This window comes from Lacerta agilis, chromosome 4 (genome assembly GCF_009819535.1).
Source record: "Lacerta agilis isolate rLacAgi1 chromosome 4, rLacAgi1.pri, whole genome shotgun sequence".
Lineage (NCBI taxonomy): Eukaryota > Metazoa > Chordata > Lepidosauria > Squamata > Lacertidae > Lacerta > Lacerta agilis.
In genome coordinates this window covers 15,837,708-15,961,000 of record NC_046315.1, presented here as the reverse complement: position 1 = coordinate 15,961,000, position 123,293 = coordinate 15,837,708, and the positions used below count along the sequence as shown (strand labels likewise).

At 44.4% G+C, this 123,293-nt stretch overlaps 2 protein-coding genes across 8 annotated transcripts; both read right to left on the bottom strand.

The window, feature by feature from the left end:
* Positions 1-8,752: 8,752 nt before the first annotated feature.
* Positions 8,753-84,584, bottom strand: AMOTL1 (angiomotin like 1). Of its 6 annotated transcripts, XM_033146141.1 has the most exons (15): positions 84,394-84,584; positions 64,589-64,769; positions 61,625-61,675; positions 41,223-41,363; positions 39,107-40,019; positions 34,106-34,403; positions 32,651-32,795; positions 30,872-30,961; positions 25,147-25,292; positions 23,633-23,782; positions 18,068-18,258; positions 15,387-15,512; positions 13,358-13,584; positions 11,542-11,817; positions 8,753-9,929 (listed from the first exon to the last, which is right to left on the bottom strand). In XM_033146141.1, exons 2-15 carry the CDS (start codon positions 64,671-64,673, stop codon positions 9,820-9,822), a joined length of 2,949 nt encoding a protein of 982 aa, XP_033002032.1. In that variant the 5' UTR covers positions 64,674-64,769; positions 84,394-84,584; the 3' UTR covers positions 8,753-9,819. The 6 variants fall into 6 exon arrangements, with proteins under 6 accessions (XP_033002032.1, XP_033002035.1, XP_033002034.1 ...); XM_033146144.1 differs by lacking the exons at positions 64,589-64,769; positions 84,394-84,584 and adding an exon at positions 62,103-62,150; XM_033146143.1 differs by lacking the exons at positions 64,589-64,769; positions 84,394-84,584 and adding an exon at positions 61,974-62,096.
* A 4,696-nt stretch (positions 84,585-89,280) lies between these two features.
* Positions 89,281-116,482, bottom strand: PIWIL4 (piwi like RNA-mediated gene silencing 4). 2 transcript variants are annotated; one of them, XM_033146138.1, is made up of 20 exons: positions 116,377-116,481; positions 115,292-115,352; positions 114,148-114,273; positions 109,435-109,649; positions 107,623-107,744; positions 105,355-105,435; positions 104,574-104,771; positions 103,868-103,979; positions 103,476-103,599; positions 102,447-102,564; positions 100,848-100,959; positions 100,389-100,573; positions 97,403-97,475; positions 96,136-96,336; positions 95,735-95,838; positions 95,218-95,288; positions 93,261-93,414; positions 92,953-93,081; positions 90,657-90,804; positions 89,281-89,514 (listed from the first exon to the last, which is right to left on the bottom strand). In XM_033146138.1, the coding sequence occupies exons 1-20, from the start codon at positions 116,461-116,463 to the stop codon at positions 89,398-89,400; spliced, it is 2,538 nt and encodes an 845-aa protein (XP_033002029.1). In that variant the 5' UTR covers positions 116,464-116,481; the 3' UTR covers positions 89,281-89,397. The 2 variants fall into 2 exon arrangements, with proteins under 2 accessions (XP_033002029.1, XP_033002030.1); XM_033146139.1 differs by lacking the exon at positions 115,292-115,352 and having other exon boundaries at positions 89,282-89,514; positions 116,377-116,482.
* Between the last annotated feature and the right edge of the window lie 6,811 nt (positions 116,483-123,293).

Sequence of the window (123,293 nt, the reverse complement as noted above, 5' to 3'; positions counted from 1 at the left end):
AGCAAGCAGGAATAACGCTCAGCAAGAGCTCAACAATGTCCCAGAAATAAGTTCCATTAGAGTTGCAATATATCAGAAACTTGCTAAGGTATTAATGTTTCCAGGCATAGAGCTGTTGGCACACACATATGGCACACCAGGCTGTGTGCCCTAAACCAGTGCTACTCAAAAGTGGAGGACCGTGGACCAGTCTGCAAGGCGTTGGTTGCTGGTTCCCAGTAACTCCACCACAAGCCATGTTGGGTGGCCAAATCTTCAGGGGCCAAATCTGGTCCTTGTCCCTGGCACAATGGGAGAAGAAACTGTCACTCCACCACTTCAGATAGTTTGAGAAGCGCTGGCCTCAGCCTCATAGATGGGGAGTCTGTGGACTACAACTCCCATCAGTCAGCACGGTCAGGGACAGTGGGAACTGTAGTCCAGCAACTTCTGTGGCCTCAGAGTTGCCTACGCCTGCAAATGTCCCTCCCAGCCGTCCCTGTTTCTGAGTGGATTCTGGAAAGCCCCGCTTTTCCTTAGGACATTCCCATTTTCATTGGAGAAATGTTGGAGTGTATGGAGTTTTGCGACCCCCCCTGAGCCAAGGAGATAAGTAACTATGCAACCTTTAGACAACTCTGCAAGACATCTGAAGGCAGCCTGTTTAGGGAAGTTTTCTTTAAAATATTTTGTTATGTTTTTATATATGTTGGAAGCTGAGCAGAGTGTCTGGGGCAACCCAATCAGATGGGCGGGGTCTAAATAATAAAATTGTTGTTGTTGTTATTTACTATGGAATAGGACGTCCCTATTTTCATTGGAGAAATGTTGGAGGGTATGCACCTGCCTTAAGACTGGAGAAATAAGAAAATGAGAAAAACCAATATTAACAGAGTGCCACATCCTTATCCTTCAATCAAGCTGATTTCTCTGCGAGGTTGTGGCTTTGTAGTGGATAAGGGGCTGGGATTCTAATCCACACTTCAGGCACAAAACCTATTAATGGATAAACTATAGATTACACCAACCATTTCCAGTCCCATGGTTGCTGAATACCATTAATGTGGGGGTCGGTTGGGGGGCTGTTCCAGGGGCAGTAGTAACAGGTATGGGGTGCTTAACCATTTCTCTGCCTGCTGCCACTTTTCCCTCCTCACAACTCCTTCTTCACCTTGGCTGTCCTCCCACAACAGATCCTGAGAGCAGAAATCAGCTCAGCTGAGGAGAAAACAGCTGTGGGAAGCATTAGGGGTGGAGAAGGGAGGGTTATGCAACCCCTTTGGGTTGATTTTGACATCTCCTGTGGAAAGGTCCCCACTCTTTCCTGAAGGACGAATGAATGCATCTGTCCATTTCAGTTCATGGGCGTTTCTCATTTATTACATTCAGTTCTCCAAATTTCTGCATCAATTTGTGGGTTTTTCCAAGTGCTCGTGAAAATTCCCCCTAGTATATATGCATTTTTGTGTGCTACTTTATCTAATATGCATATTATTGAGGTTTCAAACACTGTATGCGTGTGCGCACACACACAACACTGTATGCACACATATATTATATAGTAAAATAACAAATGTTTTTGCATTTGCATTAAGAAAAATAAAATGCATTTTATATGTTATTTTCTATAATGTATTTTTCTGTGCATTTTTCTAAACATCTTTGCATCACAAGATTTGGAGAAGTGCAATTTTTGAAGGACAGTTGGTTCTTTTGGTTCTCATGTGTTGGAAAGGGAAAATTAGGTAGGTTAGCACTAAAATCCCTTACTAAACTGAGTTTCTCCCCCACCCCCACCCCTACCCTGAAGTAACACGTAGTTCTCAAGTGGCTTAAATTTCCATCTTTTTAAAACATCTATAAGTGGCTACAACCCCACTCTAAATTGGGGCGGGACAGCTGCTTTTACAAAAAGAGGAACTACAGTGGAAGCTCCTGACACAGTACTCCAAAACCACATGTAATTTAGCCCAAAATTTCACCCCAAAGGGAGTTGCAAATATAAAATGAGCTAATCTAGTTTCGCTCCCAGAGATCTTGGAGGAAAGCCATGAAATAAACAAACAGGGTGGACAAAAATTGTTTTAGAGCAGGAGTGGCTAACCTGTGGCTCTCCAGATGTTGTCAAATAACAACTCGCAACAGCCCCTGCCAGAAGCACCAGTGGTCAGGGATGATGGGATTTGTGGTTCAATAACATCTTGAGGGTCAGTGGGTCAGGCAACCGCTGTCTTAGAAGGAACAGGAAGATGATACACTTCAATTCAGGCCGTTTGAGTTTGTCTTATTTTCTCACAGCTAAAGACTGGGGTGTGGGGTCAAAGATAAATTTCAGATGAGTGACATCTGGTGTGTCTCTCCTACTGAGGTAATTTCTTTGCTGAGTAGACAGTTGAGTTGATCTTTCTCAAGTTTGTTCCAAACACATGGTTCTCATAAAGAACAGTTGATCTGGGGCCCAAACAAACATTAGCTTCACTCAAGAATCATTTGTCGTGCTTTTCTTTTCTTTTTTTAGCCATTTTTTAAATAAAAAAAGATGTAATCTGAAGGCCAGAATAACGGTGTGTGAAGGGGTGAAGTACCGTGGGAAAGGGTTGGTGTGCAAGGATCAGTAGTATTTCTGGTTTCCTATCCGAGGCCCCTTGACACCTTGCATGTTTACTTAAAAAAGAATGTTATTTCATACTCTCATTTTATACACTTTTTGTTTTTTGGTAAAACAAAACAAAACACCTCCTCTGAATCTCTCCTCCATTCACACCCCGCTAACAGTCTTTCGTCCACATGCTGGCACCCCTCACGATTCCAAATTCACACATGCAGTTTTTCACAAATGAGTTTCCCCCTCCATTGTTCTCTCTCCCACAAAGGGCTTGACATCATTGGGGCACATGTTGCCTTGCAGGCTTGAGCCTTGACCGCTTTGAAAGCTAACCGCTAGTTATCCTATATCTTGTTATGTGTGGTGGGTGCCAGGGTTTGTGGGTGCCAAATTTCCCTCAATTCCCGGATTTATATCCTGCCTTTCTTCCAACATGGAGCTCATGTTGGTGTCAATGGAATACTCAGAAGAAATATAGGAAGGACGTGGACACGGACACACACACACACACACACACACACATGCATTTTCATCTCTGGTGAGACATAAATGGCTATCTGAAGTGCTCACCAGCACAGGGGACAAAGAGTCCCTTCCACTTACTTGTTTTCTTTATCTCCTTGTTCTTCCATATTTTGTTTCTATGGCAACATAATACCGGGCTTTTATTTATAGCATTGAATTCCATTTTGTGCCGTGTGTCTCTGTGAGTGTGCGCTGATTTACCTCAGCTTATTCTTCTCCTTTCGCCAACCTGTCAGTCTCGTTTTATTTTGTTGCCTTCAGCTGCGTAGCTTTCATAACGCGAACGTCCTCTTGTCGTCTACTGGAAGGCAACCAAAGGCCCCATATCCACCGGGACTTTCACCCACGTACTCCTAGCTGAAATGAAGTGGGGTCTCTGCGTAAGATACCGTAAGGTTTCTGCCCTTCTGAGAATGCCTGCATGGAGCCATCTCTCTTTTTTCTTTCACAGCTTGTCACAAAGCTCACTCTTTTGGGGGGGGACCCCTTGCTTATTTCCCCCAAAATTATAGCTCTGCCAGGGGTAAGCTACCGTTCCCAGGATTCTTGGTGGGGAGGAGGAGCCAAGTGCTTAAAATTGTCAACCTCTGGAGAACCACAAATTCCCCATCCTTCCTGTCTGGAAACAGAACCAGCAGTGAACTACGGCAGGGTGTCCCAAATTTGGGTCTCCAGTTGTTTTTGGACTAAAACTCCCATCATCCCTAGCTAGCAGGACCAGTGGTCAAGGATGATGGGAGTTGTAGTCCCCCCCCCCAATCTGAAGACTACCGTTTGGGAAAACGCTGTACTAAGCAGCCCAATAATCATACAAAATCCCTAAGGATATTCCTGGTTGAAGCTGAATTTAGTAATACCACTTAACAGCTGTGCATCAAGCTCAGCTCCTATAGCCTGAGGAAGGCTCATTAAGTGATGATTAAATATATGTATTAGTATTTGGTGCTCTTTTAAATTCTTTCTCTGTGGGGACAGGGCAAAGAAGAAGGAAGTGAAGAGGGAATTTTGCTTATTGACTGGAAACTTCATACTGGACTTGAATATTACGGTAGGGTACATTTAAAAATAATATATGCAAGATTTGTTCACTGTGAAGGATCACTGCCTAACCTGTTTTATTTTTCAGCCAAGCACTTGAGGACTACAAGTTCCATGCAGTGGATGTACCTCAGAAAAAAGCAGCTGGACTATGGAGCGTGGAGTATCAGTCTGCTGTGCCCTCCTCACAATTCATACACCAATGCCAACATCCCTGCTGGTATTTGTGGCATCCTGCTGACAAATGTTCTCTCTGAAAAATAGTGGAAGAGGAAGGAAGGGGAAGGAGTTGGACCCAACAGGTGCAGAACTGCCAGGCAAGAATGTTGCAGGGCCATTGGAAAAATGTGCTCTGTGAGTTGCCATGCCTTACAAAGATGTCCTCCTGGCTTAGCGCCAACATTTTTCTGATTCATTTAGGAGCATGCAATAGCCAGTTGCCAAATCCATTTTATTTATCTTGTTTCTCACCTCCACCCAGCTTAATTACATTTTTAGTCACAGTAAGATGGCCACCTAGGCACTGCTTTAAAAAACTCTCAACAGACTCTGCCACCAAGTCTGCTCTGCTGTTGAACAGCTACCAGGATGTATGTGGTGTTAGGCAAAGGGTAAGACCTCTGGTGGGGGATACGTTGTGCTCCTTCTGTAGCAAGTTGCCCACCTTTGGTCCTCACCTTGCACTCAGCTCTCACCTGTGACTCCTAGAAGCTATCAGCATGTGACAGCGGCCACACCCTGGGAAACGGCTTCAACTGGCTGGCTAACCCGGTGAGGGTAGCTGATGGGTCTCAAACGCTCATTGAGTTAAGAGCTTTCCCTGCATGCAAAGACAGGCTCTGGGAGATTGAGCAAATGAGACCAACAATGGGCCCAACAGTCAAGAAGGCGGTTTCTGCACATGCTGTAGAGGGAAATGAGGGGCAGGTGGGTCTTGTCAACCTGGGAATGTAGCCCATCTAGGAGAAGGAAAATCCTAAACCTTGGCTGCCTTTCAGGACATCTTTGGGAGAAGAAAAGGGTCAGGAGTAAACCCTACACAAATCCAGAGTGGCGTTGGATGGCACCTTGTACATAGAATCATAGAGTTGGAAGAGACCACAAGGGCCACCCAGTCCAACCCCCTGAGGTCACTTTGATGCTGTTAATGTAGGGGTTTGTCATGGAACCACTGGTAAGGTGGCCAACAGCAATGGAAGCTCGATGTGTGGGCAGGAATATGATTATCAGGAAACAGCAACTTCCACCCAGAAGCTACCTGCTTAAGCCCACAAGTGAGTTCATGGAAGTGGTGAGATAAGGTTTTGTACTTGAGGATTTCTCAGCTCACACTTCAAACACTTGACCTGGAGAACAATGCGAAGAAAGCATCAAGATGGCACATGCACTGGCTGGATGCCAAGGAGTGGCGGGAGGCACCAGCTGGGGAACCCCCAAGGGAAGAAGGCTCAGAGCCAGGGGAGTGATGGTGGGACGATGATGAGTGGTCAGAGAAAGAAGAGGAAGCAGACTGGGAAGAGGAGGTGTCAGAAGCTGAAGGGGTAACAGTAGGAAGAGACTGTGGCAGGGAGCAGTCCAGAAGTGGAGGCTAGAGAGGAGGGGGCCCAAGAGGCAGATATTAGGCAGGCTGCTGAAGAGTCCAGAGGGTCTCCCCCTCCTGCTGTGACCAGATCCCCTTCCTCCTGTTCTCCCAGGACCAGAAGAGGCATGAAGAGGGAGAAGCAAAGACGGCCACAGCGATGGAGTCTCCCTTGGGAAGGACCCAAGAGAAGAGGAAACTCAGGGAGCTGTGGGATGGCAGGGACCTTCAGTCTTCACAACTGACACATTAGGGCAGAGTTGCTGGACTCGCTAGGCCTGGCCCCCTGAGCTGTTTTGTTTCTTTGAAGAGAGAGAGAGAGAGTTGATTTCACTGACACAGTGTGTGTTTTTGCTGACCAGCTCATGCCAACTGCCCTGAAACAAGACAATATGCTTCCCTCCAACCCATTTAAAACCAAAAAGTCAAAGGGGGTGCACCACTGTATACATTTATTATATACAATATTAAGGCACAAATTTAAGCAGCAGAGGAGAAAAATCTTTGGCAGGCCCAAGGCCATCAGTATTTGTCGTGGGGGAGGTGTATAAGCTCCTTGATTCCTCCCTGCCCCATGTATGTACAAACACACTCCAGCTGAACGATGCTCTACACCAGCCATTCTGTACAACAGAAGGACAACTGGGGGAAGGGGGAGGGAAGAAGCAACCTGACGTTATCTTACAACCCGTTTACCTGTAATATTAATACAACACAAGTGTCACACAGCACAATACTGTAACACACAAGCCAAGGCGTTTGAGGAGGGGCAGAAACGTTTTTGCTAAAGGTTAAGCCACCACTTTAGTCGTAACAGCAATATTCCACATACACTCTGCTCTAACTTAGGGTGCTCTCTCTCTTTTTGCATTAAAACATCAAGCACAACTAGAGAAGCAAGCATGGACCTTCCTGATCCTTTGGGCTGTAAATTTTCAAAATATATACAGAGTTCATCTGCAGAAAGTTGCCTGCCAAATGCAAGCGTCATTGACACTGTAAATTTACCCTTGGGATGTTGTTGTAAGTGGTGCTTAACGGAATGCTACAAGTACAAAGGCACATCAATATAGATATACAGGAGGAGGAAACTACAGGAGAATTCTCCTAAAACTGCACCTCAGGACCAGCACAATGAGCAAACTATGTCACATATAGCCCTGGTTCCTGCGTTTGCTCCGTAATAATGAGTGAGAAGCTGAAGTAGCCTCCAAGTGACTGTAGTAGGTCCACCAAACTGCCAGCCAGCCATGCCTTTCCAGTTCTCTCCACGCCCTACCCATGCAAACAAGAGTCCCTGGTACTGCCTGTTCACTCTTGTGGAATGCAGCACTATGCATGGATAGGGAGCCTGTAACCCTCCAGATGTTGAAGGACAACAAGTCCCATCATACCAGAACATTGGCTCCGTTGGCTAGGGCCAATGGGAGTTGGAGTCTAAGAACATCTGAAAGGTCACAGGTTCTTCATCCCTGTGCTAGAGGGAACAAGGAAAGCCCTTGATTTCTTTCTAGCAAAAGGCAGCAAGGCTCTCTCCTTGTCTGAAGGGTAGGGCAAGGAGAAGTGTGTGTGGAATTTCAAGGTGCTGCTGTTTACAGTTATTTTGAGGGCTGACAGCCACTACAGGCTCTGGGAGGCTTATCTGCGCATCACGCCTCATCAAGAGGTCTGAATTGGGAGTTAATACGGAGACGTTTCTTGGAACAAATAGTTGCTACCACTGTACAGAAGCTTATTGAATTGTTCATTCAGGGGGGGAAAAAGAGTACAGCACAGCAGCAACTGACCAATGAGGAAAAAAACTAAAGACACCCAATGCAATCCCTGTTGGCATGGCACAGTGGGGACAGGGGTGCTCATTCCCTATCCCTATTCCCTAATGACACGGGTGCAAATGCACGTCCCCAGCCACCTCCCCAGACCAACAATGGCACACAAAACCCTGTTGGCCAAGTATAAATCCATAGCAATCCTGTGTGAAAATGCAAAAACGTAACAGGCTTGATCCAGATTATTTAGCTGAACTTCGGGTCCCATTGAAATCCAACGTGGAAAGTTGTCCCACTGATTTCCAACAGGAACTAAGTGAAACTTACGTTTGGATCCCACTTGCTAAGTGTTGCTGAGCCAAGGATGTATGGCACTGGAGGCTGAGCTTGTCTATGTCTCCTTGCTGCATGCATGTGAAGACAAGTCTGTCAGTGGATTCTAGTAATGATGGCTATTGCTGTACCCTCCGTTTGCCAGGAATCACACATAGGAAGAGTACGTATTATGCTCAGCTTCCACTTGCCTTTCAACCAAGACAACAGGGCAAATGCACAAAGCAGACGGCATACCACCGTTTGAATCTCTAAGAGTTAGGGTTAAGAGCTTGGTGGTTGGTTTAATAGACAAAGCATTGTTAAACTGCTCAGCATTTTCACAGAACCTGCACGGGACGGAAGAGCAAAGCTTATAGCCCTTGCAAAACATGCACGGCCACACATTGAACAGTTTTGGAAAACTAGCAGAAAACCTAGGAAAAGGGACACTGAAACGAACCTGTTTATAGCAGCAGTGGGCAGACCTCAGGTCTGTGGGACTGACTTTGTTTTTATACAAGAATCTTGAGAACTGCCAACCGCAACTGGTGCAAAAGGCATACATTTACACTTAAAAGGTTTCTGAGTCTAGAACTGAACTCAACCTCACCCCCCCCCAGCACATTCTCCTGGTTACCTCCTGCTCCCCCTCGCCCAGTTTTCTTAATTTCAGCAGTATAATGGGGGAGGGGGCATTTTCTGCTGCCGTTCTTAAACAAGTGGGAATGAAAAATCCTTGCTGATCTACTTGAAACCACCCAGATATCTAGGTGGCTTCCTATGCTGTTGTTACATAGGATTCCATGCCTGTATTTGACAAGGGAGAGCCACAGTTCAGTAATAAAGCAGAAAGTTCCCAGATTCAGTTCCCCAATATCACCAAGCAGAGCTGGGAACATCCCCTGAAACTCTTAAGCCCATGAAAGTTTATGAGACCACAAATCAGGTTTTAAGGTGCTTTTTAATGACTATTTTTGTTTGGCTGGTAGGTTTCTGGCCCCAGCAGAACAACCCAGCCGCCCAAAGTGGCTGGGGAAACCCAGTCAGATGGGCGGGGTATAAATAATAAAATATTATTATTATTACTACTGGAAAGAAGTAACTAAGTCTCACCTGTAATGCGTGAGATAACATTAGATTTGAAGCCAGTGGCAGCCAACGTTGTGCTCTCCAGATGTTACAGGGCTACAGCTCACACAACTCCTGGCTCTTAGCTGGGGCGAAAGGGAGCTCTAATCCAAGCACATCTGGAGAGCCCCCCCCCATCAGCTACCCATGTTCTAAGCCCTCTTAGCAAGGAAGGATCCTGCTGCTTCTGCGCTGGCAACAGCATGCTGTCGTTGCTCAATAAATATTAAATAGAGGCGAAGAGTTGCGAAAATTTATGGAAAGGGCACGTCACTCTGCACCCTGTTTTTAACCATATCTCTCTCTCTCTCTCTAAAGGTGGGTAGGAGGGAGATTAAAACAAAAACAGCAGGAAGAAGGCAGTGGGATGGTGTCTAAATATAGGGAAGTCCTGCTCCCTCGTCCCAGGGGTGCATGTTGCACAAAACATTTCACAGAGGGAATGTGGCTGCTCTGGTTAGCTAGCAGGCGATTAAAAAAGCAACCACCACTAACTTGGTGGTTGCAGAATTGTCCTCGGCATGCTGACCGTGCCTTCCAAAGTTCCTTCCCCCCGCCCCCCGACAGAAAATGCAGGTGCTCATGTCTTCCTTTTGCCGTCGTTCTTTCAAATCCACATCTTGTTGGCCAATGTAATTTCTTTATGATTGTACGTAGCAGGTATCCCAAATGTCCCATCTCCAACGTCTCACATGCTTTGTGTGCTTTGTTTAAAAGTCTCATTTGCTGTCCAGATTTAAACTTCTTTGGTCCGGTTTTGTCCAGAGCTCTCGAGTTTTGCGCAGCAGCAGCAGCAGTGCCAATGACAGCAGCACCCTCCTCCAGGGGGGCTATGTGCACTAGCAGGGGAAACGGCAGCACCTGTAAACGTGGCCGTAGCTTCAGATAAGGACTTCCATCATGTCTGGATCTGGGAATTCAGGTTTGTGAAGCAGGCTGCTGACCCTGCCGCCTTTGCTGTCCGGTAGCTTGCCATGGCTGGGAGAGTTCTCTGCGGAGAAACAGGGAAGAGGGTGAAAGTTGATCTTGGGTGCACATCGCGTTACCACAATTCCCAACTGTTTGGGTGTGGTTTGGTCAACAAATTTAAAGTACTCTTAATCCACTCTAAGAATCATGGCTTCCTCCAAAGAATCCTGGGAACTGTAGTTTGGCGAGGGCGCCGGGAACTGTAGCTCTGCAAGGGGGGGTGTCGCCTGACAATTCTCAGCACCCTTAACAAACTACAGTTCCCAGGACTCTTTGGTTAAAGTGGTATAAAAGCATTTTAAGTGTACAGCGTGCATGAGACTTGCAAAACCACTGTGAGTGGCGTCTAAGTTAAAGTGAAAACTGATCGCAGAAGAAGGGAAGTTGAGGGAGGGGAGAGTCTACTTAACCATTTTCCTCCTACCAGCTGCTGATTGCTTAAAAGTGTGCTGCTTTCCATGGGGGAAAATATGGGAACCATGTATCTCACTCCCGTCCCCCAGATATGGGAAAGCAGATGCTATTGGAGCAATTCTGAGCAAGCAAACCAGCTGGCAGTGAAAGGGTGCAGCAGATTCTCTTCCCCTGCCAGACACCCACTCAACCTTGCAGCCACCTACAGCTGCTCTGCATAAAAATAAATGGGGGGGGGGGAGAGAGAATAATGGAATTTATATAATGCAACATGCAGTTTGACCTTCAGAGGTAAGTGACGGTCTCCTGGAATTAATCTGAGATATTTTTGGGGGTTGGGAAGAGCATTCTGATGCTATAAATCAGATTTAAAGTGCTGCCTGCGGGGGGAGCAATAACTTGCTCCTTTAGAACTGATGCACAATCCTAAAGAAAAAGACAAATTCTCATGTTGCTGCCCTACAGATCTCTGGTGAAGGAAGCACACGAAGGAGGGCCTCAGATAATTGCAGGGTCCTGGTCGGTTTGTATGGGGAAAGGTGGTCCTTGAGGTACTGTGGTCCTCGGCCATTTAAGGCTTTATAGGTCAAAAACCAGCACTTTGAATTGGGCCTGGAAACTGATAGTCAGCCAGTGCAGTCGGATCAGGATCGGTGTTCACGTGCTCAAGCCATCTTGCTCCGGTGAGCAACCTGGCCGCTGAATTCTGCCCCAAGTGAAGTTTCTGAAACGTCTTCAGAGGCAGCCCTATGTATAACGTGTTGTAGTAATCTAACCTCGAGGTTACCAGAGCACAGGCAACAGAAGTTAGGCTATCTCTGTCCAGATAGGGCCACAGCTGAAGCTGAGAAAAGACACTGTGCCACCAAGGCCACCTGAGCCTCAAGCAAAGGTTCCAGAAGTATCCCCCAAGCTAGGTGCCTGCTCCTTCAGAGGGAGTATAACCCCAAGAGCAGGCAACCTCCCAGGCATCCATTCTAGGAAACCTCCTACTAACAGAGCCTCAGCCTTATCTGGATTGAGCTTCAGTTTATCTCTCATCCAGTCTATTACAGAGGCAAGGCAACAGTCTTTTTAAAGCTTTCTTTTCTGCAGACAGAATTTCATAATTCTAGGTTCTGCACACTGCAGTTCAAAACACACACACACACACACACACACACATGCCCTGCTCCTGTTCCCAGGCCCATTCCAGGCCGACGGTGTTCAAGTTTACTCACCCAGCCTCTCTCCAACGCCTCTGCCTGCAGTGTGCCTTAGGGCTGGGCTGCCGCCCGGGGTGTTAGTCAATTTCCCTCTGCCCGGAAAAGAAGCAGAGTTTGGCCAGAAAAGTTCAGAGGCTTTGTCCGTCTGAGTGCTGCTGTCTTTGCTCCCCGTCTTAGTGTGGCAGACAGTCACCGGCCACGAGGACATCCCAGAAGACACTGTGGCAGGAGGTGGAGGTGGCAGCAAAGGGATGGGCGACTGGTCCTGGGTCTCCTTCCCTAAGAGCAATCCTAGAGGAGCAGGAGAAACAAGAGAGGGAAAGCACCCCATTGGTTTAATTAAAGTTCTGCTCTGTTTTCCCAAAGGCTCAAAGTGGTTTAAATTAACCACACAGCATGTTAAAACAAAGGGGGGGGGGGAGAGAGAGAGATAAAACACACAATATAAAACACCAGATATGCCCCATCTCCGTTATTTTGTCTTTCCCATACAAGCAATTTAGATTAAAAATGCCAATACCATGGAACCAACAACAAGAAAGTGAACAATTGTAAGCAATGACTAGGAAACGACTGGTCTGTGCAGCTGTACTGTGCCGTGCTTGCCACAGTGAAGCTTTTTGATAACATACTAGCTGAAGATGGCATGGTGGCACAGAATGTCCACAAACATTCCAACTGCTTAGAGAACCAAGCAGGCGAGACGTTTGCAGTACAAGTCCTGTGAGGGAAGGGTAAGTTGCCAATTTGGCCAAGAGTGTCCTGGGGAAAGAAAGGGAATAAGCAGCTTCACTGGGAAGGCTACAAAGAACTTTCGAAAAGCTGGGAAGTAAGGGATAAAGAGATAGGTAGCCTGAGGCTGAAGGAGGGAGGCAGGGGGGAAAAAGGCCCCAAAAGTAGTGGAATGTGGGAGCTGACCATCTGATCTGGATTTGAACTAACCAATACTCTTGTGTCAATTGCAAAGAATAATAATAATTAAAATGTGAATGCACCACTGACAATGTTCTGCATTTAAACTTTGCCACTTGATGGAAACAAATGTGATTATTTGACTCAATAAATACCCAAGACATATGCTTGCTCTTGTATGAATTAAAAATTCATATTGCTTATTTTAAATTAAGTGTGTGTGTGTGTGTGTGTGTGCGCGCGCGCCACTTATATTTCTATATTTCAGTATTATTATTATTATTACCCAAGTTCAAAGTGCTATAAAGTGTGAATCCCCAGCTGCCAAGGGCTTTTGTTTGACCAAGTGCATAGATCAAGTGTTTTTAACTGGCTATTTACTCCTTTGGTGCTATTTTATATATTGTCATTTTTACCCTGCATCTTCGGCCACAGGGTCCCCATAAAAATCCATAAAAACTGCAACACAATAAAACACCAACCAAAAGTAAGCAAAAGCAACAATGAATTTACACACACACAGAGAGAGACACAACCACACTATATGTATGAACTGGGTGATTCTGCCTTGTAATGGTGTATCTATGTAAATTTTGTGTGTGTGTATATCTTTTTTTTTTTTAGTGATGGTTGAAATGACCATGATGTTTGTAACAACAAATAAATCCATCCGCTCACTCAGTAAGCAAAAGCAACAACAATCCACTTTCATGAAACACAACAGCCAGAAAAGCAACAAGAACCAGCGGAACTGCAGACTTCCCCAACCTGGTGCCCTCCCTATGTTTTGGACTGCATTGGATGGGCCAAACGCATAAGGTGGCAGGGGCTGATGGGAGTTGAAGTCCAAAGCTGCTCCACTAAGAGATGAGGGAGAGCTGAATCTCTTTGCCAGGGCCCAACTAACACCGAAGCTCACCTATGCTCCCTTTCCAAGTCTTGTCTTCTTTCTTCTCCTCGGTCACCTGGTTGCTGGTGAGGGACGTCTGGCGGGAGTGAGTTCCAGTGGCTGCAGCAATGGATGGGACTGAGCGAGCAGGTCGCAAGCTTGAAGCATCAGTTTTGCCGAGGTCCTTCCTGGACCGCTGCTGAAGCACTTTGATCATGGCATCTTTCTCTATGATTTTTGCATGCAGGTTCTTTATCCTGTTAAAATATGCAGATAAACATGTTCCAGAGATGAGAAGAAGCTTGAAAGGAGATGGTCTGGTCCCACAATGCTGGTATGACAAATTCAGAAGTGCCCAAACTGCAACTGTAGGAGTTTTGCAAAATATACATGATGTATATTTAGTTTCCTGCGTCTGACAGTGAGTGTTTATCGCAGAGAGAGAATATCTGTGGATTCAACCTGATTGCAAAATTATAAAATTTGCAGAAATCCGCTCAATTTTCACAGGTTGCAGAAAGCAGATTTTCCAGGTTCAGAACATTTAAATTCTTTAGCACAGAGAATGCACAATTAAAACTCTAATTTCTAACTGAAACCAATCAAAATGCAAAATTTTACCAAGTGCTTAATAAGGTAAGAGGAATGAATGCCCTATGTACTGTTTAGAGCAGGGGTCCCCAAACTAAGGCCCAGGGGCTGGATGCGGCCCAATCGCCTTCTAAATGTGGCCTGCGGACGGTCTGGGAATCAGCATGTTTTTACATGAGTAGAATGTGTGCTTTTATTTAAAATGCATCTCTGGGATATTTGTGGGGCATAGAAATTCGTTCATTTCCCCCCCCCAAAATATAGTCCGGCCGGTCTGAGGGACAGTGGACTGGCCCCCTGCTGAAAAAGTTTGCTGACCCCTGGTTTAGATAGAGTAACCGAACAGTAGAATGTCTGGAACTCAAAACTTCTACTTCATACACATTGCTGGCACCTGTCTGTCTCCAGAGACAATGGAGAGCACCTTCAAACTGCTACATTAGCAGCACCAAAGTGACCTTCCCAGGGCGCAGGCCTGACCAGCATGTATGAAAGTCCTGGGCTGCCCAGACAACAAGACCACCCTCTCGGCCTCACTGGTCCAAAGGAAAGCAGAGCAATACGTTTGGCATCAGTTTGGCGGCAGGAGTTGCTAGGAGGCGTACAAGGCACCATCCAACCGCCTTAGGGACTCCCCTCTGGATTGGTGTGGGGGTATACTCCTGAGCCTTTTCTTCTCCTGAAGATATCTCAAAGGCGGCAGAGTTTTCCTTCTCTTAGACGGGCTACCTTCCCAGGTTGCCGAGCCCCATCTGCCCCTCACTTCCCTCTACACATCATCTGCAGAAACCGCCTTCTTGAGTGCTGGAACCACTATTGGTTTTGTCTGGTCAATCTGCCGGAGCCTGTCTTTGCTTGCAGGGGAAAGTCCATAACCCACCGAGGGTTTGAGCCATTGGCTACTCTCACCTGGTTTAACCGGCCACTTGAAGCTGGGTGTGGCTGCTGCTGCATGCTGACAGCTTCTAGGAGCCGCAGGCAAGAGTTGAGTGCAGGCAGGGTGGGGACCAAAGGTGGACAAAGTACCCCAGGAGCATGACGTGTCCCCCACCAGAGATACTACTACCCCTTCCATAACACGCCATACAACCCATCATTCACACACACACACACACACACACACACACACACACACACACATATATATATATATATATATATATATATATATATATATATATTCATAGATATATACATATATATATATACACCTGGCCTCCACAGTATTTGGTAAAGCATGCTTTTACTAGAGTCTTATTTGGGTGCTCATGGGGTCAGAGGGAGAGTCCAGCTGCGCATTCACACTGTGCCTGCCCCTTATGTTCCCACCGCCATGCCTTGGAAATAGGGCTTATGCGATGGGGTTGAATTGGTGTGCCTGCCAGAATATCAAGACTGCCAAGAGGCTTCAGCACTGCGGGTGCTCATGTAAATCCTACACAGTTGCTACTTGACAGCTGCTCCTTACGTGTATTCCATGTCCTGACACCGTCGGTTGGCTTGCAAAATCTCTTCTTCCTCCTGCCACATGCGGACCTCCAGGGAGCTTTCACTGTAGCTCCCGTTCCGTGAGTGATTAATGGCTGAGGCATCCCTGGCAACGAGAGAGAGAGAGTGGGGGGGGCACCTCCTTCAGTTTTGATTTGGTCAAAAGATAAGGAGCATAAATAATCTTCCTTATACTAGGTCAGAATATTTGCATCTCCAGCCCAATATTTTCCATTCTGATTGGCAGCTGCTCTCCAAGGGTCTCTGGCGGAGGGAGATCTGTCTCTCAGTCCTTTTAACTGTAGAGGCGTGGGATTGAACACGGAGCTAGAGATGGGCAGAGCTGTCAAAACACAGTTTTTCATAGCTCCACTCTTATGTTGTGTTCTCCACATTTCCACATCAGTTTTTTTTTCCTTTTTAAGTCCCCATGAAAATTTATCAGCTTGGTGTGCATTTCTCCTATACTGTGAACAACCCTGAGATCTATGGAGGAAGGGTGTTCTACAAATCATTTACTTACTTACTAATACATACACATTTTTGTATGCAATTTTGCCTTACTTAGTTATTTACTTAATACCACCTACCATTCACCAGCAAGATCCAGGCAGAGGGCCTTCTCGGTAGTGGCGCCTGCCCTGTGGAACGCCCTCCCATCATATGTCAAGGAAATAACAACTATCTGACTTTTAGAAGACATCTGAAAGCAGCCTTGTTTAGGGAAGTTTTGTATGTTTGATGTTTTATCATGTTTTTAATATTCTGTTGTGAGCTGCCCAGAGTGGCTGGAGAAACCCAGCCAGATGTGCAGGGTATAAATAATATATTTATTATTATTATTATTATTATTATTATTATTATTATTATTATTATTACTACTACTACTACTAAGGTCACAAAAATTTAAAATTCAGTATTAAACATAAACACAGTCTCAAGATACAGAAATAAACAAAATACACATTTTTGCAAAGCAATTTCCCCATATATAATGCGTTCACTACTGTTAGCACTTCTGTGTACACTTTACCTTTGAACACACTTTTGGAACACAAAATACTCAGCTGAAGAACTGCACTGCACGACATGGAGAAGGCTGGCTTTGTTTCAGTTTGTGTTAATGTTTCAGAAAGTGTGTGCTGGGTAGGTTTGCCTTTAAATGCAAACTAAATCTAATTACTCTCTCATTACTCTACCTGGAACTTTCTGCATGCTAAGCAGGTACTTGAACACTGAACTATGTTCTCTCTCCCCACCGTGAGTCATCTGCAACATGAAGCCACAGCAGATTTTTTTTGAAAGCCAAAATCTGCACCCAACCCAAAATAAAAGCAGTAGAAAAGCAGCAAAGTTTTCCACTAGGCAGGACGCGCCAGACAGACAGAGGCTATATATCTTTGGGTGTTTGATTTTCGTTGTTGTGTATACTGTGTATATACGGACAATGACAATAAATAAATCTAATCTAATCTAATCTAATCTAATCTAATCTAATCTAATCTATATACCCACAATAGTAATTTACCACCTGCTATGCCGTGCAGGGCCACCCAAGATGGACAGGTCATAGCCGAGAGTTCAGACTAAATGTGATCCACCTGGAGAAGGAACTGGCAATCCACTCCAGTATTTTGCCAAGAAAACTCCATGGACATAAAAAAGGAGAAGCTTTGAGAAGAAAGTGATAGTGTCCAAGGCATGCTCTGTTTCATGGGGTCATGGAGAGTCGAAACACAACTAAGACGACTGAGCAATGACAAACAACAAATGGTCATCTATATTCACCCCAAAAGTCACCCACTACTGGAGAACACCCACAGCCAAGTCTTTATCCAGGGAACCGACTCATCTTCCTGTAGAGGAATTCTGCAGAATTCAAAGACTATTTGAGTAGTTTTTCACTATAAAAACTTTCCTTCAGGGGCAAATGTGGATCCGTTTGTGACTAAAATGCCACCACTTGCACACAAGACAAGAGGTATCAGCAGGCACGGGAGACGTTTGCAGGAGCACAAGGCATATTTAAAGGAAGGAAAGCCCCCAGGTGCGTGCGGGAGCCTTCAAAGCGTCCCAGTAGGGCAAAGCATGCTTAAGTGGCCACAGAATGCTGGCTGACTGTTGGAGGAGAAAATGGACATTGTGCGGATGGGCATGGGGTGAAGGGTCCTTGACTAGCTATAACACAGAAAAGAGCCCTCCATATGACAGCCTTTTGGCTGCATACACATTATAATTTTAAGGCACATTCTCTCTCTAGAAGATTTCTGGGCATTGTAGCTTACCCATCACAGAGTTACAATTCCCAGGAACCCTTTAGAATTCTTTCCAGTAGGGAAATATATTTCTGTTGTGCTTTAAAGGTATATAGTGCGTACGCAGTTTTTGTTGCAAGTTCCAGTGGTTTATTGTCTGTATCAGGGGGTCCCCAAACTGTTGTTGGACTACAACTCCCATCATCCCTGACCACTGGGTCCTGCTAGCTGGGGATGATGGGAGTTGTAGTCCAAGAACAGCTGGGAGACCCAAGTTTGGGAAACCATGATCTATATACCAATTTGAGTTTCGAGCCCAATGTACTTTTCCCCGTTTTCTTCTTTTTAAAAAAGGCAAAAACAAACAATGCTGACAGAATCTTTCTTCCATTAGCCATTTCCCTACTTTTCCGTGGCAGTTGCCGCCGTGGCGTTCATGGCGAAATGCCGGATGGCGCTCTCTTCGAGGTACTTCTGCTCCCACTTTGTCATGTCGGCTTCCAGAGCCAGAATCCTCTCCTCCTTCTCGCGCACCAGTTCCATTAACGCAGGGACGTTGTACTCTGGCAGGGGGGCTGCCTGGTAGCTCCCTTGCCGCTAGAGAAAAGCAAACGAAAACATAGTTAGCCCACCAGAAACAAATCAAAAACAAGAGGCCTGCTGGAGCCAATCAGTGTTTCATCTAGCCCAGCACCATAACTACTATAACACACACGCCATATTCTTATAACAATAACGGCTTCCTCCAAGGAATTCTGGGCACTGTAGTCTGTTATAGGTGCTGGGAACTGTAGCTCTATGAGGGGGCTGGTCTCCTAACAATTCTCAGCATCCGTAACAATTTCTTGCCAGCATCACCCACTCTTCAACAGGGAACCTCAGGGGGGTGGTTACGACAATTTAAAATTGAGCATTAAACAAACCAGCGTCACAGGAATAGGGCGGGTCCTGAAAACACAAATCTCAGGTGTCAGAGGTGCATCTTCACCATTCGCCAAAAGCTGTATAGTGAAGGTGCTAGATGCATCTGCACTGCTAAAACGACTGCTAAAGCGGTTTAACAGTGCTTTAAATCTATAGTGTGGATGTGATCATCAGCACCTTGAAGACTAACCTGTTTGTTGTTGCATTATACATTTCAATATTTCACCTGCCTTTCTATATATAGCATCTAAAAGCTTCATCAGATGCATGGCTCATTATCCTCAGTTTACAGGTGTATGTGTGTGTGTGTGTGTGTGTGTGTGATGGACAAATCAGTCTATTTATGGCGTGTGCCATTTTCAAATGTGTTCATTGATAGATTGGTTCTGTCGGTTTTTTTGCATTAATCTGTGATTACTCTTTTTAAAAAAGAAAGAAATCTAAACAAAAACATGTACTTAAACTTGCATTTCATCACAAAATACATCTTAAAATACATATTTTATCTCAGTGTACTGTATGCAACTCTAGATGCATTTTATCCTAAAATACATTTCTTTACACGTGGTGATATTTTATTTATTTTATTTGAGGAGAGAACTGTATTCCAAAATCTGGAGAAGTGTGAAAACCTAAAAAGATGGTTGTTTTCCAGTGTGCATTTGCAGTGCTTCCAGAAAGGGCGCTTAATATTGCAAGCAAGTTGGTTCAGATGTTGGCTGATTCGCGTGTGCAATTGACATGCGAGTGTCCAGATGTTTCTCATAGGAATTCTGCCATTTCCCATCCACACCAGTGTGTGGTGCTTAGTGGAATATTTCCATGCTGTGTCGCTCCCCATCACCACCAAAAGAGGAAGGCAGTCAGTCCTTGATCGCTTTGGTTGTCCTCACTAACATTATATACCCTTGTTTTGACAGTTCACTCGCTGATCAGGAAAAGATGTTTGTCTCTCTCTCTCTCTCTCTCTCTCTCTCTCTCTCTCTCTCTCTCTCTCTCTCTCTCTCTCCCCCCCCCCCCCCCCGGATCGAGGATTTGGGGACTGGAGAATCCCCACAAGTGGTACTGCACAGGTACTATAAAAAAGAAAAGTGGCTGCTGGACTTCTGTGACGTGCACTTGAGAGGAATGTGTCATAGATTTGGAGCAGTGCAAGCCTGTTTTGTGTCTTTTGTTTGCTGACACTTGGGTCCTACGTCTGATTTGTCCTGTTGGTTTGTGGACATTCCAAAAGAATGCACCAAAACATCCGTATGCAAATTTTATGCACTCTGTACTCACTTTCACTGTAAAACGTGCACTTTCTGTTGCTTCATTGCTTTTATTCCCCACCCCACCCCAATGCACGTTGAAAGCACTGTTGTGCAAAATGTGGGTTTTTCTGCATACTTTTGAGGATCAAAACTACACGGCAAAAGCTGAGAACTGTATAATCTGATAGCTGGATTCCAATTGGGACGCAAGTTTGGGAACATCAAATCAGGTCCGCCTGCTGCAAAAAGTGGACCAAAGGAATTCCTCCTCCATCCCATGGACAACAGGAAGTGATAACAAAAGGGTTTTAAATGATTTCCAGACTTTCCTTCTGATATGGATGGTCAGGGAGAGCAAGCATTCCGCTGTAGACAAGTAGTTTTCTTCCTCATTCCACCCCAGTTGCTGAACAACTGTGGTTACTTGAAAGAAAGGAACGTTTCACATGACTCATTCCCCTGTAAATGGACTTTCTTTGTGCTCCCCTGCCCCAGTAATCCCCCCACCCTGTTCTAACAAAGAGCAGTGCATATTAAAATGTTAAGTTAGTTCCCATTTCCTTCAATATTTGAAAGTGGCATCTATATGGAGCTTTATTTTATTTATATACCACAACAGTGTGCATGCCATTTTACAAAAAAAACACAACAAAAAAAACAAGAGGACAGACCCCTGCCCTGAGGAACTTACAATCTGAAAAACTTACATAGCTGTAACAGAGAAGGGAGAGAAGCAGAGACACAGCTAAGTGGAGAAATAATATGCTGTTTCAGCTGCATGTACTTAGGGCTTGGCTGCAGGCTGAATTTTTGGTGACATGCACGTTAAGCAAACTAAAATTCTTTAAAATTGGCAGGCAAACCAGATCAAAGAAATGCCTTTCTGTGCAATTGATTTGGCCATCACAATAAGGGTGATTCCAGACTGCGGCTATTTTCAGGTGGGATTCAATCACAAACTGGCAATTTCGGGTTGCGAAATATGGTTGACTGGGAGGGATTCTTGAACCATAGAACCACTTCCCTAAAAGATCAAACTGCTCGCGAGAAGGAAAGTGATGGGGAAATGCACTGGGCAGAGTGGGGCGATGGCTGCTTTTATGCAATGGCATCCGATTGCCTGCAAACAAATCAGGGTGAATGCTCATTGAGCAGGCAAATCAGGATGGGCACTGGATAAACTGGTCGCCTGCTCCCTAAGTCAAAACATATCTAAGATACCGGTACATGATTACAGCTGCTCACACAAGGCATATTTCAACTGGCAAGCATGGGTATCTTTCATTACATGTAGGTCAGTATCCCAGCTAAAGTACACCAGGAAGAGAAAGTGTGTTACATATAATCTAAAAAGCCAGGAGGAGGGGGGAAAACACATGGGAAAGTATTTATGGCTCATGGGGCAAGGCTTGTCGGGGACCTGACCGTCCATAAATAGAGGAGTGTTTAAATAGCTGTTTTAGAATTTGTCTGCCTTGAGTTAACAGGTATGCCATCATCAGAAGATCCGATGCAGTCTCTTTCCTGTACTCAGCACATTTAACAGCATTTTACAAAACAAGGCAAGCTCCTCCTCCGGTCTTCAGCCAGGCCAGTTTGGGCCACAGGCTCTGATCCAGCTACCGTCAGTCATTACAAAGTCCCACAGAAATCGATGGGGAAAGTTCCGCCACACCTCGCTCATGTCCTATGGTTCTCAGTGGGTCTTTAGTGATGACTAACTTGAGCTGGGTCAATGCCTTTATCACAAAATGAATTTTTAAAGGGGAGATAAGCATCCTGGAAATTATTCCCCACCCAATCTTGCAGAGGAATAGTTGGGAGCATTTGTTGGGGGTTCTCAATGAAGTTGAAAGCTCTCTTTAAGGGCAAACGTCAACAAAACCCAATGTATTAATTTTCCAAACTGGCTTGAAATTTAGCAGGACATGCCAAGGTGCTGTTTTTACACTAGTTCATCTGTGCATGGAAATATCCAGAAGGCACCCTCTAAATTCCAATTTGGCAGCTACAACGAGGTCCCCATCAAGTCATACGCAGAAAAGCCATGTAATTGAATCAAAGGAGCCGTTTCCTGCAGCCAAGTGATTAAATTGGTAGAATTTAGTTGAATCTGCTCCCACGAAACGAGTCTTGTGAGCTTGTCTTCTGGCAAATGGATTAGTATAAGCCAATGATTGAATAAACACAGGTGGAATCTCATCTCAAGTGGGAGTTTTCCAGTTTCGGCTTTTAACTGAGAGTGTGCCCCTGGGGACTCCTAATGTGGACTTTTTAAAAAATTAGATCTGAGAAAACTGCAACTGCTCACTCCTGGAAAGCTCCAAATTTGCAGGAATTTGTGAATAAAACCTAGCTTCTAAGATTTGCAAGACTGTGCAAACCACAGGAATCCACCAGATTTTTAATACAGTATACCAGAAAGCAACTTCCCACATTTCAAAAGGAACTTGAGCCAAACGACTTTTCCAGGTGTCCCTGTGCAAGGGCTGGCTCACAGTAGATTTTAACTTGCTGGATTTTTATGCAAGTTCAAGATATCATGCCTGCTTCATAAGACCTATGGCTAACAACACAATGACATTGCTGGTTGTTGTTTTAAATTTGTAATTTATGTTCAAAAGCCTTTTCTGCTCAACCAATGAACAATGTGAAAATTGTCGATATACAGAAATTATTTTGCCTGCATAGTACTAGAACTCAAGATCACATGCTACTGATCTGACTGTAGTAGCATTTTGAAGCCCACAGCTCTCCCTATGAGTTGGATTATTAATATTAAACATGAGCAAAGGACCAAAAATATATATTCTAGGCACTGCAGAGATAGTAAAAAGTAAGGCAGCCCCTGCCTAATGGCTCACAACTTACTAGGCATGATACAAGAGGGAAAAGGAACAGGGAGGGAAGAGGAAAACAAGTATTGGAGCAACTGCTCCTTTATTAGCCAAAATATTAGGTCAGGCTGGTCTCCCCCTTGCTGTCAGGTCATTCCTGGGAGGCAGGAGATGTAGTCTCCCAGTGGTCCATGAGCTGCCTGCAAAGCACACCTTTAAAACATATTTGAAGCATGCCCCCAAAAGAATCATAGGAACTATAGTTTACACCTCACATAACTACAATTCCCAGCACCCTTAGCCAACTATGTTTCCCAGGGTTCTCTGCGGCTAGTGATGAAAGCCGAATTGTTTCTTCCTTCAGATCCGCACTCCCCAGGCAATGGGCTGCGAGCTGAGCTTGGCTCCTACTAAATCAACAGGAACTAGTCAACTGATTTTGGCTACAACCCCTATACCCATGAACAGTAAAACCCGCTGAATTCAATGGGATTTCCTTCTGAGTAGGTCGGTAGAAGACTGCGTGGCTGGTCTGGATCTAACTGTATGGGATCAAATCCAAAGGGTAACGCCTGTAATGATACTATCCTACAAAAAAAACCCAAACAAACCAGCAGCCCAGCAGTGGTGTGGTACCTGTGTGCTGCATGTATGGGAGGGACCGCAGCTTGAACTGTGGGCTTTGAAACATCACAGGTGTGGTGCGCCGGAGCTTTGGACAGGTATATTTCTGCAGGCATCTTCAGCAATGCTAGACTGGCTCTACCAGTGTGTCCAGAGCCCCCAAACCTACTGCTCCCGACCCCATAAGGTGCAGTGACCATTGTGGGGGGGGGCCACTCTGCAGCACCAACACAATGGCCGCCACAGCTGATCTTGATGGCAGGTTGCCATAGGTTTGAACCGAGAAGCTTCAAAACGCTTTTGGGAGACGCAACACCCCAAGTTCTGTCTCACCTGCTGCATCCTCAGGGATTCCAGCTCTCTCTCCAGCCTGGTGCGCAGGCGCCGCTCCATCTGCTCCCGTTTCTCGTAGGCCGCCTGCAGCTGGGTCAAGGCCTGCTGAAGCTTCTCTACCTTCTCAACGTGAGCTTGCTTCTTGCACAGCTGGAGGACAGCAGGGTTGCCACAGGGGGAACACAGAGTCATTAGGAGGAAGTGGGGGGCAACAGCACAGAGCTCACACACAGCAGAAAACAGTGTAAGTTTTATGGAGGTTAAGTCCAGTCACCTCCAGATCTTGGACACCAGGGTGATCCATCTGTCACGGATGCTTTAGCTGAGATCCCTGCATTGCAGGGGGTTGGACTAAATGACCCTCGGGACCCCTTCCAACTCTACAATTCTATGATTCGAAGCAAATCCCAAGCGTTGACGTGCTGCTGCCAGTCAAAGCTTTCAGTCCTAAACTAAAGAGGCTGTTTGTTTGACTCTGTTGTTCACTGCTCTCTCAATATGACAGGAGGCAAGATCCTAAGACTCTAAGCTTTCGTTTTAAAAAACCAAGTTGCCAGACCTCATGACCATGGTGGAAAGATTGACAACTATTCTTGGGGGGAGGGGGTTCAGTGGCCAGAAAATGGGGCCTCAGCACACTACAGATCCCTACCTCTAATCTAACAAAGTTGTTTAACCCTAACAAATGCCACTAATCTTATTTCTAACAACCCTCCCAACTTGATCCCCTCAGAATGGTAGCAGACTGCAAAATATACCAAAATATAAATGCAAAGTACTTTGTTATATAATCCATATATTGGCATAAACCTTTAAGACTGATATTTTGTCTATTTGTGTAGCTAATGGTCCCACCGTTCTCCTGCGAAAATGTCCTTGAGTTTTGCTCCTCTAAGTAATTTAAGATTTTGTGCTGATTTGTCAATAACAGTGGCTTGTCACACTCTCTTATATTAGGATGTTTAGGGAGGAGTTTCGTATTTCCTTGGTTTCTAGCAACCAAGCATATCATGTGCTGGAAAATATTCAGCAGCTGCTGTAAGACAGCAACCCTAAATATACTTACTTGGAAGTAAGCCCCGCTGAGCTCTGCAGCATTGCTTAGAAAACATGGTTTGGATCAGGCTGCAGATGTGAATGCTAACAGCAAAATGTGTTTGTGCAAAACCGCACCATACATTTAAAGCACTCTTAAACCACTTTAAACAGCCATGCCTTCTCCCAACAAATCATGGGGACTTAGCCTTCATCGATCCCTCTTCACAGGAAACTCTGGGGATTGTAGTTCTGTGAGGGGAATAGAGCTCTCCTAGCAACTCTCAGGACCCTTAACAAACTACAGCTCCCAGAATTCTTAGGGGGAAGCCATGAGTGTTTAAAGTGGTGTCATAGAGATTTAAATGTAGAGTGCAGATAGGGCATGTCTGAGAGAGAGAGAGAGAGAGAGAGAGAGAGAGAGAGAGAGAGAGAGAAAGAGAGAAGTGTAGGGTGGTGAACTGACAGTCTGGTGTTACCTCCTCTTCTAGCTTGATGACTTTGGCTTGTGCGCCGTTGAGCGCCTGGTCCAGGATTTCGATGTGCCTTCGCTGCTCCTCGTTGGTCAAGCGCAGGGCTGCCAAGTCCATTTCCAGCTTCTCTTTCTCTTTCAAATGCTCTTTGTCTGGAAAGGGAGGCAATGGCCAGCTGCATCAGAAGCTCCCACAGACCCAGGAGGAACACTGAACAGAAATAAACTCAGAAAGAAGCTACGTGGTGCATTAGTCACGGCAGAGCTGCAGGAACCTTTTCAGCTAGAGGGCCAAGTTCCAGCCAGATGGGCGGGGTATATAAATAATAATTATTCTTATCAACGTGGGTTGACCAAAGATGTAACATGGCGTTTCCCAAACTTGGACCCCCCGCTGTTTTGGGACTACAATTCCCATCATCCCTGATGGTCTTGCTAGCTAGGGATGTTGGGAGTTGTAGTCCTAAAACAGCTGGAGGTCCAAGTTTGGCAAACACTGATGCAACACATTCTACACACCAGCCACACAAAAGCCAACACAACGCTTCCTACCAAGCTCTCCATCCAGGCAAGCGAGAGGCGTTATCACAGTTCAAGGACACGTTTCAGCCAGGAGAAACCACTCAAGAAGGGCACGAAGCAGGGCATGGACTCAGGCCATGGTGTCGTCTGCATAGTCTTAAGGGCCAGGCAAGTAGGCCTGGAGGGCCCCATCTGGCCTCCAGGTCTGGGGATTCCCTGTCCCTGGGTTAGGGTGTCAGACTAGGACCAGAGAGACCCACATTCAAATCTCTGCTCGGCCACTGGGTCACTGAGTCTAACCCACCTCACAGGGCTCTGCTACTACCGTGAGCTCCTTGAAAGAAAGGCGAGCCAGTGTGGTGTAGTGGTTAAGAGCAGTAGACTCGTAATCTGGGGAACCGGGTTCGCGTCTCCGCTCCTCCACATGCAGCTGCTGGGTGACCTTGGGCTAGTCACACTTCTTTGAAGTCTCTCAGCCCCACTCACCTCACAGAGTGTTTGTTGTGGGGGAGGAAGGGAAAGGAGAATGTTAGCCGCTTTGAGACTCCTTCGGGTAGTGATAAAGCGGGATATCAAATCCAAACTCTTCTTCTTCTTCTTCTACATAAAGACTTTCACAGTTTCATCATGGCAGGCTGCAGAGGTGTAGCAAGGCTCCCTTGCCCCCATGGCAAGGAGTGTATCAGTGCTCTGACCTCCATCCCTTGCCAGGAGTGGAGATGCAGGCCAGGCAAACTCCTAGCTATCCCGAGCCAGAGTGAAGAGCCGCAATTTTGCATCTCCCTGGGTCTGTGTCCTTGGCAGCGGCCAACCTGGCCAACCCCTAGGCATGCCCCTGGCAGGCTGTCTTACTCTGTGTCATTTATTATGGAACCTATTTGAACTAAGGACCACTATGACTGTGCACTTGCTCTTTCAGACACCATTTCACATTTCTTACTTTAGAGCTAGCCAGATGAGACTTGGAAGGCCTTCAGATAAAAGCCCAGCTGCTGCATTTGCCCATATCCCTGTCAAACTACATGCACTCTTTAATCACCATAACTGCAGCCTCTTCCGCTGCTTGAAAAGCCAAGCTATTTCGCAGCTAGAACTTTAAAATGTATATTTGCTTGATTCTTCGGCATGTAAAGCCCAGGTCTCTCCTTCCATTTCATCATCACAACTAACCAGAAAAATAGGTTAGGACTAAGGCAGGGGGGCTGGCTAGGGGCTGAGGAGAGTCCAACAACAACTGAAGGGTCAAAAGTTCCTCATCCCTGGGCTAAGAGAGAACAGCTGGGTACAAAGTGATCCAATGAGATTCATGGAGAAGTTTGCCAAACCGACGCTTCCCTGGTTCAGTCCTGACACACCATTCACTAAATCCCACTGGCTCTCAAAAATGTAAGTATCGGTGGGGTATGCTGCTCCTCTTTTATGCCAGCTGTTGATTCTGAAGATGTTTTACTAGTACCAACATCCTATTCCAGTGGGTGTTTCTGTGTTTTATTTAGCCGTGTGCCATTCAAGTGAGCTTTGCTGTGAGTCACTTAAATGCACAGGAATCCACATCACTTCAGCTGTTGCCAAACATTCCAGAATAGCTCTCATGCCCTGGAACGGGCTACGGGTTACCAGATAGCCTTTCGCCAGCAGCAGACATTTATCCGGAGGCCTCTTGACCTTGACGAAGTGAAAGAACCCTCAACAGGATCACGGCGACACAGCACAGATCCTTAGGATTTTAGAGGCCTGTTCCTTGACAGCCCAGGTTCTGCATGAGGACCATGCAATCTCTTCCTCCATCACTACTGCCTTTAGAGTTTTGTTTTGGACTCTAAAGCAGATGAGCTAAATCCAATGGCAATGTTTCCTTAGGATACAAGACCTAAATGCTCACCCAAGCATGGGTTTTCCTTAGTTTTCATTCTCCCTTTTGAAGACACAACAAACCAAACATAATCTGTGGATCGTTTACCAGCCACTCTAGCAAACCAGACTTCCCTTCCACCTCAGTGGCTACTGCTTGCATGATACACTTTCAACTCTAGCTAGAGGGATCAGAGTATATAAATAAATTTGACCTGCTTGAGGAGGTCCTGTATACAACCTTTCTTTCTATTCTTGGAAATACTTCTATCTCCTATTTGTAGCATCTAGCTGTCTGGCCCAGATGAACTAGGCATGCTAAACATCCCTGTAGTTTTATATGACCCTGTCTCAAGGAACTATCACTGCACACAGGTCATGAACTGACAGGGCAGTGAAAGTGGCCGCACCAATATTTATAGCAATGCCTGAACAGAAGCGTTTTTCAGGGAATGCTGTGTTACAAGGAGAAACGGTGGAACTTTATGAAACCCAAGCCGGATGCCCAGGACTGTCACAGATAGATAGATAGATAGATAGATAGATAGATAGATAGATAGATAGATAGGAAGGGACGCGGGTGGCACTGTGGGTTAAACCACAGAGCCTAGGGCTTGCTGATCAGAAGGTCGGCAGTTTGAATCCCCACGATGAGGTGAGCTCCCGTTGCTTGGTCCCAGCTCCTGCCCACCTAGCAGTTTGAAAGCACGTCAAAAGTGCAAGTAGATAAATAGGTACCGCTCCGGCGGGAAGGTAAACGGCGTTTCTGTGCGCTGCTCTGGTTCGCCAGAAGCGGCTTTGTCATGCTGGCCACATGACCCGGAAGCTGTATGCCGGCTCCCTCGGCCAGTAACGCGAGATGAGCATCACAACCCCAGTCGGACACGACTAGACCTAATGGTGAGGGGTCCCTTTACCTTTACCTATATATTTAAAAGAATATATTTATATATTTAAAGGAATATATATATTATATGAGAAATTAAATTTTTTGTATCCTGTGTCCATTTCCAGCCACCAGCGGGCACCCCTCTGCTGGCAAGGGAGGGCCCAAACAGTGCCCCTCTTCTCCTGGGGCAATTCCCTTTGCGCAGCTCTCTGTTGGGCCCCTGCCCGCTTCCCACACGCCAGTCACCAGAGAGGTTGGGTTGCGCCAGGTTCGGACTGGGCTGCGTGCTTCTACACTGCCTCCCTAGCTCTCCCAGTCCCCTCCTACCTCTCTCTCTTGATGGCTGCAGCAGCAGTGGCCATGGTGGTGGAGGCTGGTGAGTGTTTGACTGGGGTATGTGTGTGGCTCCGCTGTGTTCTGTTCAGCTCCGGAGGCCTCTGGACCTCCGAGCTCTGTCGGATCACCACCAGGGCAATCCCAGTCCTGGTGAACCTGAGATCATCGGGGAGGGGGTTGGGGGCTCTTCTCAGCCCTTTTGATTTTTGCATTAGGCGCCCCGGCTCCCCCTTGTTTACAGTGGCAGCAGCATTGGCAGTGCAAGGACCAGCCAAAGAACCCTGTTGGTGCTGGTGGGCCCTATGAGCTCGGTGCGGCCATGGCGCTCGCCATCTTGATTTGCTGGAAGTCCCCCTCCTTGGAGGTTTTTAAGCAGAGGTTGGATAGTCATCTGTCATGGATGCTTTAGTTGAGATTCCTGAATTGCAGTGGGGTTGGACTAGATGACCCTTGGTGGTACCTTCCAACTCTATGATTTCATATAGGGTGCAAGGAGAGGGGAGGGGACAAGGGGACATTTGTATTTGCTATGTATTTCATCCCCTCCGGTTGCACATATATACATGATTGAATGCTTTCACGGTTCGCGTTATTTCTATACATCCTGCTATATTACCGTGTTGTCTGCTGTTGCTGCTGATTCAGCCTAAGAATATGGCCCTTGACAGACTGTCCTCAAGGTTAATGCAACCCTCAGCAGAAAAAGGGGCTATATGGACCTGCTTTTTTACAGTCTGCCCTGGACAGCAAAAGGAGGCTTGTTAAGCACTTGAAATGCCAGTTTAGGTGACTCTGAGCTGTGCTCCACAGGGTAGCTGATGGAGGGCTGTACCCTAGAGTTATGTGAGGGTGTTATCAAGGCTGCACAACATGGTACCTGAACCCCTGACATAGACCCACCACTAGAGCCATGGGCCCCTGTTGTAACTAGCCATCAGTCTTTCCCAGCCCTGAAACCTGAGCTCCTTTCACGGAAAAGAACCAGGATTAGTCATAGTCACATTCAAGTTTATTTATATACTGCATTTTCTGAAATGTATTTGTGCTCAAAGAGGTTCACGGATAATAAACATAATGGTGCAATAACCATAATGCCAATACAACATTTATATTTTTAGGACCCACCTCATTTCTGTGATTGTGAGTTGCTTTCAATTGTTTTTAACACTGTGTTTTAATTGCCCTACCGCCTTCAGGTGAGGGACAGGTAATTAATAACAACAGCAACCTGACACCGAACAGCTCATTTGAAACAGCGGTGGGCAGACTCCGGGGTGCTTAAATCTACTTGTTTGTTGACCAGAACACAAAGGTCTAACAACCAGAGCTGGGCACAAGAGACATACAGATAGAATTACAGAACAAGAGTGCCTCTGGGCATATTCTTAGCCTGAAGGTTTGTTTTCAATACCAGAACTAACTGAACTGAACTCAGTCATTTAAATTCCATTCCTAGTTAGGTCCCCTCCCCCCGCCACCAATTTCAGCAGCTTAATTTAGGCAGGCAAAGACATTTTGTTGTGACTGTTAAGCTATTTCTTCTAATATTTTCAGGTGTTATTTTCCCCTAATAGTACAAAATGGTTGCAGAACAGCATTGCCAAATTCAAAAAAGTGGGAATTTCAAAGACTAGCCATGCTTCAGTTCACGTATTACTTCAAGATGTGCGAATTAGGTAGTTTCTCATTTTAAATGCAAGCAAACCTAAGTTTCGTCTCCATCCCTAGACATGTGAACAAATCCCTGAGAAGTGGTTTGTGGTACGAAATATCCCTTTGAAGGCCTGTTCAAAACTCATAAAACAAAGGGCCTTGTTCTCCTTTTATTTGTACCTGTGTGAATTCAGAATTATCCCAAAAGAAGAGAAGTATTCCATTTCCCTATGAAGCATATTTCTCTTGAGACTTTGCCCTGACATCAACATATTTATTTAAGTTTTCCCCCTTGACCACCACCTACCACTAACTCCAACTAAGCAACACGGTGAAATAAGTCTGCTAGAAAGAAACCAGCCTCCAACTTAAAAAAATAATAATGCTAAAAACATAGCACAAACAAACACCTCTTCCATTCTCTGACAAACCACACATAGTGAACATGCATATCTTTGCTATATATCAATGTGGTACTCACTCTGAGAAGCATAAAGACCCTCTGTTGCCTTATCTTCGTTCCCATCAAACTCTCTGCTGGCTAGCTGCCTGTTGGCAGTCTCCAATCGCTCTACACAGAGAAGGGGAAACAGCTTAAGAATAAACATATACATATGGCCAACCTCAGAGAATAAAGAGACCTGCCAGATGCACCATGATATAAAAAGAATCTTGGGAAAGGGAAGCCAGCTGTACAATAACGGGAAAAATGGAGATCGTCCTGAAAAACAGGGAAGGCCAACCTGCATTTCCAGAGGGACTCTGTTCTGTAGGGTCTCTGTTCGGTCTGGGGGCTGAAAGTATATTTATCTACAGTGTGGTGTAGTGGTTAAGAGTGGTAGTCTCGTAATCTGGGGAACCGGGTTCGCGTCTCCGTTCCTCCACATGCAGCTGCTGGGTGACCTTGGGCTAGTCACACTTCTTTGAAGCCTCTCAGCCCCACTCACCTCACGGAGTGTTTGTTGTGGGGGAGGAAGGGAAAGGAGATTGTTAGCCGCTTTGAGACTCCTTATGGTAGTGATAAAGCGGGATATCAAATCCAAACTCTTCTTCTTCTACACAAACTTCTCTATGGATGCTAATGTTCCCTCATAGAGTTGGTGCTCTCTAGCAGTCCTGGTTATGAAACACCATACAAAATCCAAACAATTTCAATATTAAAATATGGATTCTCACTCTTTTGGTTTTTTTTAACTTTTGGTTTGTTTTATTCTTTTACTTGTAACTGAAGCTGTTAAAATTTGGCAGCAACACCTGAGGACAGATGAAATTGATTTGCAGGGGGAGTTGGACTTCTGTAAAAAGAACAGCCTTTGTATTCTAGCAGGGACTTTGTTATAACTTAATTCCAAAGTGAACAGTCTACAAAGCCAAGGAGAACCAACATCTGGCTTACAATCCTGGCTTGTTTCCCTAAACTGTATCTCCCACTCTGTTGCTCACCAGATGAAGAAGAAGAAGAAGAAGAAGAAGAAGAAGAAGAAGAAGAAGAAGAAGAATTTGGATTTGATATCCCGCTTTTCACTACCCGAAGGAGTCTCAAGGCGGCTAACATTCTCCTTTCCCTTCCTCCCCCACAACAAACACTCTGTGAGGTGAGTGGGGCTGAGAGACTTCAGAGAAGTGTGACTAGCCCAAGGTCACGCAGCAGCTGCATGTGGAGGAGCGGAGACACGAACCCGGTTCCCCAGATTACGAGACTACCGCTCTTAACCACTACACCACACTGGCTCTCACCAGATGTACTTCGACAATGACAGCCCATCACTGCTCAGCACCGGCATGCTAACTGAGGCTGATGTGAGTAAGGACGGGGTAGGGCAGCTGATTAGGGAAACCACAGTTCTCATTTTCAATAAAATGGCAGAAAACTGAAGTCAACTGAAAACAGCAGCAAAGATTTTCAATCTCATGGCTGTCCAAGGCTTGCTCAGGCTTGTTCCTGTAGTGTGGCAGTAAACTGTGGTTAGGCATTGTGTCTGAAGTAGTGCTGCGGCAGCCACTGAGGGCACCCCACTCCACATAATTTAAGGTGGGCAGGGAGAGAGAGGGGGAGAGACGTAAGTACGAATTTTCAACTAGGTCCAGGAATATATATATATTTAATGGCTCTACCAACAATAACCTCTAACCGTTGTTATAGGAAAGCAGTTTGCTTGGTCAGAATCTCTGACGTGGCCATCTGGAATTTGATTGTTCAGGAATGAAATAGAAATGCAATGGGAGGGGAATGAAAAGACCTTTCGTAAAAAGAACATACCACGTAAGGCCCTGTTGAAATCATGGAGACGCCTGATTTCACTTTCCAGCTTGTTACGCATCGCCTTGTCCAGTGATTCCCTCTTGGTAGTGGTCTTGACCAGGTCCTCATAGGCTTCTGAAATCTTCTGAATTTCTATTTCAAACTGAAAGGTTTGTGTGTATGAGAGAGAGAGAGAGAGAGAGAGAGAGAGAGAGAGAGAGAGAGAGAGAGAGAATATAAGGGAGAACATACAACTTTCCATTAAAAGCTGGGCAGGGATGCATGTCAGTCATTGACTTGAAACTTTTGAAAGAGAGGTTTGTGCAGTGGCCAGAAGCGTGTGCCAACTTTCACACTAGCACTGTGCCGCAGGAAGAATTCTCCTACAATGATGCCAAAAATACAACTCCTCCACAGACATTAATAATCCTACTGCTGCTGAAGGAAACCAGCTCCTCAGCCATCACTGAAGAAAGAGACTACAGCAATGGAAGAGGACGCAGCTCATGCTATATCCAGCAGGCAGACCCAGGTTTAATTCTCAGCAATTGCTGGTCATGGGACTTCTACCAAGTCAAGCAGTTCCCCCAACTTACTTTATATCATATTACGGTATCTAATATTTATATACCACTATTCACTTCTTTTGTTGTTGCTAGGCATACAAATACCTATTGGTGTTATGGACTGCACCGAAATGAACTCTCTGGGCCACAAGCCTGGGCAGTGTGTCTAGAGGTCCTGGGCTGCCCAGACAACAAGACCCCCTCTTGGCCTCGCTGATGTGGCCTAAAGGAAATCAGAGCAATTCGTTTGGCACCAGCTTGGCTGCAGGAGTTGCCGGAAGGAGCTGTACAAGACACCACCCAACCGCCTTAAGTACTCCTTAGCATTTTCTTCTCCCAAGGATGTCCTGCAAGGGAGATCAAAGCAGTACATGCAGTGAAATATCCCACTTTCCTTCCATCATGGAATGCAAAGCAGCATTCACATGGTTCCCATGCAGTCTCGCATCCAAGCACTGAACAGACCTGGACCTGCTTAGGTAGCAGCCACATGTGCCTTCAGACCATGCTACTGAATTGGACATTTACTGGGTCCCACACCACTGGACTGTATAAGTTCCAACTTAGACATGTCCCTAAATTTATCATAGTCATAGCTCTGGTTATGATAGCTGCGGGCTGCGTTTGGCACGGGTTACAAACACGCCAAACTCAGAAGTACCGGAACGTGTTACTTCCGGGTTTGGCGCATCGTGCAAGCGCCGAATCGTACCGCGCATTGCGTTCTGCTCATGTGGCGAACGGGGCTCCAGAACGGATCCTGTTCTCAACCAGAGGTACCACTGTATTCTGCACCAAACCAGGCAGTGCTGTTCATCCCAATCAGCAAGTGGCGCAGTACACTTTTCCTGTGTCACCCAAGAGGATCGAGACACAAAGCCCAGTCCCACTCAACCACACCACACACCTTCTGGAGTTTATCTGCTTTCTCGTAGTAGCCCTCCAGCTCCTTCTGCAGGGCCTCGTTGTCATCGGAGAGCATCTCCACCATTTGCTGGGCTCGCTGGACTATAGTAAAGGCATCCGGCGGGAGCGGCTGCTCCTGCTGCTGGCTCGGCGGAGTTGCAGGCAGGGACTGAGATGCCGTGGCCATCGAGAGAGGTGGCAAAGAGGCGGAGTGCAATGGGCCAGTAAGAGAGGAGGCCTGTGAGGACATCGGGCTGTGCTGCTGTTGCAGGGATGGAAAAGATGACTGGCACTGACGGCTGTATGGGAGGGGGAAATAATGAGTGGTGGGTACAGATTAATCGGATCATTGGCTTTCAAAGAAATGGCTAGCAGTGTGAGCAGTCAGTCTGCCAGAAGTGACTGCTCATTGGTGCTTACAGGTGGCGCTGTGGTCTAAACCACAGAGCCTAGGGCTTGCTGATCAGAAGGTCGGCGGTTCAAATCCCCGCGACGGGGTGAGCTCCCATTGCTCAGTCCCAGCTCCTGCCTACCTAGCAGTTCGAAAGCACTAGATAAATAGGTACTGCTCCGGTGGGAAGGTAAACGGCGTTTTCGTGTGCTGCTCTGGTTCACTAGAAGTGGCTTAGTCATGCTGGCCACATGACCCGGAAGCTGTACGTCGGCTCCCTTGGCCTATAGAGTGAGATGAGCGCCGCAACCCCAGAGTCGTCCACGACTGGACCTAACAGTCAGGGGTCCCGTTACCTTTACCCCATACATAAACAGTGAAACATTTTCCCCAAGTGTGGGTTTTTATGTAGCCAAAACAGTACCACCTGCACACAAGAGGGAGGTATCAGCAGACTTTTTAAGAAGTTCAAAAGGAATTCTGAGGGGCGGAGAGGAGAGAACAGCCCAATGAAGACTGAGCATGCTGCGCGGCCACAGGATTCTGTTGGGGGCAAGGGATAGGAAAGGGTGGAAGTAGTGGATGGGAGCACTCCATGCTGCAACATTTCGTTGCAGGCCCCACCAGTTATAATAATATTAGTTACTGATATAACTCGACACCTATATAACACTATGTATGTACGGAGTAACTTTTTTTTTTTTAAGGAAAAGTCTCTGCCCCAAGGACTTTACAATCCAACTTTCAGTAGTTGGAGAGACAACAAAGCAGAGGGTAAGGAAAGGGAGAGGTTAACAATGGACAAATATGCGGAAAGGGTTGGTTTTAGTTGCAAACAAGGGAGGAAACGCAATCCCAAGTTCTCTATACAGAAATACTGAATTCTGGGAAATCTTACTGACCACCAGGAAAGCTTATTCAGCAAGATTTCTCTGGCAGCTGAAATTTCAGCGGGAATTTACCAAACTATTTTCAAGCCTGTCTTTGCAACAACAGGCAGCAATTGGTGGGGTTGGTTGTTTCTTTTTAAGAATGCTGAGACTCTCAGGGAACTGAATCCCGCAACATGTGGTTGGGTACACAGTATACCTTTAAAACACATTTGAAGGACATTCTTTGCCTCAAAGGATTCTGGGCACTGTAGTTTACACCTCATAGAGTTATAATTCCCAGCAAGCCTTAACAAACCAAAGTGCCCATAATTCTCTGATGGGGATATGTGCTTCGGATATGCTTTAAAGGTATACTGGGTATGCAGCCACTTTATCTGCAATCGTGTGGAAACACAAGCAAGCACAGTCCTGCTCGTAGCTAAAACGAAAAAGAACAGAACCAGGCCTTGTACTCTGCACTAAATAGGGAACTGTTTCTGCATAGGTTGGGCTGAAATAGTCATGGCCTCAAGCGAGCATCCCAGTGAACCTTTCTTCGAGGTTTGTATTGCTCCTTTAGATGTGCAGCTGTTAAATTGTGCCTCTTCCCCTATTTACAAACCACATTTATCCCAGATCTGCCTTTGAAGCCTTTCCCTCGGCTTGTATATATAAACTGCTAAGTGCAGAGTCTCAGCCTGTCCGTACAAGGCGACGACGGACGCACCTCGCCGTACAAGCCAACCCATTTCAGAAAGAACTCTCTCTCCCACAAAAGAGATCCAGCAAATAGCCAGTCTCTCTTGACAGAATATTTTTAAACAGCTAACCCGTAACCAAATAAGAAGCAGCATTTCCATCGTAAAGGTTTTATTATTATTATTTTTAATAAACATCCATTTCCATTTGCTGCTTGCCTAGGGTGAGTTGCCAGTTCACCTAGGTGAGCAGATGAATGGAAATCACGCAAGGTTCAGTGTCATACTGCCTTTCCCCGCCTTGACGGGCACCCCTTGTAGGTGAAAACAGCTGTGGTGGTCCTTGAATCAGATTGCAGCTGCAGAGACAGGCTAGTGGTGTTTTGATATAAATCACCTGATATAAATCACCTACTAATGGAACTACCCCTCTCCAACCCAAAATGTAGGAAGTTGTTTTATATTAGGTCAGATAATTTTTTCCACTAGCCTAGTATTGACTTCTCTGACAAACAGAGGCTCTCTAAGTCAGGCAGAGAAGACTACACTCAGTGCTATTTGGGGGGGGAGGTGCCGGAACTCACCATGAACACCTTCCTCATTCTCTTAGAATGGCACCCACCTGGGAGGTGCCAGAACTGAGTTCCGGCTGAAGAAAAAAAGAGCCCTGGATCTACTACCATCTAAACTGAGGTGTGAGGAACCTTTGTCCCTCCCTATGTTGCTGAACTACAACTCCCATCATCCCTGTCCACGCTTGTTGAGGCTGATGGGACTTCCAATTCAGCAATATTTTGTGGGCCAAAGCGTCCCACACCTGACCCAACTACTTTATCCTTCTAGCTGGGGGTGCCATGGAGATAGCTGCATGAAGAGCATGTGCTTGACCACTGGGCTATGGCGCTTTTATCTTAAAAGCACACACATTCAGGAAATCTGATTACAGATTTCCTGACGTCGTGTCTGGTTTGGTCTTTACACAACCGGAGGAGATGTCCCATTCAGCACACATGGCTTGAGAGTGGAGTGTGAGGCGCACGGAATCCATGTGCCTGACACCTGGAAAATCCTCCGTCTGAAAGGAGACTTGCAGATGGAATCCTCTTACAACTTCCTGAGACTGTAACCCGAAGCTGACCCTGTTTTTCCTTTCCTTCTCCTCGTTCCCTTGTTGCTACCTCGCTTACATAAAGAGGGCTTTTCGCATTTCTTTTGAAAGCCGTGCTTTTCTGGCTGGAAAAACACACACCCAACTCTCCGTGTGTTATTGCCGGAGACTCAAAACATGTGCTGATCAGATGGAATGCAAACGCCGTTCCCGATGCTTCAGGAACACAACACCAGCAGCCAAGGAGCCACGAGGGGCTGTGTCCCCGGTTGCCATTTCAGGAAATGTATTGCTGCAAAGCACTATGGACCTGATCCAAAAACTCAGTGCACAGAGCTTACTGCCTATTGCCCCCACTTGAACCTGGGAGTGTGGCCTACAAATATACCCAACGCTTCCCATTACAAAGACAGCAGGAGGAAGGCATCATGTCGCAGAGGCAAAACAGCAGGGAGAAGCAATTCCCACCCCTTTGCCCACTGCTTCTCTCCTGGGATTGTAACTCCTCTGGGTCCCAGTTGCATGTTCACCACATCAAGCAGAGGGAAGTTACTCAGCGATAGGAGTATGGTGGTGGGGAGGAGTAGGGAGGGAAATCATGCAAGAAGAGGAATAAGCACCACACTCCTGCTACGCGTCTACAAAATACACAAGCAGTACACAAAAGGTTTGTTTTGCCATTTGGGGCAGTATTATTCTGGAGCCAATGACTTTGAGCTGTACAGTGTAACTTGCCCACCTGCTCCTCTCCTTGCAACCTGCCTAAATCTGCTCCAGAAAGTGGAGGGAACCCCTGGAGCACATTTAGGGTTCATGTGGGGAGAGAAGTAGGTGAGGAGATTATGTTACGTAGTTAAGAGTTGTTGCACTAAGGTAACTGCATAACTGAATACCAGGGATGGGCGACATCTGGTTTTCAACATTGCAATATATCACCAGCTAAACATTATGATATACAGTCGTACCTTGGAAGTCGAACGGAATCCGTTCCGGAAGTCCGTTCAACTTCCAAAATGTTCGGAAACCAAAGCGCGGCTTCTGATTGGCTGCAGGAAACTCCTGCAGCCAATCGGAAGCCGCAGAAGTCCCATCAGACGTTCGGCTTTCAAAAATAGTTCACAAACTGGAACAGTCACTTCTGGGTTTGCGGCGTTCGGGAGCCAAAACATTCGAGAACTAAGCTGTTAAAAAACTAAGGTGCCCCGCTAGACGAAAATAATTCGTTCTGCGAGTATTTTCGTCTAGCGGTTTTTTCGTCTAGCGAAGTGGCAATGCAAACCGCGGTTTTCGCTAGACGGGAAAAAAAAATTCCCGTCTTGCGAGGCAGCCCCATAGACAAATTCGTCTTGCGGGGCAGCCTTCCGCTAGACGAATTCCTTTGTCTAGCGAGTTTTTCGTCTAGCGAGGCAGCCCCATAGACAAATTCGTCTTGCGGGGCAGCCTTCCACTAGACGAATGCCTGCGTCCAGCAAGTTTTTCGTCTAGCGAGGCATTCATCTAGCGGGGCACCACTGTACAACTGTACTGAAATATCACAACGTCTGAAATAAAGATGGAGCTATGTAAAAGCATTGGCAGGCTTCACGGCTTTTCCCACATCGTGATTTTTGCATTGCACACACACACACACACATGCATCATGATTTGCAATATATTGCCAGGTCAAAAATTATGAAACTGCTATCATGATATGGAATTCAAACCAGTTTTGGATGATATGCCGCCCAGCCCTAGCACACATGATTTGCGACATAGTGCCAGGTCCAAAATTATGAAACCACTGTCACGATGTGGATGATATATCAATATATCTCCCAGCCCTATTGAAAACCACCCTGAGTCTGGAGTCTTACTTAACTTTAGGGAAAAAAAGCAAAACCTCCCCCTAAAGTTTGAAAGGGAGGCAATAAGATGGCGAGGAGTTCAACATTACCTAGTCAGGCTATATTCTGGGGGAGGCTGATAACGGACAGCTACTTCGCTCCTCGCTGCCTGGGGCGCTGAATAGGAGGGCATCACCACTTCCTGCATGACTCCAGAATGCTGGTCGTTAAAAAACATCCCATGCTCCTGAGCTTTGCTCACCGGAGAGACCACCTGCTTGCTTTTGTACGGGTAGTCTGGCGGCGGCCCCCTTGGATCCACACCTTTGCTGGTGGACTGAGGAGGGGACAGCCCTCCCGCTTTGAACCCTTTGCTTCTCCCCAAGGCAGGCGGGTGCTGTTTGGTGCCGTTCCTCTCCAGCGACAACTGCATGATCCTCTCGCTCAGGTATCGCACGTGGCCTTGCTTCAGTTCCTTGAGCGCCTCGTCTTTGTGTGCCTGCCCGCTGTTGGCCCGAGCCAACGTCGGCCTCCCTTCCGTTCTGGATTTCGGGCAGGAGGTTCCAGCCATATAAAAACCTGCCCCAGCGGCGCTGCTGGGCTGCTGGCCCCTGAAAAACTGAGACTGGGCTTTGGCCTCTTCGTAAGTTGGCAGCTCTTCATTGTTCTGCTGAGGCTGGGAGCCCCTGGGCTGCTTCTCCATCGCAGTGCTGTCCCCTTGGTGCTCCTGGCCCTGTGGTTCCTGCCGTGCCGACTGCTGGACCATTTGTGGGTCTTCGGGCACCAGGTTCTCCGTGGAAGAAGAAAGCAGCGTGCCGGCAGTGGGGTTGGATGGTCCCGCGCTCCCTGTGGCTTGGTGCTGGATGGCCAGCAGGTTCATGTTCTCACTCGGGTTGCCATAGCGCAGCTCCTGGATCAACCGCTGTAACACAGTGCCAGGGGCAACGTCCTCCGAACCTCTCATTTCCACCTCTGAAACCTGGAGGAAGCTCGGGGGGTGGAAGTTGCAAGGGGGGTCTTCAGCTGAAGCAAGAGAAAAGACGGCAGGCAGAGAAAGGAAGAGACACAAAAAAAGGGGAAAGGTTGGATTATTTTGAATGAGAAAGACGGAGAAATCCTGCATGTCCTTTCCCCCCCATCAATTATCCTACTGCCAACCTGAGTTCATAACTCAGCCAAATGTCAGGAGCAGCATTAGAAACTCAGATATATAGGCTAAGTGCCAAATGGCTCCTTAAACCAGGGTTACAGTGCCAAAATGGAATGCCTCATTGTCATTTTGGGGCCAGGCAGCTCTAAAGTCATATTTTTCAATACAACCTTTGGGCTCCTGAAATTCAGATGAAAGAGAACTGATAGAATTCTACAGGATGTGTTGCAAGTGTGTGAAAACAGATCCAGTGATCCCCAGCCATGCACCTCCAGATGGTGGAGGCATCAAGTGCCATCCTGGTGCCTGGGCATCCTCGCTTGGTCTCAAGTAGACGATAAGAAGGTAAAAGACCCCTGACAGTTAAGTCTCGTCGCAGATGACTCTGGGGGTGCGGTGCTCATCTTGCTTTACAGGCTGAGGGAGCCGACGTTTGTCCACAGACAGTTTTTCTGGGTCATGTGGCCAGCATGACTAAGCCGCCTCTGGCGCAATGGAACACCGAAACCAGAGCAGCGCATGGAAACACCATTTACCTTCCCGCCGGAGCAGTACCTATTTATCTGCTTGCACTTTGATGTGCTTTTGAACTGCTAGGTTGGCAGGAGCTGGGACTGAGCAACAGGAGCTCAACCCATTGCAGGGATTTGAACTGCCGACCTTCTGATTGGCAAGCCCAAGAGGCTCAGTGCTTTAGACCACAGCACCAAAATGTGCCTGGTGAATTTCAATTGTTGATCAGGAGGTGCAAGGGAAGAGGGATGCAAGAGCATCAGTTGACGGGGATGTGGACTGATAAGACCTCTCTTTGTGGTTAAAATTTGGACTGTGGTCTGGGGGCTCCCCACCTCTGCTTTTCAGGGACCAAATTGCTTCTGATTAAAACTAAGTGCCCTCTCTGTCCTGCACCTGGGTCCCATTTCCCTTGTATAATGATCCACTTGCAAGGCTCAACGTCAACAAGGATCTGAAGAAAGCCATTTGTCCCCCCCCCCAAAAAAAACCCCAGTGTGAAACTCAATTGAGAAAGCAGCTAGAAAGCAGGGTTTTTTTTTTTACAAGCACCAAGAACTTACCTTCAGTATCGCTGACGAAGTCTATCATTAACGGTGAACCATCCCGCCCGCTGCCAAACAGCTGGGGATCGGTGTAAAGGCAGCCAGTTTCTTCCAGTATTTGGGCAGGAGTACTGGAAGTGTAGCAAATGGATGGGAGGCCTATGAGAAAAGAAAAAGAAGAAAATATTTATCCATGAACTAGTCACTTAAAAAACAAACAAACCCAACACTTTTCCTAAAGTGATTCAAGCTTGTGGCTTCTGAATTATGCTTAAGTGTTGTTTCACAGCCCCCAACAAAGACATCCGTTGTCTACATACTTCTCAGTGAATCATTTCAGATGTCTGTCTACATAAAAGGCTGCATGCAGAAACACATTTTACTGCAAACAATACAACCTTGCCACAGAACTGTAACAGGGAAGTCACGGAGGGGGTGAGCACCCAAGCCACAGTGGCAAGCGTTCAAAGAATTAATAGATTAATAGATGATAGAGAAATGGTCGTTAATTTATTGACAGCTCCCAGTATTTTCCAATTCTAAATTTTCAAGGATAACTCACATCACTGGTCAGTGGTTAAGCTGCTCTAGAATTACAATGGAGTTTTTGCAGCCAAGTGACTCACCGCTCTTCTGATTGCTAATGGCTTAGCTCCCAAGCTATCGCAGCCTTGGATTACGACTTGGGTGGGCTTAGAATTTGAACTTTATGTCCACAAGCAACATATTAAAACTACATCATTATCACAGTAAGGTAAGAGGAGAGGATGGAGGAGCATTCAAGTTTCCTAAAGGGACCCCTGACCATTAGGTCCAGTCGTGTCCGACTCTGGGGTTGCGGCGCTCATCTCGCGTTACTGGCCAAGGGAGCCGGCGTACAGCTTCCGGGTCATGTGGCCAGCATGACTAAGCCGCTTCTGGTGAACCAGAGCAGCGCACGGAAACGCCGTTTACCTTCCCGCTGGAGCGGTACCTGTTTATCTACTTGCACTTTGACGTGCTTTCGAACTGCTAAGTGGGCAGGAGCTGGAACAGAGCAACAGGAGCTCACCCCGTCGCGCGGATTCGAACTGCCGACCTTCTGATCAGCAAGCCCTAGGCTCTGTGGTTTAACCCACAGCGCCACCCGTGTCCTATTATGGTTTCCTATTATGTCCAAAATACCACACAGAATATATGATGCACATATACCTCTTCCTGCAGTACGATTAGGTATATAAAGTATTTTCTTGTCCATAAACTTTAAATCTGGACAACAGCCTGTAAAATAACATGCTGGACATTTATACTAGCCAGAGACCACTGTCACAAGAATAACTGATTATATGGATATATTGCCTGCATCTGCACAAATTTAATTTCCAGAAACTATTGTTTTGAATTAATAGTGCCAATTCCCTGTTTTACATGCTATTTTAACTAATTTCACACTTCTAAAAAAAATTATTAGTGGGAAAAGCCATTCACAGTGCCATTCATGAATGTGCTCTTGGCTTATTTGGATATAAACTCTCTATTACAGCAAGCTGACAATTTATACAAGAGAAAACATGCCCGATTTCTCTTACGACACTTTAATATTTAAATTCAGACTGCTGAATTTATGGCAGTCCCAGTGGAATATGTCCCTCTCTTGATTTCATTATCTACTGCAGTAACCATGTAAGTTTAGAACCCTAGAATGAAATTGCACAGAAAACATTCCTTGGTTTGTGTGAAAGAGATACCAATGGCTTTAAAAGAGAGTTTTTAGCAGGGTGTTCTGTCTGGGAAGAAGGAATAAGAAAGACTGGGATCCATCTTGGGCAGGCTGGCTGAAGGCTGGCTGCACTGTTGTAGGGGACAAACCCCTCCTGAAATGAACTCCCTGCAGGCAGACTGAAGGTATAAATAGGTGAATAAATCATATTTCTTAAAGCTACGACATTATCCGCCATGTCTCAGTTCTCCAAAGGAACACAGACTCTCGGTGAGTGCCTGGAACCCCCAGGAATCTTGCAGAGCATGGGGGTGTCACATTAGTTTTTTAACAATACATTTTGCTGAGAGTCAAAAAGCAATCAAGCCATGTAATCCAGTAGTCAAGTGAGCGATCAACTGATCACGGATTAAGCGAGTACAGCATGCAAATCAGCCTGAAATCCCCTCACAAATCTGATTCTACTGACCCAAAAAAAAAAAAAAAAATTGCAGCAGGAAAGCAGCTTATCTCAGTGGAGTCTGGGTGCGGAAACTATTGAAGTAGCACATTACATCTCACCAAAATGTATGTGTGCGTGAGCATTCACAGAATTTGGGATTCTTGTATCGGAAGCAGAGTAGGAAATGAATACAAATGCATTTCTTGCCTTTTAAAGCTGCTTCCCTCTCCCTTCTCCCCAGTCTCTCAAATTGCAAAACCCTTCCTTTTATTCTTTAATCATTTGATGAAAGGAGGCAAGAGTTTTATTAAAGCATTGTTTTTTAAGCTGGGAATTATGGGGAAGGAGACCAGCCTTAGCATCTGGAGAGACAGCCGTAAATCCAGCTCAAGCTGACTCACATCCTTTTAATCACAATTGCGCCCTGGATAGGAGAAGACGGCTCTCCTACGGCCTCGGGGCAGCTAACATTAACACGCCTTACTCTCCTAGACGCAATGTAGGTGTTAGCTGGTTTGGAAACACACCACAGCTGAACAAAGGGACAAGTTGGATCAATGCAGCTGATCTCAGTGTTGTTGTTCAGTCGTTCAGTCGTGTCCGACTCTTCGTGACCCCATGGACCAGAGCACGCCAGGCACGCCTATCCTTCACTGCCTCTCGCAGTTTGGCCAAACTCATGCTAGTAGCTTCGCGAACACTGTCCAACCATCTCCTCATCTGTCGTCCCCTTCTCCTTGTGCCCTCCATCTTTCCCAACATCAGGGTCTTTTCAAGGGAGTCTTCTCTTCTCATGAGGTGGCCAAGTACTGGAGCCTCAACTTCAGGATCTGTCCTTCTAGTGAGCACTCAGGGCCGATTTCTTTGAGAATGGATAGGTTTGATCTTCTTGCAGTCCATGGGACTCTCAAGAGTCTCCTCCAGCACCATAATTCAAAAGCATCAATTCTTCGGCGATCAGCCTTCTTGATGGTCCAGCTCTCACTTCCGTACATTACTACTGGGAAAACCATAGCTTTAACTATACGGACCTTTGTCGGCAAGGTGATGTCTTTGCTTTTTAAGATGCTGTCTAGGTTTGTCATTGCTTTTCTCCCAAGAAGCAGGCGTCTTCTAATTTCATGATTGCTGTCACCATCTGCAGTGATCATGGAACCCAAGAAAGTGAAATCTCTAACTGCCTCCATTTCTTCCCCTTCTATTTGCCAGGAGGTGATGGGACCAGTGGCCATCTCAGTATCTCATCCCTATTACTGTATTCAGCAAAACCAACCAACTTAAACTCAGATAAGCATGCTGGAAATATCTTACAAAAGCTATGTAGGCTTGTAATGTAGGAATCATGGGTGAAGCCAGGATTTAGGTTGGGGGTGGGACCAAGCTATCTGGAATAATATGATATGGAATTAATACAACAATTAAAACAGTTAAAACAATAAAACCACAAGTTCAATTCAGGGGAATGCTTGCCTAAACAGGTGAGCCTTCAGGAGCTGGCAGAATGCCAACACATATGGGGCCTCTCCTATTTCAAGAGAGAAAGCATTCCACAACACTGGTGTCACCAGTGAAAATCCTGCCTCTATGCTACCGCAATACAATAATCATCAGGTCATGGCAAAACTGGCTGGGTTACATTAGCTGATCATAGTGCCCTTAAAAAAAGTCTCCCATCCCTTTGTAGCTGAAGGCATCTTCCAAAGATCCCTCTGGAGGGTTCCTTGGCCCTGAACAAAGTCGGATGTAGTGATGGAGAGAGGAGGACATGGGAAACTTTATTTCCATGAGCTTCCTTATGCTAATTTACCTTAGACAACTAATTGTCTAAGCCATTTAGTGAGCCACTGCACCTAAATAACCTGCCATGTGTCCACCCCAGGTATGTTAAGTCTCCAGGTGTGTCCCAGCCATGAAGGGACCGTCTGTTATTGCCTTGCTATGTTAATCCAGAACAGCTACCTATCATTCAGCGTATGACGAGGGAGTTTATACGTGGCCTGGGACAGGAATCATAAGGGCTGAACTGGACCGTAAATGCATACATGAATTTAGCATGCCTGGCATTAACATTTCAGTGGTGATGGAATCCAATTCAAAGAGATCAGGCCAGCCTCCTTCACACTTGCTAACTTTAAATAGGCCACAGGCCCCTCCAGACTCAGACTGGTGCCTTTTTGGCAGGTGAATCTGACAACATGCCATAGTACATTTGGGGTGGATTTATAGGGGATTGTCCACTTATCATTCATGTTTATTTTAGTTGCCCTGCGATCTTCCCCAATGTTACTGCATTATTGCCATTTGAAGTGGAACTCTTGCTCTATAGCGAAGATTTCCTGTTGCCTTCCTTATATATCTATAGGCGCCAGGCTGTTACCAAAGGTGTCATGGGCTTTGAAGACTCAAACTCAGGACGCAAGGGAGAAACGTGCTAGGAGGAAGGCACACTTGGCAAATCCACACCGTAATCAACTCCCACCCGGAAACCTATGCCCTCACTGTGGAAGGACATGTGGATCCAGAATTGGCCTCCACAGTCACTTACGGACTCACTGTTAATACCGTATTTATGGAAGACAATCTTACTTGGCTACGAGGGATCCCCAAAGAAGAAGATTGCTTTTGTTTTTCTGTTTTTGTGTTGTAAACAGCCCTGTGATCCTTGGATGAAGATTGTGTGTGTGTGTGTGTGTGTGTGTGTGTGTGTGTGTACTATCTATCTATCTATCTATATATATATATATATATATATAAACAACAACAACAACAACAACAACATAGTGCCATGAAAACACCCACCCTTGATATCTGGAGGGGCCCTGAAAGACTTGTTTTCCAGTTGTGGCTAGAGATGTGAAGGCCCAGAAAAAACCCAGAAAAATTCAGGGGGAAACTGGTGTTTTTTTTCCTGAAGCCTTTTTTTGTTTTTTTCCGAAAAATTGAAAAAAATGTTTCAATCCAAGCAAACCTTCAATTTTTAGAAGTCCATAATAACTGTGATTGTTAAGTCGTGGGTGGACACAGCAGACGACACAGTGATTTCCAAGCAGCTCTTGTTTATTCTCAGACTGGAACAGAAGTGAGCTGAAGGGCTCAGCAGCCTGCTTATATAGAACTCAGCTACAAAGCAACAGTAACAACTTTCTGTAGTTACCCAATCCCTGAACGTCACTTTTCAATCCCTCATTTGCATGTGCGGACCTGAGTGAAAACTGCAGCAGAATGAACTATATACACACACCCCTAGTGGCCTAGGGTGAGAACTTCAATACATAACAGTGATAATGACAGACACAACAGAGTAGATGCAGAAGCAGAGACTGAAACTAGAAAGTTTATTAAATTTGTGAGGTCCATGCCTTTACACAAAATACCATATAACGTTATTAAAAAGATAAACAATAAAATTATTAAAATAAGTTAAAATTCATGCCGCGCTGTCCCAGCAAAGGAGACAAAACCCAAATCCCCCCACCATACAGGAAAGAGGATACAACAACAGGTTAGGAGAGCGATGGAGTCCCGACATCATCCATGAACCCCACCCTAGTTTTCATAGCCCACCCTAGTTTTCATGAGAAGAGAAGACTCCCTGGAAAAGACCCTGATGATGGAAAAGATTGAGGGCACAAGGAGAAGGGGATGACAGAGGACGAGATGGTTGGACAGTGTTCTTGAAGCTACCAACATGAGTCTGACCAAACTGCAGGAGGCAGTGGAAGGCAGGAGTGCCTGGCGTGCTCTGGTCCATGGGGTCACGAAGAGTCGGACACGACTGAACGACTAAACAACAACATGTACGATGTTTATGGGGGTGGTCTGGAGTTTGAGTGTGGGCAATTTAAAATGTCTATATAAGGGTGGGCACACCTTTGTTCTAGGTCAGAGGTTGGCAACCTCCAGCCCATGGGCTGGATGCGGCCCACGAGGGCTGTTTTACCAGCCCATGAGCCGCCCACCAACCGAGCTGCCCGCTTGGCAAGCCTCCCGCGCATGGCGCAGGGACTTCTGAGCAGCGCCGAAAATTGCATCTGCACAAGCACAGATACTGGAAATCACATCTGCGCATGTCCAGACAACGAGAATCGCGTTCGCACATGTCCAAATGCTGAAAATCACTTCTGCGCAGGTGCGGTTTTCGGCGTCTGGTCATTCGCACAAGCGATTTCCGGCATCGCTCGGCCCATGTCTGGCCCACGGACACTCTCTGTGGGCTTCATCTGGCCCATGGCCGGATAACCTTGCCGACGCCTGTTCTAGGTCCTCCTCCTCTCTCCTGCATGTGGGGGAGTACCCTGTTGCAACAGTTAAAAAAGATCAGGCTTACTAGCTGCTTTGCTTCTCAATATTCTCTGGTTGGTATCTGTTATTTTCTCCTACCGATAGAGAACATACAAAAGGACTCTATATGGGCTCCTGGGTACCCCATAAGGGAAAAGGAGCAGTTTTTTTCTTATATCAATATTTATGCAACTGTCGACATTTATGTTGTGCTTTCAAATATTCACAAAATTTGTTTCACACTGTCAACAATTTGCATGTGAAATACTGACTGCTCTAAATTTTCAGCCATCCACTGAGGCAGTTCTGAAAGCCAACTTCTTGTCTCCCATCTCTTTGTCACGCCAGAGAATGACCAAGAGATGGCAGAGGGTAATCCACCACATTGGAGCCGTTAAAAGGGCTGTGGAGAAGGATCCCCAGCACTCAAACAAAGCCTGCAAGAAGTTGGGCAGACTAGGCCTTAGGTTGGGATAAACCAGGCATCCCCAAACTTGGTCCTCCAGATGTTTTGGGTCTACAACTCCCATCATCTCTAGCTAACAGGACCAGTGGTCAGGGATGATGGGAATTGTAGTCCCAAAACATCTGGAGGGCCGAGTTTGGGGGTGCCTGGGATAAACGGATGCCGTCTAGGCTGCAATTCGAGCCTGAAGAGAGTCAGCTGGCATTAAAAGCCAATCAAGACACAACAAGCCCAACTTGATCAACTTGTCTTGAGCTCAAAGACTATCCCCTATTTCTCCTGCTTCCTGACTGCTACCTCAGATGGTGGATCCTGGGCTGTCGACTTTGCCTTTGACCTGACAGTGGCTATTGGCCTCTTCAACCCTCTGCTGCTGCCCCAGAACCTTCTGAATGGCTCTCTGCGCCTGCCCCGTGACCCTTTGCTCCATAACTGCTTGATCCGGTGCCTGACTCCCAAGTCGCTCCCCGTACCCATGTTCCTGGACTTTCCAATCCTTGTTCACACCTAAACCAAACCTGCCTCAGAGCTAGGCCAAGGCTACAGAGTTAGGCAAGCTACAACCAACCCACTCTGAATTTTGGGCTCATTCTACACTTTTCTGTGTCATACCCACACAGTTATGTGGAATAAACCCAGTTATGAGTAGAACAACACAGATAAGATTATAAATTACTATTCTGAATGTGTCCTTGTTCAATTCAGGAGCTAATTTTACTTTTTAAACAAACCCATTGTAGCATAAAACACAGAACGCTAACATGGAATCTACACTTTTTAAACCATACACACAGCTGGCTTATGTTCCAAGAAACAAGTATAAAAGCAGTCTTTTGTAGTATTTTATTTCATCCACCCACACATCTGCTCAGATGGGCTTTTTGAGCACGCACCCCTGTATAGTCTGGTGCAACATCACAACTACCAAATTAATCTTCTGAAGAAAGCAGAAGTGGCCAATGGCCACCAGCTTAGATGGATTTGAAAGGGGATTAGACAAATTAATGAAGGGAAATGCTTCTGGGGCATGATTGAGATTCCCCCCCCCCCTAAAAATAAAAAGCGGTATAGAAATGCTAATACTAATACTAATGTATTATCTTTAAGATCAGGAAGGACATGTCTCTGAATATACCAACAGAGGAAATACAGCAACAACAACAAAATGAAGTATTCGTGTTAAAACAACATGAGGGCAATAGCTAACTGCCGCATGATCCTGACAGATGAAGGGCAGCCTAGAAATATAGTAAGTAAATAAATGCTATACCCCAGGGGTCAGCAAACTTTTTCAGCAGGGGGCCGGTCCACTGTCCCTCACACCTTGTGGGGGGCCGGACTATATTTGGGGGGGGGGAATGAATTAATTCCTATGCCCCACAAATAACCCAGAGATGCATTTTAAATAAAAGGACACATTCTACTCATGTAAAAACACCAGGCAGGACCCACAAATAACCCAGAGATGCATTTTAAATAAAAGCACACATTCTACTCATGTAAAAACACCAGGCAGGCCCCACAAATAACCCAGAGATGCATTTTAAATAAAAGCACACATTCTACTCATGTAAAAACACCAGGCAGGCCCCACAAATAACCCAGAGATGCATTTTAAATAAAAGGACACATTCTACTCATGTAAAAACACGCTGATTCCCGGACTGTCCGCAGGCCGCATTTAGAAGGTGATTGGGCTGCATCCGGCCCCCGGGCCTTAGTTTGGGGACCCCTGCTATACCCCATTTACCTAGGAATAAGCCCCACTGAACTGAATGGAAGTTAGATCACACTGTTAGTCTGGACCCAGCCCACCCATTTAAATAAACCCACCCTGCTTATTAATAAGGACGAATACTATAATCGCTATAGTCACCATTGCCAATCATTTCCATATCACTTTAGTGTGCAAAGTGTGCTAAAATGCTTTCTGCCTCATTCATCTGCACCAAACTAGATTTCTCTGTACTGAGCTGCAGCCTGAATCCTTTTAACCTCAGTTGCAGTTTCCAACGAGAAAGAACCCTGGAAGTAAATAATGGAAGATAATCCCTCTTGTATGTTTGGCATTTAGAGCAGTCAACACAGAGTCTGCCTGCTCTTTTCTCTCTCTCTTTTCAGGCTGTTTGCCAAGGAAAGACCTTTTTAGGATCATTTACTTAGAATTGTTCCTGCAATTAGCCAGCCCATTGTTAACACCAGTGTGTGGTTTTTCTTATGCAAACCACACCATTCCTGCTGCAGGAGGTTGTTGTTTTTTTAAACAATCCTAGCCATTCATATCTGAATCTTTGAAAGAGATTTGGTACCTGCTATTCCAAAACACATAGAAGCAACCTAAATTGTAGTGTGTTGTACACAGAATTACTGTAAGTAATCGTTATTTTTTATTATTATTACCATGAGCTGGGAGAGTGGTTAAAACTCTGCTCTAAGAATATGAAGATCAGAAATGGGAGAAAGGTATAGAACAAATGTTTCCTTTTTTACATGGTTCTGCTTGCTGAATAACAAAGTTTTGCAGAATTTGGAGGTGGGTTGGCTAGATGCAGGAGAGATTTAGGGTACGGTACATACAGCAGTCTGAGTTGTAGGGATAATAACGGTGTAAAAGCAGAAATGCCGTATGGTGGAAGCATAGAGTTGAAAAGTTACCCGAGGGTCATCTAGACCAACCCCATCGATGCAGAATCTCATGATTTGCGATATACATTTCCTGTACACTCCCCTACCCCTCTTAATTTTATTTATTTGGAAATCACAAAACTGCCTAAGTAAATAAACTAACTGAATCCACAGAAACCGCATACAGCCAGATGCCCTGTTGTTAGGATAAACGTTACTATCTGATTGTATTATTATTTATTCAGAATAACCTGTTAGCCACCTTCACACAAACTCAGTGTACAAAAACATCCTAATTACTCCCCACGCCTAAAAACAAAAGAAACAAAACCTGTAGACAAGGAACAACAGAAACAGCACCAACCAACCAACCAACCAAGCTAGCTAGCTGTTGTTGTTGTTGTTGTTTAGTCGTGTCCGACTCTTCGTTACCCCATGGACCAGAGCACGCCAGGCAGTAACAGCTAGCTGTAAGGTAAAGGTAAAGGTACCCCTGACCATTAGGTCCAGTCGTGTCTGACTCTGGGGTTGCAGCGCTCATCTCGTGTTAATGATCGAGGGAGCCGGCGTACAGCTTCCAGGTCATGTGGCCAGCATGACTAAGCTGCTTCTCACGAACCAGAGCGCACAGAAACGCCGTTTACCTTCCCGCCAGAGCGGTACCTATTTATCTACTTGCACTTTGACGTGCTTTCGAACTGCTAGGTAGGCAGGAGCTGGGACCGAGCAACGGGAGCTCACCCCGTCGCAGGGATTCAAACCGCCGACATTCTGATCAGCAAGCCCTAGGCTCTGTGGTTTGACCCACAGTGCCACCTGCGTCCCCACCAGCTAGCTGTACTCAAGGCCAAATGACCGGAAACTTTATTTTGCACCCTTGCTGGAAAGTCAATAGAGAGGGAGAGCTATAACCTACAGAGGGAAGTTTGTTCCACAGCCTTGGAGCTACTGATGTAAAGACCCTGCTCTTTGCTGCTATTATGTCTCAGTTTCTCTCTTGCCCAAGTTGACTCCAGAGGGGGAGGGATTCAATTCCACACCAAAAATTTAAGTTTACACAATTGAAGCGGATTAAGGGGCTCTATCGCTCTGGTGCAACAAGGCCCAATATTCATTTATTTTCGGTGGTTAGGAAAGTGATTGTGAAATGCACTGAAAAGTATGGAATCAATTATTAACAGAATGGATGAAATCAGAATAAACTGGCATTGTTGTGTAACCTCACCACAAACAAACCAGAATAAGGACTCAATAAAGACTAGGCAATGTTTAAGTTTTGTGCAAGCATACCAGGATGTATGCTCAGAAAACAGGTCCCTGTCCCCAGCCTCTCTCTCATGCACACACACACCTAACCAATCCTGGAATCGTAGAATTGTCAAGTTGGAAAGGACCCCAAGAGTTATTTTGTCCAGCCCCCTGCAATGCAGGAGTCTTTTGCCTAACATGGGGCTTGAACCCATGACCCTGAGATTAAGAGTGGCTGGGGAAACCCAGCCAAATGGGTAGGGGTATAAATAAATTATTATTATTATTATTATTATTATTATTATTATTATTATTATCATGCTCTACCAACTTTGCTATCCCAGCCTGGTCACAGCCACTGTATATCAGGCAAAATGTTAAATAAAAGGCTGGATTATAGTCTCCACTTCCTCCAGGGAGCACAGGTCCTCTTCCTTACAACAACCTTGTGATGTAGATTAAGTTGAGTGATAATGACTGGCCAAAGAAGGCCACGCAGTAATATTTGCTGCTAACTAGAGATTTGGACCCAGGCCAAAGTCCCATGCTCTGACCCAACCCCAACCCCACAACCTGGTGCCTTTCAGATGTTGTTGGACCATTACTCCCAGCATTCCTCACCATGAGCCATGCTGTCAGGGGCTGATGGGAGCAGGAGACTGTCAATCTGCAGGGCATGAGGTTGTAGGAGACTGATCTAGCCACTATACCAACTTGGTCTACCAACGGGCTCTTCTATAGAATCAGTGGTTTGAGGAGCATAGTGTCACGGATGGTACAATGTACAAACCTTGTCCAAGAGTTGTTTTGTTTTTTGTTTTTTAAATCTCAGCTGTCAATATGTTTTGGAAATTAACCAAATCACACCCACATCCACACACCCTTGTATTACTGCAATATGGAGAAGATTATGATACCATTTTGGGACTAGTCCAGGGTCCACACAAAAGACATGTTTCGTTTTTGTAGCAATGTATGTTGACTGAAAACTATGCGGTATTGGAAATATTTCCTGCTCTCTTCATACACTAAAAACAAACAAGTCAACGAAACTGGTAGAATCACATACCACCCTACAGGCAGAGTTGATTCCTTACCTCCTTGCCAGAAATGTAGGCTCAGAAAGAAGTTTATCTTTTTAAACTGCTTGCCAGTATTGGGACATTATTATAACATCAGAATATTTATTTGAAGTGTTTATATACTGTCCTTGTTATGAACCATAGGGCGGTTTACAACAAAACTAGACAAGATAAAAACTAATCGTAACATCCACGCGACGGGGTGAGCTCCACAATCCTCACAATGGGGTGAGCTCCCGTTGCTCTGTCCCAGCTCCTGCCCACCTAGCAGTTCGAAAACACGTCAAAGTGCAAGTAGATAAATAGGTACCGCTCCGGCGGGAAGGTAAACGGCGTTTCCGTGCACTGCTCTGGTTCGCCAGAAGCGGCTTTGTCATGCTGGCCACATGACCCAGAAGCTGTACGCCGGCTCCCTCTGCCAGTAAAGCGAGATGAGTGCCACAACCCCAGAGTCCGAAACGACTGGACCTAATGGTCAGGGGTCCCTTTACCTTTAACATCCACAAAATAACACAACCCTCAGATACATAACAAAGCAACAACCATTTGCTAATAGCAGCAGCAACAAATCAATCAATTTATCCAGTTATGTCTCTCCTCCTCCAACTGGCCGCCCCCAAAAAGTGCACCTTAACCGATCGATGAGAGCATCATCTATTGATCTTAAGGCCAGGAGTAGGTCAGGATGGAAGATGGCATGCTTGCAGAGAATTTGGGTCACAGGCATTTTAGGATTTTATGTGCCAAAGTTCCACTGCAGCCAATTTTGTAGTCAAGACTCCTGAGCTGTTTCACACACAGCAGCAGGAGAAGCATTTGCAGTGCGATGTGAATGCATGTGTCGCAGACCTATGAGGAGGCTTAGTGTTAGATCAGATTATTGATCCATCTACCTGTAGGCTAGTATTTTTTTCCTACTCTGCCTAACAGGACCTCTATATGGTTTCAGGTAGAGGGTCTTTTCCCCCCACCGACTTGTACCTGATTGTTTTATAAGTGGAGATGCCCAGGATCGAACCCAGGATCTTCTGCAAGCAAAGCAAGTGCTCTGACACAGAGGTATGGATCCTGCAATACTCCACCCCCACCCCCAGATATGAAGCAGAGGTATTTCCCAGGACTGCCAACTGAGCTCCTTTTTAAACTAGACATGACTTAAACTAGGAAGGTCTGCATGCGAAGGATAGATCCTCCCCACTGAATCAATGGCGCCTCCAGATTTTTCTCATAACTGAGCAAGCAGGCCCCAGCCTCCATCACATCCACAATCGCAAAGAAGAGCTTCTAGAAAAGATGGTGCAAGACTCGGGTCCTGCTTCCAGGCTTCCCACAGACATCTGGTTGGACACTGCGAAGACAGGAAGTGGACTAGATAGGCATTTGGCCTGATTCAGTAGCCATGTTCTTTGCAGGCTTGCGGAACCCCGACATGGTTCATTTCAGAAACCAGGCACGCCACACAGTCATACATTTATAACTGCAGCCCTTGGAAAGGGTTGCCAACTTTTTTTAACAGGCAGACAACATGATAGGGTGCCCAAGCAAATCCCAACAGTGGAGGCACAACCATGGAAAACGCTTCTGCAATGTGGATGGATTCCTGCTTGTTGACCTCTTTGGGGGCCAAGAGCCTCTCCAGAGAAACAAAAGGTGGCAACCACCTGACCTTGGATTCCCCCAACCCAACCCTCCAATCCACCAGCTTTTCTTGAGCCTCTCAAAAGAGCGCTAAACCTGGCAATCATGGATCATCTCCCTAAAGGCAGAGCAAAACCCCACCATATGACAGACCTGTTTTGGAAACCACACATTGACACACACACGCTGTAACCGAGGGAAAGCTAAAGCAACCTCCTGTCAAGCAATGAAAAACAGCCGGGCACGCTATGCCCTGCTTTTTCAGGAACTCTCTCAATGCACTATAAATATGCCCTTCCTTCCTGCTATTTTCCTCCTAGCATGTACCCACAGCACTGCTCTGCTGTAGGAAAATATCACGCTTATCGAAATCAGCTCTTTATTTTATGCAGGATATTTACAAGGCACTTGATCGAAAACTCCGCAAGCAGGATACAAATAATTATTATGCACTTTTAAATTAGAGACAGCTCCTCTGCTCATGCTCTCTCATGCTCTCTCTCTCTCTCTCCCTGTGCTCTACTTTTTTCAATGCAGTCAGCTGAACTATGGAGCAGCCCGGATTCAACTTTACAGAAATTAGGACTCCCCCCCCCCCGGCCCTCTTCGCGGGTCAACAACTTAAAAATAAGCTAAACGAAAAGCTGTCCTACCATATGTCCAAAAAAAGAAAAAGTTTTCCAGAGTATAACTAGCCCCTTTGGCTTTCCAGATCGCTATGAACATCCATGCCTAGGAAGTGGTGGGGGGGGGTCCTAAAATTGGCAGGCAACTCCGCACTTTCCCCTCTCCATCCCTGCTGAGGATGACGCGGTGGCTGCCCCGGGCTTTTCCTCTCTTTCCCGCACCGCGCACAGTTCCGTCATTACCTCTTTGGCTCCGAAGTTTCCCCGCAGAGACCCCGCGAAGCGAGCGCGGCTCAGCTTCCCACTTCCAGCCCAGCCCAGGAAAAAGAAGAGAGAAGGAAGGGGAGGAGAGGAGAGAAGCAATGGGGAGAGGAGGGGTGTCTCTCCCCCCCTCCCCAAGCGTGCAAATGACAGGCTGCGTTGTTGCAAAGCGCCGTTTCCAGGCGCTCCAAAAAGCAGCAAACAAACACGCACGAAATACTCCAAACAGCCCCTATTTCCTCGCGCTGGAATGCCAGGAATGTCAGCGGAGCTTTTTTACCTACTGCCCAAATCATCGCCGGCTTCTCTGGGTCCTAATGTTGGCCCATGTATTCGCCCCGCCGAGCGCTCTCTCCGTCTGCCTCTTGCTTTCTCCGTCTCTCTCTCTCTCTCTCTCTGGGCAGATCTTCCTTCTTTTCCTTCGCCAAACAAGAGCGGTCGCTTGGAAAGGCGGCCAAGGGGCTGGGATTGCCAGCGTAATTCTACCCGCTCCGCGGCCGCCAACCCACACTCTCGCGCAGGGAAGTCGCACATCTCCGCCGCGCGGCGCTTGCCAGGTCCTAGCGCGCGGAAGCTGCACTTTTCCGCCCGGGGGGAGTTCCTTTCTTGCCGGGAAGGACATACCCTCCAGCATTTCTCTGATGCAAACAGGGGCGTCCTATTCAATTATTATTATTATTATTATTATTATTATTATTATTATTATTATTATTATTATTATTATTATTATTATTATTATTATTATTATTAATAATAATAATAATTCATTGCCCCAGCCACTCTGGGCAGCTTCCTTCCAACATATATAATAAAAAATTAAAAAACTTTCCTATACAGGGCTGCCTTCAGTTGGCTCCGTGGTGGAATAACTCCATACCCTCCAACATTTCTCTGATGAAAATAGGGACGTCCTGAGGAAAAGAGGGACATTCTAGGACCAAACCAGAAACCAGGATGGCTTCTGTAAATTCGGGATTGTGCCAGGAAAATAGGGACACATGGAGGGTTTGGAAACAGCGTCTCTCTTGGGGTCTTGTGCAGGCTGCAGGAAGGAGAGAGTCCTGGTGGTGGACCCTTATTGTAGAGCTGGAAGAGACCACCAGGCATAGGAGCCCGAGGTCCCTTTGCACGCCCCCCCAATAAAATAATTGAGGGTGTCCCCCCAAAAAATGTTGATGGGCATTGCCATTCAAATGGTGACCATGCACCATGTTATGTGATTGATTATGCAGGTATGGGCTTACTTCCCCTTCCCGCAAAATTTTATTCAAGTTGGTACACCTGCAAGCAGGTACATGGGTGTAGCTCAGGGGCAGGGGTGCAGCTGCACCCGCTAATCAAATAAATAAATAAATGTAGAAATTGTAGAAAGATGTTGAGTTTTTTTCTGAGCACTTGGAGTCAAAATGTAGCAATAACTTCAAACAACTGTTGTTGAGACGTTTCATTCCAAATCTGCTAGACAGAGCCAGACTGAGGATGATGATAGGTGGGCGTCCTGCCCCCCCCCATCCTGCCTATGTCCATGACCAGGGTAATCTAGTCCGACTCGCTGCAAGACAGGAATCTTTTGGCCCAACACAGGGCTTGAACCCACAACCCTGAGATTCAGGGTCTCATTCTCTATTCTAGCAATGAGCAAAGGAAAAATGACTGCTGGGAGGACCGCAGAAAGAAAAAATCCCATTGTGCACCCCCAGCAGCATAACAGGATGCCTTCATCTGCATCAGCTGCAACAAAACATATCTCTCCTGTATGATGAGTCTCTGTAGCCACAGCAGGCGCCGAAACCTTCCAACAGTTTGACTTTCGCCCTAAAGGTCTCCATTGTCTCCCGAGACAGACAGATGTCCCAAACCAACTCTACCAGAGCCATATATCTAAAGCACATTTTCTCCCCAAAAAGAATCTTGGGAGCTGTAGTTGACCCCACCACAGAACTACAGTTCCCAGCACCCTTAACCAACTCCAGTTCCCAGGTTTCTTGGTGGGCGGAGGAAAGCCAAATGTTTTAAATTTGCTTTAAATGTGTGATGTGGGTATAAGGTTACTCCTCACAGAACTACAATTCCTAGCACCCTTAACAGACTACAGTTCCCAATATTATTTTTTCTTGTGGAGGGGTGTGTGCAGTATGTTCAGGCTCAGTCCTCATTAGGCTGTTTTAGGTTTGGTCATTGGAGGTTTTTAAGCAGAGGTTGCAATGCAGGGGTTTGGATTAGATCACCCTTCGAGTCTCTTCAAACTCCACAATTCTATGATTCTACACATATATACCACCTGAATCTATGATGGAGGGGTTCGCAGTATTAATAATTCAATACTCCATAGCTGCAGCCTTGGATTCAAACGGAAATCAAGCATCACTCTCTCTAGCTTCCCAGTCTCTCCAGCTTCCCAGTCGGCAGCTTTTCTTCCAGTTTCTAGCTCACACCATTTCATTCTCATCTCTCAACTCTGCCCCTTTTGTCATCTTGCACAGAGCCCTTTCCTTTGTTCCCTTGATGGTCCATCACCCAGGCTATCACCTCAAGAAGAAGCTAGCCTGGCTATTCCAAGAATTAGAAGAGGGCCCTAGCATTCAGACTAACCTCCCCCCACTCATGACAATACTTTCAATAATATATTTGAAAAAGAGCAGTGTTTTGTAACTATTTGTTACAGGGTTTTTTTCATTCATTCATTCATTCATTCAAATGAATGAATGGAAACAGCACTGCTGTTCCAAAAACACAAAAACAGTTTGAAAGGTCATCTTCTGCCCAAGCACTACCTAATGATAGGGCTGGCTTTGCCCATTGAATCCTCAGGGGGCCCTTGCAATATAAAATCTCTCCGTCAGTACATACCCTCCCTACCCTAATTAATGGTGAACATTTTGCTAGCTACATTTATAATTGGAGGGTGGCAACAAAAGAGTCACTTACCATCCTTTCCATCCCGTCACGGGTCTAGCGAAAGAGTGCTGCTTATTCCCAACTAATCACAAACCTCATTTCCCCATCCCTGAGAAACACAGCTCACCGCAGCACAACTCGTGGTAAAAGTAATCTGCTGGATGAAATTGCGTCGCGTTAAAGAGTCAAAGGAGCTCCTCGCTGCATGCCGGGTCCCACAGTAGCTCCAAAGTTCCGTCTGCAAGAAGTGTTTAAAGCAAGCCTTGCTACCACATGGCCCATTGGCACCCGAATCCGGTAGGCACTGAAAGAGACCTTGTATTCTACCCCTAAAATTAATAGCCGCCACGAGATCTTTTGCCATGGTGATGAATGTACATATTTATAACATATCCGCCTAATGCGCCTTCTCCCAACGTAAAGGGCTGCTGCTGGAAAGAGCACCGAAAAAATGTCACCGCACATCTGTTTTCTCTATTTGGAAGTGAAGAGCACCCCTTTCTTACTTTCTTTTAATAATTTGACCTCTTTTGTTTCTGACAGAGGATGCTGTCAGCCACAGCACTGGCTCCTTGGATTCATTCCAAGCTCAGATGAGGTCAGAATATGAGAGGGGGAAGGGGGGGGAGAAGCCAATTCTCACAGCTGGATGGCCACTAAATAATCTGAGCAAACAGCTGGGGGGAGATTTTTTTGTTTTTCAAAGAACATCAAATGGAATTGGATTTCTAGTTGTGCAGCAAAGAAAATCACAAAGGCTTTAGCTTCTGTCTCTTTTTTTGTGCACGTCCACACTGGCATCTGGCTCTGTTCTGCATCAGCTGCAGAGGACCTCTACAGGATACTGACTGGACGGATCATTACTGCAACTGCTCTGCCTCTGTTGGGTTAGGGGAGAAGCTGAGAATTCAGACTCTCTCCAGCAGGAATGGCTCAGTTTGCATTTCAATGCAAACCTACCTAATTTGTATTTTATGGACCAATAGGCAAACTGAAACACAGTTATTCTTCGAAATCCAGACTTCTCAGAATTTTGCTATGCAGTTCTCCAAATGACGTGCACAGAAATGTGTATATTTGGGGAAAGCGCGCCCCAAAATGCACATATTAGTGAAAAATGGCATACAAAAATGTGTTTTTGCTTGTGGAAATGGGCACTGCACAAAAAAATGTGCATATTCAGATAAATTTGCATTGAAAAGCTGAAGAATGTTCATGAGTCCTTAAAAAGAAACTAAAATTAAAAAAATTGTCCAGTAGCACCTTAAAGACGAATTAAATTTATTCTTGGTATAAGCTTTCGTGTGCATGCACACTTCTTCAGATACACTGAAACAGAAGTCACCAGGGTGGTGTTTTTCTCAGAAGAGTAGTGGGGGATGGGTGATTGACTAAATGGGTATGGTAAACCTGTTAACGTTAACGACTGCAATTAGTCCTACAGGAAAAAGCAAGGGATAGTATGCAGATGATTTGCATATATAATAGACAGGAATCCAATATCTCTATTAAGACCAGGTCTTTCCATAGTTTTCAGTTTAGTGATAAACTGTAATTCAGCAACTTCTCTTTCAAGTCTATTTCTGATTTTTTGTTTGTTTGTTTGTAATAAGACAGCTACTTTGAGATCCTGTATTGAATGTCCTGGGAGAGTGAAGTGTTCTCCTACTGGCTTCTCTGTCTTGTGATTCCTGATGTCAAGTTTATGTCCATTTATCCTTTGGCATAGGGTTTGGCCTGTTTGTCCAATATAGAGAGCTGAAGGGCACTGCTGGAATTTGAGGGCATACACAATGTATGCCATCCAATCACTTGTAGCAATGTTTTTCCTGCATGGGCAGGGTTGGACTTGATTATCTTTAAGATCCCTTCTAACGTGATCATTCTATGATTCAAAGGCAGTGCCACATAGTGTATTGACTATGTCGGCACGCTCTGACATCGTAAAATTTCAATCTAACTTTGACCTCTCTTCCTAGGAATATTTTCCAGTCAGGTGGAGCTGCAGCTGCAGAAGAAGCAGAGTCCGCCCCAAATGTAGGATCCATCTGCATAACATACTGAGACTGATTTAGCAAATGATAACTGAGAAAATCATGTGGGTGCCATTGTCACAGGCTACCCACTCAACACCTGAAACAAACAATACAGATTTGCTTGCAAAGACAACACTAACCCACACAGATAACATTACGTTAATATTATGCTACTGATTATTACTATTCACAGAAAAATGTACAACATCTTGATTAAATCGTGCATCCAAGTTGTGCAGTAGGCTACGAAAGCAAACAAAAAATAACAAGATATCCAAAACCTAGAAAAAGGAAAAGGAGACCAAACGTTCTCATTTTTGCCTGGGGTGCCATTTGGTTAAGGGCTAGTATTGATTAGAGGTCAATTGCCACCACAGTTCTACAAGTACAGCCTCTTTGGGCAAGCTAGCTCCAACACAGGTGACTAAAGCTCCAACACAGGTGACTAAAGCTTCCAAGTGGCAGAAATCTCACATCGCAAGACAGAGCTGAGCTGAAATTTCTCAGAAAATAATTTTTTGACAATAATTTTTTTAATGCCCTTTTTTCAAGTTGTTCTTGTTAGATGACTGCAGTCCTCCCCTGGATAACATTCAGCAAGATATCATCCCCTATGTTGCCCCCCCCCATGAGTTTTGAGTGCATCTGTTGATCCAGTTTTTAATATTTCTCAATATTAGCGAAGGAAGCAATGGGCTTTGGCTCCTGCCTTTTCCAGCCTGGCTCTCCTAGCTCATTCATCCACGAGTATGAAGTAACCATGGAGTTTCAATGTTAAGGGAGCAGGAATTCCTCAGAATTTTCTGTTGCGGAATTTTACTTCCGCCTGCCAAGAATATTCAGCAAAATGTCACCCACAATTTCACCACACGCAAACAGAGTGAATACTTCCGTGAAGCCATTTTTGCTCAGCCCTTAAAAACTCGCCAAAAAAAAACCCCACAGGAAAATATAGCTATCTTATATTTCCAGTTATTAACAGTGAATCCTGTACACATCTACTCAGAAATAAATCCCACTGAGTTCATGTACATGTGTATACAGGACTGCAGCCTAAAACATTTCAAAACTGTACTGTACTGCAAAAGATGCGAATAATTCCAAAGATATTTACTTACCTATCTGATGGGCACCAAAGATCACTGGATCACCTTTGGAAGCCTCTGTGTCTGGGGAGGGAAGAGAAGCAAACAAACCATTTGAAAAACCAGAGTAATGGCATTTGTCATAATTGATGCAGAGTGGCAGTTGCGAATGTCTTCTCTCTTAGCTACTTAGTTTGGACCACCCCTCATACCATGCCTAAATTCAGCACTGCCTGATTTGATTGATGATGACGATAAACTTTGGACATAGGAAAAAGCATCTCCATCGCAGAACGATGCTATTCGGTCTCATCAGCCCACAAACTTTGCACTGGCCTAATAATCTGATAGATGGTTGCGCAGCCTCCTTGTTGACTCTCACCTCCTTATTTTGGCAACGCCTCCCTGATGCCATCTTCTTCCATTGAGGGAACCCAAAGTTTGTTCTGAAAAAGCCATCTGTGGCTTTCAGATGTGACGAGTGAATGGAGCATTCCTGTCTCTTACCCACCTGAATTGACACAGCTACCTCCTCTCCGTCAATGCAGCCCCCTTTCTGCCATCCGAGCCTGCCTGCCTCACATTGGTTGCTAGGCAACCAAAGCAGGCATATTCTGCAAACCTAATAGGCATTAACTCTCCATCCTTTTTTTTAGGCTGTGTTTTAGAAACTGTATCCCCCTCCCACAAAAAAAATAAAAATAGTAATGACCAGATCCAAATTGAATAAATCGACAAAATGCCACAGTCTTCTGAATGTGGAGTAAGTAATCACAAAAGCAGCCCACATAGTCCATAGGTATTTGTGGAGCCAGAGTACTTCTTATTTGGTAGGATAAAGCCGGGTGCAGGGGGAATGTTAATCTTCACTTTTTCCCTGCACCTGTTTGCAGCTTTTTCACCCCCTTTTTCATCAGGCCAGCAACATTTTTATCTGCCTATGGTGTCATGGAGAAAACAACGGTCTCCCTGCCTGTTTTCTTTCTTTATATTAGCCTCCCTCCTCCCCCCACCCCTCCAAAAAAACCTTAGCTGTGGATTTAGCTGATATTTTTCTCTCAGTCACTCTGAGGCAAATTAGGCCGAGAAAGAGCTACGAAGCCTAGATCACCCACTGGGATTCGAAGTCAGTGGCCCCATTCAGACATTTGTCTACTTAATGGGTAGGCAAACTAAGGCCCAGGGGCCAGATCCGGCCCAATCGTCTTCTAAATCTGGCCCGCGGATGGTCTGGGAATCAGCGTGTTTTTACAGGAATAGAATGTGCCCTTTTATTTAAAATGCATCTCTGGGTGATTTGAGGGGCCTGCCTGGTGTTTTTACATGAGCAGAATATGTGCTTTTATTTAAAATGCATCTCTGGGTTATTTGTGGGGCATAGGAATTTGTTCTTTGTTCTTTTATTTTTTTTAAAATATAGTCCAGCCCCCCACAAGGTCTGAGGGACAGTGGACCAGTCCCCTGCTGAAAAAGTTCACTGACCCCTGGTCTACTGCTTCATATACTGTTACTATAAAGCCATGGATGAAAGAGTCAGAGGACCAGACTACTAGTTGCCTGTATGTGCACTCGGATAAGAAGCTGTATTCCCCCATATACTTTTTGGCAGCGCCAACCAGCATAGCCAATGGTCAATGATGATGGCAGTTGTAGTCCCACAAATATCTGCCATAGGTTCACCACCCCTGGTTAACAAAAAGGTGCAATGTCTACTGGTGCAGATATTGCTGTAGATACAGGTAGGTAGCCGTGCTGGTCTGCCATAGTCAAAGCAAAATAAAAAATAAAAAAAATCCTTCTAGTAGCACCTTAGAGACCAACTAAGTTTGTTCTTGGCATGAGCTTTCATGTGCATGCACACTTATTCAAATGCACACGAAAGCTCATAACAAGAATAAACTTAGTTGGTCTCTAAGGTGCTACTGGAATGATTTTTTTTATTTTTTATTTTGTTTTGACTACTGCTGCAGAGTATTGGAATGGGATTAACAGTGGAGAAAGGGATCCTAAGGAACAAATCCACTCTTAACATAGGACAACTCTTAATAATAAATAGGGCTACCAAAGGTTACTAATTATCTCTGTGAGCCTTTAGAATCCTTCCTTCAATGCAACACAGTGTAAACACCTTGGTTCCCATCCTAGATGACCCTCACGACAAAAAGCCCCTTACACATGTAGAAAGCCAACTGTTATTTGCTATTTTCATTATTATTGGATATACAGTCAGCCTGAATGCTAACCTAAATGTAATTCAGCAAGAGATCTGCGATTAGGATCTCCAACTTATTTTAACAGACATGTAGGAAAGACTAGGAAAGCAGGTATCTGGGAGATAGTGTTTAACCGTTCTGTTATTTCTCCTTTCCTCTGATCTCCACTATTGGCCTGGGAGGAAAAATGGAATTCAATATAACCTATGAAATGCAAAGAGCTATCCTTTCAAAGTTGCACTTGTCCAAAACAACAACAACAACAACAACTGAACAATGTTTGCAAAAATGCATATATTAGGGGAAAATATGCATAAAAATGAAATCATTGAAAACAATATACAAAAATGCCTTATACAGTATTAGGGGAAATTGTTTGCAAAAATGTGTAAATTAGTCAAGCCATATATAAGAATGTCTTGACCTGTCCATAGCTTCCCTGAGTAATTCAAGCCCCTTTGCCACGACAAGGCAGTGATCCATGAAGGGGCCTGGCGTGCCTGGCGTGCTCTGGTCCATGGGGTCACGAAGAGTTGGACACGACTGAACGACTGAACAACAACAACAACAACATATAAGAATGTAGTTATTGGGGGGGTGGTGGAATAAAATGCCGAAAAATTTTCATTAGGACTTTTTATTTAAAAAAAACTGCATGTTGCTGCAAAATGTGGTGAACTGCATTTAAGATTGGAAAAAAATGAGAAACCAACAGAATCAAAACTGGCAGATCCTTCCATCCTTAGAGGTGAGCAACATCTAACAGCCATCTGGAATACCATACCTCTTAAAGCATTGAGCAAATGAAGAATTCCACTATGGGTCAGCCAGTTGGCATCATCCAAGTCCCAGTTTTCACCCAAGTCCATCTTTCGGTGCAAGGTCAAAGGAACCACTACTTTGAACGATCTGTGCAAAGTCAAGGCAAGCTTTGCAAGATGACAAGAAAGAGGTGGCAGCTCTTTCTGAAAGAAAAAATGTGCAACATATAGTTAATTATGTTAATTGCCAGCGACTTCAGGATATGAAAGAACGGAAGGCTGCCACTGAAGCAGAAATGCTGCAACACATTTAAGATATCCTCCCCACTTCATCTCTAAGCCCCATCACAGTATGACTATGTACACACACCACTCTTAAAGCACAGTCGAAGCACATTCCTTCACTCAAAGAATTCTGGGCATTGTAGTTTGCTTAAGGTTGCTGCGCATTGCAACTCTGTGAGGGTAAACTACAGAGCCCAGAATTCTTTGAGGAGAAAAATGTGCTCTGAATATGCTTTATAGGTATAATGTGCACATAGCATACCCTCCAACATTTATCGGATGAAAATAGGGGTGTCCCATTCCATAATGCTAATTTTACTATTTATACCCCACACACCTTACTGGGTTGCCCCAGCCACTCTGGGCAGCTTCCAACATATATAAGAACATAATAAAACATTAAACATTTTGGGGAAAAAACCTTCCCTATACAGGATTGCCTTCAGATGGCTTCAGGATCGGATAACTCCATGCCCTCCAACATTTCTCCAATGAAAATAGGGACATCCTAAGGAAAAGTGATAGGACGCAGGTGGCACTGTGGGTTAAACCACAGAGCCTAGGGCTTGCCGATCAGAAGATCAGCAGTTTGAATCCCCGCGACAGGGTGAGCTCCTGTTGCTTGGTCCCTGCTCCTGCCCACCTAGCAGTTCGAAAGCACATCAAAGTGCAAGTAGATAAATAGGTACCACTCCGGTGGGAAGGTAAATGGCGTTTCCGTGCACTGCTCTGGTTTGCCAGAAGTGGCTTAGTCATGCTGGCCACATGACCTGGAAGCTGTATGCTGGCTCCCTCGGCCAATAAAGTGAGATGAGCGCCATAACCGCACAGTTGTCCGCGACTGGACCTAATGGTCAGGGGTCCCTTTACCTTTACGGAAAAGTGGGACATTCCATGATCAAATCAGAAACTGGAATGGCTTCTCTAAATCAGGGATGTGCTTGGAAAATAGGGATACTTGAAGGGTCTGTACAAAATTAAAAAAATTAGCACCTTAGAGACCAACTAAGTTTGTTCTTGGTATGAGCTTTCGTGTGCATGCACACTTCTTCAGAAGGGTCTGTATTAATGAAGATGAATGAAATCTCTTGAGGCTGCAGTTAGTATTGGTCTTGTAACTCTACCTCTCCTCCAACAATCATACCCATTTAACTGCTTCTCCAATCCTTGGCCATGTTGCTTTTTGTAGGAAACTCACTAAGACCCCGTTTGCAATATACATTTTAGACAGTATCAAACCAAGAATCGTGGGACAAATTTTGTCAAGGGTGCTGAGAGTTGTTCAGAGGACCCTGTTCCTTTCACAGAGCTACAATTCCCAGAGTTCCCTGGGAAGAGGGACTGCATAGTGTCTAGCAGCCCCGAAAATGTCAGGACCATCATGGAAACCCTTAAGCCATCATGGCTTCTCACTTTTGTCACAGTGATTCCCATTTTTGGTGAGGTACGCTAATCAGAATGGCTTCACATTGAAGGAAGCAGAGGGAAGAGGGCTGCGGATTGTGGCCACCTATTCCTCCCCCCCCCCATCGCCGTTCATGGGAGTTGGAGAAGGCCTGGTGCGCGGAAGAGTCTTGTGCCAGGTCCATCATTCCCCATAATTCTTTGGGGGAAGCCATTACCGTTTATAGTAGTATGATACTGCCTTTAAATGCATAGTGCAGATGGGGTCCAACTCCAGTTCAATAAAGTTTTATTATCTATATTTGTACAGGGCTGGCATCCACACCTGACATCCTTGGGCAGCTGGCACAGCCTCAGTGCCTTGGCAGGGCTTACTGCAGCTGCCTGCCTTAGGGCAACCTTTAGTGTATATATATATATTTTTTCCTGGCCTAGCACCCAGAGCAGCACAGGGAGCCTGAGCCTAGCTGACATTTTAATGCCATTTGTGTCATTTAAATTGGCACCCAATGGGCTTCATTATAATTTTTATGTGCTCCCCACTTATTTTGAGTCATGAAAATGTTTCAGGTGCTGCGCAGCAGGGTTCCGTTCCCTTCGGAAGGTGGATGATGTGCTTGTGATTCTCAGCTATTGCTGTTCAGAGGCATGCTGTCTGACTGTGGAAATTTACCACAGAAATTATGACTCGTGGCTATGGAGAGCCTTATCCTCCATGAAGTGTTCTAATCCGTCCAATCTGATGTCTCTCCAGGGTTTAAGAACATAACGTTATGAGTCAGAGGGGGTGTCAAGTGTAATGGGCTTGGGGGGGCAGTCCAGTACAGATGATTTCCTTGGATCCCCTCCAGGCCTATGATCCTGTATCCTGTAAGGCAGGGGTGTCAAACTCAAATTCATCGGGGGCCGCATCAGCAGTTTGGTCACCCTCAAAGGGCCGGTTGTATCTGTAAGACTATGTGTCCACTCTTTATTATCATAAATTATTGTCACTGCATTCAATTTTTACTGTTTTTTGTAATAATGTTGCACGTGTGCACTCCGTCGCTGGGCTCCCGCTGCTGCTGCTGCTTCCACAACGACTTTGCGAGCCCTCTGTGTGAAAATGCGGCTTGGGGGGGGCTGCCGTGCGCGATCGGCAGCTGCCCCCAAGCCACCTTTTCATCCGGCGGGCTCGCAGCATCGCCGCTGATAGCGGCAGCAGAACGACAGCAGCGGCGGGAGCCCAGCGATGGAGTGCGCACGCGCAACATCGCATGCGCACTCCGCCGCTGGGCTCCCGCTGCTGCTGCCGCTTCCGCAGCGACTTTGCGAGCCCACCGGATGAAAAGGTGGCTTGGGGGCAGCTGCCGATCACGCGCAGCAGGCCCCAGCCGCTTTTTCACTCAGAGGGCTTGCAAAGTTGCTGCGGCAGCAGCAGCGGGAGCCCAGCGACGGAGTGCACATGCACACTCAGTCGTGACATCACGACGCAACATCACGGCACCCCGCCCCCAGGGGGGTGCCTCCTCTGCGCTGCCGCCCCGGGCGGCGCGGAGCCTCCCTCCGCGCCTGTGGCCAGCGGCGGCTACACAGGCCACATGACGAGGTCTGGCAGGCCAGATTCGGCCCGCGGACCTTGTGTTTGACACCCGTGCTGTAAGGGATATAATCTAGTAGGAGAGGCTGTGGAACCTGTTAAACAAGGCACTGGATTTGGCTGACTAGTTAAGTACCACGATTTAGCATATACAAAGAAGTTGTGGGGTGCCATTCATTGAAGCAAATGGGTGGGCCTTTCCCTCATCCCACTCACCTAGCTGGTATGTAGGAGGAACAGCCAGAGTATCTGAAGAAGTGTGCATGCACACGAAAGCTCATACCAAGAACAAACTTAGTTGGTCTCTAAGGTGCTACTGGAAGGAATTTTTTTATTTTGTTTTGTTTTGACAACAGCCAGAGTTGTAAAGTTAAAAGCAGGTGAGAAACTGCAGAGAGACAGGTTTTTGCTCTGTGTTGGATCTAGAGTTGTAACTAATGGAAATGCTAGCTGCAAGACATCCTATGCTCAGGTCAGGTTGTATATAAAACCATTCATTCTAAAAACATTACAGTCTCTACTGACCTTTATTCCAAGGAAACAGAAAACTGGGTAAGTGCTGAAACCCCTGGGGTCTCTCACAGCTTGAAGAGGGGAGCGTCTGGCCCTGTTGGATAAGACCAGTGGTAGGCAATGCCATCTAGCATTCTGTTCTCACAGTGGCTAACCTCATGCCAATGGGAAGCCCAAACGCAGGACGTAAGCACAACAGAATCTCCTCACTTGTGATTCCCAGCAACTAGCATTCAAAGGCATACTGCCACGGACAGCTTCTGACTGGAACCACAGCATGAGCAAAATACTGATAGGAGATATCATAGCCATCATTAAATATCTCAAGAGATGTTGCATGAAAGAGGGAATAGGGAACAAGCTTGTTTTCTCCTGCTCTGGAGGATAGGACTGGAACCAAGAAAGGAAACTCTGACTAAACAGGAAAAGCTTTCTGACAGTAAGAGCTGTTCAGCAGTGGAACAGACTCCCTCCAGAGGTTGTGAACTCAACTTACTTGCAGGTTTTTATGCAGGGACTGAATGGCCATCTGTCAAGGATGCTCTAGCTGAGATTCCTGCATTGCAGGGGGTTGGACTAGATGACCCTTGGGGTCCCTTGCAACTCTACGACTCTATGATTTGGCTTCCCCCATGCCACCCCACACTTTAAATTTTAATTCTTAAATCAACTGGAGCATGCAAACAACAGCCAGTTCAAGGGGAAAAGGTTAATGGAAGCCACTTACACTTCACACACACACACACACACAATGTAGGCTTCTGTGGTATGCGGATTTGAACAATGAAAGAGAAAACAAAGCCTTGTTTTATTTAAGGGTGGCACTCAATCGAGAAACCACGATTGATTGATTGATTGATTGATTGATATCTGCACAAGTTTTCCTATGGCTAAAACAAACAGCTGTCCAATCCCCACCCCTCACCCCATGTTCTGAAGAAGGTTTTTCAGAGAAAGGTTTGCACAATATCACAGCAAGCACATAGAATCATTGAATTGTATGTGGGATGTGAAACACAAAAGCAGTCAAGTACAACAGCCCTGGAGTGGACATAGAAGGGGATGTCTGGTCCAGCCAGTCGGAACTTCCTGTTTCTCCTGGGCCGGGACAGACTTCCTCTACATGTGACTGGAGGTGGGTGTGGCCTCACCTATGTTCAGGTAACACAAGCAAAAGGGCCAGATGCCATCTCTCTCTTTTGACTTTGATCTTCAAGGAAGCAACATCTTCTTAGCCAAAGATGCTCTCTTGGCTAAGAGAGGAGAAGGAACCATCTCCCTATGGGATAGTCTCCAAGTGTATTACTTTTACTAAGCTAAGTCTGCCTTCTGGGATCCTATTGTGAACAGGATGTCTGTAAGTAAACTTTTTATACCTTTATAGAAGACTGTGTCGTGTCTTATCTTTTAAGGGGGAATAAGGGGAAAATACCAGGACAGTACAGTCGTACCTCTTGTTATGAATGCTCCAGGATACGTACAACACGGGTTACAAATGCGCCGAACCCGGTAATAACGGAACGTGTTACTTCCGGGTTTGGCGGTTCGCGCATGCATGTACATGTACAAACGCATGTACAGAAGTGCCAAATTGCATCACACACATGTGCACATGCGGCACTTCAGGTTACACACATCACAGGTTACAAATGGGGCTCTGGAACGGATCCCGTTCATAACCAGAGGTACCACTGTATTATTATAGAGGTTTTAGCGAACCTGAGCAACGCATCCAGTGTGTGTGTTTAAAAGGGGAATGTAAACTCTGCTGATATTGTTGTACTCGTTAACACGAGTTGGAATAGGATTTAATAAACAACATATCCTCTCCTGCATCCTTGAACATTCCCACATTGTATAGTTGGAAGGGACCCAAAGGTCATCTAGTCCAACCCCCTGCAATGCAGGAATCTCAGTTAAAGCATCCATGACAGATGGTCACCCAACCTCTGCTTAAAAACATCCAACGAAACAGATTCCACAACCTCCCAAGGGAGTCCGTTCCACTGTTGGAACAGCTGTTACCATCAGAAAGTTCTTCCTGTTTAGTCAGAATTTCCTTTGTTGTAACTTGAAGCCATTGGTTTGAGTCCCAGCCTCCAGAGCAGGAGAAAAGTTTGTTCCCTCTTCCATGTAAGAGCCCTTGAGTTATCTGAAGATGGCTATTATATCTCCTCTTAGTCTCATCTTTTCCGGGCTAAACATACCCAGCTCCTTCAACTGTTCCTCATAAGGCTTTGTTTCCATCTCAAAAGAGGATTTCCTTTCTGTGTTTTAGAGAAGAAATGTCTCTTCTAAGATGGTACTGGTACTTGCTGTCACTGGTGGATCTTTAACTGTTTACATTTGAAACAATACTTTAAAAAACCTAGCTGTCCAATTAACTGGAGACATTTTTTAAATTGATAAAAAATAGTTGATTAATCTAATTTCTGTCAATTCAAAGTTTATTTGACTAAACACCAAAATTCCTTCCTTCCTTTGTATCAAAGTTACAGTAGTGTGTGGATTATTTTTCTAGTTGCATTTTTCAAAAACCACTAATCTTTAAGAACTGGATGCCGGGGAACAAAGGTCAGCTAAGCTCTTAGCCTGGAATGTCTCCAGTTTAAAACAATCTGCTGCTGCATATATTTCCCTGGACAGGAACAGCTGTGCCAGAATTGTTTTAGCCTTTATGCACCCCACTAGATTTGCACATTGTCCAGAGGAAAAATAAATAAAAGGAATAGGCAAAGACCAGCTTACACAAGCAAGAAAATTTATGGGGCTGGAACTCAACCTCACAAACCTCTTAAGTTATGGACTCTGTTACTTATTGCGAGCCACACTGGGATATGATCATTTTGGAAGAAACTGGTAAACGGCGTTTCAGTGTGCTGCTCTGGTTTCGCCAGAAGTGGCTTAGTGTCGGAATACGTTTCACGGATCCGCCATGGATTCATAATTATTTGGTTATTTTATGGGTTTTTCAAGGTCTACTTTTGGTATAATTGCGCGCAAAAGTGAAAGTGAAAGCATGAATGAATAGTGTGATTCACTTACAAGATTAATCCGCCTTTATTTTGTAGATCCGGTCATGTTCAAAATTGTTAATGAGCGTTAAACTTGCTTCCCGCCCTTTTGGAGGGCAGCAACAGTGATTTTATTGGTTAAAGTACTAATGATGATGTCACGTTTGTTCCCTAATAAAAGGCAGAGGCACCCCGCTTAGGCAGGAGGAGTAGCACGAGACCGCACGTTCTTCTTATGTTCTTTTAGTTGGGTTTTAGTTGAAGTCAAGTTTAGTTTAAGGGGCTAGGAGTGGGCTGGACGGGTTGGATGGGTTTTTCTTTAGTTAGAGTTAGATCGCGGAAGATCATTCGGTTTAGCCTTAGTTAGGTTTTCTTTAGGTTTAGCCTAGGGCTAGAATTGCGGAAGATATTTCGGTTTTAGTTTATTTAGTTAGCCTCGCGGAAGATTGGGCGCGCAGGGTCTTTAAGCTTAGGGGAACTTAGCTTAGGGGACGAGCCTACGCGGGTTCTGCCGAAGCCACTAAAGATACAACCGGTGTCTGTCTTCCTTTGGGGTTAAAGGGGGGAGTAAAGTAAAATTTTTATTTTCTGTAAATTGGTCCGTCTATTCAGAGTCAGGGTATATATTTTATTTCACGAGGCAACTGTTCATTAAAGAAGGCAATTAGGAACTCACACTTCATCGGAGTCGTCAATTGGCTTACTCATCATCCTTCAGACTGTGAGGCTTGGCCGGCGACCGTGCTCAAAAGCACGCGGAACGCTGGCCACTTTCCCCGCAACTGGTACCTCGTGCATAACCAATCCAAGGCCGTGCACGAGGAGCTCCAGCACCCAAACCCCGACAAGTGGTGCCCTCTCTGAGGCAAAGCGTAGTCAAAAATCGCTTCCACGAAGACTCCGGTTAAAGGCAACATATCGGAAGTGGCTCGGAAACAGACATTGAGAGGTGAGGTATAACGGCCCGGTTTATCCAGGATTTCGCTGCAGTAGCGCGAATCCACCGCTTGCCCAAAGTAGTGTAAATAGAAGTCGCGCGCGTATATTTTGCCCCAAGGGGTCCCCGGGTAGAGCGGCAAGGAGTTTAGTGTAAGCCTACGGGCAGAGTAAGGTCTTCCCTAAAGCCTACGGGTGGGAAGGGTTCTGGCAAAAGCCTACGGGTGCCAGGGTCTGGCAAAAGCCTACGGGTGCCAGGGTTTTCGGTCAAAGCCTACGGGTAGGGCCGGTGTCTCCCGAAAAAGCCTACGGGTGGGAGGGAAAGGTTTTCTGGCTAAAGCCTACGGGTGCCAGGTTTTTCGGTCAAAGCCTACGGGTAGGGCCGGTAGCCCCTAGTAGAAGCCCACGGGTGGGGGCGGAGGTTTTCTGGCTAAAGCCTACGGGTGCCAGGTTTTTCGGTTAAAGCCTACGGGTAGAACCGGTGTCCCCTAGTAGAAGCCTACGGGTGGGGGAGGAAAAGTTTTGGAAAAGTGTTTAAAAAATGGGCTCCTCACTCTCAACTGCTCAAGTAAAATTTTGTGAAGATTTATTGTACCTTTTGAAAAGAAATGGTCACCCTGTCTCTGAATCAGAAGTAGAGCTTTTAGTTAAAACCATTGGGGAAATTTGTCCCTGGGTCCCTAAGGAGGGAACGAAAGATTTAGCCTCATGGGAAAGGATCGGGTTAGAATTTATGGCCAACCCGAAAATCGGAATTCCTGTACAATTAGTATGGAGCAAAGTAAGAAACTGCTTTCAACAAATCGCTCCAAGAAATGTTTTGCTTAATGGAACAGTGAATTTAGGAAATACTGCTTTTAATAGTGCCCCTGTGCTGCCGCTTGCGGTTGTGCCATTCTCGGCCCCCTCGCAGCAGCCAGTTCAGGCCCCGTTGTCGTACACGCACTCGCCCTTGTCCAATTTGTCATTGCCAGATTCATTGCCGCCTGTGCCGGTGCAGCAGACGCTGTCGGCCTTTCAAGCCCCGCCGCGGACTGCCCCACCGCCAGTCGCTCAGCAGTCATCGCAGGCCTTTTACCAGCCAGCGATTTCAAGTCAGCAGCAGCCGCGGACCTCGCTCCAAGCAACGGTCCCGCTTCCTTCATCGCAAGCCGCGCTTTTGCCAGCGATCCAGCAGCAGCAGCAGCAAGCAGCCTTTTTGCCAGCAAACCCTGCTGCCCTGCAGGCCGCGCTCAAGCCAGCAGCTCCAGTTTTGCAGCAAGCTGATTTCCAATCAACAGCAATCCAAGCTTCAATGCAAGCAGCACAACAGCAATTTACCAACCCTTCAGCACCTCCAATGCCAATGCAGATTCCAAGACAAGAGCAAAGCCAAACAATGATGATCCAGATGCCAGGACTTGCAGTACAGAGCCAACAACCTTATGCTCCAACTTCAAGTCAGCCATCTTGTCTTCATCCAACTTCAAGTCAGCCATCTTGTCTTCATCCAACTTCAAGTCAGCCATCTTGTCTTCATAGTCAGCCATCTTCAAGGCATCCAGATGTCAAAGACTCTTTAGCACCATCTAGTGGCTCATCATTTGGAAAGCATCAAGAAGATTTAAACTCACTGATGCCACCTACAGATCCAACAGCAATGCAGCCCATCTGCAGAACCCAAGCTTTGGAAGCAGCTTTGGGACAAATAGACTTTAGTGCTGATCCAATGCACATCTTTCCAGTGATTCGTGCTAATGGAGGACAACCTGCAAGATATCAAGCCATTCCTTTTGAAACACTACGTGAACTGCGAAAAGCCATACGCGAAAATGGACTTCAAGCTCCTTATACTAGAAGTTTACTTGAAGGACTGTCCACTAGTAGACTTCTGCCATCTGATTGGAAGTTGATTCTTCGCACCTTCCTGTCGCCTACAGATGCTCTTCTGTGCCTGCAAGAGTGGAAAGAAGTAGCAGCCAGACGTGCAACGCCACTTGCCACAGAAGATATGCTCACAGGATCAGGACATTACTCCAATCTCAATCAACAGCTAGCCATACCTGATGCTGCACTTGTCACCATAGCAGACATTGTAGTCAAAGCTTGGCGCAGACTACCCAATCGCACAGATGCTAGCTCAGTATCAGGATTCGCTGCAGTTAGGCAAGGTCCAAAAGAACCTTATGGGGACTTCGTGGATCGCCTGATTGTTGCAGTGGAACGCCAGATAGAAGATCGTCATGCCAGAAACATGCTGACAAAACAACTTGCCTTTGAAAATGCCAATGATGACTGCAAGAATGCCCTAACAGCAGTTGCAGCTCGTCCAGATGCCACATTGACTGAGATGCTACGCGTCTGCCAGAATGTCGGTACCCACTCCTACAAAGCACAGCTCTTGGCAGCTGCGGTACAGATGCCACGTCAAGACAGCTCTACGCCAGTCAAGAAGTGCTATGGGTGTGGAGGCGATGGGCATTTCCGGTCGCAGTGCACAACAACGCCAAGGCCTTCTGCCAAGCCGCCAGAGAGATGTCCCATCTGTCAGAAAGGATTTCATTGGGCGAATGATTGTCGCTTGAATCCACAAAACACATCACCTACCTCATCTCCAGTTCAGGGAAACGGTTCTGCGGGCCGCGCCCCGGCCCCGGTAAAACAATAGGGTGCAAGTTCAAGAACATCATGAAGGTCAACCATCCCAGAAAGGTGAACAACGCTACTCCTTATCCAGGTCATCAGGAAAAAAGAGTGATCCAGAGAGATATCTACTCTTCAGATGTCCAGAGAAAAGATGTGACCTCATCAAGCATTCAGGTTCCAGAGGTTTCATCATCTGCCTTACCTATTCAAAGGGTTCCAGTAGAGAACACAGCATTCAGTTCACCTTCTGCTGACCGCCCTTCAGTTCCTGCTGATGTTGATCCTGCTTCACAGCAAGCAATCACAGTCAAGCCTCTGATCGCAGAATTGCCTTCAACGTTGAGAAGACATCCTACTGAGATCAATCTCGCAACTCCTGAGCTTTATTCATCTTCAAATCAAGGTCAATCTGTCATTGAAGGACATTTGCCCTTGATGAAACAGCAGTGTTCAAGTTGCAACCCAGCTGATGATCACTTTCCATGTGGCCAAAGAATGCAAGTGAGTGAGCCAGCTCCCTCTTGTGGAAGCTTAAGCATCACTCCAGTTAACAATGTCCACACCTTTGTGTCACCTCCAGCTTTTAAGCTCAGCCCGCCACAACCAAACAACTATCAGGAACAACAACTTCTACTGCCTCGTGTCAAAGAAGAAGTTCCATCCTGCCAGTTTGATGCACAACTGACTGAATGCCAGCAGGTTCAACAGCATCAGCAACTTTTACCAACAGAGGAACCTCAAGTTTGCCAACTCAACGCCAAGCAGCTTCAGAGTTGCCAACTTCAGCAGTGCAAAAAACCCGAAGCCAAAAAGATATCTTCAAACACTGCCAACGAAGAACAAGAAGAATCTTCTGTCCCAGGTATACCACTCTTCTTAACAGAGGACTGTTACTTTTCAAATCCATGGTTTGCTCAGCAATTGCCAACATCCATTCGTGGTCCATTCCCAGACACCTCAATTTGCCTTATCCTGCCTAGGATGGATCGCCTCCCTGCCACAGTCACACTGACTGCAGGCCTAGTTCGAATCACAGATTCATCGCAGTTGCTGATTCCAGGATTTTCAACTGTTCCTTGTGTCCTAACAAAAGGTTTGGAAATTGCCAGACTCTATTTGCTTACTTCTACGCCTACAGCTCCTGTAGACTCTTTGCCTCCTCAGACAGCAATGGCGCTAATCAAGATTACAGAAGAACGCCCTCATCTCGTCTTAGAAATGGGTGGACGAAAGATCAAGGGTCTTCTTGATACAGGCGCAGATGTCACAGTGATCGCCAGAAAGGATTGGCCTGACCAGTGGGCAACGACTGTCACCCAGGAAGTCTTCGGAGTCGGAGGTTTCGAACCCGCCCACCAGAGTGTGCATCCGATTACCTTCCAGTCAGACTCAGGCTCCATGGTGCAGCTCCGTCCACTTGTTATGGATGTGCCTATCACCCTTTGGGGTAGAGACTTATTGTCTAAAGCAAGAACTGTTGTCCATACGCATTTTTGATGTGGGCCTTTGCATCAGCGCCAGTACATGCTCTTCCACTCACATGGAAGGAAGGACCCCCTGTATGGGTCGACCAATGGGCGCTGACGTCAGAAAAGCTCGCTGCAGCAGAGGCCCTAATCAAAGAGCTGCTACACCAGGATCGTGTGCAACCCTCTAATAGCCCTTGGAACACTCCAATTTTCGTCATCAAGAAGAAAAGTGGAAAATGGCGTTTGCTTCAAGACCTGAGAAAAATCAACGAAAGAATTGTTCCAATGGGTCCCCTTCAATGTGGACTTCCTAACCCTAACCTCATTCCTAGAAACCATCAGCTTGCAATCATCGATCTTAACTTCTCAACTTCCTGTCAAATGCAGCAATTCTTCAAAAGTGCTCAACTAACAGCACCAGTTGAGTTCTGGGCAGTTTGCCTTACCCTCCTACTGCCTAGGCCTTTTGTTTGCCTCTGGGCGGCCTCTGGTTCCTGGCTGCCTGGATTTGTTCCAGTTATTCCAATACCTGCATTCACTAGCAGATCACCTTGATTTGCTTGCTTAACCTCCTTTCTTCTACAGGTATCATTGTTTCTTCAGAACTCGATGTTTCAGTACTTTCCTGAGCTCCATGAACTTTTCCTGAGTTCCAGGACTATTTCTTCTACATGGTCATGTGTAGTCGGAGAAGAAGACGACCGGCAACTCATTCATCGTCTTCATCCTCCTCTCCAACACCATTTTGCAGTTCTAAACCTGTCTTGTACTTTATATTGTACTTGTAAAAATTGCATATTTGCCTTTGTATGCTTCTTGAAATATCCGCCTCGCATATTACATGTGTTTTCCATATAGCTTGGTAATTAATGATATGGATGTTTATATATGCAAAGCTTTTCTGAAATGGTTTCCATTTAGAGCGTCACAACTTTGATGATATGGAAATGTTTATGTAAGGTCAAAGCATCGTCTTTGTGCAGTTCTAGTCATAGACATATTTATACATATATGTTTTATTTCAATAATCCTAAATCTCCACGTTGTGCTTGCAAAAGTTGTAGTTCAAAATGTGGTAACACTTATATGCCTTATTTGAAATATTTCCTTTGGTCAAAGAATTGGTCATTCTCGGATTTGTTCAAGATATATGTGTCAAGTCTGGTGGCGTCCTACCCTTTTGGTACCCCTATTTTCTTTGAAGAATACCCCTCTATATGCTACCTTTTGGCAGTAAACCAGGTTCCCAGCTTTTCCCTTCACTCTGTTTCCTGCTGTTGATGGGAGACCTTTATGTAGTTGGTTTAATTCCCATCTCGTTTCGCTGGAAACCCTTGCGTAGATGGTTTAAATCCTCATCCTGGCTGGGACACCTTTATGTAGGTAGCTTAAATCCCCTCTTATGGCGAAAACCACTTGTACATAGGTGGCTTAAATCCCCTCTCTGGAATCGGACCCTAGTTCCCCGTTACCTGTGGTCGCTGTGGTAAGTCCAGAATCTAAAGTTCCCTCGATTCTGTAGCCTCAGAGCCACAACCCTTTTATGTTTCCTTATCCATTTTCCTTAGTTTCCAAATAAAAAATTTAAAAAAAATGGGGGAGGGGTCTGGGTAGGCCATGTAGCCCCAGCTCTAGTTATACTTTAATTTTGGGTCCCGGATCGGGACCTCTCTTATGTTTGGGCAGTCGTTATCCGTTATTCTTAATTTTGGACCTGTATCAGGTCCTCTCTTGTGTTTGGGGAGTAATTTGTTGTTTTACGCTGCACGCGAAAGTATACATGTTTATGAGGTGATTTGTTGTGTTACACTACATATTGAAGTATTTATATATGCCTAGAAGGTTTACAGTGTATCGGATCGATCATTTTTTATGTTCGGCTAGTGGTTTGTTATTTTCATGACTTTATTGCTACATTATTGTACAAGTATTTCCTCCTATGAAGGGGGTGGATGTTGATGGTTTTGCTGGTGTTTATATCACAGTCTTGATGTGGACACTGTCAGCACTGTTGACGCTTTGCCTTTTCATGTCGAGGTTTATATCGAAGCAAATGGTAATGTTTGTGTCAAGATAAATGCTTATGATATCTCTATTTTTTTTTATATAACTAAATCAAAATTAATTTAATTTAAAACAAAAAAAGAAAGATGATATGTCGGAATACGTTTCACGGATCCGCCATGGATTCATAATTATTTGGTTATTTTATGGGTTTTTCAAGGTCTACTTTTGGTATAATTGCGCGCAAAAGTGAAAGTGAAAGCATGAATGAATAGTGTGATTCACTTACAAGATTAATCCGCCTTTATTTTGTAGATCCGGTCATGTTCAAAATTGTTAATGAGCGTTAAACTTGCTTCCCGCCCTTTTGGAGGGCAGCAACAGTGATTTTATTGGTTAAAGTACTAATGATGATGTCACGTTTGTTCCCTAATAAAAGGCAGAGGCACCCCGCTTAGGCAGGAGGAGTAGCACGAGACCGCACGTTCTTCTTATGTTCTTTTAGTTGGGTTTTAGTTGAAGTCAAGTTTAGTTTAAGGGGCTAGGAGTGGGCTGGACGGGTTGGATGGGTTTTTCTTTAGTTAGAGTTAGATCGCGGAAGATCATTCGGTTTAGCCTTAGTTAGGTTTTCTTTAGGTTTAGCCTAGGGCTAGAATTGCGGAAGATATTTCGGTTTTAGTTTATTTAGTTAGCCTCGCGGAAGATTGGGCGCGCAGGGTCTTTAAGCTTAGGGGAACTTAGCTTAGGGGACGAGCCTACGCGGGTTCTGCCGAAGCCACTAAAGATACAACCGGTGTCTGTCTTCCTTTGGGGTTAAAGGGGGGAGTAAAGTAAAATTTTTATTTTCTGTAAATTGGTCCGTTTATTCAGAGTCAGGGTATATATTTTATTTCACGAGGCAACTGTTCATTAAAGAAGGCAATTAGGAACTCACACTTCATCGGAGTCGTCAATTGGCTTACTCATCATCCTTCAGACTGTGAGGCTTGGCCGGCGACCGTGCTCAAAAGCACGCGGAACGCTGGCCACTTTCCCCGCAACTGGTACCTCGTGCATAACCAATCCAAGGCCGTGCACGAGGAGCTCCAGCACCCAAACCCCGACAGCTTAGTCATGCTGGTCACATGACCCAAAAGCTGTACGCCAGCTCCCTCGGCCAGTAAAGTGAGATGAGTGCCGCAACCCCAGTCGTCCGCGACTGGACCTAATGGTCAGGGGTCCCTTTACCTTTAAGCCAGCCAGACTGGTTTGTAAAACCAGCCCAGGGATTCCCTGTCTCACACAGCTCTGCAGCTTGTACTTTCATCCATATCCCAATTAATCAAAATCCTACCATTTATTAATTTCTATGGTTTAGGTGGGTTCTCCCCAAAATATATAACAGTATTTATATTACACTATTTCTAAATTTGCATCTGGAAGTTTTTGTTGGCATGTTCATACTTTATGTTAATATGTGCCCTCTTTTGTTCTTTTTGGAGAAGTGCATTTCTTCATTACTTTTCTCTCTTTCTGTGTGTGTGTGGCCTCTCCCTATGCAGGCATCCTCTGTGCTAATCCATGCAAGCTTTAGTTAAGCACCAATGATGTGCTCTTTTTGTTAGTGTTTTTAAAGATGGTGTTGCTGGAAGCCACGGATGATTTCTGCTATGCAGAAATGAAGCCAATATGGGAAAGATGGTATGTATAATGCACAGGGTGGATTTGATTTAAATCAATTTGATTTAAATCAATAGTAAGACTTGGCTTAAATCATTTTTTTACAGAAACTCATTCTTGATGGTATAATCTTAATATTTGCAACCAGATGAAGGTTTCATTATTGGAATAATAAATTTTCAGAGTAGTTTTGACCGTTATATCAAAAACTACTAATTTGGTTATACTATTAGAAATACATAGACAGATAATTATTAAATTATTGTGAGGTTTAACAAGTTAATTGTTTATATTTGGACAACATTTCTGCTGTACTTTATTGAAGGAGAAAAACAATCATTTCCTTAATAACAATTTAAACAATTTATTTAACTAAAACAGTAACATTATAGCATACAGTATATATCCATGCATGTGGGGGGGGGGAGTTTTAGCACACGTTATAGATTTTCTCCTCCAGGAAGAGAATATTATGATAAAAATCAGGGGGGAAAGATACAGTTGGTAGGCCTAGGCTGGAACAGGCTTGCAGAAAGAATAGGCTGAGGAGAAACAGGCTGGTGGAAAGCTGGAAAAGGGGAACCAAGGACTAGAGCAGAGAACTTCAGGGATTCCTGCTGCAGGACTGAAGTTCCAGGTAGAGACTTTATTGTTTGGACAATGTCAGGTGAGCCCTGGGAAGAAGGGCCTGGAACCAGTGAACTCTTATTAGTTGACTGGCAAGTACTTCAAGGTCTTGCCAAGGACCTGCAGATCCCAGTTACTATTTCCTCCACCTCCACCACCCCTTTGGATTTGCTTCTACATTCAGGTGCCTATTCTGTACAGTTAATTGTTAGTGCCATAGCTAGCTGTCAACCTTCCCTTTTTCTTGCATTGGGAAACGGCGCTGGAATAAGGGAATTTCCCGCAAAAAAGGGAAAGTTGACAGCTTTGGTTAGTGCACTTGTTGGAACCCAGTGGGATTGGGAGGAGGTTTTCAGCACTTGCCTCAAGTCTGAGTTGCACAGGCACGCAACTGACTTGCACAATTATTACACAAAGATCCCAAGACTTGTGGAGTATTATGCTCACAAGGCGGAACTTTCATTTTTACTGCTTCACACTTAGCTACCTGGCGTGCTCTGGTCCATGGGGTCACGAAGTCGGACACGACTAAACAACTAAACAACAACATTCCACTTCAAACAATCTAGGGGTAAGGGGTTGATTCTGTGTATATAAATTTGCAAAGGAACAATGGGGTGTATGTTTATTTTATAACATTCTTCCTGTGAAAAAGGCATATTATCTCTGCAGACACAAGTTCACACTTTTGATAACTGCAAAACAAGCATCTGTGATAATATCTTCTTGATAGAAAAACTGCCCAATAATCTTACAGAAACCTCTGGAAGAGCACGACTGTGAATGGATTAATGGAATTCATTTACCAAAAAAATTAAACATTGCATATAAAGCCTGCTACATAATAAAAAAAGAAATCTTTATTTCCTGATAAACAGCCTTTGGACTATAATGTAACTTAAATAGAAAACTATCTTTAGGAAAAAAAATTCCTCCAAAAGCATTCTATTTTTAAAAATCCGATTTAAATTTAAAAAATCTTCCAATTTAATCATTGATTTTTATCCACCCTGATAATGCAGTACCTCAAGTGTTTCCAGCAAAAATGAGCTATACAAGAATGAATCAGTTTAATACACTAATTTCAGGAACTTTTGCTCATTGCCTTGAAGCATTGTTAAATCTCACTACCTAGCAGCACGGGTGTTGTGGAATCCAGTGTTGGATGAGAGTAAGGCAAATCTTTAAAAATGTAGTATAAACACTGACAACTGGGAAACACTGGCCTGCGAGTGCTCCAGCTGGATAACAGCCTTTACCAAAGGTGTCATGGGCTTTGAAGACACTCGAACTCAGGACGCAAGGGAGAAACGTGCTAGGAGGAAGGCACGCTTGGCAAATCCACACCGTGATCAACTCCCACCTGGAAACCAATGTCCCCACTGTGGAAGGATGTGTGGATCCAGAATTGGCCTCCACAGTCACTTACAGACTCATTGTTAAAACAGTGTTTATGGAGGACAATCTTACTCGGCTACAAGTGATCGCCAAAGAAGAGAAGAAGATTCATTACCATAAACAACACTGTGTGAAGTTTCCAGAAGCTGGCATCCTGAAAAGGGGGCATTCCACATCACATTTTGTTGCAGGCCCCACCTGTATAACATGCAAACTGAGCTCACGGCACATTCCCTAGCAGTGGAGCCTAGCTTCCTGTCATTTCCCCATCGAAATGGCAGGTGTGCATATCAGTAAATCAAACCTGGCTCTGGGAGGCTGGCTGTCTGCCTTATTTTTTGTTAAGGTTTATTTTTTTTAATGCACAAAGTCAACACATAGCCATGTAATAAATGAAATGCAGCAAATAAATAATAACTTGCCTTCACATATATTACAGTCACCTATCCCTAGCTTAAGGCAGCTGTACATAGTTAAAATACATACACACAGGGACTCTAGTCACCCAGATGCACTCAGTTCCTAAACTCCCCACTCCTGCCAGGGACTTGAAAATTGCTGACGGTCTTGGTGGATCATTTCAGGATTTTTCTGTCTGTTGTAGGAATTGTAATTCTGCATGGTGGCATTCAATTAACCTGTCCCTCCAGTGGGAGTTCCTGCCCAAGATCTCCCATGAGCAAAATGCCCCCCCCCCCACTTCTCCCTCTATATCTCTATATCTTAGGGCTGCCATATGTCTGGAATTTCCCATAGATAGATTTTGGCTCTTGGAAACAGCATCCAGACAGAAATTGCTTAAATGTCCAGGAAAATCCGGACGTAAGACAACTCATATCGGACATGTAGGTTTTGTTGAATTTCCTTAAAAATAATAGCTCAACAACTTTGGCAAGAAAGAAAGCCCAACAACTTTTCTTAAAAAAAAAAAGCTAAACAACTGGATTTTCACTTTTTGAAATATAGCAACCCTACTATTTTTCCTCAATCTACTCTGGAGTGGGGGAGAGGGAGGGAGGGAGGGAGGGAGGGAGGGAGGGAGAGAGAGAGAGAGGGAGAGAGAAGAGAAATGCTCGCCTTAGTGCAACACAGAATTCCAATAATGGAATTCAAATTGTCACACAATAAAATACAATATAAGAGGGGGGGAAAGAATAAATACAATTAAAAATCAATATGACTATTCAGTGGGATGGAAGTGCTACTGTGCCATGTGATGAATTTCATTGTAAGCGGCAACTTGCGAGGATGATCGGGGACGGGGGAGAGATGACATTGTGTGTGTGATATCTCGACATTATGCGTGTGAGCATCACGCCTCCCTCCCTAAGCTGGGCAGAAGCTTCCTGGGTTTTGGGAAGGAGGCCCAGACTTTAATTCTCTAATTTACAGGAACATTTAAGAGATCAGTCTAGTCCCCCTAGTCCACTGGCCGCATGCCACTGATGTGCTACCTCTCATCTTCAGACACACTGCAGACCATGACCTGAAGGAAGCTTGCAACTACTGGTGGTCAGCAGGCTGAAGACTGGAAACCCCTGACATTGTCCATATTATTTGTTTTGAGAAAGACAGAGGGGTAAATCTTCCAAAGGCTCCTCACTGACTCCAAACCTTATCCATGGAGACCTTCACTCTCAACCAGTCTTGTGCCCTGATGCTTCCTCCAGCTGATTCCATCAGAGGGGAATGGATGTCCCATGATCTCCGTGGAACTTCTAGATGGCGCAAGCAGTGCCAGACACCAAGCGTAATCTCAGAAGAGGTATGCAGCCACCTTTCTCTCAGAGGTAGGAAAGCATCTGCTAAGATGACACCTGTCTTTTGCTGCTTGTAACATGTACTTATAATTCCAAAGATGTGGCTCTCCAATTAATTGGGGGCACCTTTTTCCTTGATTGAAATGTTTTGAAAGGTTTAATCAAACTGATTCATCATCCAAACATTGTAGCCCTAATTACCAGTATAATGTTCCACAGGTAAGTCTCCACATTAAATACAGATACAGTGGTAAGCCCTGGCTCAAACGATCCACACATTGCATGTGTGTCTTTTTCTTGCAATGGACAATTTGAAACAAATAAAAAAGGCAACCATAACAACACCCTAAGACTCCATCTTCACCACAGTCAAGGGTATTTCAGGATGCCCATGTTTTTGATATGCAGAATTGCACAAAATAATTTCTTTGTGGCTTTTCTTCCCAAAGTGCCTTCTGAAAAGCAAAGCTAAGACTCTTGTGTTTTGCCATGCAACAATCCTCAGCACAAGAAACCCTTGTAATAAATGCAAAACGACAAAGAGCAAAATCTTACCTGTACACTGTCGACTCTCCTTTGACGCTTTACGAAGCACAAGGCTTGCCCCCTTGCAAATTGCGTGTTTCTTTATCCGGTGATGACTCTCTCGAAAGTATGTGGCTGTTGTCTGGACTTGCTCAAGGTTTGTATAGGGAAATGACTGGAATTCTACTGTTCTTGTATTTTCAAAGAGCTTCAAAAGGCTTCTCCAAGCCTCCCAACCAGCACAATAAATGCTGGGAGTATCTGAAGCACATATTCATTGTCCTCCAGAATATATAATTAACTTTGGAAAATTAAACAATTGCAATGCAGCTGGAAAGATGGAGTAGACAAAAGCACTGATTGTTTAAATCCCTGTATATGAGCTTTTTAGAGACATCTACTTTGCCCACGTTGGAGGCGCTTTGGCCCCATCCAGAAATTCCCGACTGTGCAAATCAAGTTAGAGTTTGAGTTGTACAACACACTGGCCTGTCCCTAGTGAAAATGCAGCCTTGCCCCAGGGATTCAACAATTGTCTGTGATACATTAATACAGTACAGGCATAGGCAAACTCGGCCCTCCAGATGTTTTGGGACTACAACTCCCATCATCCCTAGCTAGCAGGACCAGTGAGTGGTCAGGGGTGATGGGAGTTGTAGTCCCAAAACATCCAGAGGTCCAAGTTTGCCTATGCCTGCATTAGTATTTCCCATCCCAGTGACCAGTGGATGAGAAGCGGGCTTCTAAGTGTACCAGTTAGTAGTCCAGTATAGTAAGAGAAGCTGGCTGTTTCCATTCCAAGCATTCAGTGTGGAATAATTATGCTTTTCTCCCTCACTTTTTTTATGGAGCATCTGCTCAAATTCATAAGCAAAGCATCCTACACTCAGTTGGGTGCTTCTTCCAAATAGCATTGCCTTCTATCTGTTTCTTTTCTCTTCCTCCACATAAATTGCAGCCAGAGGAGCAATCATAATCAGCAGTGAAGTGAGAAAGCTGGGAGTATTTAACATTTAAAATCTCCACAACACTTGGTGTTGGGGAAAGGGGACTGCCTACTTGGCTACACAGAGTGTGAGACTTTGGAAGCAGAATTGCTATTTTGCTTCCAGCTTAATGCAGAACAGCAGTGATTGTGTACTGCTAAATCTCCCACATATAGAAGCACCTGCTAAGTCTCACAAAGTTCTTGCTAAGCCCTTAGAGGCAACACTGGTAGACTGGGGTTGCAGTGATGCTCTTTTAGCCCTGACCCCCAAGATCATGCGAACTCTTCAGTGTGTGTGCATGCTCTTGTGTGATTAAAGTACACTTCTGCAGTGAGTAGTCTTGTGTATCTGTGGAGACTCCTTGCACAATTGAGAACCCTGATCTTCTAGGGTGCTCAATCATTCAGAGAGCTTCATTCATCTACAAGTCTTCTGCTGCAGTTGAATTATGCATGGGGCTGGAAAGAGTGCTTCCAATTCCAAACTATCTCTATTTTCAAGTAGGATTCAATTACATACGGGCAGATTCAGGTTATGAAATTAATGGCTGATTGAGAGATATTGTGCAACAAACCTACTTCACTGCAAAATATCAGACGTTTTTGATAAGGAATTTTAGGGGGAAATGCAGTGGATAGTATGGAGCAACACTTGCTCCCCCTCCCCAAAAACAATTCAGGATGGATGCTCATTAAATAGTCAATGAAGTCTAATTGCCCTGCTCAATTAACAAGTCACCTAGAAGTGTCCTCACTAAACCTTCCAGTAGCACCTTAGAGACCAACTAAGTTTGTTCTTGGTATGAGCTTTCGTGTGCATGCACACGAAATCTCATACCAAGAACAAACTTAGTTGGTCTCTAAGGTGCTACTGGAAGGAATTTTTTATTTTATTTTGTTTTGACTATGGCAGACCAACACGGCTACCTACCTGTAACTCACTAAACCTGTGTCACCTCTAAGGGCAATAATGACTAAGGAGGAAAATGATTTTGCTGTCTTACTGCCCTCATAGTGCTGCTTGTCATTTTCGCAGCAGCACCACTACCAAATCCATCCATGCAAGTCATAATAGTTATTGCAGAGTAGACAACCTTGAAAATATGGAAAATTTCCTGTTCCACCTTGGTTTCTTCCCTCTGGGCTTGCAAGATATTATCCACGTAAGCTTCCTTCCTCCTACGCAGTAATGATGACTCCCTGGATCATTTGGTTGGGACATCAGTTACAATGCAGAATGGGTTGCAACACCTTACAAAGAGCTTCTTCACACCAGCAAAGCAAAGTTTTCCTTAGTGTGAAAGGGTTTCTTTTATAAAAAATTAAAAAATCCTTCCAGTAATTTTTTATTAATTATTTTTTGTTTTGTTTTGTTTTGACTACGGCAGACCAACATGGCTACCTACCTGTAACTGGTTTCTTTTATGAAATTGTACCTCCGTCATTTCAGGATTCAGCTTGTTTGTCTACATCCAGCCCATCACTGCTTCCAAGCACTGGTCTAACACCTCAACCACCTCTCCCGATTCAGTTGAAACAGACATAGAGCTGGGTGTCACCCGCATATTTATTGCACTTCACTCCAAAACTATGAAGACTGCTCCTGGAGGCTTCATAAGCAGCAGGGACACTGTGGGACACTGCAGGGCAACTTCCATGGTGCTAAACAGTAACCTTCCACAACAACTTTCTGGAAATGTTACTGCAGGGAGGAGCAGAACAACTAAAACTAATTTTCACCTCTCTGAGATGCTCCAGGACACTGTGGTCATCAAAAGCCACTGACAGGTTGAGGAGGAGGAGCAGGGGCACACACCCCTGACAAATGTCATCAACCAGGGTGACCAAGGCAGTTTCAAAGCCATGACTGAAGCCAGACTGGTATGGATCCAAGTAATCAATTTTCTCCAAGCATGCCTGAAGCTGGATTTCCATCTGTTTCTCAATGACCTTGCCCCAAAAGAGGATATTTGCCACTAGGCAATAGTTGCTTAGCACTTTTGGGTCCAGGGAGGTCTTCTTAAAGGAGGGGCTGAACCATCCTCTCCTTTAAGGAAGACTACAAGAAAGAAGATTCCACCTAAACATTAGGAAGAACTTCCTGACAGTGAGAGCTGTCCGACAGTGGAATTTGCTGCCAAGGAGTGTGGTGGAGTCTCCTTCTTTGGATGTCTTTAAGCAGAGGCTTGACAGCCATCTGTCAGGAATGCTTTGATGGTGTTTCCTGCTTGGCAGGGGGTTGGACTGGATGGCCCTTGTGGTCTCTTTCAACTCTATGATTCTATGATTGGCAGAAGGAAGCCAACGTGGCATGTCTTAATTTGAAATGAAACTTGATCTTTTAAAGGACTTTTCAAAGCTTCTGAAGAATAAATGTTACATCTATATATAAACCAGTAAGTAGATCAGTTCCATTTGAAACGTGGAATTCAAACACATCCTTCAGCAGGTATTATTATATTCAAGCCTTTCTCCTACCTTGTCTTTTGTCGGAATACACTGCGTGGATCCGTTAAAAGATCCGCGGTTAATCGTTTATTTTAATGGTTATTGAGAACTACTTTTTGTATCCTTACGCGTAAAAGCGAAAGTGAAAGTAAGAATGAACAGTCGGTTTGCCAATAAGATTAATCCGCCTTTAATTTATAGTCCCGGTAATGTTTCAAAGTTATCAATGAGCGTTAACCCTGCTTCCCGCCTTTTTGGAGGGCAGCAACAGTGGTTTTATTGGTTGAGGCATCGATCGTGATGTCACATCTGTTCCTAAATAAAAGGCTGAGGCTCCCCGCTTAGGCACGTTCAGTTTGGGTTAGTCAATCGTTCTTTACGTTTTGTTCTTTTGGGGTCTTTTATGTTCAGTTGAAGTCAAGTTTAGTTTAAGGGGTTTTGGGAGCGGGCTGGATGGGTTGGATGGGTTTTTCTTTTAGTTAGGTTTAGTTCGCGGAAGATATTCGGTTTAGCTTTAGTTAGGCTTTTAGGTTTAGCCTAGGGCTAGATTTGCGGAAGATATTTCGGTTTAGTATTATTTAGTTTAGTATCGCGGAAGATTGGGCGCGCAGGGACTGAGAGCTTAGGGAAACTTAGCTTAGGGCAAGAAACGAGCCTACGCGGGTTTTGCCAAAGCCACTAAAAACATACTCGGTGTCTGTCGTCCTTTGGGGAAAAGGGGAAAAGGTCTAAAGATTTTTTTTGATTTTAACCAAAACTTAGATAACGTCCTTGGTTTGGTTTTCCTGGTTCAGATTCAGGGCATCCATTGGTTTTCGAGGCATCCATTAGTTTTTGAGGCATCCATTAGTTTTCGAGGCATTATTTTAGTTAGAAGGCATTCAAGAACTCACACACCTTCGGAGTCATTTTCCGTCTTACTCAGCTTCCTTCAGATTGTGAGACTTGGCCGGCGCCCGTGCGCATAAGCACGTGGAACGCTGGCCGCTTTCCCCCCGCTACTGGTACCTCGTGTGTGGGCAGCTTAAGCTTACGCACGAGGAGCTCCAGCACCGAACCCCGGCAGTCTTTGAAATATTGAAGTATATTTGTTAGGAAAATGTCCTGCCCTTAATCACCAGGGTTTAAGGCAAGGTGAAATACTGCTATCAAAAGACAGCTACCTAGGCTCCAACTAGAAACAGATAAAAACAACAATAAACTGTGCCCAAATAATTCTATGTCAATAGGGGGGAAAGACAAGTTTTGCATACAAACAGAATATAACTTTAATTTTAAAACCAACCATTCAGCTTTATACAAACAGCCCCCTTCTAAAGTATCTCCAAACTTGAACTCAAACATCAATGTGCAAAAATAATCAACTTGAAAGAATACAGATACATGTTCAAAGGCATCTCAGATATATATATATATATATATATATATATATATATATATATATATATATATATATATATATATGACCTTAAATGTGACTAAAACACTTGCTTCATGATCACCACTAGGAAACGAGGTTTGTTGCTTCAATTCTAAAAAACATAAACTTCTTTTTCAAACAAAGACAAAACCTCTTGACAGCTCCACCTCAACACCATTCACAGATAGAAAAGTTTGTCAGCGAGTGCCAGGTTTGGCTCTCTGTGGATGCTCTGGCCCACCAAGAAAGTCAGCTTGTTGGCATACTGGCATGGTGCTGGGACTCTTATTAGGCCCTAGAAAGCAAATGGGAAGAGTATATCAGAGGTCTTGCTCCATCACCTTCTGCTGAAACTGGATAGCTGCTTCCAGAGTCTTCAAAACAGATGAAACAAGACTCTATGAATTCTTCAGCCAGCAGTATCCAACATAAAAATACTTACCTTTGGGTACATTATATTTAACTGAGAAATGGGTTTGTACAATCAAAATGTAGACTGTCCAAGTATTACTTTGTTGGAGTTTGTTTTCTCCTTTAATACAATTATACACAAGGATTGATTTGCTCATTTTTATTTATGTACGGAAAAGCAGAACATTCAGCCACGTAAACGTCTCTGCCCCAGGAGTTTGAATTTGTACAAAACTGATTTTTAATTTCATTTTTAAAAATTAAAATATTTGCCCCCCCACACACACTTCCATTAAAAAGAAAACCCATACAGCTTCAACTACTGCTTGTATGAACTAGTGTACTGTGTGCTGCCTGAATTTCCCACGGTTGGATGAGTACTAGATTTGAGATGGCAACAAGGCTCAACTGGATTATGGACAGGCACTGTTGCCTAAATGCCATATTCTGTGGCAGCTAATATTCATCCTCAACCCCAAACAGGGTATTGAGCAAGAAGATGGCGGCCACCAATCAATAAAGCTGGGCCGTGAATATGTTTTTGTGCAGGGGGAAGCATTTTGGCCCAGCCCTAAAGAAACATAAACTTTGCAAGTGTTTTTTTCTTTTATCTGCATAGTTTTGTTTATTGCTTCTCTTAAAAATGAGAAGGAAACAATAGTTCACTTGCGGATCTTCCTCACCTACCAGCTGAAACCTGTATTTTGTAACAACTACCCAGTACAATGGACAAAAGGAAGTTTGCACCAATGTACAGAGCACAATGCTGAACAATTTTCGACTCAGCTGACCAGTTGTGTATGCAACTGCCAGGTGCCTGATAATTTGCTTGTTCTTTCCATTCCAGGGGGCAACAAACAGGTAGACTGCATATTTGACATCAATGGATGCAAGTTGGACAGGGCTGATCCTAAATAAGAGGAAGAGGGCACTGGCACTACTTGAAAAGTAGGCCAATCCTTTCCTAACTTCATGGGGGGGGGGGGAGAAGGCAATTAACTATGTGGATGCAACTGTGTTACTTACAGGCCAGTTGTAGTACAGGTGGCACATCTTATATGTAAAACGCTGCATATGGTCTGGCTTGAATCCATTCTCATCATAAACCACATTGTAGTATGTGGGATTGACAGTGCCCTGGCGGGCAAATTGGCTAATTAAGAAGAAGTCGTACCTGTTGGGCAACATTAGAATTAGCAGAGGGAAGCGGTCTATGTAATATGTTGTAACTACTACTACTTATATTATAATAAAAACTATATTGATAAAAGCAATTATTAACATGAACAATATGAATATTGGTTGCTACCCAGGGCTCCTTTGGGAAGAGTGGAATATAAATGTAAATTAATAATCATCACATATACTAAGTTATATGGGTTTGCTTACACTTTTTGGATGCATATAAAGCAGCAGAAATCTTATTTTTCAAGGGCATCTGACTGCCAACTTTATGCATCCTGGCCCTACTATTATACAGTATTTAATCGTTAGAGCAATCCTGTGAAGAAGGGTAGGCGGAGAGAAAGTGACTGGCCACTCAGTGAATGTCACAGCTTAGTGGGGATTCAAATGAGATCTCCTCAGTTTAAAACCAAAACTGTTATACTGCACTGGCTATCAGTTTTGGCTAACATAATAATAATAATAATAATAATAATAATAATAATAATAATAGCAATAGCAATTTGGTGTTTCTTTCCCTAATCCAGGAATGATGAACCTGTGGCGCTCTGGATGCTGCTGGGTTACAATTTCCATCATCCCTGACCACTGATCATGCTGCCCAGAGCTGACGCGAGCTGAAGCACAAGAACATGTGGAGGTTCCTGCAGGCTTCCCACACCTGCCCTAATCTGAAGCTTTGCATGTTCTGCATTGAGTACTGCCAAGCTCCTTGTGCATTTGTTTTAATGGAGAGGCAGTTCCGCACATGCAACAGGGTGGGTGCAGAGCTACTCCTTTCACCAAGGTTAGTCCAAGTGAGGTGGCAGCCTGTGCCCATAACAAATCAATGGGACGACCATAGGCAGTACCATTAAGCTTCATGTCTAAATTAGGTCTGCTAACATTTTATTTGTTCCACACATGCAGTTGTAAATGGCTATTGGTTACCACAACCATCTCACCGATATCTCTGCAACAATCCTGAGAGTTAGGTTAGGCTGAGTTTTGAGTGACTGGCCCCTGGAGACCCAGTGAACTGGGGTTCCAGTCCAGGTCTCCCCAGTCAAAGTCCATCACTCTAACCACTGTAGTATCATATTGGCTCTCAATTATAAGCTATCTTGCTATATCCATAAAAGATAAAATACTTTGCACAGCACATGATTCGGGAATTTCAATATCTACTAGTGACTGCAAGTATGGATCTGGGGTAGCCAATGTGGTACCTTCAAGATACTGCTGGACTTTAACTCCTATCAGCATGACTAAAGGTGATGGCTGGTGTGATTTGTCCATCTGAAGGGCACCACATTGTCTACCCCTGGTCCCGAACATGATTCTGCATTAATGCAAAATATAAAGGTATGATCTTGTGGTGAAAGCCAAAAAGATTGGGGACCAGAAAAGATACTATTTTGGGGCATCACTGATATGGAGACCCGTGCTCTTCTTTATTAAACCTAGACTACAGGTGGTGACCATTTTAGGCACAACCAATTGACACGCAATTGCCAATGCATGGGTCCTTTTGGATCCGGAACAAGGCAGAATGAGGGGAGGGCAGAACGGAGTGGAATGGGGCAGGCTTATACACACTCCAGTGAGGTGCACTCCAGTGAAATGGTCACCGCCTGTAGTTAGAAGGTGAAATTTTAAAGAAGATATTGGGCAATTGACTTGGCTTGCTTCCACGAGGCATTGAGGCACAAGACTCAGAGGGTCACTGTTTGCTCACCCTACCCTCTTGCACATTGCTGGTAGAGGGGACCTGTTACAGATCCTGCTGCCTGGAGTCCTTCAGATTCCTTGAACATGAACCTTCATAACATCATGTAAAAAGAATTCCCATTTAACGCAGCATCTGGTTATCCAATTGTCCAGTCTGTCAGAACATTCTGGAATCGCTATTACTTTTGAACAACCAAGCAAAGAAATAGGGCAGAAGTCGGCCTGTTAAGTGAGATGAGTGCCGCAACCCCAGAGTCGTTCGCGACTGGACTTAATTGTCAGGGGTCTCTTTACCTTCTTATTCAAGAGAGGGAGCCTTCCTGGTTTGGAACTGATAGAAACTGCTTAATAAGCTTGTCTAATTTAGCCAATCTGAAGCCGTTCTCCATCACCTTGCTTTCGTAGTTGTGCCAGTATCTATACTTGCCATTCAGGTCGAGTAGCCTCTGTGTCAATAACTGTCCCAACAGGAGGGTTTTGCAGGCTTCTGTTGGTCTCGATGAAGAAACGATGAAGGCATTTCTTCCTGACCACAACCACCGATAGTTTGGCTCTTCTGATGTAAAAAGAAAGACATTTTACAAGGTGAATCAGTGATGCAGGGCTAACTGTGCATTCTTTGCCACCACTGCTAAATGAGAGATGCTGATAAAGAACAAGTCTTGCTTCCAATAACCATGATCATTTCAAACTGCCTGCCTGGTAAAGACAAAAGGCAGGACAGGATCAGTTTACCTGCTGTCACCACTGGACTCATCGAGGGCACTTAGTATCTGTGGGACTTCAAAGTTTACCACCATCTTCAGCTGTCCGTCTCCAACACCGTCACGGTACACTATTATGCGTGCAGGTAGCTGCCCATTACATGTCTGCCAATTACTTAAAGCATCTACGGAACCACAAGGAGGAAATAAAAATGGAGTTACATAACTGATCCCATGTGGGAACAAGCTGATCATATGTAAGCTTCCCTTCACATTGACACTATAGATGAAACAAAAATGAATGAATTTTTATCTGTAGGCACAAAGGATTTTAGTTGTTGTTTTAAAAAGCTGGTGTTACTTGCTCAAGAATGAATGGAGCTAGAGATGGGCAACAGATCAGGCTTCTCCAGTCTCATACCCTCCCAATGTTATGGACTACAACTCCCATCAGCCTCAGCCACCATGGCTGTGCTGCCTGGGGCTGATAGAAGTTGTAGTCCAAAGCTTCTGGTGAGCACCTGCTCAGGAAAGGGTGCAACAGATACCTGCCTATTGCATAGTGTATACAAATGATACTTGTGACTCTCCATCATCCTTAACTATTAATCATGGCCAAGGCTGATGGGAGATGGAGTTCAGCATTATTTCGAGGGTCACACATTCCACCATTCCTGGTATGTACAATAATCCTATTATCTTCTCTAGTAAGCACATTTTGCTGACTGATGTAGTATTTAAAAATCCTATTTGATAGTATGCAACAGTGGGAACATAATAAATAAATAAAATGCAGGTAAGTCTTGTAAGCTACCATGATAAACACAGTGTACCATAGGAAGCTGCCTTATACAGTCAGATCATTGTATAACCAGCTCAATATTGTGTGTGCTGATTGGCAGTGACTTTCCAGGGTTTAAAGATGGGGGATCTCTCCCAGCCCTGCCTGGAGATGCTGGTAACTGAACCTATGATCTTTTGCATGTGAAGTATGTTCTCTTTATTAGGAGTCATCCATGGTCCTTCCCCAAATAGTCACAGCAACCCAGCAGAACCTCCAAACCCTATTTTTGCTGCCTAATAAAGTATCTGATAGGCCACATAGCAAAAGGCCCTGATCTCTTGCCCTCTTTTTTGCCTTAGTGGAGAAGCCACAATGCTTCTCAAATGTCTAATACAGACTAGGAGAGAATCCAGGGGTAATTAACACCAATAAGCATCTCTCCCAGCTCCCAAAAGGTGTCAAACTGCCTACCTTGTGAATGTGGCATGACTTATGGTTGGCTGGATAGAGCCACCTGTCGGTCAAGACCCACTTGAGTCAGACACTCTTTAAAATTTTAGTGTTGTGATGCCGTTTTTGTCCCTGCAACTGATGCCTGATGCAATCAACACCAAAGATGACCACTGAGAATAAGTTTTGGAGGGCTTGGCCTACTGTAGAAACAGTGAGACCAATATCCTGGTATGATGTTTTATTTTGATCTGCATACTTGCTCTTTCATTCCCTCATTTTGAATAAACTGCTGAAGCAGGAGGGGAGCCAGGCTGAAGTTGCCAAGCAGGAGACTTAGAATCCAGCTGACTATTTCCCTACTCCTAAGACAACTGTAAGGCAGTGGGAATCTTGCCACAAGTGACTCCTAAGAGGGTCGTGGCAGCAGAGAGAAAGAAGAATAGGACAGGACTCCCTGGAGCTATTAGGCAACCTTGCAGGGTTGGTGCTGGAGCAGGGTTCAGCCTACTGTTACAGGCCTTTGTGTACAGCCCAAGGATTGTGCATAATTTGGCAGACCACAATTTTTTGGGGGGCTTGATGTACAAGTACAGTGCCTTCCAGTCAGTTTCTGAACCCAGTTCAAGGTGCTGCTGCTGTTTACTTTTAGTTTGGGACCCAGATACGTGAAGGATCATCTACTCTCCCACTTCAAGAAATAAATGTTCAACCATTAAGTATATTTCACTAATTTATACAGCAGCACCCCTACCTTTCATGCAGACCTTTAAACAATCTGCAATGTTTGATCCTGAATTTTGCAGCATGCAACGAGAATACCACCTGGACATAAAAGGAAATAAAATTTGTTTTGAGGTTATCTGCATAGTTATAGCAGTGCAGGCTTATTAAACTCTAAGTCTATTCAGAGTCCTCTATTGCCTTCACGGAGGTTCTGTACACTCCTACATCACCAAGAGAAACCACAAATAGGCTGGGGGGGGGGCACCAGCTGTTGAACCCTATCATGTTTACTTGTCTTACAGGAAATTGATTTGAGAGATGTAGCTCTAGATACTTGCGATACAAATGCCCATGCTTTGCTCCCATTTCCCATGGGAAATACTGAAATATCCGAAAGATGAGCATTCATGCCCACGCAGTGCAGTGCACCAACAGAGCAGCTAACGAGTACATGGGAACTGCACCTTCACATTACATAGTTACTGAGCTTCCAATGCAGTGACAATCTCCTGAGAAGTGTCAAGCTAGTGAATCAAGAATCTTACCTAGTCAGTTGTATATTAGAGCTGGTCACAAATCCAATAACTGAGCTTCCTTTGGTCAAAGCATCTTTGTTGACATCAATGCCGACCACCATGACGGACTTCAGCTGTTGAGTAAACAGCAGATAGAATCAGAGGCTGCATACATTAGAACCACCACCCCAGATCAGACCAAAGGCCCATTTACTCCTGCATCCTGTTCTCATAGTGGCCAACCAGATGCCAGCACGGAAGGCCTGCAAGCAGGAATTGAGTGCAATAGCACTTTCCTCACTTGTGATCCCCACACAACTGGTACTCAGTGGCACACAACCTTTGATTCTGGAGGAGGTAGTATATCAGCATGATAAAGGCCTGCTTTGTTTGTAAGTGGCATGGGGGCGGATGTAAACAAAACTACTTACTGGTATCTCAACTGCCCATGGTGCCCCTCCAAGCTTACAGGTGATCTGCATTGCAATTTTTGTGGCTACGCTCATCATCATGCCTTGCTTGCTCAGGGTGCGAGCAAGTACACACTGGCTAGGGATTGGCCGCTCAAAACTTAAGAACTTCTTCACAGCATCGTAACAGTCCTTCTTGTTGGAAGGCAACACACACAGCACCTAAAAGTGGCAAACCAGACAAGCAGATTCAGTCAGTCCCTGAGGTTTGCTCACAAGCCAGGTTTGCTCAATCCTTGATTCAGCATTACACAGCTGGAATCTTTTGAAGCAGGAGAGAAAGGGGCAATGGAAGCAGAAAAGGTTGGTGAAAGAAAGGTGTGACTCCCCCCTTTCCAGTTGCCAACTGCACCACCCCGAAGATGCCTTTAAGCCACCCGAAGTAGGTTGTCAGGATTTTCTTACATGTACCTGTAACATTTAGTTCAAATGTAAGATAAATGGAAAACGAGTTTCCAAACCAGCTAAAGCTGCCCAAAGCAGAGTGGTTAGCTGCAAGAGTCATCCAAAACTTCTAATTGTTTAATTGAATTTTATACTTGCAAAAAAATAATACTTTTGAGTTACATTTTGAAAATAGAAAAATAACAAACTAAACACCCCACTCCCTCAGTTTACCCAACCTGAAGGCATAGGTAAGAGTTACATAATAATAGTAAAGTTGCACTAATAGTACCGTTAACTCTTTAAATTTGATGCAGTATGGAGTGGCAAGAATGCTGAAAACGAGATTTCCCCACTGCAACATTTTGTAGATTACAAATTCAGTGGATTACAAACTAAAAATAGTCCTTGATAACATTGGTATAATTTGCAAAGTTGTGGGGCAGAGGGTGAGGAGGAAGCTCCCTCAATACTAGGATACCAGGACAAATGCTGACAAAGTCTGCATACACACCATAAACTTAAAACACAAGACTTCCTCCACCCCGGATCCTGAGAGCTGTAGTTTGTTAAGGGTGCTGGGAATTGTAGCTCTGTGAGGGATAAATTACGGATTTCAAGATTATTTGGGATAAGTAATGTATCACATATATGCAGTCAAGGTGGACAGGAAAAGAAGTTGTACCATACAAAAATCATTACCATACAAATCAGCCTATTGTGCTGCCTTCTCTAGAAGGACCAACTTCCAATAGCTTCTTTCCAGACACCTTGAACATCAGCAGGCAACATACACGCCTCTCTTCAAACACATTTGAAAAGCAACTCAAATATGCATACGCACCAGCTGTAACTCAGGAGTCACATACTGTTGCAGAGCTCGAATAAATGCTGAGGGGCTCTCCTGCACTGGTATGCTGCAGACAAAGATCAGAAAGCAATGGGCAACATTAGAAATGCTAACACTGTAATTGGCAGTCTAAAGGACATCTCTCAGAACACAGCATTCCACTGGCTTATGGGGGAAATGGTATCAAACCCAGGACAGAATTCATCAGTATTTCAGGAGATAAATAATGCACAAAATTACAGTGGTGGGAAGAGGAAGGATAATCCATGAAAATAGAATTATGTTTTATATATGGGCCCAAGTAAAACATCATGAAGTTGTGATACATACACATACACACACACCCAGGATAGTAATACAGGCAACTCCCCATTTATGCAAGCTTACATGAAATCGTGTGTAATTGGAATACCCACTGAAAAAACCTGAAAACACCCCGTTCCGCCCCTATCCCTTTCCTGACATCCAGTATAGGGTTGATTCAACAAATACTTTTCTCCACTACTCTGTGATGTTTGCAAACAGAATATGGTAAGGGAGGAATCCTCCTTAAGACTATTGCCCCCAATAAAATTACAAGAGGAAGCCTCATTGAATTCAGTGGAACTTGCTTCAGAGACAACATGCTTCCAATCATACTGTTATAAGCACACATATTTCAGTCTAAAACCACTTCATTCATGGTCAGTCATTACTTTCCCACTTCAGTAAGAAAATCAGACATGAAGCCAATGCAAGGGATTTCTGTGCCAACCCTCTTGCCCCCAATGAAGTCTGCCAAGAGCAGGAGGAAGCCTAACTATAGAGATATTGCCAGAGCATAATTACAGACCGACCCCTCGCAGCTGGTGGAGCTTTGGTACTGTTGACAGCTTGTGTTGGCTAGATTACCCTGCTAGGATTCTGACATATTCTAGGACTGGAGCCACTCAATAAAAAGGAGAGACGGGGAGAGACATAGCATATTAAGTTATGGAGTTGCAAAGATCAATACAAGCCCTGTGTGAATGCCTGTCTTTAAAGTTTCAGAGCAAACCATGCAAAATCTGTTCATGGACAGCAGGTTTTATCAGGACTACAGAACATATGAGTCCCTACCAAAAAAGGAATGTAGGATATGCTGATTAAAGATAAACTATCACATCAAATGAAAACTATACAATCCTCAGATTTTTCTCTATAGCAAAGTTAACATAAAGTGGGTATGTAAACGTGGATGCTTCAAAAAGTTAATATTTGCAAAACTCATCAGTGTGTGAATTTCTACTGGAAAATCAACTTGGGTTGGCTTCACCAGTTATAAATTGCATGAATCAGCTACTACTCATGGCCTGTATTGATACAATATGCACAGGCAGAAAAGTAGTATAGTGGGGATTTCGTTTTTATGACCTGAAAGTCCTCATTTGCCTGAAATCTCACTATTTAACATGGACCATCAAAGAGTTAGAGATATCTGAGATATGGGCAATCAAGGTTGATTATATTAGCACACAAATGCTGAAGAACTGCAACATAAAAAATTAGCGAGGAGGAAGGTTATACAAAAGCAAGTGGTTTTCAATGTCTCCCACCAAGTTCTGTACTCATGCTGACTACTAGCTGGCATCCAGCCAGCCTTGCAGAGAATGAAGCTTTCCACATACCACAAATAATGTGGTTCTGTGCTACCCAGGGCGATAAACTCGGTCCTGCATGTGCTGGCAGTAGCACGTGACTGAACTGCTACTTGTTTTTGTTGTTTTATCTTTTTGTACACTGCTTTGAGGTATTTGTAAAAAAAAAAAAACTAATTAAACAGTGTCTACATTTTATGATTATTATTTTTTAGTAAAGAACCACCATACATGGTAATTTCAAACTGCCACCACATACTCAAAGGTTGCCCACTATCCATCCTTAGCGTGCTTGATATACACAGGACAAAAGGGAAGCACACTGCTGTTTGCTGCACATACCTTATGCAGCAGCAAACCTAGGGGCCTGCCTCCAAGAGTTCCTTAAATCAGTGGTTTTTCAACCAGTGTGCCATGGCACCCTGGGATGCCTTGAATGATGGTCAGGGGGGCCGCAGGCAACAATGGCCTCTGTCCCTCTTTCTTTCCTTCCTTCCCTCCTCTGATGCCCTCTTGTGTTTCTGCCTCCCAAAAGCTGTTTGTTGCAGCAACCCTGGCTACAAGCTCCCTGGTGCTGGCCTGGGGTGCTGGTTGCCAGGAGTTGAGGCGGCCTTGGAGTAAGCAAGCAGGCAGGCAAGGGAGTCCAGCTAGCCAGTCCACCAGCCCTTGCTGTTGGGAATGGACAGACAAGTGGGAGGCCAGGCAGGCAGTCAGTGCGCTGGCTTTTCTTGTGCTTGCAGCGTCAAAGGCCTACCAGGGAGCTGAGTGTCCAGTGCTGACGGGTAGCCTTTCCACCATGCAGGCCTGACAGTGCCCACTGCTGCCACTGCTGCCTCCCAAGGTAAGGTGCTGGTCTCACATTCAACTTTGGCCAGTCTCCGTTGTGCCCGTTGTGCGCATCCTCTTCCCAGGCCCTTGTGGGCCGTATGAGGAGACACCTCTCTTTGGTGTGGGGTAGGGCAGCCCAGAGATCAAGGAGTGGACCTCAGAGTGACAGAGAATACAGAGGGAACACTCCACAAGGGAGGGAGTTCGAAAAAGGGTGAGGGGCTGCCAGCTCTGCAGGCAAGGGGTGACATAACTGGCTCTTGAGTTCCACAGGGTGCTGCAGAAAGAATGTAGTTGGTCAAGGGAGCCGTGGACTCAAAAAGGTTGAAAACCTCTTCCTTAGTGAACAAAAAGTCAACCTTCGTTCCCCCATGAGTTTGCAAATGCATCGTTGCCACATTTACACACTTTGCATTTTTAGATACGCACACTTAAAAATCTTATACCCACACCCATTAAAAAACCGCAAACCCGCAATGTATGAGAAAGAGTGAGGTAAAGAAGAAAACAAGGTTTGTTATCTGAATCTCTCTCACACTTTTGGATATTCAATGTGGAATCCCATGGGACCTCCCACTCGTCTCAAACAGTTCATGAGACTATGTGCAAGCTCCGAGTTTCTGCTGCTGCACAGCAATATCCAGCTCTGCAGATGTGCCACTCCTACCATCTTCATATTACGCATATCTCTGAACCAGTCACTGGCATTCATTGGCATGCACTGCAAGAAGAAAAAGAAATGCAAATGACCCCAGTAATTTGAGGGAGAAAGCTTATTATAAACTGTCAATTAACAGAAACTTCAAATGGCCTTAAATTGTACAGAAATTCAGAATCTCCCTCCAAGGACTCATACACATAGACAAATGCCACTGTGCATAGGAACTATTCTAATAGCCAAAAGAAACGTTTGGAATCATATTTGAGCCTCTCTCTAACGGAGACCACATTCAAGTCCAGGACATAAACCGGAACAAAGTCTCTATAATACTTACGGTTTCATTCAGCATGAGGATTTTTTCTGAGGTGACCACACGGCCAGTCAAGGAAGCCTGACACCCAAGCTTCAGCCCCCAGCTCTCCAATTCTAAACGTGCATCTTTGTTTCTGCAATAAAATGTGCACCCCCAATGTTATGTATGCTTGTACAGTCATACCTCGGGTTGCGTTCGCTGCGGGATACGAACGCGCCAAACCTGGAAGTACTGGAACGGGTTACTTCCGGGTTTCAGTGCTCACGCATGCGCAGAAGCACTAAATCGCACATGCGCAGAAGCAGTGAATCACAACCTGCGTGTGCACAGACGTGGTGCCACGGGTTACGGACGCTGCGGGTTGCGAACGCGCCTCCTGCACGGATCACATTCACAACCCGAGCGTCCACTGTATATAGTTTGTAAATACAGTGTAAATAAAGGCAAAACAGAAATTTACATTGTTGCGTGCCACCCCAATTTTCAAGCAGTACAAGATTTCAGGGGTTCCAGGCACTGACCTAGGGTTCCTGTTTCTTTTCGAACAAGGTACAACAGATACTGTCATGTCTTTAGGATATACGGTTTATTTACATATATACAACCTGAGCCTATGATTAAGCGATTCACAGCAGTAACACCCCAAGACAAAGACAAAGTTCATTATCTCCCACCGGCACCACATTCTCTTCACCAAAACATACAGCTGAATGAACTTATTGGAGCTTAACCAAGCCAGTATTGTCATAACACAGCTAACAATATCAGTTGAAGGTGAAAGCAATGAATGAAAGAAAAAGCATCAATTAGTTGATACAGAATACTGTAATTCTAAAAATGCGGTGTTTTTTTAAAACAAACACAGAAATGTAGCAAGCCCTTTCCACACAGAAGGCTGTACAGTATCAATGACATATAGTATTTATAGAAACCACCCATGAATGTTTCAGGATGTTTAAAAGGGGAAATACTCTTAGTCTTTGTAATAACCAGCTATGGTACTTTAACTCCATCTAGGGGTTGTAGGCACAGAATAAACACCACAAACACCTAAGGTTGCAATCCTCTCTATATATGCATACCTATGCAAACTTTGGGGTATATATGTATATTCTGCCTTATGCTTTATAAGTGGTCAAATGTGCCATTTACAGTAACAGTAAGGGCTGAAGTACTATGGAGCATATGTGCTCAGGCCTAGCATAACTAATAAACACATAAAAACACACATATATTGCATACATAATCCAAAAAGAGAAATGTAATAAATTTTAAGTGTAGAAAGTGTCCATTTTCTAAAACTTGAAAGCATTTTTTTTTGCCCTTAAGAGTGAAAAATATGGAACATCTTCCAGCTTCAACACAAACCAGATCCAGTCCGTAAACAGTCAGTCAATTTTCCTGTCGATCACATCACACAGAGATCACGCACACAAATATTACACTGCCTGCATCACACTCTGGGCAGCTATACTTGAAGCAGTCTCCAAGTCTAAGCATGGCAGACGCAGCAAGAGTCACGAAACAGATCTTGTCGAAACCTGTTTAAGGTTTTGAAAAAGTTATCTATGCACCAAAATGGACGAAACTTAAACAGTCCGTCAGATCCAGTAGAATTACCTCTGAATGTTGTCGGCAAGTCTAGACAGTCGTTGGTGCCTGCGATCTGGGGCCAAGTGAGTTTCTTGGGCTAAATCTTTCATCAAACGGAAGTCGGAAGTCGCACGGCTGCTCAAGCCTAACAAACAATTTGCATCAGGAAATCAATCTTGGGCCCATGGGGTTGGTAACCAAAAACAAGGTAGGTGGCATGACTGATAGGCAGGTAGAGAAGTGCAAAAGTATCTCATATCTCACTTCATTCAGCAAGCCTTTAATCATGATGTACTAATATTTGCACTGCCTTGCAATGATGTGTAGTTAGAACATCTAAGAGCAGTTCTATGCATTCAAAGTCAACACATGGTATCACTTCACAGTGCAGTGGGAAAGAGGAAGTGCATGTTTTAATGCTTCTCAAATGCAAAACTAAATTAAGCAAAAAAAAGCCACCCCACTCTGTACTTAGAATATGCACTGTCAAATGTTGACTGTTGGTCCCTACACTTGCGTGTGTCAAAGAAAGGGCCGCCAAAGAAGTGGTGAAGGCTACACAGATAAATTATGTGTTTTGTTAATACTGCAAACAATGCTACTTCTCAACATCCCAGCCTACTCTCACAACACTCCACCATACTTTATCTTCTTCATGCTTTTTAACATTTATGCCAGGAGTAAGGAAGCTGTGGCCTTCCAGAGGACTCCAATTCTCACCAACTCCAGTCAGCATGGCCAATGGTCAGGAATGATGGGAGCTGTAGACCAACAACAACTGATGGGCCTTCTCTGCTTTAGCTGCAGATGCCAGGAATTAAACTTGGAACTTTCTGCATGCAAAGAATGTATTCTGTCATTACAGCCCATCCTCACGCAATGGGTATTCCAGATTCAACTTGCCACAATTGAAAACGTCCAATTTCTCTAAAGTCAATGTGACTATAAGCCAGATCTGTAAGCCCTGAATACTGGAGGACTGAATGAAGACAAGTTCAGACTGTTTTCTCTAAATTCACAAAGTTGCTCTAATGGGCCAGATCAACTGTTGTTTACCTGTCAAGTAGCAGAGTTCAGGGATGAGGTGGGCCACACGAGATCCAACAGTGCTCCTGCCCTTACTCTTCAGCTGGCTTACGAGCATGGGTTGATTTAGGTCAGTCAGGACTGCATCATACTGCTGTTCAGGGAAATTTAAAGTAAGAGGTAGACAAATTGCTCTTATTCTGTGCCCATGGTACTTATGGACAAAATACATACACAGCACAAGTTAAAATGGGATGTCCAACTGAATTTGAGTATTTTGCATTCCTAATGACATTATCCCATATCCATTTTGCCTCAATTCTTCCCTATATTTCACCAGTGAAATTCCACCCTTCTTCTACAGCCATTTTGTATCAATGATAAGCGATTATTCCTGCCGTATCACCCTGCTTCTTATTTACCTGCTTGTAGTAATCTACATAAGAGATTTGAGTGCCATCACTTTTCTGAAATGTATCTGTTGGCTTCACAGTCCACTCAATATCATCAATTCGATAGGTCTTGTTGTTGTATCTGAAATGATTAAGTGCACATTAAAATGCATTTCAAAATATTATTCTGCTCTGTCATAGACCCAAAATGATCCAGCAGAATTCACTGCTTCACTAAGATTCAGCACCAATGGCAGGCACACCAGAGATGACTTGCACTAAAAGAAAAGCTTGACCTACTCATATTTGTGGTGTAATATGGGATTTGTGAATTCATGCAATATTGCAGTTGCCCTTTGGTGGGCCTGGGGACAAGTTGCAATTTTTCTTTTCACAGAAGGGAAGCAATGATTATGCATGAGGATTCCTCTGTTCCTTCCCCATCCAGGTGCCCTCATGATGTTTTGAACAAAACCTTCTACCAGCCCCAGCCAATGGTGACAACATAATCCAGATATCATCCAACAACATCCAGAGGGCCACAGGTTCGAGAAATCCACCCTATCTGACTACAACCCAACAATCTGTTAACTTACAAGAAATAGAATTCATACAGGGAGCTCTTAAAAGTTCTGAATGTATATCAACTGAATCTTTGCTAATTTTGCCAATTCAAATGTAGGCACCCACTAAAAATTTCCAAAAGAAGAAGCAACTTCCAATTAACAAACATTACCTTGTAAGGACAATAAGCCCCACCAGTTCCTTTTCACATGTTTCTGCGAAACGTGAGTTGTCCACACTTCCATAAAGGTTCATCATAAATTCCAAGACATTCTCATTGCGAAGGACTTTGTGGCTCACATCTGCACATAGCATCACTTTGTCCTCAAACTGTCCAATAGTCACAGCAAACCCTGGCCAAAGGGTCAATCTGAAAGAAAAGGATGACAAATACATATCTGGGTTGATCTAATAAATCCAGACTGTGCACACCCTCTGGTTCAAAGGAAGGGAGGGCATGTATATGCAGGGATGAAACTAGAATTATATTTTAAGCATAAAAAGGTAAAGGGGCCCCTGACCATTAGGTCCAGTCATGTCCGACTCTGGGGTTGTGGTGCTCATCTTGCGTTACTGGCCGAGGGAGCCGGTGTACAGCTTCCGGGTCATGTGGCCAGCATGACTAACCCGCTTCTGGCGCACCAGAGCAGCGCTAGGACCGAGCAACGGGAGCTCACCCCATCACAGGGATTCGAACTGCCGACCTTCTGATCAGCAAGCCCTAGGCTTTGTGGTTTAACCCACAGCGCCACCCGCATGGTGGTATATAAAAGCAGAGTTCTGTATTTGGACATATTTTAACAGCTCTAATTTACATTTGCTGCAAAAAGATTAAGACTGCAATTCTTACGCAGGAGATAGGATTGGGCTGCACATAAAATATATTGCTATACAATCAATCTACCAATAAGAGATTCAATTATGTAATTACAAGACGGGGGCAACCAACTCACTTGTGCTGGGGAATTTCCACTGGATCTGAAGGACTGTAGAAGTTTCGTCCAATTTGGTGCATAGACAACTTTTTCAAAACCCTAAATAGTAACATATGTTTAAATATGGCATGCAACAGAAGCATCATTTCCCTAATTTGTTAACACAGGGCAAACTTCTCAAATCTAACTAAACATGTGAACTAATATCTACCTTGGCAGAAACTATTTGGGTGTATAGACTATAGCAGGGGTGGCCAACTCCCAAGAGACTGCGATCTACTCACAGAGCTAAAAACTGGCAGTGATCTACCTCCTTTTTTGGGGTTCAGGTCAAAGTTGTTGAGCTTTTTATAGGAAGGAGGAAAGCCCATTTTGGGAGGAGTTCGGGTCAAAGTTGTTGAGTTTTTTCAGGAAGGAGGTAAAATGTTGAGCTTTTTTAGGGGAGCTGCAGTTGTTCAGCTTCTTTGGGGGGAGCCAATGATCTACCAGTGATCTACCGCAGACATCCAGTGATCTACCAGTACATCACGATCTACCTGTTGGACATGCCTGCACTATAGTTAGAACAATCAAATAGAGTTATTTGTGTGGTGTAGTGGTTAAGAGAGGTAGACTCGTAATCTGGGGGACCGGGTTCGCGTCTCCGCTCATCCACATGCAACTGCTGGGTGACCTTGGGCTAGTCACACTTCTTTGAAGTCTCTCAGCCCCACTCACCTCAAAAGTGTTTGTTGTGGGGGAGGAAGGGAAAGGAGAATGTTAGCTGTTTTGAGACTCCTTCGGGTAGTGATAAAGCGGGGTATCGAATCCAAACTCTTCTTCTTCTTTTTAACATGCTTATATAAAAAGAGCAATTTTCATCTAATAAATCTTGAATGGCGAATTTGAGGCATCAGCACCACAAAGAGCACAGCTAGCAGAAATTTGTGGAAAATGTCTGAACATGACTGGTGTCTTGGGGATTTTTGATGGGCTAATCTGAAAGTGGTCTGCTGGTTTCAAAACAACTGGCAATGGAAATGAGAATTTTTATCAGCATTCAGACTATCCCACGTTGGAAGTTGCATCTGATGCCCACAATAGCTAGTGGGTAGGTTTAGAAATACAGGGAAACCTCGGTTCCCGAACGCCTCCGTTGTTATACGTTTCGGTTCTCGAACGCTGAAACCCCAAAAGTAAATGCTTCTGTTTTCAAACGTTTTTTGGAACCTGAACGTGTGATACGGCTTCCATTGAGTGCAAGAAGCTCTTGCAACCAATGGGAAGCTGTGCCTTGGTTTTCAAATGTTTTGGAAGCTGAATGGTCTTCCGGAACAGATTTTGTTTGAGAATGGAGGTACCACTGTATACCTTAAGATATGTGTATCTGTCGAGATAAGGCAGTAGATGGCCTTGGCCATTATCTACTGTTCATATTCATGATCCCCCTACTTTTGTGTACCTCCAGCTCCATTCACCACTGGCATTTGGCCCCCAAAAGGTTGCCCAGAGGGAAATGTGGCCCTCAAACTGAAAAGGTTTCCTGATCCATGTGGTAAACCATAGTTAACAGCTTACTATGGACACACAAATGGCTCTCAGTTGTCTTCCCCTTGTGAGGAGCAATCCATGATGCCTAGCATTATTTCTGAACAGAGAATTGTGGTTTAGCTCCAAAACAATCCACAATATGAAGTCATGCTTTGTTTTTGGTTTACTAACTGGTTTGTTTGAGTGAGAAACAACCAAACCATGATCTCTGCTCCAGGTATAATACTAAGCTGGGGGTCGTGGTTTGCTATTTCCACCCATGCTAAAGGAGAAGAAAAGCAAGAGTGAGCCCTACGTTCATGGTTAACCATAAGCTATGGCTTTCTGTGACTTGTGAACTAGGCCATTGGATGCACTGCATATATGGACCTCTTACCAGAAAACAGGCAGCCCTGTTTAGGGAAGCTTTTAATGTTTAATAGACTATTGTATTTTAATATTTTGTTGGAAACCGCCCAGAGTGGCTGGGGATATAAATAATAATAAATTTATTTATTTATTTATTTATTATTATTATTATTATTATTATTATTAAGTTGCAGTTAAAAATGTTAACAGTGAAAGTGGCTTCATTTACTTTTTCAATAATAAAACTGCACCCAAAGAAGTCTGGAAAGAGAAACATGATAAACTGCCAGTGATGTTTAAGGTTTTATTTTAATAGCTTGCTGTTTTATTGTTTTAGCAGTATATAAATATTCTGAGCATCTTTTTATGACCAACTGATCTTTGACAATAAATTATCAAAAGGCTTACTTCTTAAAGACGATGTTTAAAAACTGAATGCACACAGGATTGCTGGGAAGCAGCTGATGGGTTAGTGTAATAGTCATCTTCACAGTTTCATCTCTTCGGGTTACACAAGACAGTTCTGTAACCTAACCAGGGGTCAGTGGAATATATGAGTTATGTGGTTTCTCTTCAGACTATATCTTTTCATTTCTATATACTGCAAAAGGATTGTACTGAGAATATTGTAGACCCTGGGAATGAGCTAGGAAACTAATGGCTGAAGTCTCATGCCTAGCTTGCTTTTCTTTGAAATGTGCATATTAAAGCCTCAGAGTTCTCTTCATAACTGAAAGGAAAGCGGATATCACACACCAGGCAGCTTTTACAACCAGCGAACAGCAGGAAGTCTACAGATGCCTGGTATAAATGTAGGAGCCTTATCCGGAGAGGATATGGTTATCAATGGCTTCTAGGCATGAAGGCTATGCTACCTCCAGTGTCAGAGATGCAAGTAGGGAGACTGCTCATGACCTGTTGGAGGTATCTGGTTGGCCAATGTGAAAACACGATGCTGGACTAAATGGGCCTTTGGCCTGATGCAACAGGGCACTTTTTATGTTTTATCATTGGGCATTTGCACCATTCAAGGAAATAAAATTACTAAATTTCATTATTTGAAATAAATGAATCTTGGGACAGGCAGTTAATTTTACTAACAAAAGACTTTCCCAGAGTTTTATTGTTTTTGCAAACCATTCATGCTTTGGGGGGGGGGGGGCTAATAAAAAGTTTCCAGGGTTTGGCATAAACCATATTGGAAGTTATAAGCAATTTTGAAGTTACTTTATACATTTTTATGGGGGAATTCCAGAGCATCTATCTTTCACAAAACTTTTGCTTTTTTCACACACAAGCAACAACACGCTAAATGTACAAACAAAATGAAGAGGAGGCATCTGGGAGGAGGAAAGCCCACCTCAGGCCACAGCATGGAGAAGGTCATTTTCCAACAGGCCATCTAGCAAGTTAGACCTTTCCTCTCAGCCTCTTGATTAGAACTACTGAGGAAGAAGAGGGCAAAAATGCTGACACTGGATCTGAATAGTATCAGAGCAGAGAGCAGAGAGAAGGTGAAAGGATGAAGAAGAGAACACAGTAGGCAACAGTGAGGGAATGCAAGTGAGAAGGGGAGATTGGATGACCACCTGTCATGTACTGTATTATCTAGTTGAGATTCGTGCATTACTCTTCATTTTTCTGAGCAACCAGGAGTGAAGGGAGCTGCTCACAGCAAGAGGGAGAGACTCCCTGGCTTCTTCAGCAGCCAGCCTCCACTCTGTCTCTGGTTCTGGACTGCTCTCTGCAACACTCTTCCTGCTCTTTAGCTTCTGACATCTCCTCCTTCTGACCGCTTATCATTGTCTCACCACCAATCCCCTGGCTCTGAGTCTTCTTCCCCTGGGGGTTCATTTGGGGGTTCACCAGCTGGTGCCTCTCACCAAGCCTCGGCATCCAGCTAGTCCACGACACCCTTGTTGGTGCAGTACAGCATCCCTAATAGGTGGGCATCCAACCACTGCTTAAAAACCTATAAGCAATGGGAGTCCACCACCTTCTAAGGCAGTCTCTGTTCCATTGTCAGAGGAGCTCATACCATTAGGAAGTTATTGTGATTTGAACCCTCTGGAGCAACACAAAATGAATTTGTTCCATCATCTACAAGACAACTCTTAGGATATTTGAAGGCTAACATATCGCCTCTTAAGCAACTCTTTCCCAAACCAAACATACCAGAATGTTGGCTCCTGCATATTTTAATGATGCACACAATCTTACCTTATTTTCCAGTTTCTCTGTTAGAAACAGAGATGCACCATCAAATACTTTGGTTTTCCCCTGAAGTTCAGCATGGCTATACAACAGTGCAATCCGCAAACGTCTCGACACCAGCTCTGGCATAAATTCTACATGATACTGGTAAAGCTGCCATTCCCTTGGCAAGCCTAAACTAAACAGGTTGGTAATAATTTTCACAGGAATTCCACTTGAGCCTGAAATAGACAAAATTATTAAAAATTCACTTTGCATGAACAAATATGTATTCTTGATTCTTTTCAATGTGCTGCTTGCCTTGGTTGGGTAAAACTTTTCTCCAAGCAAGGACAGACCTGAACTACGGTACAATAGGGCGTGTCATTTAAGGACGAAAAAATTTATTTTGTGAATTTGCTCAATGAGGGGGTCTAAAAATATGTAATTGCACATGAGGAATCCAAATCTGCAATTATTTTTATGATTGGTTGATGATTAGCTTGGTAAATTGAGATTTGTTTGAAATACACAAAAAAGCCAAAAACTCGCATTTTGAAGCAAAGTTAAAGTTTTTAATCATTTTATACAAGCGAAAATATAAATAAATTTTATTTCCAGCTGTAACAACATATCATCACTTTATCTTATAACGTCCTATTATAGTAAAAAAAAAAAGAATAACATTAATTGGAATTAATAACAAGTTTCATCAAGTCCTGTTTTGATTCATTTCTTGACAAAAGCCGACGACCTGCTTCTTGGCCTCTCTGCAGCCTCCGTGACTTGTTTCACACATCTTTCAATCCCTTGACCATGACAAGGCCACTGAGGAACTTGCATAGGCTTGTCAATAAATTCCTTTATTTCTGTCAAGGTCATTTTGCATGTTAATGGAGGTTCATAAACTCCATCAAACCAGTCTATCAACTCCAATAAGTTTGAAGCAGAGGTGTTTATAGAAGGTGTCTTCCTTGGACGTACTGAAAGGTCTCCAAATATATCATCATTGCCACCTCTCAAATCGATGATCTTTTGAATTCCAGCTCTCCTTTCTTCCTTATTATTTGAGCACAGCAGGGTCTGAATTAACATTTCACTAAATGCATACCACGCTGAACGCTTAACAGTCGGCAAAACAGCAGCCTTGTTTTGCAGTCTAAGCTGTTGCAATTGAAACAACAAATGACATGGGCCTTCTATCCACAAATGTTTTACTTTTATATTGAACCAACACGGATAGTACACACCAACAATGTATTCTACAATCAGCCTTAAATTATTGAGGTTTTTGCCTTTTAGGCCATGTTTGGAAACTCACAAGCAACAAAGTCTGTTTGCTGTTGTAAGCCACCTTACAATGAATTTGAATTTCAAATTCATTAGACAATGAATTTGAATTTCTTCAAATTCATTGTCTAATGATGACATCAATTTCTCCTGTGCTCTCTTTACTTTATTGTGGTCAACAACAAGTTTCGTATTCTCTTCAGTGATCAAGCCAATATCAATAAATGCAGCGGTGGTAATTGCAGCTGTGGCACGAAGACCAACACCGTATCTGATGCTCTGCATAGCAACATTAGGAATATCTAATGTATTGTACTGTTTCTCTTCATTAGAAGTTGAAGGAGCTGCTAAATCATAATTTGATTCACTTCCATCTTCTGTATCAGATTCTTTTTCATTTCCAACCCCGGAGGAACTTTCTTCATGTGATGGAAGTGAAGAAGTCTGCAAACATTCCTTTTTCTATTCAGCATCAGCAAGTCTTGTTCTCTCAACTTCTCCTCGCTTTTGCTTCTTTATCAGTCTGTTATGTTCTGGAAAATCTGGCAAACCAATTTGGTGTGGTCCAATAGAACCAATATTGTTTCTCTGGCCTTTAATGAAAGCAAGTTCTTTCACTGGGATCTTCTTGTCTTTAGAGCATGTGCAATTAATGTGAGCTTCTTTTGTGCAATCTGTAGCACAGCCAAATTCAGAGCACATAATGATTTCACATTTGCAATTGAGAATGTCAAAGAGCTTGTCAAAGAGCTTGTCAAGTTTTGAAGCAAAGGCTTCTTTAATATCTAACTTGCCCCTTCCAAGAGATATGTTTTCTGCTTGCTCTCAACTTTCTTGAATCTTTGCTAATACTGTAACTCTTGAATTCACAACAGGGAAAACAAAAGAACAGTTTGCTCGTTCCCATTTTTCAAGTACTTTAGGCTATAAGTCTTTTGCAACACTGGCAGCTGGATAGTTTCTCATATCCTCACTTACTTTGTTCTCTCAGCAACAGTCCATATCTTAACATGTCTCGCAAAGTTGGTAATTCAGAAGGCAACATGTCTCTTCCACTTCCAATAAGGTTGCTCATATGTGTGAATGTTCCCTGCCTTGTTCTCTTCTTTGTAGCCATAGTGAAGCAGTTATCACTGGTTGTACAAAGCAAAAAAGAAATCGCATACCATTGTATAATATTAGAATCATAGAATCCTAGAGTTGGAAGAGACCACAAGGGCCATCCAGTCCAACCCTCTGCCAAGCAGGAAACACCATCAAAGCATTCCTGACAGATGGCTGTCAAGCCTCCGCTTAAAGACCTCCAAAGAAGGAGACTCCACCACACTCCTTGGCAGCAAATTGCACTGTCGGACAGCTCTTACTGTCTGGAAGTTCTTCCTAATGTTTAGGTGGAATCTTCTTTCTTGTAGTTTGAATCCATTGCCCCGTGTCCGCTTCTCTGGAGCAGCAGAAAACAACCTTTCTCCCTCCTCTATATGACATCCTTTGATATATTTCAACATGGCTGTCATATCACCCCTTAACGTTCTCTTCTCCAGGCTAAACATACCCAGTATTAATAATACAGATAACTACATATTAATAATAAATAATATTAATATTAATATTAATAATACAGATAACTACAATACATATATAACAGAACTACAATATCTTGTAATCAATTTTAGGCACTTATCAACATCTGTTTTCATGAAAATTTGGGAATAACATATACATTTAAATGACAGAAAAATTTAGAAAAATTAAAAAGTAGGAACTTTTCACATAGATATTTACCAAGCAAGACCTAAATATTTACAAGTAACCAAAATATATTTCAAATTACCTAATCATACCACAACTTTTTAACACCCCTCAAATCAGGATTTTTAAAGATGAAAAATTCAACACGCCCTAACGGTACAAATCATTCCTACTGTACCAATGGAGATATACTTGCAGCTGTCATAACAATGTGCAGTGTTTAGCATACAGAGCCACACAACAGGGGCTAAATATGTGACTGCCTTTCTATTTGAATGTGATGTAAATTTACCTTAAGACTATAGGCCTGGTTCGCACATAACGCTAAGACATGACCAAGTCAATACACAAGCATGCAGGTACACACAGTAAAAAGAATAGCAACTTTGTTCTGCCCCACCCTCCAGTCCTGCTGCTGTCGCCCTACTCAGAGAAGCCATGGTTTCTCTTCGCGTCACAGGAAAACCTTGGTTTGTCTCCCATGAATGAACAACAAATCTTGGCTACAGCTTCTGGCTTGTCTGGAGCGAGACAAATCACACACCATGGATGACTGTGGGTAGTGCAGCAGCAGCAGCAGCAGCAGAGCTGGTGGGGGAGTGAAATGGACATCATTTTTACTGTGTCTGCATGTTCATGCTTAGCCATGGTGTGGCTTAGTGCAATATGCAAACTGGGACAAAGAGTGTATTACAATGCCTATGCTATGTATTTGGCATACACTCAGTTGTGAAGACTGTATTAGATTGGCTCTGGTTCTCTTCAATGTTGTGATGCCCTTTCCATTTTCTTCCTTCTCCCCAGGCATAAATGTGCCAAATTAATTAACAACCCAAATCTTGATAGAATAACACAATATAAAAAGTAGACACACCTGAACTAGGGATCAGAGAAATTCTCTGAAAATGGACTTATCAAGCTGATTTCCTTCTGTCTCCCTGTTTACACCCCACTTTGAGAGGGGCCATCTTTTGTATTTACAGTGCCACAAGACCGCTGTTTTTACTACAAATGTGTATGGTTTTTTTGTACATTCCTAAACTCAGTTTACTCAGCTGAATTTTAGCAATCCTTTTGCCAAGGTACAAATTCTCTGTTCAGGCTGTTTTACAAATTGGTCTAGCGCATGGGTGGGCAACCAGTGGTCCACATAACTGGTGTGGTTAACGTACCCCCACCACCACCAGTGGCCTGCCAGCTCCCAACACACTTTTCTGGTGGTGGCGGCTGCAGCAGCATCACTGGGGGAAGATGTGTGCAGAGTCAAGCAGCCTTTGTCATGCCCTACAAATGAAGTGGCTTCAATGTGGGTGCAACCAAGTTTGCTTGGAAAGAGCAATTCATATTTTTCAGTGTAAAGCAGACAGGAAGAGCCTGTGGCTAGACCGTGAGACTTCACAAGAAAGAAAAAGAGAGAGAAAGAAAGAAAGAAAGAGCAAGAGATTGGTTATTTGGTGGCTTTGTGCCTTCTCTCTTTCTATAACTGAGCACACAACTCCAACATTTTCTTAAAACACACACACACTTCCCAATGGCAAGGCTATGCACAGGCAACCCTACTCTCTCCCATAACACGGCAACTGGAATATTGCTGCAACTTGGCTGCTACAGTGCTAGTAAAGCTCAGGGCAAAGGCCATGTTGCTGTCGTAGGATGGCTACTTCCAGATGAAAATCCCTTTCCAGACAAAGATTACTATACCTGTTTTAGAATCTTTTACATGTTTTATTGTCTCCCTGGTATTTACTCCCATGTCTTGAAAGTTGCAACGGATCCTTCCCCCTCTGTCCATCACTTTATACCCAGAACTTCCGACAGAGAAGCCATCTAGAAGACAAAGCAAACATAAAATCAAAGAGAATGAGAAAAACTCACCATGAACATAATTTAACTATCAACAAAATGTAAAAAATGAAGAAGCATGGTGATCTTTTCCAGGAACAGCATATCACAATACAGGGGTTCTGTTATGCACCCTAATATATTGTTACTGGATTGGGGGTGGGAGTCTAATGTCATATTTGGCATCCCCTATGGTTTTATAAGAGGTGTATTTTGTAATAGGAAAAAAATGGTTTAATGAACCTCTGTGTCAAATTAATGGCTCTGGTCTGTTAATTATATCTTTGCATGACTAAAGAGTTGGCCAAACCCAGGTATGTTACCATAGAAACTACTAGTTAGCAATCTTTCCAGAAGAAGTGAGGTCTTTCCACCACCTGGTTGGAGGTGATGCCATCCTGGGTAAAAGAGAACAATAGGCTAGGGATTGTAAGGTGGGAGCTAGGAGTGCAGAGCAAGGCTTGACTTGCTCTGTTCCAAAAGTAAAGTTACAGCTCTGGGAATCCCCCTAAAAAGCTAATGGGGGAGTAAGGTAGTGTCAACGCTGAGCCCCCTTCCCTCTTATGTTCAGCCTCTACATCTATATGTGAATAAAACTATGTATCATGAAGGTACCACCATCTCCAGTAAACTTCATTCCAAGAAAACCAAACCTGGAATATGTACCTACACCCCTAAAATCTCTACTTCAAAATTGTAGTGTGTGCAACAATATTTTCCTTTGGAAAAGGATTGATCTTAGAGCAAGGCCTCTCCAGATGACCCGAAGGGTGAAGTGGTCTGTGTGGGAGAGGGGGCTCTCTCAAATATGCCATGTAAAGTTTTAAAAGAAAAAGTTTTATGTTGTGAACTACCCTGTGATGTACAGATGGAGGGTAGTATACAAATTTAATAATTAAAAAAACCCCAATTACCAGCACTTTGAACACCTTATCATGCTCTGGAGAGAAAGATGAGTTAACAATAGTCACTTACTAAATAGTGATTTAAGCCAAACACTTACATTTAGGGGGGCTGTTCCCAGATCTTGTATCAGAAGTTGGATCCCCGCTCCCAGAGCAACTCTGTGAAGTAGAAATGGCAGAAGAGACAGTGCCACAAAGGTAGTAAATATCATTTTAAAATACTTTGCACAAAAGCAATTTATTTTAAAGAAAAACAAACCATTCCCTACTGACATGTGGTGGTAGACTAGAAGTGTAGAGATGTTTGTTCATCAAAACAATTGAATGCTTCAATGCGGACTACTTGTGGTCGACCAGATATTGCTGTACCCCAACTACCATCAGCCCCAGCCGGCATGGTCCATGGTCAGGCATGATGGGAGCTGTAGCCCAGCATCTAGAGAGGCAGATTCCCTACCCCGGGTTTAATGCAACCAACAAGTAAAGAACAGACCCCTTTAAATATATAGTATAATACAATCCATGTTGAGGGTCTATATCCTGAGAAGTGGGATGGAAAGCTATTAAAGAAGAAAATGTTTATTTTCATTTATTAAAACTTTCAGTTATTAAATTAAAAACAATACCTGTCACTGATATAAGTGCTTTACCACGTTCTATTTTTAATCAATAATCCTTACAACAGACCTGCTAAGGCAGGTCTGGGTGACTTTCTGCATATTGCAGATGGGAGGTTGAGAGAGTTGAACAGATTACCAAAGCCTTAAGGAGGTGATGCCATCCTGGGTTTCTTTCCTCTTGAGTTGACGGAACTTGATGACAGAAGCAACATTTGGAAGATTAGAAATAAATATACTGCACAAAATGTGGTTAGGTATTATGGGGTGTACCTAATGGTGTATAGCCCAGGCCCATCATCTGATTCATTTGTTTGTTTCACCTTGTAAGCTTTATAGCGAGTTCTGTGTTTTAATTTGTATATCGTTTGCTTGTTTGGGAAGCCTAACATTGGTTTCCCTATTTAGCAATAAGCATTGGTTACAAGGGATGCGGGTGGCGCTGTGGTCTAAACCAATGAGCCTCTTGGGCTTGCCGATCAGGTCGGCAGTTGAATCCCCACGACAGGATGAGCTCCCCTCCCCCACTAAAAACAACAAATCAGTCACAGAATTCACCTACATACCGGTTGCAGGGAGCCAGGTTGTCCAAACGCAAGTTCTTCTTCAGAAAGAATTTGCCCTCTGGCTTTTACTCGAGCCCGCCCAGTCATCACTGCAGATTTAAGCTGCTGAAATAAAGAAAATGATACAGAGAAATCCAAACATTTGAAATTAATGCTATCCAACCAGGTCAAGTTTGAGCAATATACCAGTAGGTACTGTAGAATGCACAAGAAAGAGGGGACTGTGAATCCTTCAACAGCTGGAACGTGTCCAGGAGGAGGGTGACCAAGATTATAAAGGGTCTGAAAACCCAGCCTTATGCGGAATGGTTGAGGGAATCTGGTATGCTAAGCATGGTAAAAAGTAGACTGGAGGAGATAGAATAGCCATCTTAAAATATCTCAAGGGCTGTCACACTGAGGATGGAGCAAGCTTGTTTTCTCCTGCTCTGGAGGCTAGGACCCAAACCAATGGATTCAAGTTACAAGACAGGAGATTCAAACTAAACATCAGGTAGAACCTTCTGACAGTAAGAGCTATTTGGCAGTGGAATGGACTCCCTCAGAAAGTGGTGGACTTTCCTTTACTGAAGGTCTTTATGTCTTTATTCATTTGGTGACCTTAGGCCAATCAGTCTCTCTCAGCCCAAACTGAGAGGGGTTGTTGTGAAGTTTAAAATGGGTCTGGATGGTTGGTAAGAACCAAGGTTAACGTCTGGATCCGCTGGGTGTCAGCAAAGCCAGGATAAAAAGGCAGTAACACCTGGAGCAGTATGTTTATGAAACGGCAGCCATGACTTGGACAGGGACAAATGTGATCTCCCTCTCCCCACCCACCCCCATGACTGGCATATAAAGAGGTTCTAGCACCCTTCATTAAAATTTACTACCTTCTTATACCGTCCTTCATCCAGGACCGTGTAAAATACAGCACTACAGATAACAAAAATAGCTTAAAAACGTTGAATACAACATCAGCAACAAAACTAAAAGACAATAAAAAATACAAAGTCGACTGAGGGATTGCTGATTACATTGTGGGTTTTTAAGAACGCCATAATTTAGCTGCTTGAGAAGCAAGATTATGGCGGGGGTGGGGGAGAAGAAAGAGGAGAAAAGAGAAAAAAGCCAAGATTTGGGGAAACCAAGCCTTGGAGCCGGCGGGAGTCTGCATTAGGGTGGGAGCCGACGCAACTGCTAGGACTGAGGAGACGCGGGTTCAAATCGCCCCTTTGCCCACGGGGTGGGGGCGAACTTGGGCCAGCCGCACCCAACGCTCCTTAAAGGCTTAAAAAAAAACAACCAACCACCCTAATATAAAATACGTGAGAATATATTCTTATTCTTCTTATTTGCTTAAACCAGTACTGACCCCTTCAGGAGGGGGGGGGGTGACACTTTGCACGCCTCCTCTCTTCCTTTCCTGCCTCGCACTGAAAGCGGAGATGCTTCCCCCGCTCCCCTCCCCTCTCGCCGCGCACGTGCCTCGGCGCGAAGCCACGCGACCACCAACCGCCCGCCAACGCCGAGCCCTCGCGCTGCTGCCAGCGTCCTCGCGCACGCGCCGCCGTTGACGCCCTCGGCGCGCTGCTCCTCTTTCTCGCCCGCCGTTTAAGTTCGTCGATTCTGCCGGCAGGGGGCGGTGCGGTGCCGGGAGGGGAAGCGAGCGTGCACCGTATATTCCGAATAAATTAATTTCCCGTTGCTGGAAATTGTGGGTAGGATATGCAGGGGTGGCGGGGCAGGAGGAAAGTTGGATATTTTGTTTTGTTTTGCAATCCGATGGTTTCCTCGGGTGATAAAAGGTAATTTGCAATGAGCACAAGCTCGAACAAAAATTGTGTTTTTTCTCCACTGCCCGAGGCCGTCACTGAGAGTCACGCACGCAAATCCTGGACAGTTTGCAAATAAGTTTGCTCTGCTCCAGTTCATGTGTCTGTTCATCCAGTTCATAAGCTGTGTCATGCTTTTGATAATATTTTATTCTCTTGTTAATTCTGCTGTTTTGAATGTGCATTTTATATTTGACTTAACTTAGCAATGTTTTCTTTTGAAATGTTTTAAGATTTTTTGTTAACTTTATGTTAAATAAGTATTCCGTAGTTAACCTCCTTTGTAATGTTTTATTTTGAAATCTTTTAAGCTAATATTTTAGTTTTCTGTTAATTACGTTGCTTTGACTGTATATATTTGACTTTCTTCAGATGGTTTTATTTAGGTTTTATTGATTTAATATGCTGTAAACCGCTTTGAGATTTTTCTTAAAAATATAAAGCGGTATAGAAATTAAATAAAATAAAATCTGGGTTCTGTGTGTGCGCGTTACCCCACCAGAAAATGTATATAAGACTTGATTTTTGTTTTTGTTTTTTAAAGCATATTTAAAAAAAAAACTCAAGGCATTTTGCAAAAAAATAATGATAAAATAATCGGGGGGAACAATTAAAACCAAGTATTTGAAAAATAAAAATAAATGATAAACATAAAACACAAGCCTGCATTCTATGCATCTGGTTAGGCTTGCCTAAGCAAAAGTGTTTTTAAGCAGGCATTGGAAAACGCATCAATAAAATAAACAGGAACAGTCTCAGGTGATAATTCATTCAGATCCTTTGCAGGGCAGGATTTAGGTTTGATGAGGCCCTAAGCTACTGAAGGTAATGGGACCCTTTATATGTCCAGCTGTACTGTGTCAACAACAAATTGTCACTTTTTGTGTTGAATATATGCTATGTGGTAATTTATGGACCTAATAGGTATCTAAAGCCATTTGCACATAACAAAAGTATGTTTTTTAAAAAAATCAAAGTAATTGTTGTACTTATCTTATATTTTGGAAATGTACATCCAGTTTTTTCCCATTAATTTTTTTGGGGGCCTAACTATAGCTTGTTTAGCTTACAGTGGTGCCTCGCAAGACGAAATTAATTCGTTCCGCGAGTCGTTTCGTATTGCGAAAAATTCGTCTTGCGAAGCACGGTTTCCCATAGGAATGCATTGAAATTTAATTCCCATAGGAATGCATTGAAATTTTCGTCTTGCGAAGCACGACCATAGAAAAATTCGTCTTGCGAGTCACCTAAAAAATCGCAAAACCCTTTCGTCTAGCGAGTTTTTCGTTGTGCGAGGCATTCGTCTTGCTAGGTACCACTGTATACGTAAATCCTTTGCAGAGGCCAGTTGGAGCAGGCAGGCTGAGAGGTGGTTGATTCCTCCTCTCCAGTCATTTTGCACAATACTGAGCTCCCTTGTTTTCAGTCCAAATCTTCACTAACCCCCTTCTTCCCTGGTGGTGGTGGGGGACATTTTGTGGTTCGCTTCGGGTGCCAGAATGTCTTGGGCCGACCTTGGGACTAACCACAAGCTGTAGCTGAACTGTCTCCTATGGTTTGCAGCTTACGGTTTAGATAATCACCCCATATAGGCAGATAGACAGACAGACAGATGATATGCGATGCATTAAAACAGGGACACTGTGCAGTTGAGGTTCACTTTCCACATTCAGCTGAAACACAAAGCACCCATTCTTTTGCTGCGTTTGCATTTTTCTGTCACATCTGTTATAATGTAGTGGATTTATCTGACCGTTCTCGATCACTCCGGCAGGCAGCAGATGGGCACAACAGATCGTGCGGGAGTGATTTATGAGGATTACAGAGGAACAAATGGAACTGAAATGCTGTCAGGCCTGATTCTGGAATATTGGCTGGCAACCAAGAATGTCCCTCTGAAAGCGACACGTGGAGAATAATCTTCCCAAGGTGAAGATAAAGTAGCACACCGCTCTAGCAGTCAAAAGTGTGCAATGCTCAGCCTGATTATACGATCGCTTTACTGCGGCTGGGTGCTGATAATATTTAGGAGGTACTTGGTTCACAGTGTTGCAGGCCCAACAACAACAACAACAACAGGAGCTTGTGCCTTCTTTGTTGGCAGGTGGAATACATTGGAGCACGAGGTAGCAGATAAGATAGAATTTGAATCGGAAAGATAAAATCCCCACCTAACTATGAAACTCATTTTCGGCCAGATACTTTCACAACGAAAGAGACCTTCCAGGTCTCCTCTGGATGAAGGACTCTGTCAGCAATGCTCAAATTGAAGGCCAAACTATTTATCTAGCACATGGGTAGGCAAATTAAGGCCCGGGGGCCAGATCCGACCCAATCATCTTCTAAATCCGGCCCACGCATGGTCAGGGAATTGGCGTGTTTTTACATGAGTAGAATAGGTCCTTTTATTTAAAACGCATCTCTGGGTTATTTGTGTGGCATAGGAATTAGTTCATTATTTTTTTTCAAAATATAGTCCGGCCTCCCACAAGGGCTGAGGGACAGTGGACCGGCCCCCTGCTGAAAAAGTTTGCTGACCCCTGATCTAGTGTCAGGGTTTGCTCCAGAGGGTGGCAAAGTTGGGCATTTGCCAGGGCCCCCAAATTGGCAGAGGGGCCCACCAACCTAACTCACTTTGCACAGAATATCCAGTGAGACTGGATGCAGCTTCACATTTAAAGCAGTATCATACCACTGTCATGGCTCCCCCCCCAGTTATGGGAACTATAGTTTGCTAAGGGTGCAGAGAGTTGTTAGGAGACCCCTATTCCCCTCCCAGTGTTACAGAGTGGTTTAACAATTAGTCTCTCTTCCCAGGGAACTCTGGGAATCATAGTAGCTCTGTGAGCGGAAGAGGGGGGTCTCCTAACAACTCTCAGCAGCCTTAGCAAACTACAGTTCCCAGGATTATTTTGCAAGATTCATTTGCAAAATCCACGCTACATAATTGGCATTAAAATGCCAGCCCAAGAAGGGAAGGGGGAAATAAACAGAAGGAGAAAGAGACAGAACATGCAGAAAAGCAATGATTCTATGGCACCCCTGCCACCACTGAAAATGGGATGTTAGCATCCAAAATGCGTACGTTAAAGTGCATGAATTGCAAGAGCTGTAGAACTCTGGTGTCATACACTCTGTGGCAGTTATGGAAGTTAGTTGAACAGTCTTAACTATTACAGGTAGAGGTAGGTAGCCGTGTTGGTCTGCCATAGTTAAAATAAAACAAAAAATTCCAGTAGCACCTTAGAGACCAACTAAGTTTGTTCTTGGTATGAGCTTTCGTGTGCATGCACGATGTTGGCATACTGTGGGGCCATGCGGGTGCCCATTGCTGTGCCGCTGATCTGAAGGAACAGATCCTCACCAAATTTGAAGTTGTTGTGGGTAAGGACAAAATGACAGAGTTTTGTAGCAAAGTCCGCTGTGGTTTTATCTGAAATGGTGTTCCTTATAGCTTGTAAACCATCGTTGTGTGGGATGTTGGTATACAGAGATTCCACATCCATAGTGACTAGAATAGTATTGTTAGGAAGATTATTCAAAGATTGTATTTTTCTCAGAAAATCTGTGGTGTCACGTATGTAGCTGGGAGCACTGATGGCATATGGCTTCAGAACAGAGTCCATATAACCGGAAACCCCCCACTGTAATGGTGCCGATACCTGAGATGATTGGGCGTCCTGGATTTCCTGGTTTGTGTATTTTAGGTAGAAGATAGAAAGTTCCTGGTCGAGGTTCTGCTGGTGTGTTCGTGTGGATCTGTTCTTGGATGTGTGGGGGTAGCTCCTTAACAATCTTGTTCAGTTCTTTTTTTGTATTCTTCTGTGGGGTCTGAGTCCAATTTTATGTAAAAGGTGGTATTGGAAATTTGTCTGTGAGCCTCCTGGATGTAATCAGTTTTGTTCATGATGACGACAGCTCCACCCTTGTCCGCCTCTTTAATGTCTGGGTTGTTCCTAACTATTGTGCTGCTGTCTGCCTCAGTGGGTCTGTAACAATTTAATCTATGTAAGATCTTTTAGCAATTTAAGAAAACATCCACCTGCATTGTATATTTAATCTGCAACTGCAAGTACAGTACACTAAGTAAAAGTAATTTGTTCTTTAAACTTTAAACAGAGTGTCTTGCGTAGTTTTTATAAGAGTGAGCTAATTAAAGGGTCCAACTGTAGCAGTGGCCCAAAGGGACCACAATGAATGTGATAATGTGAACCCCAGTACAACACAATGACCCAGGGCTCTCTTCCTCAAAACTCTGCAAATGGGAACTAGAGTCTTAATTCCCACAAAAAAGAAAGCTTTCTAAGCTGGAAAGTGAAAAGTTTGATGTAGAGATCCTAGAAATTAAAAGAAAGACGACAAAAGAGGAAGAATAGCTAGAGCAATTTAAAAATACAATATTAAAACTAATGGCAGTCGGTAGAATAGGGTGGGTCCTAAAATATGTGAGGTGTCAAATAATAATAATAATTTTATTATTTATACCCCGCCAGGATAAAGAGGTACATCTTCAGCATATGACAGAAACTATGTAATGAAGGTGCCAGACACATCTCTGTAGGAAGGGAATTCCACAATTTAGGACTTGCCACAGAGAGTGGCCTACACTTTTTAAGAAACCTGCTAAAAATGTGCTTTTATTGCAGCAAACCTTCCCAGACATGGAATTGAGTTGTACTGATTTTATCTCCGCTTTATTTATAGGGGCAAGTTCGCTGAGTGGGATTGCGGCTTAAAGTCTACCGATATCCATGGTCCGAAGCTGGCTGAAAGTCTATAGTGATGGATTTAATGGAAACTGGCAGGGGTTGGCGGGTGAAAGCTAGTGGAGCTTCCATTTGGAAGCCGGCAGGTGTTTCAAGGCTGGTGTTTGTGGATGTCAGCTGGTTGAAACTCACCTTCGGAAGCCAGTCAACAGAAGCTGGTGGATACTTGACTGAAGCAGGACGCAAACGTAAATGAATGGAGAGTAAATTATGACCGATTGTATCTGCCAGTGTTCGTCGTGGATGCTGGCTGGCGTACATTTGTGTGCGGGAATGGGAGGCCCCAAACGGTCAGGGCGAAATGGTACATGTATGTGAGCGAATGGGATGGGATGGGTGG

Excerpts from the sequence above, each read along its gene's own strand:
- AMOTL1 (XM_033146141.1), bottom strand. The coding sequence starts at position 64,673 with ATGGACTTGGGTGAAAACTGGGACTTGGATGATGCCAACTGGCTGACC. Across the intron at positions 25,293-30,871 it reads GGGTCTTTATGCTTCTCAGA|ACAAAGAGCATTTGAAAGAG; the intron begins GTGAGTACCACA and ends CTCCCTTTCCAG. Across the intron at positions 15,513-18,067 it reads GCGGCAACTGCCACGGAAAA|GGATGCCTCAGCCATTAATC; the intron begins GTAGGGAAATGG and ends TCTCGTTGCCAG.
- PIWIL4 (XM_033146138.1), bottom strand. The coding sequence starts at position 116,463 with ATGACTGGGCGGGCTCGAGTAAAAGCCAGAGGGCAAATTCTTTCTGAA. Across the intron at positions 104,772-105,354 it reads GTGGAAATTCCCCAGCACAA|ATTGACCCTTTGGCCAGGGT; the intron begins GTGAGTTGGTTG and ends CTTTTCTTTCAG. Across the intron at positions 103,980-104,573 it reads GGGCTTATTGTCCTTACAAG|ATACAACAACAAGACCTATC; the intron begins GTAATGTTTGTT and ends TAATCATTTCAG.